General features: G+C 40.1%; 6 protein-coding genes and 1 pseudogene across 15 annotated transcripts in view; 2 read left to right on the top strand and 5 right to left on the bottom strand.

Moving 5' to 3' along the window:
* Positions 1-1,469: 1,469 nt before the first annotated feature.
* MLH3 (mutL homolog 3) lies at positions 1,470-33,120 on the bottom strand. 6 transcript variants are annotated; one of them, XM_041758411.1, is made up of 14 exons: positions 33,043-33,120; positions 31,471-31,738; positions 28,386-28,599; positions 25,510-25,605; positions 24,726-24,811; positions 23,876-23,980; positions 22,700-22,772; positions 16,825-16,896; positions 15,470-15,581; positions 14,316-14,475; positions 6,371-6,394; positions 6,186-6,264; positions 4,811-4,962; positions 1,470-3,819 (listed from the first exon to the last, which is right to left on the bottom strand). In XM_041758411.1, the coding sequence occupies exons 1-14, from the start codon at positions 33,102-33,104 to the stop codon at positions 3,697-3,699; spliced, it is 1,626 nt and encodes a 541-aa protein (XP_041614345.1). In that variant the 5' UTR covers positions 33,105-33,120; the 3' UTR covers positions 1,470-3,696. The 6 variants fall into 6 exon arrangements, with proteins under 6 accessions (XP_041614345.1, XP_041614342.1, XP_041614343.1 ...); XM_041758408.1 differs by adding an exon at positions 32,473-32,618 and having other exon boundaries at positions 28,386-31,738; positions 32,736-33,090; XM_041758409.1 differs by adding an exon at positions 32,473-32,618 and having other exon boundaries at positions 28,386-31,738; positions 33,043-33,057.
* Positions 12,593-14,305, bottom strand: LOC121492997 (annotated as a pseudogene).
* Positions 33,121-34,542: 1,422 nt separating the features above from the next.
* On the bottom strand, positions 34,543-43,324 carry ACYP1 (acylphosphatase 1). Its single transcript, XM_041757672.1, has 3 exons — positions 43,221-43,324; positions 42,704-42,801; positions 34,543-34,958 (listed from the first exon to the last, which is right to left on the bottom strand). The coding sequence occupies exons 2-3, from the start codon at positions 42,791-42,793 to the stop codon at positions 34,743-34,745; spliced, it is 306 nt and encodes a 101-aa protein (XP_041613606.1). The 5' UTR covers positions 42,794-42,801; positions 43,221-43,324; the 3' UTR covers positions 34,543-34,742.
* Positions 43,325-48,950: 5,626 nt separating this feature from the next.
* On the top strand, positions 48,951-57,453 carry ZC2HC1C (zinc finger C2HC-type containing 1C). Of its 4 annotated transcripts, none has more exons than XM_041757669.1 (4): positions 48,951-49,075; positions 49,700-49,805; positions 49,896-51,240; positions 56,905-57,453. In XM_041757669.1, the coding sequence occupies exons 3-4, from the start codon at positions 49,915-49,917 to the stop codon at positions 57,166-57,168; spliced, it is 1,590 nt and encodes a 529-aa protein (XP_041613603.1). In that variant the 5' UTR covers positions 48,951-49,075; positions 49,700-49,805; positions 49,896-49,914; the 3' UTR covers positions 57,169-57,453. The 4 variants fall into 4 exon arrangements, with proteins under 4 accessions (XP_041613603.1, XP_041613601.1, XP_041613602.1 ...); XM_041757667.1 differs by having other exon boundaries at positions 48,959-49,278; XM_041757670.1 differs by having other exon boundaries at positions 48,976-49,011.
* Positions 57,454-60,205: 2,752 nt separating this feature from the next.
* Positions 60,206-98,745, bottom strand: NEK9 (NIMA related kinase 9). Its single transcript, XM_041758940.1, has 22 exons — positions 98,381-98,745; positions 95,739-95,916; positions 93,941-93,996; positions 93,328-93,398; positions 91,522-91,627; positions 89,697-89,828; positions 88,059-88,169; positions 86,931-86,995; positions 83,895-83,945; positions 83,242-83,434; positions 81,279-81,423; positions 80,164-80,364; positions 79,926-79,972; positions 78,509-78,664; positions 76,412-76,520; positions 75,392-75,553; positions 71,777-71,947; positions 70,945-71,004; positions 68,240-68,442; positions 66,516-66,677; positions 65,078-65,287; positions 60,206-62,810 (listed from the first exon to the last, which is right to left on the bottom strand). The coding sequence occupies exons 1-22, from the start codon at positions 98,597-98,599 to the stop codon at positions 62,688-62,690; spliced, it is 2,931 nt and encodes a 976-aa protein (XP_041614874.1). The 5' UTR covers positions 98,600-98,745; the 3' UTR covers positions 60,206-62,687.
* Positions 98,746-101,328: 2,583 nt separating this feature from the next.
* TMED10 (transmembrane p24 trafficking protein 10) lies at positions 101,329-137,695 on the bottom strand. Its single transcript, XM_041759033.1, has 5 exons — positions 137,414-137,695; positions 118,167-118,278; positions 113,824-113,897; positions 104,886-105,012; positions 101,329-104,498 (listed from the first exon to the last, which is right to left on the bottom strand). The coding sequence occupies exons 1-5, from the start codon at positions 137,636-137,638 to the stop codon at positions 104,377-104,379; spliced, it is 660 nt and encodes a 219-aa protein (XP_041614967.1). The 5' UTR covers positions 137,639-137,695; the 3' UTR covers positions 101,329-104,376.
* Positions 137,696-140,946: 3,251 nt separating this feature from the next.
* Positions 140,947-144,179, top strand: part of LOC121493802 (60S acidic ribosomal protein P1-like) — a 21,681-nt gene continuing 18,448 nt past the window's right edge. For both annotated transcript variants that reach the window (XR_005988563.1, XM_041760053.1), the window contains exon 1: positions 140,947-144,179. This exon is cut by the window's right edge and continues 1,549 nt beyond it. The gene's annotated coding sequence lies outside the window, so the exon portion shown is untranslated.

Genomic DNA, 144,179 nt, shown 5'->3' with positions numbered 1-144,179 from the left:
GCCAAATTTCGCTGCTTTGTACTGCTGCTGGAGTCATCCTAGCTTGCGAACTCCGCACTTTGATAGGTAAGACACTCAGCTCCCCCAGACTGGGGTCAGGTGGCCTGAACTTTATCAGATGTTTCTGAGCACAGAGTGCTCTATGACAAACGGGTAGAAGGTGAAAATGATCCAAGGGTCTGAAAAATCCTAAGACAGAGAAGAGCCTCTTTTTTTCTTTATATCCCCATAACTTCTGGTACCTTCAGAAGGGACTCATACATTTAGTTCCTGAATGATGAATGAATGGAGAAAAGAGAAAGAAGGGTTTTATCGATTTTGGGTTTCCCCGACTTCCTTCTCTTCTGAGTCCACCTTGTTGCTACCTCCCCATTGATATACAGCTTGATAGGCATGATAGATAATGGCAAACATAGTGGTCAGTTCTTGTTGCTAGCCTGCTTTTGTAAAGGTTTTCATAGAATGGGGTGGTACTTCAGGTAGAAAACAGGTTGGAGGAGTCCAGCTCATTGTGCCAGACACCGCTTTCCCCTTCACCGCTTACAGGCTCCTGCTTGGAGCTGCAGCTGAGCATGGTTGTTGAGGTTCTCTAGGAACTGATGGGCTGCATCTGTTCTTCTCACTGGGCATGGCTTCCTCAGCCCCCTACATATTTCTACAACTTGGTCTTAGGCCCCATCTGGCTCCACTTGTTTTGGCTGCCCTGTTTTTTTCCACTGCTAGGTTCATATCCCATCTGTTAATCTGTGTCTGACCTTTTCTTTGCCTTGCTCTGATGTGTGATTGCTAGAATCTCTCCATTCTCAGCTGCTCATGGAGTTTGAGATCCCAGCTAGGTTCTAGACTTTTCCCTAGCCCTCTCTCCAGTCTCTCCCCTCCTTTCTAAGCTTTGCCTTAAGCTTTTCTGATACTAGCTCCAATTACCTTCTATAACCTTAATTTCTGACGTAATTGTTATCTCCTCTTATCCCAGTAAAAGCAACAACATAGCTGTAACTCAGTGACTTCTAAACCTAGAGGAAGTTATCACATTAGATTTTCAGTTTCCTTGTCTCTCTCCCTGACTAAAGCTAAGTTCTTGCAGGCATGCACCCTTACTGCTCAATAAAATTGTGATGAATGTTCCCAAAAACGGAACTCTTGAGGATGGCTTCTTTGCACATCACATCTGTCAAGTTTTACTCTGAAGTTAATGAAGTGTCCACCAACCAGACTCTAAGAAAGCTGAACTAAGTTGACAAACTGGTAGGTCCCTAACAAACTGCAAATATATGGGCAGCATGGGTTAACAATGGGAAGGAGTGTGCTATGTGAAGCCACGTAGACCTGGGTCTGAATTCTGGCTCTCTCTGCCAAAGGGGAAACTGCTCCGAGTCTCAGCAGTCTCACTGTAAGAGAGATACTAGCCTGCTAACAGAACTGTTGGAAGAACTAGAAGTAATGTAAACAAAGCATTGGGTATATAGGAGGCCCTTAATAAATGGTAATATTTATTCTTGTTATCAGAACCAGAAAACTTGTTTTACCATTCTCAGCTTTACTAATACTTAGTATCTGTGTGATCTTAGACAAATCACTTAATATATTTCAGCCTTCAGAAAATGGGGAGCATAATACCATCTTATCTCATGGGTTGCCAAGAAATTCAAAAAAGATATGCAAAAATTATTTTGTAAACCTTAAAGCACCATGAAAGTGTTAATGATTACTACTATCATGTTTTAGAAAATTAAGTATATCTCTGCTCTATTGTAAGTAAGTTAAAAACAAAACAGAACAAAACAAAATCCTAATAGGCAATAAAGGTAATGTTAGATATTTTTGGCTAATAGGTTCATTTTATGCTGATGTAGGCAACTGAGTTTATAAATTATTAAAACATGATAATTATCTCTTCCATTGCTTGAGGCCGGCTAGCCAGAAAGACTGGTTACATAATTTATGGAGAACTTTTTCTAATCCTCTGCTATTCTCAAAAAAGAAACAATGGTTTGGGATTATAGCAAAACATTTTGAAACTGCACTCCATCCTAATATAAGAGGTATCATAATATTTTTTTTTAATCTCACACATTGGTCTAACCTAAGAATTTTTAAACTCCCAGGACAGCTGGCCTCCATATAGCTCTGGAGAGTGAAGGCAGAGGTCCGGAGGCCACAGCACCCCACTGGGCCTGGAGGCAGAGCCCCTGACATCTTTGCAAATCCCCTGAAAACACCCTCCTTTCAAAGGTCATGTCTTCCAGTCTATGAAACCGTTTATATGTATTTAGAAGAATAAAGGCCATTTTTAGACAGTGGTGCCTATTCTTCAGGGTTCCAATTACGTAATTCTACAAGGATCCCCTTGAAAACCAGTGAAGGCTTTTCCTGAACCTTCTCTGAGACACACACTAATGAATGCAATACTTCATTGCTCCTGTAAGAATCACTGCAGGGCTGCTGGCAAACAAACTTTTCTTCCATGAGCACAAATTTGTTTCCTGTATTAAAAAATGAGAAAAATCATTCCATTGATACAAAGGCCAATTTGAGCAGGCTGCAAATACAAAAGTGGAAATTCTCACTGCAACGTCTTTCTCATTATACTGTATCCCAGTTGCAATAAACATTACCAGCTGGTTTTTTGCTTTTCTTTTTGTCCTTCTGTAAAACCTTAGTCTATTGAGTTTTATTAACCAGAAATCAAACCTTCTAAAAAAGCAGAGGACATACAGATTAAGGATGTCACAACAAGAGTTTACACAAAGATCAGTCCTGTCCCAAATGAAATTATGAGGCCATTAGATAGGCCTACTATAATAAAAACTAAGACAGGATTTCAAAGGGGCCAAAAGAACCTGAGAAAATGTAGAGGGCATATCTGGTCAGGTTGAAAGAATAAATGCTGCATTTTGATATGAAAAATTGCTTTCACATCAAGAGAGATATTTTTAAAATACCAAAAAAACTTGTATTTAAAAAACAAGTTCATAGTCCTTTCACCGTTTTTACTAATTGGGTTATGAACAATATGAGCCTGTGAATGAGATTTTAAAGAGGAAATAAGACAACCAGAGCAACTTGAAATTTTGTCTATTCTATCCTATTCTTGTCCTTGTTTCTCTTTATCAATAGTTTTTAATCCCTAAAATAATCTAACTACAGGCCTGATGGAAGACTGCAGGGGACATTTTTGTCTGAAATTTAAGATGTAAAGCAGCAAAAAGTGAAGAAGACTGTGGGTAAGGAAAGGACCAATGGAGTGTGGCTATGGACTGTCTAGGAAGGCAGACTGGATCATGAGCAATTCATCATCAGGCAAATCACATTAATGCAAACTACAAGGCTGGAAAAAATTGCAAAAACAAAACCAAACTGCTCCCAAACCACTTCCCCCCTACCAAAAAAACAAAAACAACAACAACAAAAAACAACAAAAAACAAAAACCCACAAATGAACCAACTGATTATTAAATTTTATCTCTACATAGGTTATAAAAAGTAGGTATTATAGGGCAACCTCCTGTGTCCATGGCTGCAGACGAATGAACTCTCTTTAGCTCGGAGGGATCATCTGCTCAAGATTGGCCAATATCATGTTGCTTGGGGGCACCGGCCAACTCAGGACTCTGCTGGTACCTGCTGCTCATGGTCTCTGCTCAGAGGCATATAGTTAGCATCCCTTTGGTTCCTTACAGGTCAGTAATTCTGTTCTCATGGTGGCTCACAAGGAGGCATGGATGCCTCCAGGCTTTGCCTTGTATTACATCTTTCTGCTTTTCCAAAGAGATGCCAGGCCTGGGCCATTTTTTGAAGTTTAGCAAGATTGGGTTTAATCTGTGGGAAGAAAGAGAATAACTTCCATATGCAGCATGAAAAGCCAAGTAGCATATAAAAATTTCCTAATTGTGGCTATTCCAATCTGTTCAGATTTCGAATTTCTGGATTCAGAAAAGATTAGAGATTTCCGTAGGATAAGTGGGACTGTAAACTTTAAGTCTAGATTCCCATCTCTTTAGGAATAAGAACAGGACTTTTTTTCATTGTCACATGAAACAGTAGTTTTTAATGGATTAAAGTCTACTGGATGCATCAGAAAACAAAAGTACCAGAAAACTCCACACAAGGAAAGATTTTATAGCCCTTACAAGGAAAGGCAGGCAAAAGAAAAGATTTTGGAAAGCAGTAACATGGACATTCCTATTATGTTCTCATGTTCTGTTTCATTTAAGATTATAACAAGAACAGAAAATGTTCTTTAATTTAAACCATTCTGTGCCTTTATTGCATTATCCACATCATTGTTCCTTGGCTGTTGAGTAATCAAGGCCAAACCATAATGTGAAAATCTCCTAAGCTTGGTTTCCTGCCTGATGATCCCCAAATCATAATTCCAGAGATCCTTAGGGACGGCTACCATTTCCAGCAAGTACCATCAAGCAAATGGCTGTTTAGGCTATATTTGCTAGCAATGGATTTGCTGTGTTTCTACCAACTTTCTGTAGCCCCAGACAGAACTTCTCTATCTTATCAAACCAAGAGCCAGTAGGCAACAGATGTTCAAGATATGTCAGTCTGTACATGTGTTTAGCGTACAAAATACAAAGGCATCATGTGTGTAATCTGACAGTGCAGCTTAAGTTCCATTTTGACTTTGAGACAGAAGATGAAATGGTGAGACTTTATGTAAATAAACTCTCAATTCACACTTTTCAAAATGCTCGTTATTTTGGAAAGGATTAAGACAGATCACATTTGGCTAACAGGAGCTGAGCAAGAAAGAGAAGATACACTTTGCTCCCTCTTCTCCTGTTAGTCATTACCATACCTGTTTTTCCTGTCCCAAGTGGTCTATGTCAGCTAACGGCAGCATGGAAGGTCTCCCATGGGCACACTGGAATGGCAGCTGGCACCAAGACAGAGCATCAATAAGGCGACAGCTCTCCTCTCGGCTCAGGCCATCATTAAACTTAATGGCCCCTAAACGAAAGACAGAAACAAGAAGGTTATGGTGTGTATAGTGGGAAACCAGTGCTGACCCTGGGCCAGAGCCAAATATCTGGGAAAAGTAAAATGTTTCTTCAGCTTCTTTCATGTGACTTTAACACTGCTGGAGATTGGCGCTTACTGGATGAAACTAAGGCTTCAGGACTAACATGTCTCTCAGCTTTTCCTTATGGAATCATTGTCCTTCTAATCCTCATAAAAGGCATTCCTTAACTTGTTAGGATTTGGCTTTCAGAGTTTTTCTCAAGAGGCAAGGGCAATATTTTCCTACTTCTGCCAGGTTGTGAAATCGAGGTCATCTTTTAGCCAATCTTTCACCAGTATCTCTTATTGTTCCCTACAATGCCCATTTTATTTGCTTTTTTCTATTTCAATAATAATCTTCCTGATCTAAACTCTTATGTGGGGATGCCTCAGTGGCTCACTGGTTGAGTATCTGCCTTTGGCTCAGGGCATGATCCTGGGGTCCTGGGATCGAGTCCTGCATTGGGTTCCTCTTGGGGAGCCTCCTTCTCCCTCTGCCTGTGTCTCTGCCTCTCTGTGTCTTCCATGAATAAACAAACAAACAAACAAACAAAAACTCTCATGTGGTCAGAACCTGCCTTTATGCATACATTCTCTGGTCAACAAATATTTTATAAGTATATAATTTGTAGCAGGAGCTATGATAGGCAATGAATGAGACAGATGGTCTCTGCCCTCACGGAGCTTATGATCAATCTAATAGGTGAGAGACAAACATTAAACAAATAATTATACAGTAATTATACATTTTTGTTGTAGGCTTCCAATCTTCCTTACCAGCCCAATTTCTTGGCATCCTTTGCTGCTCCTCATATAATAATTTGTTCCTGTCTTTGGGTCTGTGCACGGACTATTTCTACCTCTTGGGGTAAACTTTCCCTTCTGTCCTATGAATCCAGCTCATTCAAAACTTGGCTCAAAATGCATCTCTCCTCCATGAGTTACTCCGCCACTTGTATGTATCAGTCGGAATTATGGTCAAATGTATGTGTTGGTATTTTGGTTTGTAAAAGCAATTTTTTAGTATTCACTTTTAGTGTATTCAGTTTGATCCAAATTGTACCCTCCAAGAAGTGACTAGTAAATGTGCCTTTCGCTCCTTTTATAACTGCTGTACCCCTGCCAGTGCTTAGCATACAGAAGCACTCAAGAGCTGCTGTGTTGAGACTTACCATGGCAGGCTTGGGACGCCAACACCTTCTGGACAGTCAGTGGCAAAGTCCTCTGGATGCCTCCTGTGGTCTGGAGTAGCTAATACATAAACAAATTCTCCATTAATGAGAAAAAGAAATGGGACAATAGAGCCTTTTGTGTGAGGTGCCTCTGTGTGAAACCCCAAAATAAGAGAAAAGCTTACCTCCACTTGTTCTCGAATAAATTCCTACAAAGCATAGAGGAAAAGAGGCATTACTCTACTGTTATAATTGCCCTTTTATATCCTTTTATGGTTTAAAAATATACCTCCTGAAGGAGAGAGTTCCAGCAATATAGCACTCAGGTGCAAATAATTTATCTGTTGTGAGGCACTCTGAATATGAAAATACCAAGACAATTTAATAGAACTCCTACTGAATAGAGAATATATTTAGCTACTGAAACTTCCTCCAGAGACAGCTCATAACTCATGAGGTTATGTAACTGCTGAGAGCAGCCCTGATGATTCAACTGAGTCTAAATATCAGGAAGGATTCTAAGAGGCTGTTTGTATTTATGATCTTAGCCAGAACAAGTGTAATAATATACACAAACAGAACAAATACACGACAATCATCAACACAGCTGGGCAATGAGTATGACACTTGCTTAGATATATCATAAACATAAGTAGTTACTGTAGTTCCCACAAGGTTTTTGTGTTTTTTGTGTTTCTGTGGGTTTTTTGGACAATTCCCTTCAGGTCAAAAAGCTTATTTTCTGAGGCATTTTGTTGAGAAGTTTCTCCTCACTAGCATATCTCTGTCCCTCGGGTAGCCTTTTCAATAGTTATCCCTGCAGATGTTAATATTTACAAGAGGACTTCAAAGAAATTTAAAGCAGATGCAATTTTTCATGCTACCAATCTGTTTAACCCTCTAGAGGTAAAAAAGTGTTTTGAGATAAGGCACATTTAATCATTTCTTTATAAGAAGACACAAGATTTTTTTACCTGTAGAACTGGTGATGTATAAATCACGTTCTTAAGAGTACAATATGGTAGATCTTCTTTTTGAACCAGACTCAGAAAATTTTCCTCTTTTCCTCATATACACTCTAGTCTACCAAGCTCATAAATAAGCAGTTACCAAAAGCTAGGGGGTAGATACCATGTATTTTTCAAAAGCCATGTGCTTTTCCAAACAAACCTACACAGAAAGATGTCTCATAATACCTGATCCCCAGAGCTCAATGCAAACAGTGATCAAACTTAACCTCTTTACTATTCTCTCCTGTGCTTGATCATCTAGGACTTGAGAAATACCATTTTTTTTAAGCCTAGTGAGGTGGGGGGTGGGATAGACCATATTCTCTGTTCATTTCACATTTCAATGGTTCAATTAATTCTAGATAATTTAAATATTAAAAAGGCTCATTCATCAGGCTAGAGGACAGAACTTTATAGAAAATATTCGTGATCTTTCAACTGTTAGGATCCAAGTAGCTACCTCCTTTCCAAGACACCAAAACTGTTCCAGCTTCTTCCAGAATCAACAAAATCTCTCCTGATCAGTGTGACTTGACATAGTCAAGATTTTCTGAAGCCATAAGCCTTATTTCAATTTGAAGTAAACTCCTTACCAGTAGTCTTTGAAGTCATTTTGGGAAAAGTTTTTATTATAATTTTCTGGTTAAATACTTAGGGATTGAATTACAATAAAAGATTCTAACAGATCCTATCTTTTGGATTTAAGACAGTTTGGAGGAGGAGCCTTGGAGAACAAGGCTGTGCTGCGAAAAAGAGTACTGCTAAAAGCAAAGCAAAAGTTGTCTGATCAAAGAGCAATTTTGGAAGGGCTAAACTCATGCTAATCCAAAAGCTGGCATTATTAATTGCCTCTTCCTCTCAAATGTCTTCTCATCCTTAACCTACAGACATGCTTAAGTCTCTTCCATCTGAAAACAATCAAAAATCTTTCCTCAACCCTGTGTCCTGCCCCACACTTCAGACCACCCCTAACCTTTAGCTACCACCCTCTCTCTTCTTCTGTATGCAGACAGAGATCTTGAAAGAGCAGTCTACTCAGCTCCACCTCCTCCCCCTCCACTCCCTCTCTGACCCATAGCAATGTCTTCTGCACCCCCACTCCCAGGAACAGATTCCACCATGAAACCACTGTCCTCATGATTGCCAAATACAACTTTTTAAGCTTTATGACTATTATTGGACCATTCCCTTCTTGCTTAAAACTTCCACTGGCTTTAGCAATACTACTTTTTTCCTGATTTTCTTCCTTTCTCTCTGACCAAAATTTTCAATCATCCTTTCCAGTTTCTTCTTTTCAGCAGTGGCTTTCCAGACCTTTGCCAAAACATATGCACCCTGAATGCTGGTGTTCCATCAACTTCACCCTTTGTTCTCCTCTCTTTTTGTTGTTCACATTCTCCCTAGACACTCACACTTCCTTCTCCAGCTTCAGATATGATCAAAATATAAACAGTTAACTCCCAGATAGTACATATAGCCCAGGCTTCTTTCCCAAGCACTAGATCTGTAAGTCTGTCTATCCACTAGACATCCCCACTTAAAGGCACATTCAGGGCATCTAAACCCAGTATAATCTATTTTTTTTAAGATTTTATTTATTTGACAGAGAGACAGAGAGAGAGAGAGAGAGAGAACAAGCAGGGGAAGCAGCAGAGGGAGAGAGAGAAGCTGAGCAGGGAGCTTGATGTGGGACTTGATCAGGACCCTGGGATTATGACTCCAATGGAAGGCAGATGCTTAACTGACTGAGCCACCCAGGTGCCCCCAGGCTCATAGTCTAACTCCCTAGGCAGATGTACCCCTCCTCCTCTACTGCTTTCTTCTGTCAATGGCACCACCATCCTTCTAGTCATCCAAACTAGAACCTTCAGAATCCTATCTTATCTTTTCTCCTTTATCCTTTTATACTTTCTATTGTTAGGGTTCCGTGGATTCTATCTTCCAACTTATGTTTTGAATATATCCCTTCTCTCCATTCCCAATGCTGTTGACTTAGGCCCTCATCTTCTCCTATTTGAGCCAGTGCAATAGCCTCTCAACTGTACCCCACACCTCAAACCTTTCCTGTATCAATCTATCACACAATTTATCCACTAAATCAATCTTCTCATTTTTATTTTTAGATATGACTAAAGTAATTCAGATTTCTGGAGAAATGATAGACTGGGTTCATGTGGATTTGCCTGTGCTCCAAACAGAGCTAGAGATACATAAGGAGCAGAAACCACAATGAACAGAACACTATGAAAAAAAGAACAGATATATCTGAGAAAGAACCTAATCGTAATTCTGGAAGTAAAAAACAGTCACTTAAAAAAAAAAAAAAAGCTTAGTAGATCAGTTAAATATCTGATTAAAGAGTAGGTAAAGAGAGAATTTAGTTCACTGGAAGATAAATGAGGAAATTTCCCAGAATGCGTCACAAAGAGGTAAGACAATGGGAAATATGACAGAGAAGTTAAAAATGTAAGATTTCTAGGAGACAAGAGAGAGTGGCAGAAGCAGCAGTGCTTGAAGTGATAATAACTGTACATTTTCCAAATGGAAGAAGCATGATTAATCTCAAGAAAATGGAAGCAAGATATATTATAGTGAAATTGCAGGGATCCCTGGGTGGCGCAGTGGTTTAGCGCCTGCCTTTGGCCCAGGGCGCGATCCTGGAGACCTGGGATCGAATCCCACGTCGGGCTCCCGGTGCATGGAGCCTGCTTCTCCCTCTGCCTGTGTCTCTGCCTCTCTCTCTCTCTCTCTCTCTCTCTGTGTGTATGACTATCATAAATAAATAAAAATTAAAAAAAAAAAGAAGATCCCTTCTTTTTAAAAAAAAAAAAAAAGAAATTGCAGAACACTAAAGGCAAAGAAAAGCCCTCACCAGAAGGAAAATCAGATTACTTATAAAGTAATGATAACTTTTTCTTTTAACTGCATATTTTTGTATAATTTAATAAACTTTTAAAATGTTACTGCTTGTGTTTGAATTTTTTGTGTTTGTGTTTCTGTCCGTCTGAGTCATTGGTCTTCTTTTTGTTCCTGTTCCTATTTTTCACATTGTGTGTTTCATAGTAGCATACACCAACTTTCTTGGACTGTTGCTGCCGGGCCGCTCGCCTCCGTTCCTTAGATGTAAGCATTCTGCGAGTTTTATTTGAATGGTCCTCTTCCCTCTGTGCCTTCCTCTTCTTTCCCCTTTTGGTAGGTGCTGTGTCTTCTACAACTTCTTCAGCTGCTCTCTGCTCTTTAGATTTTGCAAAAATCTTTTCACTTAGTCCCTTGGATATTCTGACTGCTGAAAATTTCTTAGCTTTGGCTTTGTTTAGAAACTTCTGATATTTAGCAATCTTCTCATCCCGGGCTTTAATAACTGCCTTGGTGTCATTTCCCGCGTGCTCCTCCTGGGACTCCTGGCAAGACTCCTCCTCGTTGTCTCCTGGTTGGTCCTCCTTCTCCTCCTGCTGCTCCTCCTCTTCAGAAAAGGGACCTCCTCTTCAGACAGTGGACTCCAATGGCATACAGAATGTCAAAGTAAGGGAATTCTCTCAAAATGTTGAGGGATAACTGACAACGTGGAATTCTATTTTAAACTAGACAACCATGCAAGTGTGAAGGCAAAATAAAGACATTTTCAAAGACAGTTTATTATTTATGGACTTTTAGTAAAAGAACTCTTAAAAAATTTTGGTAAAAAGAGAGCTGAATACAGAATGAACAGTAGGATTCAAGGAGCAACAGTGAACAAAGATTCTGCTAAATGTTTTGGTTTAATCTAAATAAACACTGACTAAAAATTTTTTTTTTAATTTTTTTTTTAAATTTTTTTATTTATTTATGATAGTCACAGAGAGAGAGAGAGAGAGAGAGAGAGAGAGAGAGAGAGGCAGAGACATAGGCAGAGGGAGAAGCAGGCTCCATGCACCGGGAGCCCGACGTGGGACTCAATCCCGGGTCTCCAGGATCGCGCCCTGGGCCAAAGGCAGGCGCCAAACCGCTGCGCCACCCAGGGATCCCAACATTGACTAAAAATTAATGACTGCTAAGGAGATTAAAAACAAGGTAGAGTTAAAATACTGAGCAACAACATGGAAGATGGGAGGGGAGTGATGGAAGATAAAGGGATGTAAGATTTTTGTACTGTTTAGGAAGAGAACAGAGAAACAAATTACCTGAAACTTTGTTAAGGCTGAAGTTTAAGGCTATCTAAAGGAATACAAATGGAATATGTAACTTCTAAACTAGCAGAGAGAAAAAAGGGGAAAAAAAGAAAACTCTAATAGAAAACCAGAAAGGAGGAAAGAAAAGGTAGCAAAGACAAAAAATTGTTTGTTGTAAAAAATAAGGTGTGGGGCGCCTGTGTGGCTCAGTCTGTTAAGCAGTTAACTTGATCTGAGCTCAGGTCTTGATCTCAGGCTTGTGAGTTCAAGCCCCATGGTGGGCTTGGGAAAAAAAAAAAAAAGAATGAAACACATAAGTAAAGTAGAAGTAATGGCTATTTTCAAGACTTCCAAAGCCACATTCCACTAGCAGCTTTCCAGACTTTTCCCAAAGCATATATGTGGAGGATGAAATGCAAACTACTTAGCAGAGTATGCTAAATTCCTTTATGACCTATCTAGCCTCATCTAGTCCACCATTACATACATATCTTCATTCAAGCCATATATACTGGTAGTTCCCTAAACACAGGATCTGCTCTGAGTCTCTGATATCAGTTGTTCTGTTGAGAATGCCCTTCTCTTCTCTTCTGTACTTCACAGGCTCCTAATGTTTTACAAGATTTTTCCTAAGGAAAAAAAACAGCTTTCCTGTGACAGTTTCCTTGACCTCCATCCCCCTGGGCACAGTAATCATTCTGTATTTCCATAACAGCACTTTTGTGTGTGTGTGTGCACACATTTAGTTTTACTGTAACAAAGCAACTTGTACACTTTTAATGTTTAAAACTGAGCATCTTTCCTTTCCAGTGAAACAAAAAGAAAATTTAAAAATAAACAGGATCAAAATTACAAGAGAATGCCAATTCCAAATAAGATCCTACTGGTTCTGCTGATTCTCCTATCGAGTCGCAGGGCTCAGGTCATCATTAGGAGAGTTTTATTTTATTTTATTCATTTATTTAGTTTTTAGATTTATTTATTTATTCATGAGAGACACCGAGAGACAGAGGCAGAGACAGAGGCAGAGGGAGAAGCAGGCTCCATGCAGGGAGCCTGACGTGGGACTCGATCCCTGGGCCAAAGGCAGGCGCTAAACCTCTGAGCCACCCAGAGATCCCGGAGAGTTTGATTTTAAAAGCGTCATCTTAAACTGCAAGGATGTCCATTAAACACCACAATTAAACACGCCAAAGGAGAAGCCATGTTGTCAAAATGCCCACTTAACCCACCCAAACATCTTAAACCCACCCATTGCTGACCTTCTATAACCCCATTTTTTTAAGTTTTTTTTTTTATTTTTTTAAACAAGAGAAAGTAGACAGGTACATGTTGGTAAACGCTAACTGTCTATATTCACTTAGAGACACAGTATAATCTCTGAGCCCAGTATACAGAGAAAGGAGGACAAAAGCTAGAATTCTATGCACTACTACACAGGGGCCTAGCACCCTCCAGCTTCCAGCAAGCTAAGGGAACAGGTTTTTTTTTTTTCCCACAGAGCATGGTGGTGTTGATTCCATAAAGTTTTTGTTGAGACAGGAAGGAATAAAAATGAATTTGGAACAGAAAGGGGTAGAGATTCTTTTCCTGCTGTATTCTGCTCAAGGTATTTCCCTCCAAATAAGTTGAGAAACACGGTATAAAGGGAGAGAAAAGAGACTTTAAAAAACAGGGCAAATGAGCACAAGAGGAGGGAAAAAAAAAAAAGAGCCACAACTTGCTCCCAGGGACTGGAGGAAATTAAAAAAGGAAGGTTGGAATCCATCAGTGTTCCATTAGTCATCTCTCCTTCATCCTCCTCTCCTTCCTCCCCCTCATCATCATCTTCATCTTCTTCACCTTCATCCTCATCTCCTTTTTTTTTCCCTCATCTCCTTCTTCATCAGTATCTTCCAATCCTCATTCTTCTTCATCATCATCACCATCATCTTCTCCTTCATCATCATGCATATCAGGAACCACGTAGTACTGTAATGGATTTGGCCAAATATCATCTTTGATGACCTCTTGACCTCTCTTAACTCATCTACACCTGCATCAGAATGGTCAGTAAACCAGGTGAAGAAGCTTTCTGTATCCTCGTGCTGTCTCTTCCTGCTGGCTTTATTCTGTGTTTGACTTAAACGTTTCATCAAATCCTTTCCAGATTTCCATTTGATTTCAGTGGACTTTGAAGATGGATCACCACTCTCATTCAGATGAAATTCTTTGGAGAGAACTTTATTTTTGAAGTAAAGGTTTTCATCAAAATAAAAATCTATTCTGTAACCTGATTTAATATCTTCAAATTCTGTCACTTCAACTCTTGTCAAATTATGCAGCGCCTCTTCATCCTCCTCCCCAAGCAGTGCAGACACTTGTGGATGGTTAACAAATTGTTATTACCCAAAAATTGGGGATTTTGGCGAACAGTTCCGACCTCTTCTGAAAAAATGATTGGAGGAGTTTGTTATATTTCTGTTCTACTTTTAAAATCTCCTCACTGGCTTGCTCATTAAGTCTGTCTATTTCACTTTGTACTTCATCCATGTGTTCAATTGCTTCTTGCTGTTCTTTTTCTCCCTTCGGCAAGTGCTGAGAGGTCGACGTCTCCTCACACTTGGGGGCAGGAGGGAGCTTCGGTTTCTTGGGTTTCTTCATTTGAGGTGCGAGTTAGGACTGGCGCTTGGGGGCCATGCTGTGAGGAAACTCCATGAAACCCGGAGAGAGGCATGTCTGGAAGAAGCTCGGATTACTCTGTAACAGTACTTTTGAACATACCTCTTCTGGCCAAATTGCATTGTATTTGTAATTATGTAAACATCCTTCTCCACCTTGAGCTAATTCATTTTTGAATCTCTAGCACCTGGCACATAGAAGGTATCTCATACATGCTTGTTGGATAAAAGATGAATATAGAGAATTTCTAAAGAAAACAGGAGGTTACCCTTCACTTAGCAATTTCCTCAACATGTGAAGCTCTGTCTTACCTCTACAATATTCCTGGTCACAGGAGATCTTCCTCTTCGAAGTTCATTGGCTTCTCTTTCTATAAAACAGAGTGGTACTTTCCCTACAAGGACCAGAGAATCATTGGTGTCTGGAAATAGAATTTCAAGGCCCAGATCTTCCAGATTTTTGTGGTAACACCTAAAGAGATAACTTCAATTACAAAAGTATTACTTCATTTGCATTTCAGTACTAGTTCCAAATGCTGGATGATTTCTCAAAAGCTGCCACAAGTTTTAAAAGTTGTATTGTTTTTCTCATACTTATGGTCATTTGTTTAGGATTTTACTATCAAATTTCCTTTTTGAATTATAGTAACTTTCTTTTTTTTTTTTCTTTTCCATTGAGAGAATCCATTTGTTTCTAAATCTTGTTCCTAAGTTTTATTCTTCACTGAGGGATTACTAACTTCTCCTCATTGCTGGCATTTCAAGGAGTTTGGCACAAATAAAAGGGTTGAGAATGTTTTGAATCAACATTAAAGCAGGAGGTAATTAATAGCCGTAGGAACTGAGAAGTCCTGATTAATGGGATGTAAATAAATGGATCTGTCTCTATTATAAATTATGGCTCAGGGAAAAAGATTTATTGGCAGTAGCATATTCCCAATCCTGACATAAATTCAGAGATGATCCTTTTTTTATTTCCAATAACTTGTGCAGCCCCAAAGTGGGAAAATGTCCTATCTTGTGACTCACCATATGATTTACCCCTTCCTCGCGGCCCAGTGTTTTACTTTCTCCTCAGTATGATTATGGTAATGAAAACTAAGAATCTAGAATGCACCGAGGCAAAGCAGAATGGAAGCAATTACTGCAGCAACTTTGCTTTTAGAAACAGCACAGCATAAACATGGACTTTTCCAAGAAATGGTAAGAGTATTCTAAGCCAACTGCTGGAAAAAATTATCAAGGAAACTCTATCCTATACTCAACAGCTGTGATATAGTGGAAAGAACAGCACTGGGAGTCAGAAGACCTGCATCTGAAAGCCACTCAAGAATTATGACCTTGAACAAGTCATGTAACCTCCCTTTGGTCTCAGGTGCCTCATCTGAAAGAAGGAACAATATTTCCTCATAGAATTACTGTCGGAGCTTATACCATAAATATCACATCCTCACGGTGGTACTAACCGTAAGAGTCTCCTTTGTTCCTCTGTCACTCTTATTTTTAGTGGAGGACTTACAGTGGAAGACAGTAGTTTTTTCCGACCAGAGCCCTGTGGCTGTTGCTTCTCATAGGAATCTATTGGGAAAAAGATGAATGGGTTAGGCGTAGGAAGTGAAGTCTTCTAGAATCAGATAAAAGTAAGGCATGATAAGGCACAGCCATGTTAATTATTACTGTGCTTAGCGATGTGTTCAATGTTCAGTTTTAGGCTTTGAATTTCCATTATTAACATCAAACTAGTCAATATCCAGTCCATTTATTCATTTCACCAGTATTTTCCAAAACAAGAAATGTAAAACATAAATCTTACGTTGAAATGAACAATGCAATGTTCCCGGAGAGAGTCAATAAATGTGGTTTTAATAATGTGGTGGGGGGAGTAATGTTGATTACTGAGGAAATAAATTGGTTTACTATAAAATCTGGCTCAAGAAGGCTTCCCCATTCCTTCAGAAGGGTTTCCCAGTCTCTGAAGAGAACTGATCAGTACTGTTCTCAAATGGTTCTGAGACTGTAGCAAATTTTCCTAACACTAGTTTTACTGTATCTTTCTCAACAATTATTCTTCATTTCATAAGGAAAAGTGAATATGGAAGTATTGCCATTCTAGTCTTCCTAGGTCCTCTCCTAACTCTTTGACATTAATTTTCCATTACTTGACCATAGGAGTAAAGATTTTCCTGGGATTTTACCATTTGGAGAACACACTACCTCATGATGAGAAAAGAGGGTAGCAAAGATTAAAAACCACATACTGACTCTGGAAAAACATGTAACAAATTAGTGATACTGGCTGTCTCTGGGTGGAGAAACTAGGAGAGATGAGGAACAAGGGCAAAAAGGAGACTTTATTATATTCCATTTTGTACCTTTCAAATTTGAACTTATTTGATTATACCATGCATTCAAAAACAATTTTAAAATAAAAACAATATATTGGGCCCTCTGAGTTGGTAGTCTCTGTCTGATGAGGTGTGAAGAAGATATGTATACCAAAAGCATATGGCCATACACAGCGGCATATCTTTGTGTTGGATGTCATAAGAAAGTAGCCTAATTCTTATGTACCGAACCCTTAAGGTCAATAATAAATGAATGACACTATATATCTTTGACCATGTAAGACCACCAAGTCTGAATCAGTAAAGTGAATCACTACATTCTTTCGGTTATAGAAGCCAAACCAGAAGATTTCAGCTTAATTTTTTGAACATACAGTTCATCCTTCCTCACAACAGTCACAGTTAGAAAAACTCCTTAAGTATACAAGTTCTGCAGGGGAGTCTCAAATCTTTTCTAGTCCCAAACAGATCCTTACCGGTTATCAGCTGCTCTAAACGGACACGCTCATGGGCAGCATGCTGATCCACTAAGACTAGTAGGTTTCCACCTGGAAGATTAGTAAGGGTTACTGAAGCTTCAAATTCACAGATCAAGATTAAAATCATCATGTTGTGTGGAAGGGAAAAAAGATTAATTCAAACTATTTAACAACATAAGCATAAGGGAAACACACATACTTAGTAGTAACAGTTGTATCTTTCATTTCTTAAAAATTGAAATATGGAGAAAACTACAAATTTATCCCTGATGAAAAACTCTTTAGTTCATTGGTATTTCATTAATAAAACAAGGGGAAAGCCCTACATTCCTAATGTTTAATACTGATTTTGCAGGGTGCCTGGGGTGGCTCAGTCGGTTGAGGTCATGATCCCAGAGTCCTGGGATTGAGGATCGGGTCCTGAATCAGGCTCCCTGCTCAGCTGGGAGTCAGCTTCTCACTCTCTTTCTCTCAAATAAATAAATTTTAAAAATGTTTAAATACTGATTTTGTTTTATTAATTCAGACTGATAAAATGAAGGACCTTAAACACATTATTATAATCACCTGAATTTGATTTGTAAGCTACTCTGAACCCCAGGAAGAATGTAATTCTAGTATACTTTTTTTTCTCCAGGGAGTACACTTATAACAAATGACAGATGTGATTCACTTTAAGAAACATTATAACCGGGGATCCCTGGGTGGCGCAGCGGTTTGGCGCCTGCCTTTGGCCCAGGGCACGATCCTGGAGACCCGGGATCGAATCCCACATCAGGCTCCCAGTGCATGGAGCCTGCTTCTCCCTCTGCCTATGTCTCTGCCTCTCTCTCTCTCTCTCTGTGTGTGTGACTATCATAAATAAATAAAAATTAAAAAAAAAAAAACATTATAACCAAACACATAAATTCAATTTGTTGATTTACAGTATATAATAATACATATTTTAAATTTAAGTGTAATTAGAATTATTTTAAAAAACAGGCTTCTTCTAGCCAATTTAAACTTTTCTCACAAACCCTTTACATATTAAAAAGGTGGCCTGCCAGATCTAGTATACTTTTTAAAAAAATTTTTTTAAAGATTTTATTTATTTATTTATTTATTTATTTATTTATTTATTTATTCATTCATTCATTCATTCATTCATTCATGAGAGACAGAGACAGAGAGAGAGGCAGAGACACAGGCAGCGGGAGAAGCAGGCTCCACCCAGGCAGCCTGACGTGAGACTCGATCCCAGGTCCCCAGGATCACACCTGGGCTGAAGGCAGTGCTAAACCACTGAGCCACCGGGCTGCCTCATCTAGTATACTTTAGATCAGAGATCAGCAAATTTTTTCTGTGAAGGGCCCGATAGTAAATATTTTAGGCTTTTTAGGACATATGGTTTCTGTCACCACTACTCAACTATTCCTTTTGAACCAAAGCAGTCACAGATAATATATGAACACTGTAGCTGTGTTCCAATAAAACTTTATTTATAGATACTGAAATATTACTTTCATATAGTTTTTAAAGATTTTATTTATTCATGAGAGACACAGAGAAAGTGAGCAAGAGAGAGAGAGAGGGGCAGAGACACAGGCAGAGGGAGAAGCAGGCTCCATGTGGGGAGCTTGATGCGGGACTCGATCCCCCAACACAGGATCATGCCATGAGCGGAAGGCAGACGCTCAACCACTGAGCCACCCAGGCTTCCCATAATTTCATAGAATCTTAATGTGTCAAGAAATATTATTCTTTTGCTTTTTTCAACCACTTAAAAATTTAAAAACCATTCTTACTTCCTGGGTGCACAAAAGCAGGTCATGGTTGGATTTGGCTCACAGCCATAGTTTGCCTTGTTTTAGACTCAGGTTTCTCAAACTTTGATGGTCATACATATCACCTGTGGATCTTATCAAAATGCAGATTCTGATTCAGTAGAGATGAGACACAAGATGCTACAATTCTAACAAACTCCCAAGTGATGCTATTTATAGACCAAGCTTTTGAGTAGCAAGGGTTTTGACTCTCAAGTGCAAGAGAGAAGGCAGAGTGTCCTGACCCAAAAAGCCAAACCTACAGGGAAATCTCCTTCTCATTGACAGGAGGACTGACTCTCCATTACCTTAGTACATCTTTTTATCTCGTAATTTTATTACTTGGGGCCAAAGGGTTGAGGTTTATTGCTATTGGTTATATTGAAATCAAAGTTCTCCTCTTTAATTTGATCAAAAATAGATAATTCCTGTTTTTCCCATTTCTACTAAAGAATCTACTATTTCTAAAACACCATCAAATTCATGGCATGAAAGCTTAAGACTTAAGGGAAAAAGGAAATAATTTTTCTGACGCTCAATCACAGGATTAGGCCCCAAAATGTTGAATTTTAAATTCCTTTGAGAATAGGAGGAGTTGCAGCTGGTTGTGATGAATACAGAACATCCTGTATTGGGCAAAACAATGGAATAAATAAAAAATTATGAGGGAGTAACCTTAAACTTGAAACTGGCTTTGGTGTGAATTATCAAGAGTCAGGGACCCTCAGAAATCAATCTTGTACCTGATGGTAGCAGATTGATTCACAATCTACATAAGGTTCACAACATTTTGTATGTCTTGAATGAAGCAGAATATATGAAGATAATGTAATCATGTCAGAAGCTGTATTTCGATATTCTAACACAACAGAATGGCAGTTTCATAAGGTCAAGGATTTTATCTGTTATACTCTTAGCACCCAGCACATAATAGACAATAAGTATTTATGGAATAAATGAATGAATCTTTATTCTTTGGGGTATCATAACTGAACAACTATATTTTATCATAGGTGGAAATATGTAATACAAAATGCCAATTTATGAGTATATGGTATTAATTTCAGTATAATTTTATTATTTTTTATTATTTTATTTTTTAAGATTTTATTATTTTATTTATTAATTCATGAGAGACACAGAGACAGAGGCAGAGACACGGGCAGAGGGAGGAGAAGCAGGCTCCATGCAGGAGCCCAATGTAGGACTCAGTCCCAGAACTCTGGGATCACATCCTGAGCCGAAGGCAGACACTCAACTGCTGAGCCACCCAGGCATCCCATTTCACTAAAATTTTAAAGTAATACTATATTTGTCGGTTACAAAAATATGTGCAAATATTAAAGTAAGTCAATTACTGGAATATGTTGCTTTTAGTATTCACGAGTGACAGTAAAAATACGCTTTGATTTTAAAAATGTATTTATCTAAGAGTACTCTTTGGTGGTAACTAACTAAAGTAGACCATTGAACAACATGGATTTGAACTGCACAGGTCCACCTATGTGCAGATTTTTTTCAATAAATACAGTACTGTAAATGTATTTTCTCTATATGATTTTGTTAGTAACATTTTCTATAGCTTACTTTATTACAAGAACACAACATGTAATATATAGAACATACAAAATATGTGTTTATGTCACTGGTAAGGTTTTGGTCAACAAACCTTGACCAATGGTCAAGGCTATTATAGTAGGAGTTAAGTTTTGGGGGAGACAGAAGTTGTAAATGGATTTTGACTATGTGGGGGTTTGGGGTAATCTCTGCATTGTTCAAGGGTCAACTATAATCCAATGACCATACAGAATCTCAAGAGAATTTAAATAGGTCCCTTCTGCTTCTCTATCTCAGATTTTGTGGCTATACCCATCTCAGGTGCCATTAATAAAGATTTTGGTATTCAACAACAAAGAGGGGTGCCTGGGTGACTCAGTCAATTAAGCATCCGACTCAGGATTTCAGCTCAGGTCATGATCTCAGAGTCTTGTGATTGAGCCCTGCATCGGGCTCTGAACTCGGTGCATGTGGCGTCTGCTTGAGATTCTGCTTGGGATGCCCTCTCTCCTCCCCCATTCACAGTCGCTCTCTTTCTCTCTCTAAAATAAATAAGATCTTTAAACAACAAAGAATCCCAGGTAATCAAAACCTTCGGAGAAATCTATTAATTTTCCCAGATCAGTAAAACTATCAGAATTTGACTTTCACCGATTCCATATTTATGACAATTCTGACGGATCTTTTAATCTGTCTTTGATCTCTTACGACATTTACTAAGTAAATCTACCATGTAAGCAAGGTAAAAGGGAATACTTTGAAATACAAAGAGAATGAACTGCTTTCAAACTTCAGAAGCACTCGCCTGTGGGTCTACCTGTCTGGACCCAAGTCCTTCACTGGTGCTCAGGGCTCTCAGCCATGTACACTATCAAGCATTCCTCATAAATGTGCTCAAGTGTCTTCCAGTTTAAAAAAAAAAAAAAAGCCCAACCCAATAAACAAACTGTCTTTCCCCATCACCCTCCTTCAGTCCCTCTCTACCATGTCACAGATATCTGAGTCTCTCCTTAGGATCTCTGTCACCTGGTCCTGCAACATCAGCCACTCAGTTATGGAGGTCAGAAAACTAGGAGTCATCTTTGATTTCCTTTCATCTATCCAATGCATCACCGAACCCTGCTGACTTTATCTCCTATATATCTTTCCAATGCACTCAGTTCTCTCTAGTCCACTCTGGTCTTAGCCAACAATAGTTTTTAGATATTGCAAAATCCTCCTACCAGTCTCTCTGCAGTTACTGGGATTCCACCCCACCCTCACTCCATTCTCCACTGCAACCCAAGCAATATTTTCAAGTACAAATGTGATATGACATGTGCCACTACAAAAACACACACTGAAAAAGAAAATAAAAAGCTTTCCATTGTTTCCAACTGGTGTTGGGACAAATACAAAGCTTCTAAACTGGCACTTCCAACTGGTGGGAAGCTACTTCTCTGGCCTCATCTCTATGCTTTCACTCCAGCTGCATTTGTCCTGCTTCGTCTCACTAGAGGAGAGGAAATCACGAATTGAATATTGTCATTCCCTCAGCCCACAATATTATTCCCTCCCTTCTTTACCTAGTTAGCTCACATGCATACTTCAGATCTCACTTTATCAAGAAAACCTTCCCAGGCCCCCCTGTCTAAATCAAATCTCTCAGTATATTTTCTTACAGCATACTGTTTCTCTCTTCCATAACACTAGCTAGAATTAAAATGTTAATGTTTATATACTTATTTGTTTCTCTTAGATGTGTATTTTTTTCCCACCATTGTAGCTCTAGGGCCTAGTACAGTTCCTGGCATGCAACAATCAATATTTGTTGAATGAGTTAATATTATTGTTTACAAACTATTATTGTTTTATTAAAGCAAGTCACCAAGATACTGTATGTAACTCTTGATAAACCTAGAGGAGTTTTTTTTTTTTTTTAAGAGGAGTTTATTATATAGACTTTCTATTATTATAAAGGGAATACATGAACACATTATCAAAAAGTCAAACAATATAAAATATTTTAAAGAGTAAAAGATGAAATTTCCCCTTTATTGTCACTCCCAAGGTAACTAGTATTAATAATTTAACATGTATCTTACATATGTATGTCTCTGTATATGTAATATAAAACTACTGTACATTAAAACTGTTATTTCAAGTGTGCCTGAGTGGCTTAGTTAGTTAAGCGTCTGCCTTCGGCTCAGTTTATAATCCCGGGGTCCTGGGATCGAGCCCCATGTCGGGCTTCCTACTCAGTGCAGAATCTGCTTCTTTCTCCCTCTCCCTCTCCACCCCACTCGTCCTCTCTCTAATGAGAGCACTTGCTCACTTTCTCTCTCAAATAAATAAATAAAATATATTTTTTAAAAAAACCTGTTCTTTCATAATATTAATTTAGATTGGTTTTCCCAATTGGGTTTTAACCTGTCCAAATCACTGCAACTGTATTGTATGTAAAAAATACCTTGAAAAGAGGCTATCAGAAGACCAGCTCCATATTAATAAAGGCTAAACTCCAATCTTACCTGCTTCACCATTCTCTTCAGTTTTGGTGCTCATTAAACAGGCAATAAACTTGTTATCCACTTGCTGGAGAACCTGTCATACATTCAAATAAGTGGTACAACACTAAATAAAAATTAGCAAAGCCTTATCTGCATATTAAGAGATAAAACTATACTTAGTTAAGAGTCATTGCATTATAACATTCATATCTAAGACTATGGTAAGGTGCTGATGAACCTGAGGGAGTCATTAGGAAGGATTGAAAAATGGGCAAGTAGAATGATCAGAACACAAAAAGAAAGGAGATTACAAGCTAAGGATTCTAAAAGGGACATGCTAAGAATTCTAAGACTTTAGAGTAGACTTGAAATGTTCCCAACAGAATGACTCTTATTGAGTATGTAATATGAACAGAGACTGCTACCAAATGGGGATGAAATAAAGTTTGAAAATTTATGCAAAAGCAAGGAAAATAATTTCAGAAGAGGCAGTCCCTTAGAGCTGTAAGTTAAAAGTCACCAGGGGCTTTAACCTCGGTGGCTCTTCTCTGTCCGGGTACAGAAAGGTTCTCCTCATACTTTCCTACCCCACTCCCCTATATCTGAGCTTGCTTTGCTCTAGCACCACATCAAGGCCAGGTGAGGAGTTTACCTGTATCTGTCTAACCTCCTAATTTGTTTCCATACTAAAAATAAGGAGATGAAGATGGCCTGAGTGGTATAGGGAGAAGGCAAAACTAGCAAAGCAGAGGAGACAAGGGGTCCCTTTTGTTAATAGAGCTCCTCAATCTGGAGTCTCCTAAGCCATGTCATTTGTAGCCTCACACAATAGGCGGTCATTTACAACGGGGCACTGCGGGGCACTGTTGCTCATTTAAGGACAAGGTCTCCACAGTATTTTGTTGATTAATTAATTATTGGCAAAATATAAAGTCAATATATAATCTCTGAAACTGTGAGCCTCAAGCCATAATTCATCTCTCCAAACCTGCTCACATTACTAAAGACATTTTTTCTTTGTAATTAAAATTAGTCCTTTGCTTTTTCTCCAGATAATAAAAGTTCCAGTAAGATTTAAAAAAGCACATGTGCCTTGACCACGGTGGTCTAGATCATTAAATAAATACAATTTCACAAGATTTAGCCCAGTTTAGATCTTATCTATATTTTTACAAGATTTCAAAGTCAATTTTTTACCTGCATCGAATGAATCATTTCTTTGGTGAAACGATAAGGATACAAGACATTGTGAATTTTAACCACTAGACTTTTGGACTGGCCACTGCTTACATCAACAGCAACCTAGAAAGATCCAGCATAAGCATCATTTAAATTTTAATTCTTTATATCTGCAGAACTGTTTGCCAAAGGTCTCAAAGTGCTTTAAAACATTCATTTTCATAGAACCTATTAGAGGTGTGTTGAATTCAAGAAACTTACAGAAATTCAAAAAACTGTGTGAATTACTAGTCTTAATAATTTTTGGTTACAAACAGAATTACTAACAAAACCAATATTGTTTCAGATTAACAATTTGTTTATGCCCTATGATCAACTCCTTAAACACATCTTAACTGAAAAATCTGTAATCAAATGTTCATTTATTCTACACCTTCATTACAACACACAAAGTACATTCTGTGATAACCCATTGAGGAGAGAATGTACACTCATGTCCAAGGATGGACTGTCCCTCCAGTAGAAAACTCTACTTTATATAATGATTTAACATGTTTTTTTTTTTTAATTATCATCTCCCCATAAATACTTTGCCAAGGCTGTAAGTCAGGGTTTTTAAGAGTGGTAAACACATTCACTATTCACACACTGATCACACATGTTTAATACAAAATGTGGGAGTTCCCAAAATGCTATGGATTCTGATTCCTCCTCTCTATATTAAACAGTATTTCCAAATAAACTATTTGGAAACATGCCCACTTTCCATTTGTAATTAAAAATTAGTATAGTCATTCATGCCCATACCTAACTTAAATGAAATACAAATTTTAAAATAACAAGCAAAGAAAAATTGCTACAGACCCACCTCTGGATAACGGGCAAATACTGGATTTTCCCATTCTGAGAACAAAGACTGAAGTGATTCTTTACCAACAGTGTCATCCACAGTATCTAAGGCAAAAGGAGACAGGTAAAGTTGGTATCAAGAGCATCAGAAAAAAAGATGAATGGCATCTTGTATTTGGTGTGGTGCAGCCTCAAGACCAAAGATCAGACATATTGTTCCAATATTCTACAAATGTTCAGTGTTTGCTGGATCTCTAAATTGTTTTGATCTGTTACTTTTTAAACTAGAGTTGATGACTGTATCTTCTGGCATTATAGCTTTTTCTCCAAACTATTTTCAAAAGATATTTCAGAATACAAGTCGAGAAGAAACTGCTTCAAATTAGTAGTCTCACTTCCTTTAGATTAAAATGTACCTTACCTATTTTTAGAAACAAAGAACAAACACTATGTCTGTAGCTTTTTTTGAAAATAAGAATTTTGCTTACATAAAACTACTACAATTGTAGTGCAATGCCAATGTTTAAGAGATATTTCTTCAATCACAAGACACCACAGACTGTGCATAATCACCCAGTATTGACTTCAAGTCTGGAAAAGTAATTTCTGATCTAAATGCATGCACTGAATTACTTAGTTCTGTTGTTAAATAGGACCGTGGGGGAATTCCTGGTTCCAGTAAGGCACAGCTGGCACTGCTCAAGCTTAATAATACAACCCTACTTTAAAAAAAAAAATTTTTTTTTAGTTAGGTGATACAGTACATACTAGGTGTCTCAGCAATCTCTGTTATTTGCCCCTACCTCTGTTCTGTCTCATCATAGTCCTCTCTTCCCGAGCTCTTGGAAGGAAAGGAAGAATGAGGTCGCTTCTAAAAGGATGACACCTATACTGAGTTCCTAAATGTAAAAAAAGAAAAACCTACACATTTGAACTCAAAATATAACTTATTTTAAAAATCAAGTTACATAAAATATTTCTGCATAAACCAAATAAAAAAATAAGGCAGACTACTAAACACTAGATTGAGAGTCAGAGTTCTTTAATGAAGTTATACTAACTTAGGAACCTACTACATTAATGCTTAGTGCCATTATCCATCTATACCATACAGAATGAGCACCAAAAATAGATCACTGATTCTCAATGGTCACAACTTATAGGTCTCTTATACCCAAAATATGTTTCTTTTTTTTTTAAGATGTTATTTATTTATTCATGAGAGACACAGAGAGAGAGAGGCAGAGACACAGGCAGAGGGAGAAGCAGGCTCCCTGAAGGGAGCCTGAAGTGGGACTCGATCCCGGGACTCCAGAATCACGCCCTGAGCCAAAGGCAGACACTCAACCACTGAGTCACACAGGCATCCCAAAATATGTTTCCATTACAACATTTATCTCACCATATTATATTTAGATAGCTGTCTTTGCCAATAGATTGTAAACTCCTGAAAGCCAAGTCAGTGAATCTGCAACCTAGCACGGTATGAACAATCAATAAATGAATGAATACATGAATAAATGAATGAAAAGTCCTCAATTTAAACTCCAAAGTCCAGTAAGATCTGGTCCAAAAACTGCCCTCCTCTCTGAATGATGGTCTGATTTTTTAGAAATTATGCCTGAATTTGACAGTTTTTGAATACCAGCAAAACATGAAACTATTATTTGAAAAAGATAAATCTGTTGGGCAAGAATTGGGAGAGATTCATTCAGAATGATAAAATTAAAGGGTAAGGTGAAATAAGGTAGGGTTACCATAATAGAAACAACAGAGTAAAAGGCATTTTAAAGAAAAAAAACTGCCAGAACTTGGAGATTTGACACTACTCCTTAAAATTACCTTTACAGATCTTCTCTTGTCTACAATTTACCTTTTAACAATTCACCTTAGGTAACGTTTTATGTATGGTTCAACAGTGGTGTCCCAATGTCTTACATACATCAGTCCTTTGCAGACAGGTAACATTCCATGTGAATGGAGGGTGCTTAGGAGCCATCTTTCCATGGACCTTGTTTCTATATCCAACATACTTTATTTTTCCTTATGAAACTGAGTTAACCTGACCCTTCAAAGTTCACTACAAAACTTGCTAATCCTGAAAGTTAAGTAGATCGAAGTGTTTTAAACATCTAGATTGATTTAATAGGAGCAGATGTTTATGTTGAGTGTGGCAGCTGAGATTCCCCCTTTGTTTTAGCAACAAACACCTCAGTTTAATGTCATCAAGTTCTTTTCTGTCACCATTTTAGAAGCAGTTGAATTTCAGAAAGATGAGGTGCCAGTGCCTTAGGCTTACCTCTGATAAGCACTCAGTATAAATCAGGGCATTAAGTTACATAGATTGAAAAACACGTCTTTAAGAGCAACCTGAGAGTCTCAGGAGCAATATTGAAAGACCAGAGTTTTCTCCTATTTAATACTTTTTATGTTACTACAGTAATTATTTTTTCACAAGGAAAACACTGGAAGCCATTGAAAAATAAAAGTTTTATTTAACCTTAGATAAGTCTGAGGCTCCTGCTAGAGATATTCATTCTAAGGAGGATTATGAGTTAATTTGCAATTACATTCATACAATTTACATTCTTTTGCAACATTCAAGATTTTTAATATGGATGTACATTTAATGTTTATCCTCCTGATGCAAAACCAAGATTATAGCCAGATGGAAATCAGCTTTACCATCTCCCAACACCTGGCTGTCAACACACTGCCAAAACAATGTCACTTTTAATGTTGACTGGACCTTCAAACTCAACAGTTCCAATGTAGGCTCTGATCTAGCCTTGTGGTATGATTTAAAAGCCACACTATCTTCCTGAATAACAGCTACTTATAGCATAAACAGAGCAAATGGATTAGCATATGTATTATAACAAACTCCATTTGAAAAGTATACTTTACCTACGTTCCAAAAACTTTAAGATCCTTTTTTCTAAAAACATTAAAAAAGTTCATACATATATAGCACTGTACCATAGATTATCTGGGAAACCTAGGATGATTACAGAATCATTCTGGCCCTTTACTTGGGAGCTGCAGAGAGCAACTTCCAGAAAAATATCACACTGGCTTTGCAGGTATCCTTACTGACAAATTTCTAGGAGTTGTATGTTTGGGAGAGAGAAGAAAAGTAGGGTAAGGAAGCACAGTGGATTTCTCAACTATTAATAGTATCATTTTCATTACAATGGCCTCACTCTACTATCCCAACCGCACACCCACAGATATATACACATACAATTCCATTCTATTCTGTCTTTCATTGTATTTCTAGATATAAATTGTATCGAACCTAGAGAATCTTCATATATCATAAAGTTTATAATTAAACTTCAAAATGTTCCATCAGCTGAGATAATCTCTTTGGGCAAGGATTACCTCATGTTTTGGCCATTATTTCCACCTTTAAAAGCATTTCATGGGGCACCTGGTTGGCTCAGTGGTTGAGCATCTGCCTTTGGCTCAGGTTGTGATCCCGGGGTCCTGGGATCGAGTCCCCCATCAGGTTCCCCGCAGGGACCCTGCTCCTCCCTCTGCTTATGGCTCTGTCTCTCTTTCTGTGTCTCTCATGAATAAATAAATAAAATAAAATAAAAAAGCAAAAAAAAAAATAAAATAAAATAAAAAATAAAAATAAAAAAGCATTTCATGCTAGTGAATACTACATACTTACCATTCTCATGTAGGACATCCACAGCTATAGTTGTCAGGTCTTTAGTACAAGTAGCCCGAACATCCTCAGTAGGAGCAGTGAATGTGCTAAGTCCAGTTATTTTGTTGATGTAAACCATTCTCCCTAGGGCTACATCAAAATGCTGCTGCCAATCCAAAGAACATGTGCTTGACTCTTCATCTACAGAACAAGTTCTTGCTATAGATTCTTCACTCTGAAAACAAGTTCCATTCTGGTCAGGAGTGGAAACTTCTACATGACTCACTGACATTCTATTGGGAGAATCAGGACTTCCTATCTGTGGTTCTGAAGCTATAAGAACATCTGAATCTTTACTGACATCTTTAGAACGATCACAGGGTAACACCAAAGGAGTTTCTGGTATCACAGAATTCTCTGTTATACTCTTGTTAGAGGATGTTTCACTATCTTTATTGAAGGAATTATCCTGTGTGACAGAGTCCAACACTGGAATGATGTCACTCTCTGTTTTTTCATACTTGTTTTTAGTTAACTCACAAGAATCTAGGGTTAACCCACTGCACAAGTCATGGTCTTTCCTACTGGAATCTGATTGTGGAAGTTCATCAAAATGACTCATCATTTCCACTGCTTGAGTCTCTCCTTCGGAACCTTTCATTCTGGATAATTTAGAGGCTAAAGATTTAGGAGACTGCTTGACATCCAAAGGTTTTCTGCTAAAATGAGATAATTCCTCTAGAGTTATAGGACTTTCTCTTAAGCAAGGCATCTGTTGTTCCAAACAATCTTCTTCATTGGAGAACGGAAACTTCTTTGGGTAAAGCATGTGACTTACTGGTTGACAACTATTATTTGAGTCATGTTTCATTGTAGCTACTTTATAAATGTCTGAGTTGTCTAAGTGATTCTGGTCTTTCCATGGAATGCCAGGTTCAACTTGAGGACTGAGACTGGTAGAGATTTCAAAATTATTATTTTCTACCACTTCTATATTCAGAGGATTTTTAACCTTCCCATATTGCCTCTTAAACTTCTCTAAAGATCCTAGTTGTAAACCTAAGCTTAGCTTTTTATGGGTTATGGGTTTAGAGGAACAAATCAATTTATTTATTTTCTTACTACCATTTGAAATATGTGTACACCAAGGGGAAGAGGATGTGTCAGGTAATAAGCAATCTATTTGTGAGTTTTTACTACTTTCCTGAGAAACAGAAACATTTTTATAAGTTGCTATAGGTTTGTTCTCTACCCCATACCTTATATTTGTTCTGCATAATTTTTTGTTAGACAGTTGAGCAAATTTCTTATTTAAAGTGCTGGTTCTATCTTTGATTTCTGGAGTCTGAAGTGAATGGCACACTCTATTTAGAAACGTTTCTCTGGCACTCATGGGGCCAGGCTGAATACAATTTTTAAGTAAATGTTCTCTTTCAGTTGACTTAGTTTGCTCATTTTGTACCACATGAGTTATAAAGCCAGTGGAACATAATTTAACTTGTCCATAACTAAAAACGTTTGTTCTTCCACAATTACTAGGCTGTTTTTTTTTCTCCTCCTCTCTCTGAGCACCATGTAGTCTCAATAGTGTTGTTGCAAAAGGCAGAGATTGGCATCCCATTTCGGTAGCATCTTTAAATCTCTCTAGTTGATTCCGAATTCCATTATTTTTCAGGATACTGGCAGCCATGCCATTAACAATAGTATTTGTATTTTGTATTTCTAGATCATCTCCACTCTTCTCAAAGCAGTATGATGTCTGAAAAGGGCTTGCAAACATTTCTGAATGGATTCTACTGAGATTTTCTGAAGAGTTAAGTTCTAAGCAAAGTTTTTTATGTTTTTCATTTTCTCCTGATTCTGATACTTCAGCTGTCTGTTGTTCCAAGATCCCTGATTCTGAGCAAGAGCTATCTTTGGTTTGTAAAGATGACTCCATCACTTTACTATGGCTTGGGTCAACTGATTCATAATTATACAAAAATGAATCATTTGTCTTTCTTCTGATACCTTCCAAATCTCTAGAATTCTCAGTGTTTATTCTGTTTTCTATAGTAGCTTTTCTTTTCACAGCTTTTGATTGAATATTAAACATTTCATAGGAATCCGAAATACTATTACATGCTTCTTGGAAATTGACCTGGTCACCTTTCTCATCAGAGGGCACATGCTTCTGAAGAGTAGCACTAAATAAACTAAAATCATTATCTTCACTAAATTCTTTAATGTCCTCACCTGATAATTCCATAAATAATTTTTCTTTCTTTAAAAACATTTTCACTGCTTCCTGAATGCAAACCAAAACAGTATCCCAGTCTTGAAATTCAATCAGCGTTTTTGCTGGCTCCATGCACACATCATATTCACAGAATTGGCACTGCATATTGATTACATATATCCCATGGAGTTCTGGATTAGCCCGATGCCGAGGACTTGAATTCACTTGTCTACTGGATGAGCCATTCTTTGGTTTGCATATAATACTTTCTCTCCTCAATAAAAAATCAATGAATTTATGCAGCTTTGTCCTTAAAACTAGTCTTTTGTTCACAAACAAAAACTGCATGTTCTTGTTGTAATGTGCCTCAGAGCTGATATAGCCACTAAGCTCAAATTCCTTATATTTAAATTTTATTTCTCTTAATTTTTGGGATTTACCCAGTCCATAAATTTGACAAAATCGGGAACATACATCTTTGGTTTTAGGGACCTGAAGAACCATGGAACCAGAAACATCATTTCTCAAAGAGAAAGAAATGGAAGGGTGCATGAGTGAGAGAGCTTCTATCCTCTGCCTAACCTTCTCAAACTCCAGTCTAGGGTCCATGCATTTCCTTCTTACAGGTAACTGATAAAATAGGTTATATACTGTTACTGTTGTCCCAGCACTTGGTCTAGTCAAGTCAGCTTCACAAGCTTTCAGGGCTTTTCCATTCTGAAACAGTTTCACAAAAGTTTTCATTGTCCTGTTTTTCTTGGATGAAATTTCCACAGCGCTGGCCATGTCAGCTATACTTGCCAAGGCCTCCCCTCGGAAACCATAAAACCTGGGATTCTCCAAGTCCTGTATAGAGTTGCATTTACTAGTGAAATAACGATTTCCCACCTTGTCTATATCATCACTCCCCATCCCGAATCCATTGTCTATCACTTGAACTTGGAAGGTTTCCATGTTCACCCTGACGGCCACACATTTTGCTTCAGCATCAATACTGTTGAGGACAAGCTCCTCAACACACTGGCCTAAGGAGCATATTGCCAAACCGGAGCGCAATCTGGCCTGTACTTCAACTGACAAGCACTTGATCATGGCAAGGTAGAAAGCTGGTAAGAACGCCAGGCACTGGTTTCCTTCTTTCACTGGAAATAATTGCCTATGGGAGAAAACAAAACAAAACACACACACACAATCAAAGCCTCAGAGTCACACAGCATTATCCATCTCTCTCAAGCATTACAGAGAAATACCATTTGAGGTAAATTAAATCTCTTATTAAACCACATTGTAAAAAAATAAAACAACACAAATTACTGCTTTGATCTCTAGGCAGATCACACAGCTCATGTTTGGTGCGATGGATTTAATATCCAAATCGGCATTCACAATTTCGTAATTCTCACTGCTTCTTTCTAAATCCCACATGCCCTAAAGTGAAATCATAATCACACTTGAAGCTGACCCGTAAGACAGTGTTCAAAATTCTAATCACTTCACCAAAAACAGATGTTCAAATTAAATTCAGCTAGAAATTCACACACACACACACACACACACAAAACCCAAGCTAGTTTCATAATATTTATACATTACACAATAACCATGACTTTTAGTAAAAACTCATAATGAAGTGTTAAAAGACGGAGGAAACTTAAAAACTCAAATTGTCTCAAGAAGAGATGGGCATTAAGAGGTTATTATTATTCATCACTAATTGGTTAAATGTTGCCTCAGAGGAAAGAGACTGGGAATGGGAATGGGTAGGGCAGGAACTTCCTTTTCACGATCAACCTTTCTGTAGCATTTGATTTTTGAATCTTGTTCACACTTTGAGAAACAGTTTTCGGAAGCTGACAGCATTTTGGTATCTGACAGGTGGCTACACACTACCTTAACAAGAGTGATGTTCTCCTGCCGCATAAATTAAGGTTAGAGTGCCATTCAAGGTCTCCCTCCTTCTTCACAGGTGAGAGGGCAGCGTGACTGGACCTCTCGCAGGGGGGAGGAGGAGTTCTCCAAAGCCAGGAACACCAGAGCTAAAACGCAGATTTGATGTTTTTTCCTGTTTGTTTTGTTTTTTAAGATAAGTAACTTTGCAGCCCGCAGCAAATGACCCGGGGAACGTCTAATGGGTATGCTGTTACCCAACCAACCTAACGATTTCTTGAGGACATCGCAGTCTTCCGTGGGCCACGGTCTGGTGCAGGTCCCCAGGGGCGGGGACTCCCGGGCGCAGGCCCGCCGCTGCAGGCCCCCAGGCTCCGGCTCCACCCCGTCCCCTCCCCCAACTCGCGGGCCGAGCCCGGCCGCCCCGCCGCACGAGGCCTCCGGCCGCCTCCTGCGCAGCGGGGTCCCAAGCACGCCCGCGGAGGTCGTCACGGCCTCTCCGCCGTGACAAGGCTCCCGGGACCGTCCTCTGGACGCGTGCCTTCCCCCGAGTCCCCCTGAAGAGCGCCTCACCAACTCCAGGCCACCAACCGCCTCGGACGCCGGGCGCGCGCACGTCGGCTCGCGAGGCTCATGCACGCGCCACGAGCCTGCGCAGCGGAGGCGACTCGCTAGGAACGAGCGTTCGTCGGCGACACGCAAATGCGCATGCGCACCGGCTGTTCTCTGATTGGGAGGCTAGGTGGGGGTCTCCAACCGCTGGTACCCCGAACTCTCCGTCCTTCCACCTCGTTAGCATGATGTGAAAAGCTGTTCCCGGCAGTTTTCACTTTTGCTTTTCTCGTTTTCCTTTCCTCTTTCTTCCTTCGCGCCTACTGCCTACCATTTAATTCAATTTGCGTTTTGTAGGTCTTTGACTAGAAGGTCAACTCTCTGAAGGTGGGGATTTTATCTATTTTGTTTACAGTGCCTGTCCTGTTAAGGTACTCAATGGGTGAATAAATCCACAGCCTCCCATCTTCTGTAGTTACAGCATTTCAGAGGTGGAAGAGACTTGAGAAACTAGCTCAACCCTCTTAATTTACAGGCAAGGACACCAAGACTCCTTTCATTGACTTTTATTGATGTTCCTAATGCCCTCGCAGCTCCTTTTCTAACTGATGAGAACTGTAAGAACACTGTGAGAATAGGTGTTTGGGAAATTATTAACCAATCCTGTTTTTGCTGTCTCATTTTCATTGAAACCTATCACTTTCAAAAATTGTAATTTATGACAAGTCCAGTGAGCATTTGCTGTATACCTGTTTAATGGCTGACCAAGACAAATTGGGAAACGTGAAGGGCTGATGAAGCAAAATCCTGATTATTGCTTGTAGGGCTGCTGTAACAAAATACCAGACTGGCTTAAACAATAGAAATTTATTTTGTCACAGTTTTGGAGGCTATAAATCTGAGGTCAAGATGTTGACAAGTTGATTTCTTCTGAGGCTTCTCTTCTTGGCTTGTAGATGGCTGTCTTCTCCCTGTGTCTTCACATGTTCTTTTCCTCTATGCATGTACATGCCTGTGTCCAATTTCCTCTTTTTTTAAGGACACTGGGGCACATTGGGTTGAGGCCTACTCTAATGACCTCATTTAACCTTAATTACCTCTCCAAAGGTGCTATCTCCATATAGTCACATTCTGAGGTACTGTTAAGACTTAAACACATGAATTTGGGGGTAGGCAAGGTAAGTGTGATACAATTTAGTCCATAGCATTGCTTTATATGAAATCCTTGCCCAGAGGAGAGGAATGACAGCAGATACTCCAGAAAAGTAAAAGTAATATGTCTAAAATGTCATTTGAACAACTAACAAATTGAAATTGTGGTATTTGTTATTATTAGGTATGGAATTTCCGGAAGAAAACTGCATGGAAACCATTTTAAAAAGTGATTCAGAGTTAACTGCTTTTTCTTTCAGCTCTCTTTAAATTACATTAAAATTCTCTTCCCACAGATGTTTACTGATATATAACCTCTTATATTGCTCAAAATGAAGTTCACCAAAAATAAAGACAGGACCCTATGCAGAAGGTTCTAGTGTAGCTTTATTTATTTAGAACTGTGTAGAGTTGTCATCTTTCTATCATACATATATTATACAGTAATATTCAAATACCTATACTAACATAACTTACTGACCCATTCTAATACTGAACACAGACTAGTTCTATAATAACAATAAAAACAAAGCCAGCGAGTTTATTTTAGAAAATTTAAATTCAGGCCATTATTTCACAATTTGGAAATCTGAGTAATCCAACTTTAAGATGACTTTCTCATTCCTGAAGTTTGCTCTGTCGATGTGTGATTTGGGACTTCCTTTTGTCTCAAGCCATTCCTGCATAAGACGCACTTTGGAGACGGGACCTTGCAATTGTCCTTGCACTGTGCCCTGGTCAGTGTTCTGGACCCAGCCAACCAATCCCAGCTTTTTACCCTCAGCCTAAGGGAAAAAAAAATACAAGAGAGAGTAAAATCCAGTGAGATTGGACAAAACAGTGAGACTACAATCTGTTGCCAGAATCTTGGCCTAGAATCAAGCCACTGAAACTAATTTGATGTTGTCCAGAACAGTCAAAACAGAACTACAGCAAGGAGAATCTCATTGACCTTAACATGAAGTGTTGGCCATTTGACTCCACTTCCTTCTTCTACCCTATAAAACCTAGGCACTAGAAATTTTCACTATATAGTCAATTTGGTTAAGTACTAAAGACTTAAGTACTAACGCAAATCAGATGCTTTCAAAACCATTCCCTAAGGCTAATTGTTGTTAGGATACTGGGCTGTATCTTGCTCATTTTCCCTTCTCCTAATCAAGAATCTAGTGGGTATATTAAATAGAAAAAGCCTGAAGTTATCTGATCCTTCTCTTTGTCTTCAGCCAAGACCACACCTAAACAAATCCAGATGAATGAGTGTTCATTGTATCTTTAGAGATCATTATTTCCTGGGCAACACATTCATTTGTTCTCACTTTAGAAAAATTGTCTAATCCAAGGTATTTATGTTATATCCAAAGTCCACTTTCTGTCCTCCTCCTAGAGAAGGAAAAAGCATGTAGTGATCAGTCTCTGAACATCAAAGCTTCATGAGACTACATAACTATTAGGTTTTCACTTGACTTTCTTCTCTTCTGTCTAAATAATCACACCTTTAAAGTAGAATAAGTCTATCAAGACCATCTAATCATTGTAGTTGCTTTTCTCTTAGTCTTTCCAACATTTTTTCCTCTAAGTCATGAAACTGTGGAACGACTGAAAAACTGGGAGAGGTAGCAATGTTTAGAGATAATTTTTTTGGTAAAATTTGCAAGCAGAAATATTAGAAAAGTTATCATTAAAGTAACTTATCTAAATGGAAAGAATCAGATTACAAAAGAAAATGGGAGTTACCATGACTGCATGCCCAAATGCCAGAGGAGTGACCTCGCAAATATGGGAAATTGCTGCAGTCGGCCAAAGAAAATGTTATGCACAGCAAAACCATGTTTGATGAGAAACTAAAGTATCTATCAAATCAGTTATGTTCAAAGCAAAGACATGTTTGTATAATGAACAAAAAGAGACTGCAGTCAAATAACAATTTAAGGGATACAGGGGAAATTAAGGAAGGAAAAAAAATAGAAGATACCTAAAGCACATATTAAGTGCGAAAGATGGGGGTCATAAAAAAAGGATGCAGAGAATAGATTTTAAGGAAGACTACATCCAATTGACTTTGTGTAACAATTGCACTCTTCTGCTTCAAATTAACCTAGGAGAACTGGCTATCCCCAGCTCTTTCAAGTTAACTCACATGGTAACTAGCTATAATGATTATATTGAATTTTGAGCAGTAGTTTATAAAGTCAAATAGATATACTTTTTAAAGATTTTGTTTATTTGATTGAGAGAGAGAAAGCATGAGCAGGGGGAAGAGCAGAGGGAAAAGGGAGAAGCAGGCTCCCTACTGAGTGGGGAGCCAAGGACATGGGGCTCAATCCCATGACTCTGAGCTGAAGGCAGACACTTAACTAACTGCCCCTCCCAGGTGCCCCTCAAGTAAATCTTTAAATTGCAATGTGATTTATCTGAACTCTTAAGAGTGAAAAAAAAAAAAAAAACCCAAATGTGACTGGTATTAAGGATGGGAATTTCCGGTAGGTGGTTTTGTATTTTGTTTTTGTTTTTTTCTTAAAGATTTTATTTATTTATTCATGAGAGACACACACACACACAGAGGCAGAGATACAGGCAGCGGGAATAGCAGGCTCCATGCATGGAGCCCGACGTGGGACTCGATCCCGGGACTCCAAGATCACACCCCGGGCCAAAGGCAGGCACTAAACCACTGAACCATCCAGGGATCCCCCTCCGGTAGGTTTTAATTGTGCATTTGATTCTGTTCTTTTTTTTTTTTTTTAAGATTTTATTTATTTATTCATGAGAGGCGGAGAGAGAGAGAGGCAGAGGGAGAAGCAGGCTCCATGCAGGGAAGCCCGACGTGGGACTCGACCCAGGGTCTCCAGGATCACACTCCGGGCTGAAGGCAGCGCTAAACCGCTGGACCACCGAGGCTGCCCTGATTCTGTTCTTATTTTGAAATGATAGTATAATGTTGCTGACTCGTGTTCCATTTTGAATATCTAAATAAGCAAGTAGTGTTTGTTCCTAAGAAAAATCCAAAAAGGCTAATTCTTCCTCATAGTCATATTCTGGAAACATTATTTTAAGGAACATAATCACCAATTCCAGTTTCAATCTAAAAAGAAATTCCCTTCAGATCAATAACCTAGACTTCCAACTTAGGAAGCTAGAAAAAGAAGATCAAGCCAAATTCCAAACAAGCGGAAAGATAAAAATAATAAAGATTAGACTAGGAGTTAATAAAATAAAGCATAGAAAAAAAGAGAAAAATCAATGAAACCATAAGTTGGTTCTTTAAAAAAGATCAACCAAATTGCCAAGTTTTTAGCTAGACTGATAAAAAAAAGAGAGAGAAGGCTCAAATTACTAAAATCAGTAATTAAAGAGGGGACAGTACCACTAACCTTACAAAAATGAAAAGGATTATAAGGGAACACCATAAACAATTGTGTGCCAACAAATTAGATAACTTAGATGAAAAAGGAAGATTCCTAAAAAGACTCAAACTACTAAAACTGACTCAAGAAGAAATAGGCAATCTGAATAGACCTATAACAAGTAAAGAGATTGAATTAGTAATTTAAAACTTCCCACAAAGAAAAGCCCAGAACTAGATGGCTTCACAGGTATACCAAATGTCTAAAGAAGACTCTTTCACCAATCCTTCACAAACTCTTCCAAAAAACAGAAGAAAATTCCCAAATCATTCCATTAGCCAGTATTGCCCTCATATCAAACTTAGGCAAAGACATCACAAGAAAAGAAAACTATAAACTAATATCACTTATGAATATAGACACAGGGATCCCCGGGTGGCGCAGCGGTTTGGCGCCTGCCTTTGGTCCAGGGCGCGATCCTGGAGACCCGGGATCAAATCCCACGTCGGGCTCCCAGTGCATGGAGCCTGCTTCTCCCTCTGCCTGTGTCTGTGCCTCTCTCTCTATCTCTCTGTGACTATCATAAATAAATAAAAATTTAAAAAAATGAATATAGACACAAAACTCTCCCACAAAATATAAGCAAATCAAATCCAGCAACATATAAAAAGGATGGCACACCATGATTCATCCCAGGAATGAATGGACAGTTAAACAGAAAAATCAATACACCATAGTTTAAAAATCACATTTTTAAAAAAAGATTTTATTTATTTTATTTTTTTTTTAATTTTTTTTAAAATTTTTTTATTTATTTATGATAGTCACAGAGAGAGAGAGAGGCAGAGACATAGGCAGAGGGAGAAGCAGGCTCCATGCACCAGGAGCCCGATGTGGGATTCGATCCTGGGTCTCCAGGATCGCGCCCTGGGCCAAAGGCAGGCGCCAAACTGCTGCGCCACCCAGGGATCCCAAAAGATTTTATTTATTTATTTGACAGAGCAAGCGAGCACAAGCAGGGGAAATGAGTGGCAGAAGGCAAGGGAGAAGCAGGCTCCCAGAGAACCTGATGTGGGGCTCAATCCCAGGACCCTGAGACCATGACCTGAGCAGAAGGCAGACACTTAATGGACTGAGCCATCGAGGTGCCCCTAAAATTCATATTACTTAAAACACAATATTAATAAATAAAGTAAAATACCATATTAATAAATGAAACAAAACAGATGATCAACTCATTAGATGGAAAAAAATTGACAAAATCCAACACTCAAACTAGGAATAAAAAGGAACATACTCACCCTGATATAGAAAGCATCTGTGAAAAACCCACAGCTCACATCATATCTAATGGTGAAAGATTGAACAGTTTCTCCCCATGATCAGGAGGAACAAGACAAGTGGCTCTTGCCACTTTTATTCAATATTATACGGGAGGTTCTAGCCAGGGCAGGGAAAAAGAAATAAAAGGCATTCGGATAACACACTTTGCATGACCTCAATCTTTTAAAATTCATTAATACTTTAAAAATGAAATAAAACAATAAAAAACCACAATAAGATACCATTTCATACTCATTAGAATGGCCCTAATAAAAAAGACAATAACAGTTGTTGACAAGAATCTAGAGAAATTGAAATTCTCACACATTTTTAGAGAGGATATACATGGTACAGCTGCTTTGGAAAATAGTTTGGCAGTTCTGTAAAAAGTCATACATAGACTTACTAGGTGACCCAGCAATCTACTCTTAGGTATATATACCCAAGGGGATTGAAAATGTTTACATAAAAACAAATATATAAAGGTTCACAGCATCATTATGCTGTGAATAATTAGATATTATATATCTAATTTATAAATTAAATTTTATCATTAGTAGGTCTGTATAGGAAAAAACATAGTATATATAGGGTTTGGTACTAACCACGGTTTCAGGTAATCACTGGGGGTCTTGGAATGTATTACCTGCAGATAAGGGGGGCTTAGTATACTGATACATGCTATGATATGGATAAACCTCGAAAACATGTTAAATACGGCAAACACAAAAGACCACATATTACATAATCCCATTTATATTAAATGTCCGGAATAGGCAAGTCCATAGAGACAGAGATGAAGTTAATGATTGCCAGGGGCTGCAGAGGGATGGGATTTCTTTTTGGGATAATGAAACATTCTGGAATTAATGCATAACTTTGTGACTACACTAAAAACCACTAAAATCCACTTTTATTTAAAAGGGTGAATTTTCCAATCAAGAAATGGGCGGAAGCCATGAACAGACATTTCTCCAAAGAAGACATACAAATGGCCAACAGACACATGAAAAAATGCTCAACATCACTTGGTATCCGGGAAATACATATCAAAACCACAATGAGATACCACCTCACACCAGTCAGAATGGCATGAAATGACAGGTGTTAGCGAGGATGTGGAGAAAGAGGAACCCTCTTTCACTTTTGGTGAAAATGCAAGTTGGTGCAGCCACTCTGGAAAACAGTATGGAGGTTCCTCAAAGGGTTGAATAAATAGAGCTACCCTATGACCTAGCAATTGCACTACTGGGTATTTACCCCAAAGATACAAAGGTAGTGATACAAAGGGGCACCTGCACCCCAATGTTTATAGCAGCAATGTCCACAATAGCCAAACTATGGGAAGAGCCCAGATGCCCATCAACAGATGAATGGATAAAGAAGATGTGGTATAGGGACACCTGGGTGGCTCAACCATTAAGCGTTTGCCTTTGGCTCAGGGTGTGATCCCAGGATCTGGGATCGAGTCTTGCATAGGGCTCCCTGTGAGGAGCCTCTTCTCCCTCTGCCTATGTATCTGCCTCTCCCTCATGAATAAATAAATAAATCTTTAAAAAAAAAAAAAAGATGGTGTGGTATAAATATACCATGGACTACTATTCAGCCATCAAGGAAAAATGAAATCTTGCCATTTGCAATGATGTGGATGGAGCTAGAGGATATTATGCTAAGTGAAATAAGTCAATAAGAGAAAGACAATTATCATATGATCTCACTCATATGTGGAATTTAAAAAAACAAAACAGAGGATCATAGGGCAAGAGAGGAAAAAATAAAACAAGACAAAATCAGAGATGAAGACAAACCATAAGAGACTCTTAATCATAGGAAACAAATTGAGGATTGCTGAGGGGAGGGGGAATGGGGGTATGGGGTGACTGGGCGATGGACATTAAGGAAGACACGTGACGTAATGAGCACTGGGTGTTATATAAGACTGGGTATTATATAAGACTGATGAGCCACTGATCTCTATCCCTGAAACCAAGAATACATTATATGTTAATTGAATTTAAACAAAAATTTTAAAAAGTGTTAATGATACAGAAAAAAGGGGTGAATTTTATGGGATGTCAATTATATTTCAACTTTTTAAAAAGTCCCTTTGAGTATTCTCATCATTCATTCTAGGAATGAGTGATTGATGATATTGAATTAAGAGGCCAGATATCAACAAACAAAGAGACTGTCATGAAAGAAAACAACTGTTGAAATGAACACATGGTTAAATGACTGTAAGTAATAAGGAATAAGCTCCAAGTCTAATGCAAAAGAAAAAGAGATGGTATTTTCCTTGCAGTTTTCCAAATCAATATTTGTTGCCTGCATTCTTTTATTGTCTCTCTGAACTGGGGGGGTGTGGAGACAGTAGAGAAAGATGGGCTATCTTACTGTCTTGTCCTTTTCCCTCAAAAACTTCAATTAATCTTTGAGGCTGTCATCCCCATTTACTAAGTCACAGGAATTTACCCTGCATAATTGGTACTAAAGCTAACTGCAACATAACTTTTGCTATGACTTTTCAAGAATTCTTTCTTTTTAAAAATATTTATTTGAGAATGAAAGAGATAGTAAGAGACAGCATGAGCAGGAAGGAGAGGGAGAAGCAGACACCCCACTGAGCAGGAAGCCTGATGTAGCGCTCAATCCCAGGACCCTGGGATCATGACCCAAGCCAAAGGCAGATGCTCAACCGACTGAGCCACCCAGGTGCCCCCAGCAATTCTCTTTCAACAAGCACTTCATATATGAGTATGAAACAGGAGGAAATGATTTGCAAGTGATTGGAAAAAAGAGGTAATGACATGTAACATTCATATTTCAAAGATTGCAGGGTTGAATTTTATGTGCCACAGTACCAGGAATGGGACACTTGGAAAGCTCTGCAGTCTTGACTCATTATCTTTGGGGTTGGCCATACATGAAGAAGGCAAAAGCCAGATATCCCTTTGACAGAGACAGAAGGAATATTGAGATTGCAATTACGTGCACATGTCGTGGGAAGATTAGTGACAATAAAGCCATCATCCATGGTTAGCTCATCCGCACAATTACTCCACAACACTCTACTAGGAACACTAGACCCACATCCAGTGTCACCATTACCTACCCTGGAATAGATAGAGTATTTTCATTAGAAAAGCTTTAGCCCGGAAAGGTAACTCTTCTTTCAGAGCCATAATAAGCAGAAAGAAATCCAGTGGGGGAATGGGCAAGGTTGACGAAGTGAAAGAGGTCTGAAGAAAATCCAGCAGCTTCCTACAGAGGAAGCAATTACATATATTTCATAAACATCATGAGTTCATCTAAATGCCCCCTGATCCAAGCACCTGAGTGGCTCAGTCAATTAAGTGTCTGTCTGCCTTCGGCTCAGGTCATGGTCCCTGGGACCTGGGATCGAGTCCTGCATTGGGCTCCCCGTTCAGTGGGGAGCCTGTTTCTCCCTCTCCCTCTGCCTCTTTTCCTCCCTCGTGCTCTCTCTCTCAAGTAAATAAATAAAATCTTTAAATGCCATCTGATCAACGTTGTCTTTCCTACAAGAATCGTGATCTGGTTTGATAAGACCACAACAGGGAGAACTGGGGATGCCCTCAATTCCCCTTGGGAAGAGAGAAGCTCATTAATATGTGTCTGGTATTCTGGTACCCCCATCAGAAACGAACGATGACAACAGCACATGATTCTGCCATTTACATTGTCTTTTGTCCACTCCAAAGCATTTTCATTCCCACCGCTCTACAAACCACCATGCAGCTACTAGATAGCCAGTTTCCCCCAATACACATTTGTCAGGAACACTGTCTCTTGTTTCCATGCAGGTAACGTAGGTATGTCCCCAAAGCCTGTAGGACACATACCTGAGTGTACTTGCGGAAAAACACCCCTTGGACCTTCCCAAAAATTTCATAATCCACTGATATCAGGGTGTCCCCTTCTGCCATGTTCATGCCCACACCTGTCAGAGACCAGAAAAGCAGAAAAGCAAAGGACTCGTTATCCTATTCCAGGACCTCAAATCCCAAGGAAGAAAGGGTCAGACCCACACTTCTCCATCTGTAACCACTGCGACCTTTCCCTGACATTGTGGTCCTCGAACTTCAGAGCACGTAAGCGGATACGTGCCAGCGCGGGCGTGCTCAGTAACAGGAAGACACCTGGGCTGAGAAGCTTGGGGTCGCAAGTGCCCACAGAGTCCCCTCTGGGGCAGTTACCTGCTTATTCATTTGCCTCCCTACACCTATCCCCGTCCGGCTCCCTCTCCATCCCTTTCTCTTCCCACGGACCCAGCTTCCATTGGCCACCAGAATCCCCTTCTACTAACATTTTAGGGGTATCGAATTATGGACACGCTACGGGGCCCCTTCCTAGGCTCACCCTCCTCGTCCTCCTCTCGGGCGTTCAGGGCAGCACGGCCGACCAGCACGCCAACGGTTCCCACTGCAGGGTAGCCTCGGCGCCCGGAAGCCTAGAGAGCGGCCCCTCCTTCGCTGTCTCTCATGCCCATCATCTCCGCCGACCAATCAGAAGTGGAAAGGCTCAGCCAGAGCCCGCCCAGGGGGTGGGGCTTCCAAATACGGTTGTTTGGGAGCACTGGCAAGCCTAAGGTTGGGGATCTGTCCAGAGTCTAGGCGCTGATTCTACAGACCCAGGCCTCACCTCACCTTGGTCACTAAGCGCAACCCTGCTCTCTTTTTCTGGAAAAAGGCGTCGATGAAGAAGCACCTGAAATAAATTCAACCACTCAACAACTACTTACTGAAAGCTTTCTGTGTGCCAGGCACGCTTTTAGGTGGTTGACCTACATTAGTGGACAAAAAGGATCACTGGCCTGGATAAACTTAAAATCTGGGGATGGGAAATAGACAATAAACATTGAATACACAAACACATAAATTGAATAGGACACATACAGGCATTCCTGGTCTCACTGCACTTCACAAATATGTTTTTTACAATTGAAGGTTTGTGGCAACCCTGCATTGGTGAAGTCTAACAGTACCATTTTTTCCAACAGCATTTGCTCACTTTGTGCCTCTGAGTTGCACTTTGTTTTTGTTTTTTGTTTTTTTTTTTAAAGATTGTATTTATTTATTCATGAGAGAGACAGAGAGAGAGGCGGAGGCATAGGTAGAGGAAGAAGCAGCCTCCCTGCCCGGAGCCTAATGTGGAATTTGATCCCAGGACCCCGGAATCATGACCTGAGCTGAAGGCAGATGCTCAACTGCTGAGCCACCCAGACATCCCTCTGAGTCACATTTTGGTAATTCTCACAATATTTCAAACTTTTTTTCTTTTCTAAAATTTTTTGAGAGAGAGAGAGAGAGAGAGCATGAACAGGGAGGAGGGGATGTGAGGCTCAGTCCCGGGACCCTGGGACCATGACCTGAGCCAAAGGCAGATGCTTAACCGACTAAGCCACACAGGTGCCCCAAACTTTTTCATCCTTATTATATTTTTATAATATATCATATATATTTCAGCATTATTATATATAAAAAGGTATGTACATTTTTATTTTTATTTTTTTTTGGTATGTACATTTTTAAAGACATAATGCAAATGCATACTTAACAGACTATAGTAGAATGCACTGGGAAACCAGCATATTTAAGTTATATTTCTATTTGACTCACTTTATTGCAATATTCACTTTATTGCAGTGATTGGAATAGAGCCCACAATGTCTCTGAAGTATGCCTGTACCTTTCTGCCCTTTTTCTTTCACTTCTCCTCAAATTTGGGGTCATGCCCCAGTCTGGAATTGGTAGCAAGGGGGTAAGTGAATGGGAGGTCCCAGAGGACATTATTCCTCCTTTTGTGCTTATGGAAGCTACCCACCAGATTCTACCTTACTAAAAAAAACTCCAAATAATGCTTACCTAAATTGATTGATCACAAGCACAAGCAAAATAACCCATGGCTCCAGAATCACAATTGAATCAATCAGGGACACCTGGTGGCTCAATAGTTGAGCATCTGCCTTGGGCTCAGGGCATGATCCCAGGGTCTGGTATAGGGATCGAGTCCCACATCAGGGTCCTCATAGGGAGCCTGCTTCTCCTTCTGCCTCTGTGTGTCTCTCTCATGAATAAATAAATAGAATCTTAAAAAAAAATTGAATCAATCAGTCTAAGCCAAATGACCAAAATCCATGAATTTCTTTTGAGAAAAGAGAATTGTTGACAGAGTTGTGGCTGATGATTGTTAAAAGTACAGTCATCTTGCAAGCATTTGATTCCAGCTACTCTGATGATTAAGAATATATGAAGGAAAACTGTGGTGTTTCCTGTTCCTCTGTGGATTGCTTTGTATGCATTATGTCCCTTCAGAATATAAGACTCCATTTGTGAATATTCCAGGTGGGCAGACTTGGTGAGGTGAGATGGATTTGCAATGGAAGCCATAAAGATTCATCACTTCACTTGTCCCCCCACTGAAAAGTGAGGATCCAGATCCTGAAGAATCATATAACCTTAGTGCTGGAGTGGGGATAGGGTGGAAAGCTGGATTGAATGTTATGCTTGGCAATATTTGAAAATAATGCTAAACAGAGTGTCCGGTTGATGTTATTTCTTTCTCTAAAACTCTTTTTTTTTTGTATTTTATTTTTTAAAGATTTATTTATTTTAGAGAGAGAACATGAGTGGGAGGGGGAGAGGGATGGAGAATCTCAAACAGGCTTGATCTCATGACCATTACTGGGATCACGACCTGAGCTGAAAACAAGAGTTAGACACCCACCCAAATGCACCACCCAGTTGCCCCTAAAATTCATTTTAAAAAACCTAGCTTCTCAAAAGATTTTAAGAAACTATTGTCTACTAATATGGGACACTGTAGGATATACAAAGATGAATGATATGTAATCTTTGTCCTCCAAGAGCTTTTCTTTAGTATAAGGGACAAATATGCATGCAAATAATGACAGTAAAATGCACAACGTGCTAGTCAATTCCATGAACATCCACTGAGAGCTCCTCATGAGTCAGCCCTGTCCTACAACAAGAACAGAAAATACTTGAGAGCACAAAAAAGCAAAAAGATTTATTCTGACTGGGAAGATTGGGCAAGTGTTCTTGGAGGAAGTAGCACAATGTCCAAGGTTACACAACCACAACCAGTAAGTAAGTGATGGAGCTGGGATTATTTCCAAACAGTCTGAGTACGGAGCCCCCTTCCATAAATGCTATGCTCTACTACCTCCCAGTGCATGGAACTTGGGTCAAGGTAAAAACCATATACAAAAGTGGAAGAAAAAGAAAGAGAAGAAAAGAGAAGAGAAAAAGAGAAGAGAAGAGATGAAGAGAAGAGAAGAGAAGAGAAGAAAAGAGAAGAAGAGAAGAGTAAGTGTGGGTAGTCAGGTGTGACCAGACCAAGGGTTAACCCTGGCTGCACATAACTGCAACAGCGGAAGCTTTTAAAAATACCAATACCCAGGTCTCACCACCAGAAATTGTTTTCCAGGGAGTCCTAAAGCTTAGCTAGGGTTGCCATACACTGGGCTAGACTCTGGGGAGTCAGGGCTGGAAAGATAGGCTGGACCTAATCTGGCAGATTTAAATACCATGTTAAATTATGTGTTTCAACTTGAAAGTAAAAGTAAAGAAGGTATAGGTAAAGAAGAAGCCCCTGTAGGAGAACCATGGGGGTCAGAGATATTTAAGATTAATTACTCTGGCAGCAACATAAAAAATGAGGTTGAGGAGCAGATGTTGAAGGCAAAAATAGCAAGAGAGTGACGCTGTCCCAAAGAAAAGTGAGGAAGAACTCACCAAGGGCAGTAGAAATGCAAAGGAACAATCATATTTGGGACATTGCAAAGTAAATTAAGCAGAGTATGCTGACTAATTAGACAGAAGGGGTGACAAAGAGGGAGTGGTGCAGGGCGCCTGGGTGGCTCAGTTGGTTGGGCATCTGCCTTTGGCCTGGGTCATGATCCCGGAGTCCTGGGATGGAATCCCGCATTGGGCTCCCTGCTTGGTGGGAAGTCTGCTTCTCCTTCTCCCTCTCTCTCTGTGCTGTGTGTGTGTGCGCGCTCTCTCTGTGCCCGCTCTCTCTCTGTGTCCGCTCTCTCTCTCTCTCTCTGTGCTGTCTCTCTCTCAAATAAATAAATAAATCTTTAAAAGAAAAGAGGGAGTGGTGCAAAATAACTGATGCTTTCAGCTCACATGAGAACACTGGACAAAAAGTAGATGGGGAAATGGGGAGATGATCATGAGTTTGTTTTCTGTCATATTGAATTTGAGTTTCCTGGGGAATATTCATGGTGGAGGTGCTAAATGGGCAGCTAGAAATTTGAGTCTGTAATGAAGGAGAGAGCCCTAGGCTGAGTATCATTTAAACATAAGAGAGACCTGACATTTCAGCATTTGGTTGAAATCATTAAAGAAGAGAATGCCTGGAACTGTGTGTATATGAGAAATAAGAGGGTTTTGGAGAACACCTAAATTTGGTGGGCAGGCAAAGAAAGGACATAAATGCCCGAGACCTGGAAGAAGATGAAGCAAAAATGTGAAAGAAGAAACCAAGAAGGCGGAGGAGCAAGTGAGAAGAGAGTTCCAAGGGAGTGAAAAATCGATGGCAAATGAGTAGGCTAAAGAAATAGGAGCTTTTGTCTTTGGCCATTGGGAAGTCACCAACAGCCCAGCAGTTAAATAAAATGGAAAGGGTGGAAGCCATTCAACAGTGGACTGGACACTGAAGGGCAGATGAAAGAATGAGGACCACAAATGTACAGCTGTCTATTAAGAAGGCTTGAGGAGAAGAGGAGAAATCCATGAGACCCTAAGATGAGAGGCAGCAGGCCATGGGAGATGAGGTTTGCTTTGCAGGGCAAAGTTAAACATGTTTTAAAACCAAAGAGAAGGAGTATGTGGATAGATACAACTCCAAGTGAGTAAGATGGAGGGGTAACGTGATGGAGTCAAGTCCAGGAGGGTACAGAAAGGGACTGATTCAACAGACCACAAGGAAAGAGAAAGATTTTCTTTTTCCTCAGACACCAGAGGGAAGGAATTCAGGATGAAGGGAGGCACTCTGGGCAATTCAGCCAGACTGGAGGGGAGCTGCAGGAGTTGATGACAGGCAGGCCAGATGCTGACATAATTAGGACCTGGAGTGTAGCGGGAAATGTCTGAAACTGCATATAGAGAGAAGGCAGTTGAGTCAGCTATGAAAGAAAATAAGGAATCAAAGGACTGGCCCGGAGGAGGGCCCACCAAGGAATGTCTCTGTAACATGTAAAGCTGTAATAATGACATGCTGCAGCATTAACACCGACTACTGCTGTCCATTTTATGTCCCAAGTGCATGAATCTTTTTGAGTAGTTACAGGAAAAAAGTAAACCGCCTGTTCCAAACATCTTACACAAACGAACTAAAGCATGAAGACAAATAAACCCCTTTCTAATGTTAACAAGTCACAGAATGTCATTTAGCGTTGAGGACCAGGTTACACCGATCGTTTTCAATCCGGTAGTTAACTTTATTATCGTTACACTTGGCTGAGTCACCGTTGGGCCTCACGAAGAGACGGGCCAGAGTTACCACGTGAGAGCAAAACATCATATCAAAATAATTAGATTGGCTACGAAAACCACCTCGGAAAAGACCCTGGGCAGCACAGCTTCGCCGAGCAGCTGACGTCTGACCGCAAGCTCCCAACCGTGGGCTGGGACGGGCGCGGGGGGGCCGCACACCCGGGGCCCGCACCGGGCAGCCGAGCGCGCTCAGCAAGGCCACCAGCAGGCCCACTGCCGCCGGGCGGGCGGACGCCGCAGGCCTGCACCGCGACGCCCGGGCCCTTCCAGGGGCTCCGACTCCTGCCAGAGAAGGGCACGCCCCAGGGGCTGGGAGCATCGTTCTCAGAAAAATACACGTTCTTTGATGGAGCCCCAGAAACGCCTCTCCCGCCCCCTCTCCCGTTCCCCACGGGCAGGGCGGGACGGAGCCACAGAGTCGGCGGGACTCCGGGTCAAGGGACACTCGCCCTGGCCACACCCCCGTCGCGGGCGTCTCGGGGCCGCGCGCGGGGCTGGGTGCGCACGCGCTCGCGTCTCCAGGCAACGGGAATAACAAAGGCCCGCGCAGAGCGCCTGCGCGGCGGGCGGTTGAGGTTGTTGAAGTTCGGCCCGGGGGCGGTCGGGGGTGGAAAGCTAAGTCTTGGGTTGGTTTTTGTTTTGTTTTGTTTTTCTTTTCCCCTGAGCAGGAACGGTCCGCCAGAGCCTCAGGTAGGCGTAAGCAGGCGTGGGGAGCAGACGTAGGGTCAGCGCCTCCACCTCCCAAGGGCGGCCGCATGGGCAGAAGAGCGAGGGCTGTGTTCCCCAAGCCGAGGCCCCAGCGGGGGCGCCCTGCTGCCGACTCTGGGGCGGCGCGTGAGCTCAGCACCCGTGCGGCGGCGCGGCGGCCCGGTCAGGTGGCCTCCACCTCTCAGGTTACGATCCGCGCCGTGGGGACCCCCTGGGTGCGGGTTGGACGGCCGGGCACCTGCGGTGTCCTCTGGAGTCCAGCAGCGGGGAAGCCCCGAGAGCGCCTTGTGCGGGCCACCTACCTCCCAGCCGCAGTTTGCTCACCTGTGAAACCGTAGGCCCGGACTCAGAGTCCTAAGGTCTTGTAACTCTGAGCGAAACTTCAGTGGATAGGTGAAGAAGCGAGCCAGCAAGGGAAAGTTGCTGGTCCTGTGTCACAGGTCTAAAGCCTGACTTTGAGTCCGACAGCCCTTTCCAGTAAATCTTTCCACCACCTAAGGAGTCTCCTGTGTATGGCAGGAGCATCGCTGTGTATGGCAGAGGCTGGTACTGGAATAAAGCGAGGTGGCGGGAACACCCGTGTCACATTCGTTTTTCTGTCCTCAGGATCTAATAGGCACCCACAGGAAATAATAAGCATTCACCAAATCCTTATTGAAGGAAAGTTCTGGCAGACCCAGCACCACTGTCCCTAAAAAGTTCAAGAGAATAGGTAGGACAAATGTATAAACTGTTTACTTTAGTAGCCGGGGGTAACCTCAGAAAACCTCCTCACAATATATCTGGTTTAAATCTCCCCTAGGCTTCAGTCCAGTCCCCGAATGGCTGGCCTCCAGTTGGCACCACCTCTGCCTGTGGGCGTTATGCTTCCATATAATGAAAGGGAAGCTCCAGGGCTCCTCTCAGCTAAGCAAGAGCCCTATGAAAAAGGTGACTCTTCTCAGCGGTCCTCCTTGGGGCACCTGAGGAACAATTTCCAGCAGAAGCTTTTGAGCAACAAAGAGCTGACGCTGGATAATCTCTACACTCACTCCAAGTGGAACGCCTGCACAAAAGCCGGGAGCTGCTCCTATCCCCACTGTGTTGGAATCAGCCAGCAAGATTCAAGAAGTGATTCCCAAGGCCAAGCAAAGGGTTCGTTTTACTCAGCAAATTCTCAGTCCTGGTATCCCAAAGCAAATAATCAGGAATTCATCCCCTTTACGAAGAAGCGAGTTGGGGTAGACCGGGCATACCCGCTGAAACCCGTGTTCCATAGGAAGTCTCACAGTACAAGTGAAGCTGGCATTGATGGGGACCAGGATGTCTCTCCGAGACCCCCTGAACCAAGAGAGTTTCCATACAGCAGCTTTGGTTCAAGGAACTGGGTGAATGCATCTGTGCTCCATGCCGTTGCTGCCACACAGGAGGAGAGAGCCATGGCAAACCCCAACAGGACCGAATGGATGCAGATCCAAAGACTGGAAGCTGCAGGGGAGAGCTTACAAGAGAAAATCCGGAGAAAAGAAACCCTCCTAAGGGAAAAGCTGAAGAAGACAGAGGAGGAACTCCGAAGGATCCAGAAAGAAAAGGAACAGGCTAAGGAAAATGAAAAAAGAGAGCTTCAAAGAATGACACTCCCCAGGAGGAGAATTAAAGGTAATAGCAACACCACATACAAACCTACCTTCTCCCCAGAATTCGGGTCTGAGGAGGTCTTCAGTAGAGACAGAGGAGAAGATGAACTTTGGGGACAGTCTCAAGAAAATTCCGGTCCATTCCAGTTCTCTGATTACGGAATACAGAAGCTCAAAAGGGAAAGATTGGTGGCAAGCAATAACAGAATCCGAGACCTAGTCTCAGAGTCATCAAAGGAGTTTTCTCAGTCTTCAGAAGGGCCTGGCAGTGTTTTGTGGGGATCCACCAGCAATTCTAGTTTGTCTAGGGGACCAGACTCTTCGGTTTCCAGCTGTTCCACTGAAGAGCCCAAACTTGGCGAATGTAGCCACTGTGGACGCAAGTTTCTCTTGCTCAGACTGGAGAGACACTCCAGCGTCTGCAGCAGGATGCAGGGTTCCAAGAGGAAAGTGTTTGACTCCTCCAGGGCCCGGGCCAAGGGCACAGAACTAGAGCAGTACCTGAACTGGAAGGGGCCAGCCCCAGTCAAGGTAAAAAGGCCAGGGCCTTACGGATTTGACTTTGGGGATCATTATAAAAGGATGCTAAATCAGTTTTCTTTAGAAAAAAACTCATGTGTCATACAGGGAGAAAGAACATTTATTGATTACTGTGTGCCAGTCACTGTGATGGGAGTTTATCATAAGATCCTCAGCACAACCCTGTGAGGGTTTCATTGTCTCTTATCAATTCAAAGATCAAATCTCAGAGAGTTTAATTTGCTTGAAATCACAAACAGCTTTGAGTGGCAGAGTCAGCATATATGGGGTGCCTGGGTGGTGGTTAAGCGTCAGTTAAGCATCCAACTCTTGATTTGGGCTCAGGTCATGATCTCAGGGTCCTGGGATTAAGCCCCACGTTGGGCTCCTGCATCAGGCTCCAGCCCCATATCAGGCTCTGCTCTCCGTGGGGAATTTCTTTGAGGATTCTCTCTCTTCCTCTTCTTCTGCCCCTCACACCACTTGCCCATGTGCTCTCTCAAACAAGAGTCAGCATATAAATCTGGGTTAGGGGATCCCTGGGTGGCGCAGCGGTTTGGCGCCTGCCTTTGGCCCAGGGCGCGATCCTGGAGACCCGGGATCGAATCCCACGTCGGGCTCCCGGTGCATGGAATCTGCTTCTCCCTCTGCCTATGTCTCTGCCTCTCTCTCTCTCTTTCTGTGACTATCATAAATAAATAAAAAAATTTTAAAAAAAAGCAAATTTAAATCTGGTTTAGAAGCACTGCAAAAAATCCAGGCTTAAAAATATATGTCCTATTGATTATAAAAGTAATAAATGTTGGGGCACCTGGGTGGCTTAGTTGGTTAAGCATCTGCCTTCAGCTCAGGTCATGATCCCAGGGTCCTGGGATCGAGTCCCACGTACGGGCTCCCTGCTCAGCGGGGAGTCTGCTCCCTCTGCCTGCTGCTCCTCCCCACCCATGTTTGCTCTCTCTCAAATAAAATCTTTAAACAAATAAAAGCAAAAGTAATAAATGGTTACTGTAGAAAATTAAAAAGATTTGAAAAATACAAAGAAAAAAATGATGCAGCATTTCACCCCTGGGAGAGAGTTCCTTGCTCTCTGCAATATACACTGCCACCTCCCAAGATTAAGATTTGTTACAACTCCTATAGCCTGATCTACTTTTTCAAGAGTAGCTCAGTTCTGATATATCTTCTTAGTAAATATGTGAAACTCAAGTTTGCAATCCTTGTTCTCCCCATTCAGAGCGTAAACACCTTAAAAGGTAAAGGACTTGATTTTTGGTTAACATTCCAGCTGCAGAAAAACTAAGTTGTAAAAAGGCTGTGAGACACTTGCATGGTAAGTTTAGGGGTATTTCACAGGCATATTTGGACAGTCATATCTGGAGATTGTCTCATGAATAAGTCTACCACCCTGTCAAGGTTATGCCTCTTGGTTTGTAAATGAGTGTTTTTCAAAGTGTGGCATACCGGCAAACATTTTTTATTTTAGTAGTTTTACTGTGTATTAGAAAAATATAACAACATATGAAGCCTGTAGTTTTAAAAATCATGAACTTAAAAATATTAAGTTATTTATCTTAAGGGGGATAAAGTGAAAGTGATATGCAAATGATCAAAGTTTGGAAAAGCCCAGACCTCAGGATCTCAAAGCCCCATTCAACTCTAATTTTCTAACAAAATAGGAGAGCATATTCTGTTTTCATTTCCCTCCCTATGCTGTGCTAGCACTTGTTGTCCGCTATGCACGTTACAGTTTATACATGTATTTACTGGGGCCTTTAAAAACTCAAATTTATGTGGTGGTTGTTACAAGAAGTCAATTGCAGTTACTCCTTTCAGTATAGTTTGGAAGATCACCACAGAAAAGTCCCTTCTGGGTTCAGAGATAATCTGCCCAAAGTCTAGTTTCTGACAAGAAGTCAACATTTTGCTCTTGCAGATAATGATATGATCACCAGTTCCGGTTCTTTCCTGTTTTCTTTCTGGTCAACCCAGTAATCCACTGGGGTCTTCTCTATCCCACTATAGTGGTTGTTTCTGGCAGGCATCTAAAAGACTCTTGTGTTTCTTAAATTCCTAAATACAGTAGCAGTGAAGCAAAAGAATTGGGTTTCTGAGATCAGATACCCTAGCTTTGTGGAAACTAGTTTTGCGGGGAATATGTTGCATTGAGGACACTGAAGCAGAAAAGATCTGGATAGGGGCACCTGGGTGGCTCAGTCAGTTAAGCATCTGCCTTCAGCTTAGGTCATGATTCCAGAATTCGGGGATGGAGCCCCACATCAGGCTCCCTGCTCAGTGGAAAGCCTGCTTCTCCCTCTCCCTCTGCCCTTCCCCTCATTTGTGCTCTCTGACTCTATCTCTCTGTCAAATAAATAAAAGCTTAAAAAAAAAGGAAGGAAGGAAGGAAGGAAGCATTTGAGTACAGGGACTACATCTTTGTGCTTTGTGATTAATAGGTGTTAATTGAATAAAATTTCAATATGAATTATGAATATGAAGTAACCATCATATAGTCAAGGAACTTTCTCCTAACTCTTTTAAATGTTCCTGGGTCCTGTCTCCAACACACAGATTTTCTTGCCTTCCTGTCTGTTTCAGTAAGACTCTCCTAAGGATCCTTTTCCTTTGATAATATCTCTTCCTGTCATTTATCATTAATGATATCAGATCACCAAGCAGCTACTTAACTCATTTTTTCTTTTTTGAAAAATTAATTTTAGGGGCACCTGGGTGGCTCAGTTGGTTATATGTCTGTCTTCCCCGAGTCCCAGGATTGAGCCCCACATCTGGCTCCCAAGTCTGCTTCTCTCTCTCGGCCCCTCACCCTATGCGTGCTCTCTCTCCTCTCTCTTTCTCAGATAAGTAAATAATCTTAAAGTTAATTTTATATTAATATAAATAATATTTGAATACATTTAAAAAATCATGTACTAAGTGACCTATAAGGCAATAAGCAGGATCCTGCTTCACCCTTCTCCATCCTCATCTGGCCCCCAGTGGCAGCCTTCATTCAGTTCCTGATCGATTACTCTTCTGGTATGCATTTCCATATTTCTCAATAATATGCTTATTTTCTTGATTAACCAGTTTTGCACATTATCTGTTGATTTCCTTCTATGAATGCTGTGGGTTAAGCTCTCTTTCACATCTCCTTTCCTTTTACTTTTCTCCTTCTCTTCTTCCATTGTAATGGGATCACAATTTTGGATTAAAGCAGCAGTCAGCTTTTACTTATAATAACCATGTAAATTTTGTTCACCGATGAGTGAACAAATTCTGCCTCTGCCCACATGTACCTGGAATTAATAGTTGACTCAGGTTTTTATTTGCTTGGTTCCCTACATACCTGTCTCTAATTTTTTTCCCCTAAATTATTCATCTGATGTCAGATACCTAGTAGTGTTTTTGTAAGTGCACAAACACTTAATCCATCAGTTTGATTTTTTTTTTTTTTTATTCTGAAAACTTTCCTCCCACTACTCTTTTTCCTCCTGCACCAGTCTGGACTGTTTGTTCTCTAGGTCTAGTGTAGACTTGTTGTGTTGGGACTTCTTTTTTTTACTTCTTTTCTGTATTGGGTCCCATTTCCAGCTTCTTATGTTTTCCTTTTTCTTGCTTTATTCCTTGATTTGCTGAAGCTTTCAAGAAACGTGCATGGGAGGCATATTTTTTTGTCTCAAAATGAATGAAAATATCCATACAATAGCCTTATAGTTGATTTGACTAGGTATAGAATTCTAGGTAGAATAATGATTTTCAGGGGATCCCTGGGTGGCTCAGCGGTTTAGCGCCTGCCTTCGGCCCAAGATGTGATCCTGGAGTCCCAGGATGGAGTCCTACGATCAAGTCCCGCATCGGGCTTCCTACATGGAGCCTGCTTCTCTATCTGTGTCTCTGCCTCTCTCTCATGAATAAATAAATAAGATCTTTTTAAAAAGAAAAAAATGATTTTCTATTAGAACTTTTTTTTTAAGATTTTATTTATTTATTCATGAGAGACAGAAAGAGAGAGAGGTAGAGACACAGGCAGAGGGAGAAGCAGGCTCCATGCAGGGAGCCTGATGTGGGACTCAATCCCAGGGCTCCAGGATCACACTCTGGGCTGAAGGCGGCGCTAAACTGCTGAGCCACCTGGGCCGCCCTCTGTTAGAATTTTTTTTTTTTTCTCTGTTAGAATTTTTAAGGCATTTTCCCACTAGCTTTTAGTATCGTGTTACCGTTGAGAAATCTGATGCCATTTTGCTTCCTGCGCCACTATATGAAGCTTCTCTTGGTGTTTCTTTTTCTGAAAGCTTACAGGATTCACTCTTTATTCTGAAATTCCAAAATTTTTCAATGATTGTGTTGGAATCTTGGTAGGCTATTCAATTTCAAGACAGTGACCTTAATTCTAGGAATGTTTATTGTATTATTTATTTAATAATTTCCTCCTTTTTCTGTTCTTTTTGGAACTCCTTTTTGTCAGGTGTTGGACTTCCTGGATTGACTTTCTAATTTCCTAATCTTTTCTACTTCCCACCTTGATCTTTTTTTCCCATTCTAATTTTCTTGACATTTTAAACACTGCTATTTTTATTTTTAGCTATCATGTTTTTTTTAAGTGGTCTTTTTAAAAATAAAGATATTTATTTGTTCATTTATTTATGAGACAGAGTATAAGCACATAATCAGGAGAAGCAGAAGGAGAGGAACAAGTTGACTGTGCTGAGCGTGGAGCCTGATGTGGGGCTCAATCCCATGACCCCAAGATCATGACCTGAGTCAAATTCAAGAGTCAGATGCTCAACCAACTGAGCCACCTAGGCGCCCCTTAGTTATCACAGTTGTAATCTGTAATAGTTCTTTCTGGCTTTCTGGTTTTAAGTTTTCTTCTTCTACCTGCCTTGTTGCTGCTTCCTGAGAGTGAGTGAGTGAGAGAGAGAGAGAGAGAGAGAGAGAGAGAAAGAAAGAGAATTCATGTACCTGTTTTGGTTTTTCTCTTGTTAGAGCTTTACTCAAATATTTGGTGACCCCAGGCTGTCCATTCATAGTTAAGCTTAAGTGAGGCTTGTTGATTAAAGGCCTCAAATAGTGAACCTTTTCACTGGGGTCATGCAGGGCCAGCATCTAATGGCTTTTCTCTTGACTGCTTGGTGCAACCAGAGAACTCTTGTCTCCTGTGAGGGTGCCAATGTGTTTGATATCCTGGGAGCTGAGTTGATATCCTCGGCTCCCAGGATATCAAACAGTTCCATAATTTATCATGTATACTTGCACTTAATCCCAATTTTCAGCTTCAGTATTAACCTTCTTCTCTATTATGCCTGGACTTCCTGCGTGTGAAACCTGTCTGGTTCAGTTTCTACAGAGAATAGACCCCTGTTCTCCTGTGAGACTGCTGGAAGTGACAGACTCTTGGATGTACAAGATGGGACGGGGCCCCAGGGATCCAATGTATTCTCAGCCCCACACCTCTCCCCTGCCTCTACCTGTAAACACCAAGCCTCCCAGGACCATCCCCCCTGGCAGGCCCTTAGCTTAGTGCCTCCACTCTGGCAAGTCAGCTCTGTTGCTCCTGTCCTGTTCTCTCTGACCTTAGGGAGAGCATCCTTTACATTTCCTTACTGTCATTCTGATGAAGACTCAGAAGGAGATGTGGTAAATGCCAAGTCAAATAATCAGTCTTCCTCTTACTTACAGGCTGAACCTCCTCAGAAGAGCAACTGGAGACAGAAGCATGAGTCTTTCATCCGTACTCTCCGTCAGGCCCGAGAGGTCCAGCAAGTAATTGCCAAAGGTGGAAACCCCTCAGACTTGCCACCCATCCTACCTGCAGAAAATCCAGATTATATTCAGTGTCCACACTGCAGCCGCCACTTTGCTCCCAAGGTGGCTGAGCGCCACATTCCCAAGTGTAAGACCATTAAGAATCGGCCCCCACCTCCAAGGAAGCATTACAGTTGAACAGACCACAGTGGAAGTCTCAGAAGGCTCTGCTTCTCTTCAGCAGTAAATGGGAGAATAATTTGATACAAACCAGAACTAAAACCTTTACATCTCCCACATCTGCCTGCAGAACTTAAATCAGTGAAGAGAGACTCATTGCTAAGCAGCAGGAAGCAAAAGGAAGCCTCGGCTTCCCACTAAATTACCATGTTGGGCTGGTGTGCCTTTCTATTGCCCTCAGAACTGGTGGGTGAAGACACTCGAGAGTAGCGAGTGGGCTGTATTAAATCTCTCTTCTCGCAAGCCTGACTTGTGGTCTGTGCTAGTTAAGTGCCTGCGTTTGCAGTGCCTTCTTGCCACTGCCTCTGCATGTATGTCTGTGGTTCCTGTTCATGCTTCTTGCTCTTGCAGGAAGTTGGTTCATTAGATTAAGTTGGTGTCAGAAGATCATGATCACCTAGGTGGTATCTCTTATAAAAGATAATACAAAAAAAAAAAAAAAAAGATAATACAATTTTGCTGTAAGGCAAATGGAAGTTTATGCTTGACCTTTGTGACGCATGGTCCTGGCCAAAAGCCAACACCAGTATGCAAAGTTCGGGTGCCAGTCTATCCTAGGCCCCGCTTGTGGTATAGTGTGTCATAAAGAGAACCTCATCTTGATGTGCTTTACAGGCTAGGGATGGGGAGAGCACTACTGTATGCCTCAGTAGTTGCTCTTTGCTAATGGATTTCATATGTCAAAAAAAAAAAAAAAAAGGAACTTCAGTTTTAGCGATTGCTGGCATTCTGCTTTGAAATCAGATTGGTTGTATGGCTTTTGAAATAAGGCAGCAAAATCTACCATCAAAGCAAGCTGGGACATTGCAGTGTTACATGTCGCTGTCCATTATGTCACAGTGAACTTCTATTTTAGAGAGTAAACTTTGATGAAAAATGAAAAAAGATACTGGATTTTTAAAAATTTCTCTGTGCAGAATTGTGCATACTGCAGGTACTCTTCATAATTAGACCTTCAAAAAGGGTTTTGGGGATTTAAAATTAAATAATAAAATGAGTAAGTCCTAGTTTAGTCAGATGGGAGAAGTGATAAGGTAATGCCCGTCAGGGGTAGTATCAGTTTAAATAGGATGAAGATAGAACAACAGATATGAAATAACAGTAGGATTATTGTCCTGAGAACATCACTCAAATTGTTAGTTTAAAATACTGGAGAAAAAACACCCAACTTGACCTGGGCCAAGGTGACTAAGCAGACAAAAAAACCATATTCTACTAACAAATGGCCACTCATGTTCCATTTCCCCTGCAGCACCTGCTGAATGGCTGGGCTATAGATCAGACCGACTTGAAATGTGATTAAGGCTTTAGCTGCGGAGCTGCAGGACCCTAGGTGGAGAAAAATGTATATACTTAAAAAACAGTACATATTGAATTGCTTTATGCTCTTCTTAATTGTTGCAAAGAAGAGGAATCACATAGCAGGGCTTTAGGCTGGCCACTTGAAGGAACCTTACACACACACTGGGTATTTAACCCAATATATACATTCCCCTGGCAATGAAATACAAACTAAGTTTCATACTTAAAAACAAAAGATGGCAAGAATGAGCTATGGCCAAGGGGGCAAAGTGATAGCCTATGGACTGCTTTGTCCTACAGATATGCTTTATTTGGCTGGTGCAGAATTAAAAATGTAGTCTGACATTTAAAAACTGGGATATGGAGAATCTCTTGAAAAGCCAGAAGTTCTGGAAATACCAGGCCAGCAATCCTGCATAGCCCCAACCACGTGGTCCTTCAGATGGTCTGACCTTGCAGATCACAAGTCCCGCCTGGCATGCTGCACTTATTTGCCTTTTTTGGGATCCCTGAATGATGTGATTAAGTTCACAGATCAGGACCCTCTGGGGAGAACACATGTATGTGTGGGGAGTGCTTTCTGTAGACAGGAAGCAGTTACTCATTCTTATATTGCTGGACAATAATGCAATAGTCAATGCCTCAGTGTTCCCTCTGATTTCAACATATGTAAGCTTTGATTAGGTTAGGACTATCTATGAGTCTTTTACATTTAGCTCGACCTGATTTTTGGGAAGAGGTCAGAATCCTTTTGCTATCTAAGTCCCTTCCTGGATGACAATGGATAATGCTACTTGGTACTGTCTGTGTGTTATACAACTTTATCCAAGAGCCTTCAGTACAAGCAAATGTTATAAATTTTAAAGTTCAAAAGGTTAAGCAATGGGGGAAAAAATCTCATAGTGAAACTCACTTCACATAAAAGTGTATGCAGACTGTGCAGACGTGCTGAGATACTCCTTAACAGCAGTGTATTTAATGCAGCATGGTACCTTTTGACCAACATTTGCTTTTGGTCAATTTATCATTCTTCATGACTACAAAGGAGATAGCAGAGATGTGATATAATGTTTTTCTCTCTAATGTTCCCAATTCTGAGAGGTTTAGTGATCAGCATGTTTATTTCCATAGTTAATCATTGAAGTAATAAATGATTTTTGGCTTTGTGGCAGGAAGGAACATGTTTTGTAGTCCTGACTACAGCCCAGTCTGGCCTGACACTAATGAAGAATACTTCTTTGGAGGCCCAGGGATACTCATTTGAAAGAATTTATTTATAATACATCCTCACTCCAGAGCTGTTCTTTCTATTATGAAGGTTTCCAAATATATGGCAAATCAAATGAAATGTGAGTTTAAGGCCACTTTTGCTTTAAACTTTAGTGAAATGCTCAGCCAAGAGAAGTGATAACTTGGCTGTGCAATGCCAGGGAGACCAAATACAGTTCAACAATTTTGTAAACGTAGACACACATTATCACTTGAAAAAGTCCACTGTGATTCAGGAGGTGAGTACAAGAAATGATCCTTCCTTCCTCGTTCAGTGGCTCATTTTTTTCCTTCCCTCTGCATCTTAAGCACTATATTTGAGAAGTCTGGGGAGAAAAAGTTGTAGCAGCAGAAATGATACTGTGAGCAAGAAAAAGAAACTGGAAGAAAGCAAAGATTATTTGTGCAAATGTTCCTTGTGTTGTTTCTGTTACAAGGTCTTTTATTTATTTAGATAAAGACTCATTGAATCAAAGATTCATGAAGGCCTAGAATCTGGGTGTTTCATCCCAGTGACTAAGGTCCATGCGCAGGCATAGCACTGATTGAGAGTTTAAATGTTTATTTAAAACAGAAATGCCAAACCACTCCACCCTCAACCTTTCAAACATCTGGCTAACAATGAGCTAGTTCTTCAGCAACAATGTCAGAGCAGAGGAATAACTCAGGTTATACTATAACTCAAAAGCAATACTACTGGGAAACTGAAAACACCTAGCACTGCAGAAAGAAGAAAAGCAGGACAAACTCCAAGAGAATTAGCTACAGAAAACCATTCAAAGGCATTGCTGCTGCCTAACCTTTCACTTTTTATCTAATGCATGGCTGCCACCTTTGAATTGGTTTCTGTTTGCATAGCTATTTGGTGGGAAAAATCATACGGCTGTCCCAGGCACAATTTGGTAAAGTGCAAATTGTCTCTAAGGCACAGAACTCAGATTCTCAGCCAGATTAACAGCAAACTAGACTTCCCATGGGAACATGCTAGAGAAAATGAGCAGTGTTCCCCTGCTAGAGAATGGCTCCCCTCTGGAACAAGAGCAGGGCTCACCCCTCCCTTCAATGCTCACTCCCACCCCTGTCTCAGCAACGTGCCCCTGTTCCTCAGTTTCACAGCAGAAGCAATACTCAGGATTAACACCCAAACTGAGCCTGCCTCTCAGTCCTGCTGAGATGGTGAGTATGAGGGATACAGGAACATGAAGAGCCAGTCAGTCCTTAAAAAAAAAACAAAGGTGCATTTACATGATGAACTAAAACCCACTGTTAGGGTTTACAGCAAACCCCCAAGTCCCCAGAACTTGTAACTTTAATCCAGGGTTGGCCCCTTCCCTTATTTTAAGAAAAGGCTTTAGTGATTACATTAGTACCATTGTACTAGGCTTCCCAGAATTGAGAAAACAATGGGAACATCAAACCAAAGACATCCCATTGAACAGAGTTGCCCGTCCCCAGCCATGGGGTTTTCCCCAAGCATCAGCCTTTACACCACCAGTTTCAGGGAAATGGCAAAATTTCCATCGCACAGGTCCTTCCAAAATGTTAAAGAGATATTAAACATTCATTTTTTGGTTTGGGGAAAATGAAACAAAAAGTAATTTAGTGGCTTCAAAGAAGGGGGCATGTGAGACTCATCAAGGCAACTCCTATGACCCAAAATACTAAAGGGAACATTTTATAAGGCGAGGTGAAAACACAAAGTTGACATCCTTAAGTAAAACTATCAAAAGCTTTGAGGACACTCTCTCTTTGGGAAAGCTAGCTTGCTTCTTGTCTATAAGGACACAATGACTGTGGGATCAGCCAAATTCCTTTCACTTGGTAGCTCCTACCTGTCCTGTTAGGCTTCAGGTACTACCAGGTTTGGTGCTGGCTTTGGGCCACTCAAGTAGGAAAGATGATACAGATTCACTGATATGGCTTCATAAAACACCAAAAGGGGACAAATACTGACTAGACATACAGAAAGGGAGTGGTTGGGGCTGCTGAAGTTGAGGTTAGAACCCTAAGAGCCACGAAGGCGGAGGTACTCTAGACCTTCACAAAGATACCAAGTAGAGGCAGCTAAAGGAGGACCTCTCTCCCTCATGGTTTTCTCTTAAGGTCATTCCTATTGCCCCAGTGACTCAATTCTCTATGGGATACCTCACCTTTTAGAGGTACCTTCCAAAGTTAGGAAATCCAACCTGCAATGGCCACAGACAGCAACCCCAGCTGTGTGATGAGGAGGGACCTAGCCTTCTTTGTCTCCTCCTCACTGAAGACATTTTAATCGACCTTCAGAGGAAAAGCAGTCTAAACCCACTTTTCCTCCTAAAGCATTTGGCTAACGCAAAGTAACTGAACTTTCTGAAAACAAGTCCTAGATTGACTCCACCAGACGTACTTTCCCAGACTCAGGGCTTCTGAGAGGGCTTTACCACTTCAGCACTTTCCAGATGACTCTGGATGGGCCCCACCTGGTTCCAGCCCACTCAAGTTTTACACTTTTCCCTCCTCCACCCAGAGGTGCAATGCCTGGTGCTGAATTCCCAAGGCAGCTTCCAAGTAATGGTGAAATGATAAACGGGACATAAGCTGCTACCAACAAAATTAAGGTGAGCATTTTGTCTCCTCTTCAAAGGTGGGATCACCAGATGAGGTACAGAGCTGCTGTTGCTATGGCAGTCACTGAGGACAAAGCCAGGGCCATGGGGCCCTTCCATTCTCCGAAACAAAACCACTCCTAGATCCTATCTAACAGGCCATGCCACTCCCCAAGTGTACACGGAAAGTGCTTCAGAGCCTCCGCCTTGCACTCCTTGTCTGCAAGTGAACAAAGCCAGGAAAGCGCTCTCTGCATTCAGTAAGTGTGCTGTGAAGTTCTTTGGATCCCAGTTTCCTGGAGGCCATACAGGCTCAGGAGACTAGAGGCTGGGTCGACAGGAGTCTGTTCCCAGGAGGCACCAGGAATCTGAATCTAAGTCAGGCTTTGGATCCATTTCCATCTCTTCTTTTGCTGTCTGAGTTCCTTTGGAATGCATCCCCACCTGTCCAAACAAAACACAGTTCCATATTAACAATACCACCACGAGTTATAGCAGTTCAGGACTAGGTTTCTAATGTTGACCTCCAAGGACCTGTAGCTACAGTTTTGTGACAAGCTCATAATACTACCTTAGATGATACTTTAACAATGCTACCTTAAATAAAGTCCACACCTTTACACTCGTTGCGGGTAGGATGACTGTTTGCCTAGGACTGTAGGATTTTCTGGAATGTAGAACACTCAATTTTAAACTGAGACAGTCCTAAGCCAAATAATCTTCCTGCCTGCTATAGCTGCCAATCACCCCATGCTTACCTCAAGTGAGTATGTTACTTTCCAAAGTACTTTCATAGACATGATTTCGTTCTCATTCATCAAAACAACCATGCAAGGTAGATGGTATTCTTTTCCTCTTTTAGGTGAGAAACTAGGACTCACAGAAACCAAGTAATTTGGTCCAGACACATAAAACTGGTAAATGGCAAAGCCAAAGGTTGAACCTTATTTCCCTTTCCTGGTTCACTCTAAATAGAGGAATACAATGGCTTTTTAAAAACAATGCAAATGGGGTACCTGGTGGCTCAGTCGGATAAGCTTGTGACTCTTGATCAGGTCATGATCTCAGTCATGGGATTGAGCCCCGTGTCGGGCTCTGCACTCAATGGGGAGTCCGCTTGAGATTCTGTCTCTCTCCCCCCCAGATCCTCCCCCCACTCCACTTGCGTTCTAAAACAACAATGCAAACAGCAACACCTGTGAAATGTTTATACGAAAAATGTTTAATTTAAATCTAATCAGGCCTTAAGTTTATAGAAATGACAGTTTACAGAAATGACAGGGTGGGGATCCCTGGGTGGCTCAGCAGTTTAGCGCTTGCCTTCATCCCAGTTCGTGATCCTGTGGTCCTGGATCTAGTCCCACACCGGGCTCCCTGCATGGAGCCTGCTTCTCCCTCTGCCTGTGTCTCTGCCTCTCTCTCTCTCTCTGTGTCTCTCATAAATAATATAATATAATATAATATAATATAATATAATATAATATAATATAATATAATATAATATAAAATAAAATAATAAAATAAAATAAAATAAAATAAAATAAAATAAATAATAAATAAAATAATAAAATAAAATAAAATAAAATAAAATAAAATAAAATAAAATAAAATAATAAAATAAAATAAAATAAAATAAAATAAAATAAAATAAAATAAAATAAAATAAAATATAAAAAAAAATGACAGGGTTGGGATCCCTGGGTGGCGCAGCGGTTTGGCGCCTGCCTTTGGCCCAGGGCGCAATCCTGGAGACCCGGGATCGAATCCCACATCAGGCTCCCGGTGCATGGAGCCTGCTTCTCCCTCTGCCTGTGTCTCTGCCTCTCTCTCTCTCTGTATGACTATCATAAGTAAAAAAAAAAAAAAAAAAAAAAAAATGACAGGGTGACAAAAGAACAAGTTAGATAATGTCCCAAGAAAATAGAGGACAAATCCAGAATGTGGCTCATTTTGTTAAACAATGACCCTGTTTCTTCAAGTCAATGGCATGAAAATTTTTTAAAAAGGGAAGGGGGAGAGTAGTAGAACAAAGTATTCCAGATAAAAATAAACGAGACATACATAACAATGTAATGTAGGGATCTTGACTGGATTCTGGTCTGATAAAAAGTTATAAAAGACATTTTTGTGGGAAAATTGGGCTATCAACTGGGTACTGGATTAGTGTAAACTGTTTTATGTGTAATAATAGTTCGCCAGTTATCTGGGAGAATGAATGTCTTTATTTTTGGGTATGTATAAGAAAGTATTTAGGGGGCCTATGTCATAACTTTTATAATTTATTTGAAAATGGTTTAGCAAAATAATATACACAACATACACCCAGATATTTTAAATACAGATATATATACCCCCATATATTTTAAATACACATGCAGACATTTAAAAGAAGCAACATGTTAATAATTGTTGAATCTAGATGGTGGATAGATGACTGTTCACTGAATTGTGATGCTTAAAGTTTTTCATAATAAAAAGTAAAAGAAAAAAACAGAGTAGCAAAAAACAATGGAAGTCAGATGATGAAAATGATTTAACCCAGGCACCTGAAACAAGGCCCAGGGCTGTTGGGATTAATTACGAAAGTTACATCATCAAAAGATAAGTACTTGCAAAGGAATAAGTCTATTTCAGTTCTTGGTCTATTCGAGTTTTGTTTCTTTGATTCTTCAAAACAATTAGAAATTGAATTATTCTTTTAATGCTCTCACCTGCTGCCCTCCTTCTAATTTCTTGTCCAGCTTTTGTAGTTGGGTAAAAATCTGGAGGTTTTCTTGCTGTAGCTTCTGTTGTTCAGCCAGACACTTTAACACCAGCCCCTGCAATCTCTCAACCTCTCCCTGCAGAGTGCTGCACGCACAGGTAGGAGTTAATGGCGTTGCCTTCCCAGCACATGTCTCTGCAGGATTCAGCCGAGGTGGCTAAGGAGAGCAGAGAGAGGTCATAGGCATTCTACCTGGACACCACAGCTGCCCCATTTAACCTTCCTCTAAATGGTATCAGATTTTACTTTTTTTATTTTTATTTTTTATTTATTTATTTATTTATTTTTAGATTTTACTTTTAAAGTAACATAGGGACACATAAAGGAAATGTAAAAGCAGAAAATGCTGGGTATACAGTAGCACCTGGCTTCAACTTCACAAGACAAGATAACTCTTAGTGCCTCCGTCTCTGTTATGCTAATGCAAAAGAACAATCCTCTGTTTTGGAGAACTTGGCAAACAAATTTAAAGTGCATTAATATCATCCCACTGAAAATGCTGAAGTAGGGGAAGGCATGATATGGTTTGGAATGAGTCTTTCTGACCACAGTTCATGAAATGTAGTAGGTCACACTTTAGAAGACATTTGGAAGGTGTTCAGTAAACAGGACTGCCAACATAATTCAAGAAAGCTAATTAGAGGAATTAAACATTTACCTTGAAGTTTCAAAGGTTTTATTACATCTTTTCTAGTCTGGATTTTTCTCCCTTCTACTATACTTTACTTATAGGAAGGGTCAGCAAATGATAGCCCATGGGCCAAATCCGGCCTACTGCCTATTTTTGTAAATGAAGTTTTATTGGAACATAATCATGCTCATTCATTATGTACTATCTATGGCTGCTTTTGTGCTACAATGTCAGCGGTGTTGCAGAAGAGACTGTATGGTCCATAAAACCTAAAATAATGACTATGTAGCCCTTTATAGAAAAAGCTTGATGACCCCTGGGGCTTACATTTGATTAAGGAATTTACCACAATTTGATATCTACCAAGGTCAGGCACATATGTGTGGCTCCCTCACTAGACTATAAGCATTATTTCTTATTCACATTCAGAGCTTCCAACCCACCACACTAGTAGTGTCAAAAAAACTGGATCTGAATTTTGGAAATTTAATTTTGGTATTTCTGAGGAAGAGAGAAAAGAAAGATGGTCCTCCAGTGTAGAAAGCTGTTAGCCCATCAGGAATGGGAAAGGGTCAATACTTTTCCAAGGCAATTCAGTTAAGCCTAGGGCAGAGGCTTTAAGCACTACCAAACAGTATAATGAGTTGATATAAGGCCTTGGGAGACCGAGAAGGCTAGAGGAGATGGTGCAGCCAGAAGTGGGGAAAGCTCTCTGTTTACTTAGTTGTGATTCAAAGGCAAAGAGTTCAGTTACCCAGGCTCCTACTGGGGGCTTGTGTTCCGAAGGAGCTTCAGAGGCCACTTTGAGTCCTTGTAGCTCTTCATATGGCAGGGTATCTTTCTCAGATTCTGGAAAAGCTGCACTTAGGGGAGATGGGCTGTCAGGCATAGGGATGAATTCTGCATTTTCCAGCTCCTAAGAGAAAAAAATCTCATCAGTTCTGTTTGAGCTGTTTGTTTTCTTTCTCCCCAATTCTTGCTACAGCTTTCACTCTATTGTGACATCAGCACCCTCTAGTGGGGCATGACAGTTGTGGGTTCCACACAGCTCACTGTACCTGTAAAGAGCAAGCCATCGCTTCCTCAAAAGAGTAACAGAGATGCGAATTCGAACTCAAATTCAAGAACACAGTTTGGGGTATGTGGCACGTCTCCCTGACACGCTTATTCTACATGGGCTATTCAGGGAGCTGGGAAGCTCAAAGGTGATGACAGTGAGGCCACTGACCAGGCTGCTCAAGGCTGAGGCTGAAACAAAAGTGTGCTGCATCCTCCACTCATTCTCCGAACTGGCTACTGAGTTTAGTTGTCTTAAAAGGGCAGCTTTAAATCTCTTAGATTCGGACAACCGAGGTGGCTCAGCGGTTTAGTGCCTGCCTTCAGCCCAGGGCCTGGTCCTGGAGACCAGAGATCGAGTCCCGTGTCAGGTTCCCGGCATGGAGCCTGCTTCTCCCTCTGCCTGTGTCTCTGCCTCTTTCTCTGTCTCTCTGTGTGTCTCTCATGAATAAATAAAATAAAAAATCTTAAAAAAAATAATAAATCTCTTAGATTCTTTTTCTTTTGGTAAAAATTTAAAATTTCACAAACTACAAATGCTCACTGTAGAAAATGAGAAAATAACAGATAAAAAAGGACCAGCAATTCCATTACTCATAGATAAGCACTGTTAATTTTTTTTAAAGATTTTATTTTATTCTGTATGTTGGTAAATTGAACACCAATAAAAAATAAATTTATGATTAAAAAAAAAAGATTTTATTTATTTATTCATGAGACACAGAGAGAGAGAGGCAGAGACACAGAGGAGAAGCAGGCTCCATGCAGGAAGCCCAACGCAGGACTCGATCCCAGAACTCCAGGATCACGCCCTGGGCTGAAGGCAGGCACCAAACCGCTGAGCCACCCAGGGATCCCCCAGATAAGCACTGTTAAAATGAGCAACACTGTATTTAGTCTTCATAGCAGACATTCTTCTATGCATTACACATACTCTAAGAGAATGGGGTCCTGCTGCAAAGGTATTCCATCTTTATCTGCCCAGCCACATGTTGTAACCAACTTTCCATCCAAATAAATATACTCCAACATTTTTACTGTTTGCACTTCAACTCTCATAACCCATCTCTCTGCTGTAAAACATTCTGGCTGACCCAATGTTCCACTGCTACAAATCACAGTACAAAATCTCTAAGCTCAATTTTTGCACACATGCATTACAAAAACTGCCTTCAAGGAAGGGTTTTCTTAATTCACATTGTAAGTAATAAAGGTATGAGAACATTTTGGGTCTCTTCATGTCAGGAAGAGAAAAGGATTAGAGATTTGGTAATTTCGTCCCAGGTAGAAATCAGAAACCTTGATTCCTGCTGCAACACACACACTTGAACAGGGCATGGGGCACGGAGAGATGCTGACAACGCCTCTCTAGTTGCTGCAAAGGGCCTGATGTTTTCCAGATACCTCTACCAAAGGAATTACCTTTCGAAGCCAGCCAGGGCAGGAGCTGCTGGCCCCACTACTGATCCCCATGGCCTCCGTGGGACTGACTAAACCTTCCATTCCTCGGTCTGCTTCCATTGTTCCTCGGAAGCCTCCGCTTGGATCAGGAGTTTCAGATTCCTGCTGACTGTCCTCCTCTTCTCCCCCACCGCCGCCGCCTCCTGGGCTAGAGCTCTGAACCACTGACAGATACACAGCACAGAAAGAGAGAGCCTTGCTATGTAGCAAGAAAGATTTATGATCTTACAGCCCTGCTGACTCCTGGAGAGCTTCCTAGAGTCGCATGAAGTAGTAGCAATAGTGCAGGTCAGATACTTGGGACTAAAATTTTTAGTTTTTACATAAGGTATTGAACATCAGTATCTTCATAATGATAATTCACTTTTATATCCCAAACTTACTTATCTCTATATCCACAGCAAATTATCAATGTTCTAAAGCATTACTCAACAATCATCCCAACCATAGCTGAATCTACCACCCAGGCTTTAATAGATACATCTAGACTCCAGCATTCTCCACCAAGGCTCATCAAGGTTTCATATAAAAACAAAGCTCTTTCACATTTGAGCCAAACACATCTTAAAGCTGCCAGATAAATTCACACTACCTTCTTTCTGGAGAAGTCTTCAATCATTACATTTATTAAGTTCCTTGATAACTATTTGTAAGAATTTTTAAAATATGACGGCTGGTTCTTTCATATCATGCAGCATATTCCAAGTTACCTTAATGAAATGAAGACTAGCTGATGTGTAATCAGAAAATGAAACTGAATTTTAATATGGGCCAATATATATATATATTTAAGAAAGTAAATTTGTCAAAGCTAAAAAAATAATTGCATTGTATACTCCAAAGTTGAATGTAGGGATGCCTGGGTGGCTCAGTGGTTTGAGGGTCTGCCTTCGACCCAGGGTGTGATCCCAGAGTTCTGGGATTGAGTCCCACATTGGGCTCCCTGCAGGAAGCTCACTTCTCCCTCTGCCTGTGTCTCTCATGAATAAATAAGTAGATCTTAAAAAAAAAAAAAAAGTTAAATGTAAAGGACTATTTATGATCACTAGCTATATAGGTGGTTTGCAGACTGACTGCTACACTGTGATCCTACTGAAACAGCAGAACTGTAGCTGCCAACAAAAGCTCTGAAGCTTGTTTTAAATGGCTTTTAAAAATTAGGTTACATCTGAAATATAATAAGATATTTTTTAATATATGTGTAAGTTTTGATACCTAACAAAATAAAACAAAAACATGAATCTACAACTTGAAGAAATAGATTTGTACTTTCCAATATGGTAGTCACTAGTCATATATGGCTATTAAAATTTAAATAAAATAAAATTCCAGTTCTTTCAATAGCTACTTTTCAAGTGTGGGACAACAACGACATAGGACATTTCCACTGCTGCAGAAAGATATATGAGACAGTGCTGAACTAAAACACTACCTGTATTGCATCTGCCTTGTGAATTCCTTCCTTCTCTGGCCTCCTACCTAGATGTAACTACTGATTTTATTCTATATTTATCATTTCTTCTTTAAAAAAAAAATCAAATATTTATGTATCCTTAAGCAATTTATTAATTTGGCTTGTTTTTGAACGTTATAATCTGCTACAACTTGCTTTTTACATTTTACATTAGGGAACTATTTGTAAATGTTCATCTCCGCTCTTGTAGAATATTACATTGGATGGTAAAAACACATTCAACCAGCAAATATTTATTGAGTATTCACCATTTGCCGGGCACTCTTCTAGGCATTGTGGATAAACTACCAAATTAAAAAAGACGAAAATTCCTGCCCTTATGGAGTTAACATTTTCCAGCCAATGGATATGTGCTTTTAATTTTGTTTTTTCCGTTAAATACTGTTCCACCAAAACAAAGCTGTAAGAGAACAGCTGAGTTTAGCAAAAAGAAATTTCACCATTTGTGACCGATATTAACATGCACAGGTAAATGCTGAGCAACAGAGTACTAAAGGAAATGAATAAAATGTATGATGTATGTGTGTGTGACTAGAGTACAAGTCCAGATCAGACTTTCAACTTTCTATTTGGGGATTAATCTGCTTTTATTCCAAGTCTTTATCTGCTTTGATTCTACAAACTAACAGAATCCAGGTTCTGAGATCCTGAAGAGTAAAGGTACTTCAGAGCAAATGGCTAACCAAAAAGGAACACAGATTTCGTTTTCTGGCATAGTCTCAAATAACAGAGAACAATGCAGAAAGCAGCCAAAGGAAAACTATCAGAGAGCTTTGGGTTGATTTTCCTAACCACACTGAAAGTTTAGCCAACTTTTAATTCTGAGGGCCTGTTTTGAAGGACTGTTTCTATAGGCTGGAATAACCCTGTGAATACGGTGGAAGTAAAAAGCAGACAGAACCCATAGCCCCTAGCATGGTAAGGAAAGAAACAATACATAGCCACATTACAATGTTGGGTAAGCCACTTAATTACTTCCATATGCTTGTTTGGCAAAGATGTACTCTCTCTCTGACCACAATGTAATAAAAGTCATAGCTTATTGTGAAATCCACCAAAATATGATCCTTTCTCTTGATCACCGTATTCCTCATTTCCCAAAGATATTTCCCATTTCCTTTTATTGGAGACTGCTGGAATCAAAGACCTACAGTACAGAAAAACCACTGGTACCTGAGACACTGCCACTTACCAGTTCTGATGGATAAGCTGCTGCTATTGGAACGGATGGTCTTGGAATTCAACACTTTCTCTGAGGAAAAATATTCAGTAGGTAAGCATCATAAATAGCTATAGGCAGGAAAAGTGAGAAGACTAGAATAGGGAGTTAATCTACGACATAACAGCTATCCCTCCTTCCAGGTAACTTTATAATTACTTATTATTCTAGATATTAAAGCACTACTAGCTACTCTAACTATATTCACTATGTAGAGTGGCAATTCTCCACTTTAACTGTTCTTTGGAATTACCTGGGAAGCTTTAAATAGTAACAACACCAAGGTCCCATCCCAGATATTCTGATTTAATTGGTCAGGACAGTGGATTTCTAAAAGCTCCTTGGGGGATTCTAATGTGCAGCTTAGGTTGTAAACCACTGATCCAAAAGAATGGACTTGGAAACCTTTACACAGGCTTTTATAATTTAGTTCATGACAGTAATCTTTATGCAGAAAACAGATATGATTTAATTTCTTTTTAAAGGCATCCTGAATGTTTCTCACAAAAGCATGAATACAGACAACCAACAATTTGAAGACAACTAGAGATAACAATTTTATAGCAAAGGTGGCAGAGCCCAAAGTTATCATGTTAAAATATGGCCAGAAGGTAGCAAACAACAAAGCTCAGGCAATGACAGTGTTCTGTCCCACCACTAGGTATGGTGTCACTGCTATGAGACTTATAGGAACAGCCTCTTTTCTTCAGGACACTTCGGTTTCGAAGAATGTGACCATCAGAGTCTTAGGTATGAGTCTACTCTCTGTCAAATCCACCCCAAGCCTAATATATGAAACCCTTACCAACAATGAGAATGGTGTGCCAGCCTCGGCAAGATAGGTCTGGGACGTGATGCAGAGATCCAAAAATAGGCCGAGGCCATGAGGTGCAGATATCAGAGCCATGTGGTCTCTCTGTGGGGGTCATTGCCAGGCGGCCATTACCACCATTGCCCCAGGCAAAAATGTGATTATCTAGAAAAAAAATCAAACAGCAGATAGTTTAATAGAAAACTGACTTCCCTATTCTTTTGGGTTCCCCTATTCTTTTATGTCCTAGAGTTAGAAAGATTTTCCACTATGTACAAAACAAGGGAAAGTGGTTTATTTCCATAAATAAAACTTAAATGATTCCTGATGCCAACCTCATAAAAATGACCACTTCTCCTATGTACTGCCATCCATCTATCCATCCATCCATTCATTGACTCATTCAGCTTTTTTTGGTCATTTGTCCTTGTGGAACTGACATTCTAGTTGGAGGAGACTGATCAGTCAAGTGTCTCATAAGCCTGGTAGTCATAAATGTTATGAATGGAGGATAAATGGTAAAGAAAAGTGGTAAAAGAATAGTGGGGTATGATTATTTTAGATAGGGTAGTCAGAGAAGTACCTGTCAACATTTGAGCAGATACCTGATTGAAGTGAGAGAAAAAGAGAACGATGTGGCTAAGGGAAGAGCTTTTCAGGCAGAGAGAATAGTAACTGCAAAGGTCCTATGTGGGTAACATGAGTATCACGAATAAGGAATATGAAGGCCCATGCAGCTGGAACAAAATAAGAGAGGGGATAGTGGTCAGAGAAGAGGTCAGGAGGTAGGTGGGGTCCTGGTTGTGTAGGGCCACACAGGCCATTTTAATGACTTTGGTTTTTACTGAGATAGGAATTCTTTGGAAGTTCTGAAGAGTAGCGGCACCTGGGTGGTTCAGTTGGTTAAGCATCTGACTCTTGGTTTTGACTCACATCCTGAGATCAAGCCCTGCTCAAGCTATGAGCTCAGCATAGAGTCTGCTTGAGATTCTCTACCTCTACACCTCTACCTCTCCCCCTGCCTCTTCCTAGACACGTGTGTGTGTGCGTGCGTGCATGCATGCTCTATCTCAAATAAATAAATAAAATCTTAATTAAAAAAAAAAAAAAAGGATCCAAAAGACTACCATGAGGAGAATCAATTGCAAGGGACCACAGGTAGAAGAAGGGAGACCAGTTGTAGGAGTAAAGATGGTGGGAAATGGGTCAGATATACTATGAAGATAATCAATAGGATTTGCTGATAGATGGGATGCGGAGTATAGAGTGAAACTGCCATTTAGTGAGATAGGAAAGGTGTAGGAGGAACAGATTTGGTCAGAAACATTAGAAACGACAAATACCCACCATTTGCTTCAACGTGGATGGAACTGGAGTGTATTATGCTGAGTGAAGTAAGTCAATCGGAGAAGGACAAACAGTGTATGTTCTCATTCATTTGGGGAATATATATAATAGTGAAAGGGAATATAAGGGAAGGGAGAAGAAATGTGTGGGAAATATCAGAAAGGGAGACAGAACATAAAGACTCCTAACTCTGGGAAACGAACTAGGGGTGGTGGAAGGGGAGGAGGGCAGGGGGTGGGGGTGAGTGGGTGACGGGCACTGAGGGGGACACTTGACGGGATGAGCACTGGGTGTTATTCTGTATGTTGGTAAATTGAACACCAATAAAAAATTAATTTATTAAAATAAATAAATAAATAAATAAATAAATAAATAAATAAATAAATAAAATCTTTAAAAAATAAAAAAAAGATTTGGGCAGAAAATCAAGTCTGATTTTTACTATATTAATACTAGTTTGTCTGAAATGCCTATAACTTATCTAAATCAGAGCATTTTTTAATGAAAAGGGGTACTATTAATGATTAAGCCTGGACACTAAGCATGAATGAGGACTTACCTGGGAAAATTGAGCTTTAAAGCCACCCTACCTTTAGACATCAAAGTCCAGGGGCTGATGAATAACAACCTGGAGTTCAGGGGTGGTGATATAAAGCCATCACTGAATATGGGGAACTTAAGGGAGACAGTGGGGGAGATAGAAGAATTGAGTTCTGGGCATTCCATGTTTAGAGGGGTCAGATATCACTATCAATGGCACCTGATCTATTTGCCTATACTAATCTGTTGATATGAATGTCTCTCCTACCCTACTAGACTGTGAGCTCCTTAAAGATAGGGGCTTTCTGAGACTCACTTTTATATTCTCAGAGCCTAAAAGTAGACCTGGAACATAGTAGGCACTCAGTTTATGTTGGCTGTGTAAGAGACAGAGTATATAGTTCAGAGAAGTACAGAAACATTTATTAGGAGATAATACGCCCAGCCATGGAATTCAACTCTACATTCCTCATTCTGAGTTGACCTTGTGAAGGACACAGATGTACTGAAGAAATATCACCTTCTTGAGGCTCTGTCAGGAAGTGCTACTTGACTTGCAGCACTTAATCCTCAGTGACACCCTCACTCTGTCTTTCTAGGTAGCATTTCCATTGATCTAATCTGACCTTAACAGTTTGCTCCCTAAAATCCCTCATTTTGGGACAAGTGGAGAAGGTTAACCCCAAAAGCTGGTTCACTTAATTAAATACGGTAACAGAGTACTTATTTGACACTGTCCCTGGATCCCTCATGTATATACAGTAGGCACAGACTAAAAGGAAACAGACATTTTAGATCATAAGCAACAAGAACTGAAATGAGTCAAAAGATAAGAAAATGAAATGTGATTTGTTGTTCAGTAGTCACAAGAAAGAAGTGGCTACAACAATCAAAAAAGTTCAGGTGATACAGAAAAAATTTTAAAAAGCAGAATAGAGAGGGAAGGGAATAAAGACTAGCTCAAGTGGTGGTAAAGAAGAGTGGTGAAAGGAGCAAGATGCTGTGGAGAAGAAAGAGCAATGAGAGGAAAAAAGAAGAAAATTCAGTTAGGCCAATTCCAATTCTGGAAGCTGAGAAACACACAGTATTCAGCCCTTCAAACCTTAGCAGTTCCTGAGAACATCACTGCAGTGTGGCTGAGCCTGGCCAAGGAGCAAGGTTAGATTATGTTGTTCTCTCCAGTCACCCAGCCAACATTTATTGAAAACAACATGGTGTAGGGCCAGGTTTATGTAGATATTTAATTATTCTTAAAACATTTATTTATTTATTTTAAAAAGTTTATTTTATTTATCTGAAAGAGAGAGAGAACAAGGTAGAGAAGAACAGAGAAAGAAGCAGGCTCCCCACTGAGCAGGGAGCCTTACTTGGGGCTTGATCCCAGGACCCCGAGATCATGACCTGAGCTGAAGGCACTTAACTGACTGAGCCACCCAGGCACCCCAAATTCTTAAAACATTTAACCAAAATATTTAAAGTAATAAAAAGAACTTAGAATATTAACTTAGCCATTACCTAGAAATCTGTTTTATTTTAAATAATCACTATGTTGAACACATGAAGTTTAATGAAGCTCCAAATGCATAACAACTGGACACCAATTTAATGTAAACAAAAAGTGTATGATTCAGCTATCTAAATAACCAGTCCACCTCTTTCCCTGCCAAACATTAAAATATAGCCAGCCATCCAGAAAGCTTGAAATGGTGTGTACAGACTCACCATCAGTGGCAGCAATGGTAAACTCATCACCGCAGGAGACCCTGATCACTTGCTTCCCACCTAGGGGTCCTCCCAACAGGTTGATTCCTAGACGCTTCTTATAATTCCCAACGCCCAGCTGTCCACACTTGTTGCAGCCAAAGGTCAGCAGCCGGCCTCGCTCTAAGAGAGAATAAAAACAAATAAAAAGGCACAAATGGGGCACAGAACAGAGGGGAAAATGCAGTCAATGTAGAGTTCCATGGACTAGCTTCTGGTTGTTAAGTGTATACAAATAGAAAGCCAGCCACACAATCTTGTACTCAGGGAAGCTAAGGTATCTAGATCTATGACCAATCTGACCCAGGAAGTGATTCAATATTGTACTTTCTCCCTAATATTGTATTTTGCATGTAGAAAATGGATACTACCTTAGTAAACTCCTAAATGGCACTAATTAAAGGCAGTAGTTGTCTGGAATTATAGGCGTGGCATTCTTATTTAGGGATGTACTGACTGCATTTATAATCATTACCAAAAAAAATTTACTTGAATGCCTAATTTTTTAATGAGATAATACTGGATGCCAGGGAGTAAACAGAAGAATGTATATATTGTTATATTGGTTTTTTTTTTTTTTAAAGATTTTACTTATTTATTCATGAAAGACACAGAGAGAGAAAGAGGCAGAGACATGGGCAGAGGGAGAAGCAGGCTCCATGCAGGGAGCCTGATGTGAGACTCGATCGTTGGACTCCAGGATCACACCCTGGGCCAAAGGCAGACACTTAAACATCCACCCAGGTGTCCCAGAATGTATATATTGTTAAGAAGAGCTAATACTTGGGGCACCTGGCTGGTTCAGTCAGTAGAATGTGCAACTCTTGATCTTGGGATTGTGGGTTCGAGCCTCACATTGGGTGTGGAGATTACTTAAAAATAAAATCTTAAAAAAAAAGAAGAAGAAGAAGAGCCAACACTTGAGCGGAAAAAAAGCATGAGCTACTGAGGCCTGTGTATAAAAGTTGTAAATCAACTCACCATCAATAGCAGCTGTGTGAGTCTTGCCTGGGGCAATTGTACGGATCTTATAAAAGGAGAGCTGTTTGGCCAAGGTAAAGGAGGTTGTGTAGGGAATTTCGTGGTATGCCTGAAACAAGGTAAAAACAGAAAGCAAAGACTCATGAGGTAAAAATGAAGGGATAGTAGGCTGAAAATGCTGTCATGGTGACTAAAAGGGCTTTCAAGCAAATTTGTTATTAAGAAAAATGTGCCAGGTAACTTTTCATCCAATTGAATACAAGACAAAATAAGCTCATATATTTAATCAGAGAATTTAATTAGTGTATGAAGCAGGACTTTCTGACAACAAAAGTTTTAGATTCCTAATCTAAGAGTAAGTATACAAAACATGAACTCTATATCCCAGATGGTATCTACCTACATGAGGATAGAACCATTGACATTTGTCTTGGTATAGATACTGCATACTAACAAACGCAGGGCAAAGGATTAAAATATTGATGACTCTCTCTGGCCCATTAAGCAACTAGTTTACTGTGATCTAATTTCATCTACAAGGCAGAGTTCTCAACATATTAAAACCCACGTCCCTTTAGATTAGCATTAAAAAATTCCTCTCAAATTTCACAACAAACCTAACATTATAATAAAAACCCAAATCAAGTAATGGTAATTCTGAATATGTCTTTTCAAACTACGTAGACACCCTTCCCAGACTTGCCCCAAATTTGTACATTCCCATTTGAGAATCATTACTTCAGAGATTGCTTAACATTTTTTTTTTTAAGATTTTATATATTTATGAGAGAGAGAGAGACAGAGAGAGTGGTGGGTGGGTGGAGCAGAGGGAGAGGGACAAACACACTCCATGTTGAGCACAGAGCTTGAAGCAGGGCTTGAGGTCAAGACCCTGAGATCATAACCTGAGAGTCAGATGCTTAACCAACTGAGCCACCCAGGAGGCCCACTTAAAAACTCTTATTCCCTGAGTCAGGAAACTTTTGTCTCTCTCTCTCTCTCTCTCTTTTTTTTTTTTTTTACATTTTTAAATTTATTGTATTTTTCTAAGATTTTATTTATTTATTCATGAAAAGCACAGAGAGAGAAGCAGAGACACAGTCAGAGGGAGAAGCAGGCTCCTCACAGGGAGTCAGATGCGAGTCTTGGTCCCCAGACCCCAGGATCACGACCTGAGTCAAAGGCAAATGCTCAACCACCCAGGTGCCCTGTTTTTTAAAGTAGGCTCCATGTCCAAAGTGAGGCTTAAACTCATGACCCTGAGATTAAGAGTCTTATACGCTCTACCAACTGAGCCAGGCAGGCGGCCTTGAAAACTTTTGTCTCTTAATTTGATTCTTTAGTACATGAAAAAAAATCATCATATTAACATAAGGAGGAAATGAAGTCTTTTATTTATTTATTTTTTTTAAGGAAATGAAGTCTTAATAACAGTGGTAAATTTCATGATATCCTTGAAGGAAGTGAATGGTAAATATATTCACTAGGCCTGAACAGGATCAGTGATTTTGTAGCAATAAATCTAAAAAAACTCTTCAGGGAGGTGATACATGAAAATGTTTCTTTTCAAAAAAAAAAAAAAAAGAAAAAGAAAAAGAAAATGTTTCTTTTCATGTAAATTTTCTTGTACCTATTTCAGTGATAGAGTAGAAATAGGTACCTGAATTCCATCACTTGATTCTTTGTAATAAATTTATTTATTGTGGCATAATACATTATAAAAAATATTGTACAGATTGAAATTTTTTTCTGTATGTATATGAATGTAAAACCATCACTCAGATCAAAATATAGACCATTTCCATGATTCTAGGATCCCTTCTTTTAATACTCATATACCTTTTCCCAGAAGTAATCACTACTTTGACTTCTGCCATCATAAGTTGATTTTGCCTGTTCTTAAACTCCATATAATTGGAATCACATGGTGTATACTCTTTCATGGCTAGCTTCTTTCATTGAAAATAAAAAATGGTATCTGCGAAATCTTTATTCTTAGGTAAAATTCCACGGTTACTAACCAATAGCATTCTCAAAGAAATTCTAACCTAAGAGAAAGTGTGACAGTGTGGTTAAGGCACCAAAGAGGGAACTCACTTCATGGTTGATGATTCCAGACATGCACTGATTCAGACCCAGCTTGTTAAATTCATTGAGTCCACAGGCTAGCACTTTGCCTGACTGGGTCAGCAGAAATGTCCCATCACAGCCACACTGAACTGCGACAATAATCAAGGCCTTGGGAACATCCACCTGCAAGGAAAAAAAAAATCAGGAAAAAAAAATCCCCCAAACGTAACTTGCATTAGGACACAACCCTCAAATTCCATCAAAAGTGATGTCCCACATTTAGCAGAACTGCCCACAGTAAAGACTGCTATATCCTCTTCAGATTTTCCCAGCAGCTTAAACACTATGGTTTTCAACAAGGAGCTCAGGTTTGATAATAAAAAAAGAAGGCATTTCCAGGTTGGCTAAACAGACAGTCTTGTCAGTTTGTTTTAGCAGTAGGTCCTTCTTACAAAGACTTCTCCGAAAACACTGGGAAAGGAGAAGCTTCAACCCATTGCTGATTTTGTCCCCTGGGATGGTAGGCCACAGCAGCTATAGAAGAAACTCAGTAGCCCTAAAGGGTCCTAGTCTGGTCACATTATAAGTGAAGTGACAGTGTACTGAATCAGCAGCCAGGACTTCCAAGTCCTGGCTCACATCCTTCAAGCTAACTAAACAGGGCTGGGGAATGGTAAGGTGACAGGATCATGGTCTGTGAAACTTGAAAACTCAAACCTCCGTGTTTCTAAAAAAGCCTTTTCAGAAGAGGAACAGCCACAGTCCTACAAATAATATGTTTAATTTTTGAAATGCAAATAAACAGAGTTAACAGTGAATGATATAGTTGATTACAGTCACCCTTCCAGTGGGCAGGCGAGCCTGCATCCTAGGGTGAGTGTGCGACAGATGACCATGCTCCTCTTGCAGCTGCTTTCAGCTCCTGTGCCAACTCCTGCAGGGCTAGCTGCTGCAGTGCTGAGAGTAATTAGGTATTATGTTTCATATAACATGACCCCTAAATACAAACACACATTTCATCTGGAGTTCAACTGTAGAAATCAGACGGGAAAGTGGCTGTGTGGGGTTAAGAGGGAATATATTGCTTTCCAATATCTTCCCAAGGAATTTTCTGGGGTGTATTTAGCTCATGTGTCTTTTTTTTTTTTTTTTTCTCAATGTGTCTTTGTCATGGTACATGCAGATTTTAGCTCTCATTCCTGAATAAAATGTGACTCCAGGGTATCCACAATGGCTATATCCTCCTTCTCAACTGTTTATGGTTTAGTCAGATGACAAGGTCACATAGTGCTAAATCAGGAATCCTGGACTGTCAGTCTCCCAGATAGAAAATATTTCAGAAATAAACACCTTGACATGAGGGGTCAGGGAAAGAGTAGTCTGTGTTATTACTGGAGTCTGAGTGACCTACATAAGCTTAGGAAGAAGCTGCTTATGAGTTTACCTTTTGTGGTGTATAATAATCCTCTTCTGAATCCAGACCCAGTCGTCCTGAGATACACATAAGAAAGAAAACCATTAAGATGAGGTCCTCTTTCCCAATGAAAATGTTCTATAACGACATTCTCTTTTACAGAATCAACAGTTCTCAAGTACAAGCTACATGATATGCTTAGAAGCATACAAGCTTGAAGTCAAGTTGGCTCCTGGGAATAAGTGGACAGAGACAAGGCTACACCTACCATATTCGCCACAGCCCCAAGAATAGACTTCTTTGTTTCGTGTCAAAACCACCACATGATTATCTCCACAGGAGACCTGCTCCACTGGATTGTTCAGGAAGAAGTTCAGCTGCATTGGTTCTAGTACTTCGGGCCCAGCAACCTTGTCTACCCCCATGCAGCCATAATAATCGGATCCAAAGGCATAGAGCTGACCCTCATCTGCAAAAGGAAGGCATAACCTATCAGAAAGCTGGACAGGACTGGAATGAAACTATCTCATCCAGGGATTTCATATGAAATGATTTCACCAGAGAAATCTGAAGGATAGACCACAAAAGTCTAGAGTTGTTTCTATTTAGGGGATCATGGGTACGTTATAACAATTTTTAAAAGGTGGTAGTACTATGTTGAAATTTTATTGGGGCCATCTCTATTTTCTAGAGAAAAGGAAAAAGTAACTAATGGCAAGATAAAAACTAAATTTTAGCACTGGGTGTTATATGGAAGAGATGAATCACTGAATTCTACTCCTGAAACCAACTTGCACTGTATGGTAACTAACTAGAATTTAAATAAAAATTTGAGAAAAAAGGGCAGCCCGGGTGGCTCAGCGATTTGGCGCTGCCTTCAGCCCGAGGCATGATCCTGGAGACCCGGGATTGGGTCCCACGTCGGGCTCCCTGCGTGGAGCCTGCTTCTCCCTCTGCCTGTGTCTCTGAGCCCCCGCGCCCCCCCCGGCTCTCATGAATAAATAAATAAATAAAATATTTTAAAAAAATTTTTGAAAAAAAATGTAAATGGCTTAAAAAAGACTAAATTAAACTTCAGCTCTTTATTTCTGATTTGGTGTTATCCATACCTGACTAGGTGGTAACATTATTTTTCCTTCCAACTGGAACATACAACATCTTTCTCCTGATCCCACCTCTTCTCTGTTATCCACGTGCCTTTCTTTGCTTATCACCCCACACTAATACCATTGCAAATTGGGCTTCTGTTATTAATGTGTGTGTCTGCTCACTGTCTTTGGTTCTTAGAATACTGTCTTTTGCTATAAAATCCCACTGAAACTGCAGAGCATTCAGTACAATACCCCATGTCAATGCATGGCATGCTTTCTGTTGATGGCTTACCTGTCACGCAGACAGTGAAATCATCACCACATGACACCTGACGGATAGCTTTGCCTTGCAACTTTTCCACATGCTTTGGCTGTCGGTAGGAGGCTTTGTCTCCGTGGCCCAGCTGACCATGGAGTTTAGTACCCCCTTGCATGTTCTGTGAAATAAAGAGGTCTTGTGAAGTTTTAACTTTTCATGCCAAAAGCTACTCTTCAATATACTTCTTATCAAAAAACCATAGGAAAAAATCAGCTGAAAATTTAGAAATGAAAAAAAAAATCAGTAAGGAGATTAAGCCTTTTAATGATAGGTAGTATAAAAATCCCTGCCAACAGGTAAAGACTTAAAAAGCATCCAGACTGATACCTATCAAGACCTAAAAGAACACATTCCCAATTTTGTCTTTCTCCTTCAAGTCTAAGGCTTTTACATTTAATTATGGGTGTTGGTGAAAAGAAATTCTTGGGATGCCTGGGTGGCTCAGCGGTTGAGCACCTGCCCCTGACTCAGGGTGTGATCCTCAGTCTCAGGATCAAGTCCCACATCAGGCTCCCTGCCTGAAGCCTGCTTCTCCCTCTGCCTACGTCTCTGCCTTTCTCTCTCTGTATCTTTCATGAATAAATAAATAAAATCTTAAAAAAAAAAAAAAGAAATTCTTTATATAGTCTACCTTGATTGCTTTCTATAGGAGTATAGTCTCTTGGAAATCCTTACTAGAAGTTTTATGAATTTTGGTCAGTTTCCCTGAACTATGGAACAATTATAAAGAATCTGGCTGCATCCAAGGGCTGCTATATAGTACCAAGAGTAGTTCTAAATCATGTTTCATCAGTTTTATAGAGAAAAGTAAATCTTTTCATACAAGAATTCAACTAAGTCCTTATCCAAATGTTTTTGAAGGGACAATAATTTCACTCCATCTCTGGAAGCCCCCTATGGGCTAGTTATTTAAGGGATGGGGTTTTAAGGAAGTAACAGTTAACATTCTGTAACAGAGGCCCAATCATTCCATCCTTCTTTCAATCTATTAATAATTGAGTGTCTACTCTGTCACACACTGAGGACAAACCTTTATTTGTGGAGAAGCTGCTGGAGAAAATGAGCTCTCCCAGAAAGAAGAGGAATAGTGAGAAGAACTGAGGGCCTAAGACAAGGCTGGGTAAAGGAAAAGCAGCCTAAAACTAGTTAGGAGGCACAGCCAAAGAGACAAGATAAAAGCCAAGAGAAGAAGCTCTCATGGAAGTCAAGGGAAGACAAAGCTACAAGGAGAGAGTGATTAACTCGGTCAAAAATGCTGCTGGAAGGTCAAGGAAAGTAAGGACGACAAGGTATCTGTTTTATATTCACAATTTAGAGGTCATTTTTTTAAAGAGTAGTTTCAATCAAGTGGCAGGGATGGAAGCTGCATTGTAGGCAAATGATGAATGAGCAGGAGTAAGGAAACAGCAAATATATGCAAATTGTTCCAGAAGGTAGAGACAGGGTGAAAGAGGGAACAAAGGAAAATTCTACTGAAGATATACCTAGCCATTTTCAATCACTGATAAAGGTCTTAGAATTTTCCTGATGTGGTACACTGCTTCATTTGTTTATAAAACTATTTCACAGATACTAGTTGCTCTGAAACTCATGGCAATAGAATAATTAAGTGACTCTGAAATCACTCAGCTGTAAATGAGAGTCCAGTCTCCTGAGTCCAGACCTAGGGATCTTTTCATTCATTCTTTCCTTCCGTCTTCTTTGATTCATTCATTCAAAAAAAACATTTACAAATGACCTAATATGTACCAGGCACTGGGGAAAGATACGTCAGTGAACTAAACAAACAAAATCCCTGGTCTCATAAGAGCTTACGTTCCATCACCCCATGCTGCCATTCCCACAGCACACTCAACTAATAAAATACTTAGACATCCTCAGCCCAGTAAACAATTAGGTTTACATCACTGTTCTAAAGTACTTAGCTTTCACTTACCACCCAGGTGTATAGTTCCTTCTCCACTGTGACCACAGCAAAGTGGGTATTCCCTGCACACACCTGCCGGGCACTACAGCCACTCTTGATGACATCCAGTTTCTGGGGAGTGGATTTTCCACCGCCCCAAACATAGACTTCACTGGTTCGTGATGTTACCACAGCAATGGGTGCTTCAGTCACAGTGCTTGACCTGTCAACAACCCCCAGAACAAAGGCACATTTAACATAAAAACTATATCAAAGAAAAATGCTTCCAGTGTTCCCAGAGAAGAACTGCCAATTATGGCATGTGAAAGTATGTTTTTTCTCGACAACTTATTTCAACCCTCTATCAGAGCAGGCCTTGCAATTTCTGCCTCAGGGCTTCATCACAGCTCAGCCAGATCAGATTCCAGTCTGGTCCATAACACCTACACTTTTCAAATTTCAACATTCATCATGGTAATGATGTCCACTTCAGCATGAGGATGAAATTATAGCCTTCTGTTTTCTCAGAAATGACTAGCTGACATTTCTGTAGATGTTGGCTTCTCAAAGGATGCTTCTCAAAGGCTACTTACAGGGATCAAACAATGCATGGACCAAAGAAAGAAAGACCTCCTAATGGTAATTTAAGGTATTTCAATTTTTATGAGTCTCCTAGGCATTACCTTGGTCTTTTTGTAGGTGCATTAAGCAGTGTGACTTTTTCCTCCATCTCTCTACCAAAAGAAAAGATACATGGGTAAAAGAATAGTTGTTACATTGTACCAGTGTCTCTTTAATACATTTCATAGATTTAATCCTCTATAAACAATATACCTCCTGCAACATGACAATACTTTGGGAAAAGTATCTCAATACCATTCAAACAGTTACATAGGCCTGACTTTGGAAAATCATTAAATATGAGGGGGACAGCAGTTTGGGCCATTTGTTTTCTTTCTTCAAGAAATGTTCCAAGCTGGAACAGAGAACCTAGAGAACCTCTGTTGCACATTTTGAGTACCTGCTGACCTCTCCATCCAGGCTACCCACTGACTTCCCAAACTCACCATCTTTAAACCTCAGCTCATTGTCTTTGTCCCATACAGCTTTTCTTTCTGATTCTCTTGTTTCTATAACTGGCACTCCCCATTCTCCCAGTAAACTAGGCTTAAAACTCCTACGCTGTCCCTCTTTAATATTCAAGTCCTAGAGATTCTACCTATATGGTGCCCTTTATATTCACCTCTCCCCTCCAGGCTTGCCACCCTAGTTCTGAGTAGCTTTGCTTCCCACCTAGACTGCTGTAGCACATCCTAATAGGTCTAACTCACCACAGTGCCAATCCACTTTATTGGTCCTCTACTGATTTAACACTGAGATTAGTTTGCTAAATGAGTCTTCCTTAAGCATGCCCCTTATCACATTAACTACCCTCTCATAAACATCCACTACTGTACTATAGTTTGAATTAAGCACAGATCCCTTTGTCCAGCATTCAAGATTCTTTACCTACCTTTCCAGCCTTTCCTTCTACTTACTTCCCATATTCTTGCTCAGGGTTCTCATTCTATCTAAAACACTTATAGCTGAATTCCTTAGGCATCAGTATTTTTTGAAAGCCCTTGAGGTGTTGCTTATTGAGAGCCCCAGGTCTAGACCCACTAATCAAGTAGGACTTAGTGTTTCCTGAATATTTTCTACAGTTTGCTCTATCTGTGCTTTACCTGGAAAGCTCTTTGCCTTATGTTTTTCCATCAAAGTACAAAGTTCTAATGAAGTACTGTGTGTAGATCTATAATTATCTCAATAAAAATTGCAATAAAAAATTATCAATGAAAATATTTGAAAAAAATTTAAATAGTGATTTTACTGTTGGGGAAAATAAGCCAGATAAAAAATTTAAATATTCTTGACCAGCATATTATACTGCTGGAATATGCATCAAACATAAGTAGAAGGTCATAGTGCTGTTTCTGGAGTATTACATGTAATTCTAGACACTAAAACACTAACTAGACCTTAACTGAAAAAGAACCAAAAAAGATTAAATGACATAACAAAATAAAGGTACTAACCGAATAGCAAAGATTATGGAATTAAATATATACTTAATGTATCTATGGGCAAGACTTGAAAAAGAGCAGAGGAGGGGATCCCTGGGTGGCTCAGCAGTTTGGCGCCTGCCTTTGGCCCAGGGCATGATCCTGGAGTCCCGGGATTGAGTCCCGTGTCAGGCTCCTGGCACGGAGCCTGCTTCTCCCTCTGCCTGTGTCTCTGCCTCTCTCTCTGTGTGTGTCTCTCATGAATAAATAAATAAAATCTTTAAAAAAAAAAAAAGAAAAGAAAAAAAGCAGAGGAAAGGTTTAAATATTGGGAAGTTATAGAAACAAAGAACTGGTAGGGGAGGAAGAAGGACAGTAAGACAAAAAGAGTACAACAGGATGAGAATATAACAGGATGAGAATAATAAAAGGATGCTGGCTGGCTTAGTCAAAGGAGCATGCAACTCCTGATCTTAGGATTGTGATGGGTGTAGAGATTACTTTTTAAAAAAGAAAGAATAGGGATCCCTGGGTGGCGCAGCGGTTTGGCGCCTGCCTTTGGCCCAGGGCGCGATCCTGGAGACCCGGGATCGAATCCCACATCGGGCTCCCGGTGCATGGAGCCTGCTTCTCCCTCTGCCTATGTCTCTGCCTCTCTCTCTCTCTCTCTCTCTCTCTGTGACTATCATAAATAAATAAAAATTAAAAAAAAGAAAAAAGAAAGAATAACAACACATTTTCTTTTAAGTTTGGGTTTGAAAAAAACAATAAGTTTGGGTTTGAAGCCTCCTATAGGATGTGAGGAATAAAGGACCTCCTTCCTTCCTCTAGAGACCCTGAACACAGAAAAAAATCTCAGGAAGTAACCTGCCAATAATCAGGCAAGCTTGATTTCAGGAAATGAGCATAAGAAAACTCCTCTGACTGCAACACACCATCTAAACGAATGCGCTGAAAAACAAAGGCCCACTCTAAATCCATACTACTATCTGACAATCACTGAGCATCTTGTGCCAAGCCCTGGGCTAAGCACTTTATATGCATTACCTCTCTTAATCCTTACCCTACCTGACTTTACAGAGGAGAAAACTAAAGAACAGAGATGTTAAATAACTTGACAAAGAAAATAATAGAATTCAGATACAAACCTAAGAATGTCTGAGTCCAGAGCTCTCCTTTCTTAATTTCTATACTCTAATGCTCCAATTCTAGATGAAAACTCACAGATGAAAGGAGTGCAGGGTGCTAGGGTCTCATCAGTATATATTCAGAACAAAATAGCACAGACTAAGGAAGTAAAGTCAGGAGCTTCCCTCAAGCAATAAAAAGAGATGTTGGGACACCTGAGTGGCTCAGAGGTTGAGCATCTGCCTTTGGCTAAGGGTGTGATCCTGGAGTTCTGGGATTGAGTCGCACATCGGGCTTCCTGCACGGAGCCTGCTTCTCCCTCTGCCTATGTCTCTCCCCCTCTCCTTCTGTGTCTCTCATGAATAAATAAATAAAATCTTTAAAAAAAAAAAAAAAAAAAGGAAAAGAAAAGAAAACAGAGATGTTGCTAGAAAATGGCATCAGAATGGCCACATCAGGAAACACTGCCCTCTCTTGTGGTCCTCTGATCAGGTCTTTAACAGTTAACTATCCAAAGAAAGACAAGAAAGTGACTTCTCTGTACTTTACCTCCTGCGTTTCCTGAGAAGGGGGCGATCCAGAAGTTCATCTGCTGTGGGTCTCTGCTCAGGATCCTAAAAAGTACAAAACTGGGTTAGTTTTAATTTAAAGGAAAACAGCAATGGGGCACTGTGGGTATCTTAGGGGTTGAGCATCTGCCTTGGCTCAGGTCATGACCCCGGGGTCCTGGGACTGAGTTCCACATTGGGCTCCCTGCAGAGAGCCTGCTTCTCCCTCTGCCTGCGTCTGTCTCTGCCTCTCTGTGTCTCCCATGAATAAATACATAAAATCTTAAAAAACAAAACAAACAAACAAAAAAAACAAAGGAAAACGGCAAAATGGGATCTAACGAGGAATTTTACTTCCCCTTAGAAGGCTGTATGCTGATTACTCCAAGATCACTGTATATTATCCTTTTGTTTAAAAAAAAAAAAAAAAAAACATTCCTATGTCACATTCCATGTTTCGTGCATATCATCTCATTATCATCAATACTTGTATGTGAATGAGAATGCACATTCCTTATTTGTTCAGTATGGTATTGTCTCTTAAATTGCAATATATATAGCACAAAGAATCTCCCAGAGTGCTTGTTATAAATAAAGATTTCTGGGCCTTATCTATAGAGTTTCTGATCCAGTTGGTCTGGGGTGGGACTCAGGAAACTTCATTTTTTATTTGTAAAACTCTTCCATCCCTTAGCAATTCTAACACCTATGGTTCACAAACCATATTTTGAATAATACCAACCTAGAGCTAGACTACAAGGCAACTGTGAGATATAAGAATTATATATATTCTGCACACTAGGAACTCTGACTAAAATTCTATAAAATCAATTTACAAAAATTAATCTTAATCATAAAAAATGGAGCACAATTTAGATGGTAAGATAATTTCACAAATCAGTAAAGTAAGAATAAAGCAGAATAAAGCTTAAGGATTTGTTGCCTACAACAAATAACTATCATGAATTGCCAATGCTTATTCTTCTGGGTATAGTCAAAATATATTCTACCCTGGGAAGTGAATGTGGTTTTATGCAGGAATCTGCACAAAGTATGCATACCATACTCCAAACACTATGGTGGGAAGGGAAAACCCTCAACTGAAATCAACATGTTAAGTCACACTTACCTGGTCAAGGCATGCATGGACCATTTGAATCAGTTCCAAAGAGTACTGGCTAGAATCAACTTCCATGGCTCGGATTCCTTGTACAATCTTCACACACAAGTTGAGTGGATTCTATAAGAAAATGATTATTCTTGGTTATATAAAGATTATATAATCTATCAGTAGGGGTTCTGAGATGTCTGTGACTACTTTTTTTTAAAGAAATGGCAATTGTTCTGTATTAGGTTTGATTTCTTTTATAACTGAGTATGCATCAGCAAGAAATAGCTAGGGATACACTGTTGCTATCAGAAGGAATGAAGCCAAATGGCCTACATGGAAGTATGACTATGTGGCCAATAGTATAATACTCAGAGTATATTATAATCTGACCCTTCAACTGAATCCCAAGAAAGAGGAAAGCAAGATTAGCCATGCTTATTGGCTTTAAGTATCTTCTCTGCCACGTAACCTGCCTCCTAATGTTATGCAGGGGATACTCTACAATAACAGACAAGGCAGTAAATAATAAGATGACAATGATAATATTATTATTATAATACCATCAATACTTTTATTGGGAGATCACAGTTTGCTAGGTAGGCACCTTTGCAAAACCCCTGTAAGGAGGTTATTATAATTATCAGTTCAAAGATATAAAGTAACTGGCCTAAGACTACACAGATGTAAAAAATGGAGTTATAACACCAACCAAAGTTTATCTTCACTCTAAAACTCATTTTCCTTCTGCTATATTATTAAGAAGAATTAGATGATACATCAGAATAAACTAGGATTTAGAAAAACAAATAGGTGTCATGGAAGGCCAATGAACTAGCATTATTTCATATTTGCATTTTTCATACACATTATCATAGCATCTCTATAAGAAAAATATCTATTTTTCCTTGTTATAGATAATGAAATAGAGGATTGAAGAAATTCTTTAATGATTTACTTAAGTTCTCATACATGGTTTGTAGAGAATATTGGATGTGAATCCATTTTTGCTATGCCAATTGATCCATGGACTAGCAACATCAGCATCATGTGGGAACTTGTTAAAAATGCAGAATACTGGGACCCACTCCAGATCTACTAAAAAGAGTCTGCATTTTGACAAGGTGCCCAGGTGATCTCCTATGTGTGTGAAAGTTGGAGAAGCACTGTTTTTACTTAGGAAGAAAAGAAGATAAACTAAAAGGAATTTGTTGTCCATTAAACAATAACAACCTCTAATATAAGAGTCAGTGTGGAATATTTTATAAAAAATAACACTTATATGAGTATTACATAATTTGTTTTAGCTTTAAAAAAAATGATGTAGCTGAAGCATAAGAAATAAAATGGCTTATCTAAACTGCAACATCACATAGTGGATCCTAGAGCCAATTTCAAAATTAGAGTCAACAAATTCAAGTACAATGCTCAAACCACTTGAGTAAGATTATTTCAGTGGGGAGCTCAAGTTAAAGATAAATCTGATATACAGTATTTCAGTAATACACTACATCAAGCCTGAATAGTTTTTTTTTTTTCTTTTTTTTGGCCTACAGCCGATTTCTGATGAAAAAATCAGAAACTCGGGGATAAATGAATTTGGTTCTCTCAACCAAGTTATACCATTTTCAAGGACAAGGTGGGGAAAATACAACTTACTGTAGCATCAAATGTTCTCTTTAGGGTAAGCAGTTCAAAAATGACACAGCCTACTGCCCAGATATCAGACTTGAAATTGTATTTTACTCCTTGGCAAAGTTCTGGAGACATGTAATATGGAGTTCCTACAAGCTGAACAACAAAGAAAACAAAGAATAACTTCATTTCTGAGGTAACTATATTAATATTTCAACAACTAAAGTAAATTTCCCACAAATTAGTGATAACAACTATAAAATATTCATCAGCAAATCCCGAAATGTTTTTTATGAGATGGGAAGAAATCTTTTTTCATATCACATTTTTTGGACCAATTAAAAAGGGTTAAGGCAGTGTGGTAATTTGGGAGGCACAACAGTGATTCCTAGATCACAGAGGGCTTAGGCCCGCTGAAGATGTCATAAAGATAAAGACACACTTAGTAGAAGTTCGCCAATGGGGGGAAAAAAAACTGACAGTGGGGAGATGATAAGTAAATAAAGGGGTCAAAAGTTCTAACTGAAATGCATAGTACTGAAACTCTGTAAATGGCTCAATTTGACATCTGTAATACTAAAATGGCTAAAGAAATTTCTTTCAAATTTGAAAAAAGATCTTCTGCCTTGAAGAATGGGTTTGGAAATAAAAATGTCTGAATGGAGGTTGTGCCTCTCCCCAGACAAGAGACAATGAGTACCCCAGAAGCTCTAATAAAACTGATAGTCCTCTTTAACCAGCAAAGCAAGTTTTAGATGGCTTATATGGCACTTATAAATTTTCGTATCATTCCTTTTTTACATTTAACTGGCTAAAAAAGTCAAGTCTTGGTTTTACCAGATTATTCTTGATGAGAAAAATCCATATAAAGACATGACTGGTTCTTCAGAAGCTCAATATGACACCATGATACAAGCAGACTGAGTTCCTGAAGCAGATTCCAAACCCTAGCTATTAGCATCCTTGGATGTCTCTGAATTGCTTACAGGCATATCTTGACATTACCAAACCACATCAACAAGACAAAATTAATTTTATGGAAAGAGCACTGCAAAACTAGAAGAGTAATAACTGGGTTTTATAATTCCTAATAGGATAATAGGATGGAATCACTGTCCTTAAAGATTAACTTAGGTCCACTCTTTACCAATGGTCTTTCTTAGGATCACATGAGAAGGGAGCCCTGCAACTGAGATGGCATACGATATTAACATCAGATTGTTCTCTGTGCCTTAGCCTTTATTTGTAATATAGGGCTTCTGAACCAGGAAAATTCAGAGGAAACACAAAAATAGATGTCCAACATCCTAAGCTCAAATACTAAATAAGAGATAAACTGAAATCTACTAAAGATTCTTGGCCAGAAAAAATGGTAGAGCATTTCTTTGTTTTTAGAAAGTGTTGGAAAGGGCTATGAGGTCAGAGCTATGATGTGGACAATGACTCTTGAAGGAACACCTGAGCATGTAAATGCCTGTTAGTAAGCACAGGAAAGACTCCTGAAGACCTGCTTTATAAATATGGAGAACTTGGCAGCCCAGGTGGCTCAGCGGGTTAGCACCACCTTCAGCCCAGGGCATGATCCTGGAGTCCAGGGATCGAGTCCCACGTTGGGCTTCCTGCATGGAGCCTGCTTCTGCCTCTGCCTGCTTGTGTCTCTGCCTCTCTCTGTGTCTCTCTCATAAATAAATTATTTTAAAAAATAATTTAAAAAATTTTTTAAATAAATATGGAGAACTTAAAAAAATACTGAGAAAAGTATGTGAGATTTAACATGGTTTACGTTATAGAACAGGGTACTGGAAAGGATAAGAAAACAAAAATTAAGACAAGGGCAACACATACTTACCGTCTCAGCCATGGAATACTCAGAATTAAGTTTCTTGGCTAGGCCATAATCTCCAAGTTTTATTAGGTTTGCCTTGGTCAGAAAAATATTTAATGTCTTTATATCTCTGGAATAAAAGATACTGTATATTAAATTCCTACAGACAATCATTTTGTTTCACCCCTGACTCTGCCCAGAATTAGTACAGAATAAAATGAGTGGTTACCACTGCTCAGACTATTATGGGATCCCGAACAGTGATCACCACTTTCACATGCACCTTAACACTGAAAAGGGGATTGGGGGGAGTGGAGGCAGAGAATTAACTCCATTCTTTAGGGCTTCAAGCACAGTCACGTCTCTCCTACCACTGGGGATATCAGAAAAAATTGAGAGCCAGATTGAAAACACAGTGCTCGGGAAGCCTGGGTGGCTCAGTAGTTTAGCGCCGCCTTTGGCCAGAGCCTGATCCTGGAGACCTGGGATGGAGTCCCATTGGGCTCCCTGCATGGAGCCTGCTTCTCCCTCTGCCTGTGTCTCTGCCTGTCTCTCTCTGTCTCTCTCATGAAAAAAAAAAACAAAACAAAACCAGAAAACACAGTGCTCTAGGTAATCCTATAGTTCCTATGAGGTGCGCTGCCTCTTCAATTACCATTTAAACCTTGAATTGGTTGATGTTAAAGTTTCAAATCTGTTAAGGCAAGGGAAAAGATTGCACATCCCAGCAGCAACATGATTAGGTTATGTAGATCACCTAAATAAAACCACTGGCTCTTTTTCTAAAGATGAGTTGGTCATATATAACACAAATAAACTGTGCCTGGTTCACACTCCGGCTTCCTTAACATGTGAAAAACCCAGAATACTTTTTGTAACTTTTGAAAAGAAAATAATATGCAACTATAGCCATTCAATAGATATTAAGAAGCACATGTTAACTAAATGAATAAACCAACAAAAAAAGAAATACTGGTGAATCAACACTAATCTCTAGCAATGATCAATGAATGACTCACTTAAGAGGGGTATAATGTGGAAATGTTCTAATAGTTCTTTCCTATAGCTAGAAATGAATAGATAGCTATTAAATTGTAAAATTAATTGTATTTTTATGTAAATTAAGGCTCAATTATAAAATTAAAAATATTTGCCAATTATTATTGCTCACAGAAAACATTTACTATGAATTCCAACCAATCTAACATCACTTCTCTTAGTGACTTCTAGACTTTACTGATGAATTAATGGATTCAACTCTAAAATATCTCATAAAAAAGCAACTGAGCAGTACTTAGCTACTGAGATTCTTCCTAGATTACAAACACAGTTTAACTTCAGGAAGTGAAGGTAACACCCTTCATTACTCACTCTTTCCTTCCTAAATTATATTAACGGAAAAGCCTTGACCGCTTAACCAAAAATATAATAGTGCTGATGGGAGGTATGCAAGATGGGGGTTAGATTGGTGGGGAGGAATCCATCTCAAATATATATATATATTTTTTTATTTTATTTATTTATTCAGAGAGAGAGAAGCAGAGACACAGGCAGAGGGAGAAGCAGGCTCCATGCAGTGAGCCCGATGTGGGACTTGATCCCAGGTCTCCAGGATCACGCCCTGGGCCGAAGGTGGTGCCAAACTGCTGAGCCACCCGGGCTGCCCTCAAATATATTTTTTTAAAGTAGGCTCCACACACACCCAGCATGGAGCCCAATGCAGGGCTTGAATTCATGATCCTGAGATCAAGACCTGAGCTGAAATTAAGAGTCAGATGCCTCACTGAGTCACTCAGATACCCCTCTGTCCCATATTCTTTCACTCATTACCTATGAAGGATTCCAGCTTTATGGATACAGCTCACTGCTGAAACAATCTGAAATAGGTACCATACCACCATCTACAGAAAAAAAATAATTATATTTGGACTGGAAACAAAAAAAATTCCATTTAAATAAAGACACATACTAAAACAAACAAAACAAAGGAAACTGCAACCAGAGGTTATGATACAACATGACCTGACATCTCTTGCTTGAAGGCTGAGTAGGCAAAGAAAAGTGGTAGGGGTAAAAATAAAAAGCAGGTCATCATAAAAACGATTCCGATGTTATTATAAAATATGGGATGGTGAAGCAGAGTTGTGGAAAAAAAACGAAAAAGAACGCAAAAGTATAGAAAACTGGGCATACCAGTCTGCAGTAATAGAACCGGGGAAAGAAAGCCCATAGAGAATCATGATGTGGAGGTAAAGCGTTTAGGAAGCAGCTAGAGCTTCCCTGTTAGAGGTTTCCTTTCTCATGAATAGCAACCAGAGCCTGGAAGGAGTCTGAACAAAAGGAAAAAAACACTCTTCATTGTTGGAAGAGTAAATATAGGCCTAGAATGTAAGAATCACAACAATATACAATTCTAGGTTCCTTCCAAAGAAGCATGAATTACCTCTTCCTCAAACAACTTGTCCTTCTGACGAAGGATTTTGTCATACAGGTTCCCTCCTGCAATTAACAAGAGACAGGTGTGAATTGCTTCATAAAGATCAAAGCTTGGCTCCTGTAGCCACTAGGGTTTCAACAAGTGACACAAGGAACTGAAGGATTCTGCTTCCTCTCCAAAGGAAACCCCTTCTTTTCTCTTGGTTCTTTACAAAATTCTTCCCATCCTTTTGAGGACTGTATCCAAAGTCTTCTTCAAAGTTTCCCCTCCCTAACAAGGGAGGCTCAATACAAAAATGGGAAATATGAGATTTTTAGAAAAGATAAGAACAAAGCCCATTCCTATATTATCCTAATTAGCAAAATACCTTGAAAGTCTTCAAAATCAAAAGATTTTCTTTCCTAGGACTCCTTTTAAAGGAAACTGCAATATTTTTGTAATAACTCTCTGGTGTGACTGTGACTACTAGAACATTTGGGTTATACCTGTGATGCCATGTTTTGTACATACAGGTGTATCTCATTGACAATTTCCTTTTTTTTACTACTTCACACTGAAACGGTTTCCATAATTTAGGGTATACCCTAGACTGTTTCTAATCATTACTCCCTTTACTAACTCCTTCCTAAGGAAGAACTCTGAATTTGTTTCTCCCTTGCCTTTATCAAATAACAGACTACAAATGATCACCATTCATTTTACTTCCTACCTGCAACTATAACTGCTGCCTTAGCTCGCCTCAGTTTCACAATGCCTTTCCCTTTAAGTTAGTAACTCAATGTTTCAACAAATCTACCACTTGTTCTAGTCCCTCCTAACCACAAAGGAAGTTAGCTGCTTAGGCTTCTGCTATTTCAGAAATCTCTAATATAATCTTATACATTAAGGGTTGATCAGAACCAGCAACAATCACGGTACATAAGCCAAAAACACAAAAAGTTAGAAGTCTGGGATCTTTTTCTTAGAGATCTAAGTGAAGAATATGCTGGGACTTTTTTTAGCTTGTAGCTCAAGAAAGGGCTTTGAGCGTTCTCCTATGTAATAAGGATAAGAGCTAGTACAGTATGTATTAAAGATTTACTCCTATCCCAAGAACTATGATAGGGACTTTACATATTCATCTAATGCAACAACCCTAGAAGACAGATACTGTTTATTAATAAATTCATACTAAGATGAGGAAGCTGAGGCAGAGAAAGTTTCTTGTGCAAAGTTAGAGAGTTAAGAAGTACTAGAGCTTGTGATATGGGTTTAGAGTCTATATTCTTAGAACTGAGCTAATACTATCTACAAGCAAAATGGTCCAAAGAAATCAGAGACCAGATAAATTAAGGCCATGCTTTACCATGTGCCATTTTCATTCAGCTATGAACTTTGAACCACTTTTCAGTTGGATAACTTTGGCTGAGTTAAAATAAATAAATAACACTCATAAGATTTCATTAATATTACATCAAGCCGTGCCATGCCACATGTCTCTTGGTGCCTAATTAGATGTCTAACACTAATGCCTAAAGTTAATTCATGTGAAAAAACCTTGAAAAGTGAATGTGAAATTCATCTGAATAATTTGAAGATGGAACTATAAGCACAAGAATTTGAATATGCAGGGGAAAATCCCTTTCCTTATTTTGTAACTCAAAAATTCTCTAAGAACTATTCTCTTAAACTATTTGAGTTATTTCTCTTCAACTCTAGAAATCCACTTAAAATTTTTAATCAACGTATATGCCTTTTATTTTTTTCTCCCCCTCAAGGTACAAGAATGTCTTGCCAAAGGAGGGCCCATTGAATTCGACCTTACCGTTACAATATTCCAGCTCAATGAGCAGGGTGGTATTGTCCATGAAGTGATTGTAGTAGGCAATAATGTTGTCATGCTGCAGCAGCGCCAGAATAACAATCTCATTCAAGGCGTCACGACGTTCCTTCTCTGACAGTCGGATCAAATCAACTTCCTTCCACACAACCAGTGAGTCATCCTACAACACAGTAATAGAGGTATCGTGCTTTTCTCTCGCTTGGCAGAGAATGAATCCACACCTGGATCTCTAAGTCTAGAAAGAAAACGTCCTAGATGGGCAGAGACTGACTCCTTTTATTTTTTCCTTTAAAAAAAAACAGGAACAGAATTTAAAGATTCTTCATACAATTGCGCATTGTAATTTAATGTGGGGGGAGGGGGGAGCAAAGCACTAAGATGCTGTTACATTGTTGCTACACTTAATTTGCATGATGTCAATTTCAGGTAAAAATAGGAAAGGCAGATCTCTAAGATTCTATTGAGGGACATTATGACAACCTGCTAGTCATGATAAGCAGAAGTAGGGCTAGAATATTGGGAGAAATGGAGAGCTGGAGAGCATGGTTATCTATAGCTAGTTACAGTTCCTTGTAAAATGGTAATATTAAACTTATCTCTAATTTTATAAATTTAGATTTCTCTAGTGATTTCTGTTTATGGTTTCTGGATAGGAATAAGTGATGCCTAAGGGCTTAGAGTTCACTTCCCTCACCTGCCCTATGTTGCAACTCCTATAGCTCCTATAACTTTTGTGTCATGTGTTTCCCTCTATCCATGACAACTTATCTGCAGCTCCCAATATCCACTCCCTTTTACAACACCCAAATTCTTTACTGATACTGCTTCCCAGCCCTGGAGCATCCCTACCTAAATCATTCTCCCTATCCTTTAGAATGATTCTGCCAGAACTTTAAAACTTGGGGGTGGGGGGTTATCCTGATAAACCTTCTACTGTGCCTTTATTCAGTACAACCATTCCTTCATTTTCACAACTTACACTGGTATGATATTTGTGCATCCTTTCTCATTTATATACACATTCAACTTAAATGCTTTTTTAAAAAAAAAAAAAAAACTAATGGCCAACTTGTCTTTCCACTGAAATAAAACCTTCTGGAGAGAAAGGGCTGCTTCTTTTTTTTTTTTTTTTTTATGATAGTCATACAGAGAGAAAGAGAGAGAGGCAGAGACACAGGCAGAGGGAGAAGCAGGCTCCATGCACCGGGAGCCTGATGTGGGATTCGATCCCGGGTCTCCAGGATCGCGCCCTGGGCCAAAGGCAGGCGCCAAACCGCTGCGCCACCCAGGGATCCCGAAAGGGCTGCTTCTAATTAAACCTTTGTAAATTCACAAACGTCATAAACATTTGGCAATATGAACAATGGTCTGCCATTTTGGGGAAGTATAATCAAATTTTACATAAACCAACCTCAATAATCAAGTTCAACATGATGGAAAGGCATGGGGAGAGGAGACCTGCAACTCTGTGTTCTAGCCCAAGATTTACTTCTAAGTGTCAAGTCATTTAAACATACTTAGTTTAATTATAAAACAGAAACAGCAATGCTCATCTTCTCCTTCTCATGAGTACAAATAAGAAAAACAGAATACCAACAGTAACCCTAAATCTGTACATTAATGTTGCACTAAGATAAAAAAAGAACACGAAAATTTTCTCTTACAACCACCCACCTCCCCTCCTCCAACTTTCGGCCTTAAAAACTATGCTAGCTTGGAACACACCCCAGAACTGCAAATGGATCATTTATGGGTGAATCATCATCACCCACAGTCTTCAAGTTTAAGACTTTAGTGATAAAGTCCAATTGATGGTTAGTTTTTGGAAGTAGTGTCAGCACTACAAGGCTTCAGATCAGTATACGTTCCGGACTTGGGGGGTCAGTGATCTATGAATCTCTTCAAAGGATGTGTATATATGCAAAGCGGGGCGGGGAGGGACGGATTATTTTTACATTAGGTTTTCAAAGGAGTCCTTGCCTCCCCCTAACCCAAGTTAAGAAACAGTGGCTTAGAATATGCCAGAAACGTATTTCCCATTCACAAACACTGATGAAGAAAGTGACGAACCCAAGGATCTTCTAAAAAATCTCCAACTAGGTGTTCATACCTGAATTTAAAGATAGCGGCGAAGACGGTGGAATTGCCACTAACGAGGGAATTTTGAAGCTATGCCCCTCCTCTCCACCCCGACCTCGGAGAGCTATACTAACACGAGGGAAAGGCAGTTTTGACAACACTTCACATTCGTATGCCACTTTAATTTAGTTTGCAAAGTACCTTCGATTCTCAAAATCAAACTTAAAAAAATAAAAGATTATTTTAGGGGGGTTATCATTAACCCCAATTTACAGATGGGAAAACTAAGGCTCAGAGAAGGTTCAACGCTTTGCTCAGTTCCCCAGGTTCGACAGAAACCATCAGTTAGTAAAATCGGGGATCTAAACTCCCGGCGCGGGGGAGCTGGAAGAGTGGAGAAGACCCTGAGACAAACACCCTGCGGCCACGCAAACCTAAGTGAGGACGAGGGAGGCGCCAGCCTCGGGCGAAGCCGGGAGCTGGTCGGGGCTGGAAAGCGGGGCGGCGAAGGAGGGGCTGGGGCGGCCGGAGCCGGGGGCCGCTACCTCTGTGCGGCGGTACAGCGTGGCCTCCCCGAAGGCGCCGCGGCCCAGGACGCGGATGGGGATGTAGTGCAGCTCCTCCTGCTCCGCCGCGCCGCCGCCGCCTCGCGGCCCGGGACCGGCGCTGGGCCCGGGGCCCGAGTCCCCGCCACCCCCGGACTCGCTCCCAAAGTCCGAGTTGATGGAGTCGCAGTGTCGCTCGTACTCGCCCAGCACCGACATGGTGGCGGCTGCGGGACCGGCCTGCGTATCCCCAGCGGCGCCGGCCGGCGCTGGCCGCGCTACTGCTCTCCCCCTTCAGACGCCGGCCCGCGGCTCCGTCCGCCCCGCTACCCCGCGAGGCTCCATGGTGGCTCCTGCCCCCCTGACCCGGAAGCAGTTCCGGGTGCTTCCGGCCCGGCGGGCTTCCCTCCGCCCCCGCCGGCCCGTTGGCTGCGTCCCCGGCCCGGCTCCCTCCCTCCCTGCTGGCGGGCCGCGCTGGCTGGCGGTCGCGGCGGGCGGGCGGGCGGCCTGGAACCCAAGGGCTCTGGCGGCGGCCGGGGAGTCGCTGACCGGCCTGTGGACCCGCCCCCGATCCCTGGCCAGGATCCAACAGCTCCGAGGTCCGGAGGTCGCCCGGTCGCATCTCGGCGCCAGGCCTATCTCGAGCGCAGGGACTCCACGTTGGACTGTGCTCGTTGTTTAGGGAGATACTGAAGATAACTGTAGTTAGCGGAAGTACTTGCCTCCTGTCATCTCAGCCCGCAGGCCCAGTCGTTGCTCCCAGAACCACCCTAGGTCCTTCCCTCTTCTATACAACTCCCCAAAATATTTTAAGTCAACTCTCTTTTCCCCGATTTAACATTCTCCTTCCGTGTATCAGTCCAAATCTTTGGCCGTCTGACCTCTTGCAACATTCTTCGAGCACGGGGTGCCGGTATATTTGAGGGTGGGAAATCTACAATAAGATGCTCTTAACCCTCAAGTCGCTAAGAGAATTGTAATACAGTGAAAAAACATGTTCCATCAGTTATTGACCTTGGGCAACTTTACATCTCCAAGCTTTTTTAAAATCTGTAAAGCTGTAGGTACATGACCTGTATCACAGAGTTAACAGCTAAGTTTTACTGAGTGTTTTGTTCCTAACACTGTTAAAGGTTGTCTTTCCTTGAGTCATCCCACTTAATCCTCATATTTTCCCCCAATCTACGGAGGGAACTGAGATAGAGAGATTAAGTAACTTGCTCAGTGTTACACAGCTAATAAGGGAAGTCAAACCCAGTAATCTGGATCCACATCTTTCAGAGAGCATGTCTTGAGAGTAAGAGAAAGTCATGTGGCTGGAGGCCAGGGTGTATGTAGGGCAGAAGCAAGAGAAGACAGGGCTTCAATTGTTGAGTTTGGCTTTCCTGTGGACAATAAAAAATTAATTGAAATTTTTAAGGAGGGGAGTATATGATTAGTGACTATCCTAATTTGCTGGGGAAGTCCCAATTCACGCCTTTTCCCCAGGCATAATAGAGCTTTATTTTGCTCAAGTGCCCAGCTCAGACAATAAACAACAGTCACTTTATATAAGACCAAAGATATATTTTCTTAAGAACTCTGTTAACAATGTGGAGGACAAAGGCTAGAAGCAGGGAGACCAGTTAAGAGACAATAACATTCTAAGAAAAGAAGAGGCACTGAATTATTTATCAGTGTGAGTGGAAAGGAAGTCCATATTTGAGAAATCATCTGAGAAACATTTATTTTTAAAAATATTTTAATTATTTACTGGAGTGAAAGATAGGGAGAGAAAGCATGAGGGTGTGGGGGGGGGGGGGGGGAGAGAAGGAAGCTCCTGCTCAACAGGGAGCCTGAATTGGGGCTCAATCTCAGGACTCTGGGATTATGACCCAAGCCAAAGGCAGTTGCTTAACCAACTGAGCCACCCAGGCATCTCCATCTGAGGAACATTTAGAACTTTATGATCAGTAGGGATATGGTTGATGAGGTAAATAAATGAGTCCAGGAGATTCACTTCCTGATTTTTAATGAGGTGGATAGTGATTGCAAGGAGAGGATAAAGAGAATTGGTAGAATGGGGTAGGGGAGTTGTGAAAGATGAATTCACACTCCTTTGACCTCTCTACAGCTCATCAATGACCCTTTTAAAGTATGATATCCTACACTCTGCAAAACACTCCACCTTGGCTCTGGATTGGAGTACAAAGGGACTGCTGTCTCCCTTGACCTGGATCTAGTACTACTATTAGTAGGGATGCTTAGGTTGCTCAGTTGGTTGAGCATCTGCCTTCCGCTCAGATTATGGTCCCAGGATCCTGGGATCAGTCCTCACATCAGGCTCCCTGCTCAGCTGGGGAGTCTGTTTCTCTCTCTCCCTCTGCCTGCTGCTCCCCTTACTTGTGCTGTCAAATAAATAAAATCTAAAAAAAAAAAAAAAAAAAAAAAAAAAAAAAAGCCAGCCAGCCTGTGAATGTGCAAAGCACTTCAGGTTGACTCTTGGAAAGGAGCTTTATGAAAAATGTTCAACTGTAAGTAAAAGGAAGGAGAAAATGGCTGTAGTTGGGTTTTATATAGATGTGATGGGCAAAAAAGCAGTCCTGAGAGGTTCTGAACTAGGAGGGGTATTTTGAGAATGGAGGGTATGGGAGAGGACACTCTAGGAATCATTCCAATAGCAGTTTCCAAGAGAAGCTACAGAGAATATTTGGCTTACAGAACCCTATTTTACCTTTCTGAAGATGTTATTGATTATGATTATGTTTATATACACATCATATAGCTTACATATTTATAAAATATAATAAAACTATTAGCTCAAATAAACTTTATTCATCTCAGCAAATTATATATAACTTTTCTCTAATTTATATGGATACTTTGCCATACTTTAAAACTGAAGCATATGGAAGAATTATTGCTACTTCAAAGAGATACTCAAGAGTAACAGAAAAATACACCTAAAATGGTTTCTGCTAGCATTTATTTGAGAAAATTTACACAAAAATCCCCAATCCAACACTTACAAGTGAATCTGTAGAAATCCCACATGCCTCTGTCCATTAAACAAACAGAAAAATGGCTTATGACAGGAGTTTATGACAACAGTATAACAGCACTTAAACTGTATCATTTCTATCTATGTTATATATAGACTGTGTTGAAAAGGCTCAAAATGTTGGAAAGCAGGTAACATCCCCATTTTTAAAGCTTATTTGCTCTTGCACTAGCCCTCTATCAAAGGCAAATAATTTTTACTTTTTCAATAAAACCAAGGTGTTATCAATGAACTTTAAACTGAAAGCACAAATGTCTGAGTTGGTATTTCTGGCATGAGAGTAAAAGGGAAGGACATGGAAAAAATACCAGTTTCACAGAGTCACATCTGTGAACAAAGACATCAGTAAAATAAAATATTCTCCTCTCCTATCTTATTTGCCATTTTGTCAAACAGAAGGATATAATCAAGTGAAGAACTTTCATTGCTTCTGAAAAAGGGGAAAGGCACCAGTCAGAAATATGAGTTTCTTACTAGGCTAATGGTACAGAATAGAATTTGACCTTTAGGCCTCTAAGACTGCATCTGACCCACAAATTCGGTTATTCTCTTCCCTACTTGGATGTATCCTCTGTCACCTAGTATATGTAATATCACAGGTGGACTTTCTCAACATCCATTGTCCTCCTTATGGTGAGGATTTGGCTGCCAGGTTCTTAAAAGCTGTACCTATCAATTCCTACCAGCAGATGGCAATGTTACACAAATTAATGAAAGAACCATTCTGCCACTCTAGAGGAATTCTAGAGACAAGAAGTCAAGAAGGTGGGAAGGGGGGACGGGGCTTTTGGGTTTACAGTAGCTGGAGCATTAACAGAACGGCCTGAGATTTTAACAATGTAACTCACTCCCTCTTCTAATTTTGTACTTTATCCTGGTCATCACAGCAGTGTTCTCCATTAATTCTAATACATTGCTTCTTAATTGCAAGCTATTTGCCCTAAGTCCTATAATTCTTGCCACTGCAATTAGACAAAGCCCTGCAACAGTCAGCAGGAGTTAAAAAAGAAAATTACAGAAAGGACAGACTCCTGTCCACTTTCCTAGGCAAAATGGAGAAATTTTCAAGTGACAGTATTTTTCATAACTTTTCATAAACATGGTCATTTGTATCCATACCTTTGCTTACTTATATTAGTAGAGGCCTTTGGGCACCTTATATTCCCATAGCAATTCTTCTTGCTGTGGTAAAGAAGCAACATTCATTTTCAAGTATTTATTCATAATCCTTCCAGATGTGGTTTTTTTAATACCCCATGTCTTAATTTGCTAGACAAAACATACAAAGACAGGAATTAAGTCAGTGACTGGCCATGTAGGAAGTGTTGGTAAATTTTACTTTCATTTTCCTTGCTAGAAGTTATGTTAAAAATTCAAGCAACCACATATCTGACAAAGTACTTGTATCTACTATATAAGGAAGTCTTGAAACTTAATAGTAGAAAAAATCTAATTAGAAAGTGGGCAAAAAGAATAGAAATAGTTCATTGAGGAAGATATATAAATGATAAATAAGCACATGAAAAGATGTTCAACATCATCTGCCATTAGGAAAATGCAAATTAAAACCATAAAGAAGTACTACTAGACACACCTATTAGAATGACTAAAATAAAAAATAATAACAATAGCAAATACTGGTAAGAATTCGGAGAAATTGGATTGGTCACCCATTGCTGGTGGGAAGGTAGAATGGCAGTTACTCCAGAAAAAGAGTAGGACAGTTTCTTACAAAAATAAACATGCTTAACCATACAACCCAGCAATTGCCCCCTTGGGTATTTCTCCCAGAGAAATGAGAATTTATGTTCACATGAAAACCTATACATGAATGTTCACAGCAGCTTTATTAGAAATGGCCAAAAACTGACAATGACCCCAATGTCCTTCAATGGGGGAATGGTTAAACAAATTGTGGTACATTCATACCATGAAATACTGCTGAACAATAAGGAGCAAGCTATTGATACATGCAACAACTTGGATGGATTTCAAGGGATTTATGCTGACTTTTAAAAGCCAATCTCAAAAGATTACATACTGTATGATTCCATTTATATAAAACATTCTTGAAATGACAAAATTAGAGATGGAGGACAGGTTAGTGGTTGCCAGAAGTTGGGGCTTTGGGGAAAGGAAGGGAGGTGGCTCTCGTTATAAAAAGGGAGCAGTACGAGGGGTATAAGAGTTGGACTGTTCTGCATTTTGCGGTGGTGATCACACAAATCTACACCTGATAAAACTGCATAGAACTAAAACACACATAAATACACAAAAAAGGTTTAGGCAGTTGAGCACAAATATTTTAATTCTCTAAAATGAAGTCCTCTTTAGGAGTTATATACAGTTCAAAGCTCCTTTCTATGAGGTGTCCCATCTTATCACCCTTTTTTTTTTTTTTTCTTATCACCCTTTTAAGAGACATAAATTTATGAAAGGATATCACCAGAAGCTACCTAAACATTTCAGCTAAGGGTCAAGAGAAAGTGAAGTGAAAGTGTTTTCACACAGAAATCCAAAGAGGACAATCAGAATGAAACAAGTTCAACATAGTCATACAAACCTTGGTAAAAGAACTAGAGTGGAAGCCCAAGCTGGTGAGCAAGTAGGAAAAAGAAAGAAAACATAGTTCAAACAGGTAACAGGAGGAAACCTAGTATAAATGCTGGCTTTGGCATTATCTAGGTAACCCCCTATTGTTTGTCATAGGTAACTCTATTAATAATAGTCCTATTGTTGCAAAACCAGTCCAAATCCTACCAAGTTAAAAAGAAGTCCCTCATTGATTTGTTGGGTGTAGGTGGCAACCCATGGTCCTCCCATACCAAAGGAGATCAGTTCTGACAAGAAAGCTCCAACGTGCCTTGATGGTGCTGTTGGTAGGATGCCTTAGATCAGGCACGTCCCAGTGATGTTCAGCTGGCTGAGATACAAGGTGGGAGGAGACTGGGTCTTTTTACTCAATCAACTTCTTGGCCTTGAAGAAGCGACGCAGGTAGAAGACCTGCCAGGTGGCTAGTCCAATGAGGCAGAACATTGAAAAGATGCTGAAGTATAGGACCCGAGTGTTTGTTGACTCTAAAAAAACAAAAGTGTTATAAGGCTATGAAGTGAGGCTCAGCAGGCTTAACAGAGGCCAGGGGGAAAAGGCAATTAATTAACTTCATCTAGTCCCTAGACCTGTCAGTAGGATTTTGGATTGGCTTTTCTCAAAATTTCACTGTTCTATATATGAATGTTAAAAATTACAAACATTAGCACTATCAATTTGATACACAATAAGCTGAGAATATAGCCAACCACATATCACAGAAATTTCTATTCCCTTGAAAATATAACAAAGCTCATTTACCTGGAAAAGCAACAATACTGAAGTAAGTGATCATCCCATTCCCCCATCCCATTCGGCAAAACTGAGAAAAGAGATCTGTCTCCTTTATGAAGAAACAAGAACTGCCTTCTCACCATTGGTATCTCGCATCTCCTCCTCTCGCTTCTTCATGTAGGCAAAATCATTAACAATGGATTCTGAAAGGTCTTCTAGGCGTCTGAGCTCTACCTCTAAAGGCTTGAGCTTCTCAACCTTGGCTATCTGGAAAAGAAAGGAATCATGAATTCACTCCTTGAAAACACTGCTCTCTGGTCTAGAACAGGCAACAGAGGAGTCTTTTAAAAGTTTCACCAGATCCGGGGCACTTGGCTGGCTCAGTTGGTAGAGCATTCGACTCTTTATCTTAGGACTGTGGGTTTGGGCCCCAGGCTGGGTGTAGTAATTATTTAAAAATAAAATCTTGGGATCCCTGGGTGGCGCAGCGGTTTGGCGCCTGCCTTTGGCCCAGGGCGTGATCCTGGAGACCCGGGATCGAATCCCACATCGGGCTCCTGGTGCATGGAGCCTGCTTCTCCCTCTGCCTGTGTCTCTGCCCCTCTCTCTCTGTGTGTGTGTGACTATCATAAATAAAAATTAAAAAAAAAAAAATTTTAAAAAAATAAATAAATAAAAATAAAATCTTTAAAAAAAATAAAAATTCACCAAACTTAAAATCTCCCCTGTTATCAATCTAACATATTTTGAAATCTGGGCATCTGCCCTTCTCCACAAACTGATCATGTGTTTCCTCAAACTTTTTTGATACTTTAATTTTGACTAAAAACTCCTTATAAGTATTATAATATAGTGGGCTATAAAGTAAAATGTTATTTTCCTAAGATTTCTGATTTTAAAGCACTTTACTTTGCCCTTCCACTCATGTCCAAGAAAAAAAACAATATTATCAGTGTTCTCTATAGAACTCCCTACCTCTTTTTTTTTATTAATATTTTATTTATTTATTCATGAGAGACACACACAGAGAGAGAGGCAGAGACATAGGCAGAGGGAGAAGCAGGCTCCATGCAGGGAGCCCAATGTGGGACTCGATCCAGGGACTCCGGGATCACAACCTGAGCCGAAAGCAAATGCTCAACCACTGAGCCACCCAGGCATCCCAACTCCCTACCTTTTCTTCTCTTTTGTCCAATTCACCTTCTTTGTTCTTTTTCTGTTAATGTTAACAGAAGTTAATATGGGATAAACAGGAAGAGTTTAGGGTGTTTTGTTTTCTTTGCTAATTTGATATTCCTCATTGAACATCTGAAGTTATTTAATATGAAAATTATTTAAAATAAAACTAGAAACTGCTGTTAAAATAGGGACATAAAAATTAAGCTTATATTTAAGGTACATTAAAGTGTGATGAATTTGCAATGGTCCACCTAAGTTTTCTTTCACTGGATGTACATTTTCTGATATTTGTAAAACGTTGGCTAGAGTTAATGGTGTGATTGATAGCCGCAAAAACAATGAAGCTAACTGACCGTAAAATTTAACTAATGGTTAGTTAATGCATTTAGCTAACTCTCCTAGCTTAATGCCCAAATGCCAAATTTTGTCATTAATATCTGCTGCTTGATCTAGTATCTAGCCACAGAGCAAAGAAATTCCCCAGGAAAAAGATTTCAATTCAAGAGATATATAATAAGCTGAACTTTAGTCTGTTTAACATTTTCCCTCCTGCTCTATACTTTCGCCTCCAAAGCTTCCTGAATGAGATAGTATAAAAGCAATGGCATGAAACTTCTTTAGCAATAAATGATTTAAAGTTTTCTATATAGAAACTTGTAAAAAGAACTGCAGATGAAACTATAGCCATGCCTCTGCCAGCTGAAAATATTATTTTTAAAAATTACTTTGAAGACTACTTGTAACCCTTTCCACGTTTTCTGCAAAATGACAATAGGCCAAAAGCCCCAAACCTGAAAAATTATGGAATTAAGATAAATTTGGAAATCTTAAAAAAAAACTTAAATAGGGCAGCCCCGGTGGCAAAGCGGATTGGCGCCGCCTGCAGCCCGGGGTGTGGTCCTGGAGACCTGGGCATCAGGCTCCCTGCATGGAGCCTGCTTCTCCCTCTGCCTGTGTCTCTGCCTCTCATGAATAAATAAATAAAATCTTTACAAAAATAAAATAAAATAATAACATAAAATAAAATAAATAAAAAATAAAATAAAATAAATTTGGTATTGAGGATGGCCTTTGTAGATTACAGACCAAAAATCTCACTCCTAATCTTTTTCTTTTCTGATGTTTCATTTATTTTTTAGTTGTACAAGCAACACATAAACATTTACATTTAATCTAAACCTAGAGATCAAAAAACTGTACAAAGCAGTCTTTTTAAAAAAGGAAAGAAACATTTTAAGACCTTAACAATAATGCTTTCTTGAGTGCTTACTATGTGCAAGGTACCAATATAAATGATGATCTCTGCTCCTAAGAAGCTCACAGTCTGGTGGGGAGGCTCATATAAAAAGTTATAACCATAACATAAGGCATCGTGTATTAACTCCTACAATAAAGGTACACATTAAAAGTGGAAAGAAAATAGCACAAGATTAATCATAGTTGGAAGGATAAAGGAAAGCTAACAGAAGTGGGCGAGGCAGGATTCACAAATATGCAGGATTTTGAAAGAGATGAGAAAGGCATCCAAGGCTGAGGGAACTTGCATATCAAAACATGGCTGTGTTTAGATCATATGCAGTCTGATGCGCATGTGTGTATGTATGTGTATGTGCACACTCGTGTGTCAACACACATACATGCTTGGGGGAGGGTGGTCAGTAATAGCAAATGAAAGGCTCAAAAGTTAGGGTGGAGCTAAATTGACAAAGAGGATGAAGAAGGTAGTATAATGAATTAGACCTATCAGTATATCTCCAGAATGCGTAATCTACTTTAGACCTTACAATCTTTTTTTTTTCTTTTAAAGATTTTATTTATTTATTTATTCATGAGAGACACAGAGAGAAGGACAGAGACATAGGCAGAGGGAGAAACAGGCTCCTGGCGGGGTGCCTAATGCGGGACTCGATCCCAGGATGCTGGGATCACGTCCTGAGCCAAAGGCAGACAGACACTCAACCACTGAACCACCCAGGTGCCCCTATACCTTATAATCTTGCTTAGTCCTCATGACCTTATATAAGGTGAATATTATTATTCCTAAATTTTTCAGATGAGGAAATGAAGGTTCAAAGTGTTAAGTAACTTGCCCTAGTTCTGAGCTTGGTAGAGCTGAGACTGGAATTCAAGTCTGAGTTTATATTTTATTCTGAAGGTACTAAAAATTTGATGGTGGAAACTAGCAGACCACACTAAGTTTTTTGTGGTTCAAAAGTGAAGTGATCAAGCTATATTATATTAGGTCACAAGGTTCTGCATAAGTTGTCCAGTTTATTAGTCAAACTTCCTTGGTTTCATACTGCTATTATTCTAATTTTTAACAGACTAATAGAATAAAAATTTTAAACAAACTATCATTACTATTCTCAGGAAGACCCTCTTCGTTTGCCCAGGACTAAGTATTCAATGAGTATCATCAAGATTGATATCATAGTCAGTATAAAAAGATAATAAGAACATCCGTATCAAAATCCCCAATAACTGTTGTTCTGCTCTTCTGAACATCTGATTTAATGTTCAAAGTGTCTGTAAGAATGTGAAATTATACATGTTTCATGGTGGCAGGCTATTATTCCAGTCTACTTCTCTCTTCTTAGGCTGGAAGGATGATTTGTATTTTGCCAACAGCTTAATAAAAGCAAAGCCTATTTGACAATGTTATATACCACAGATTCTCCACTAGAGGGTAGTAATGTAAACTGTATTTAGGCATTAAATGAAGACTATCAGCTACAAGGGACTTCATTCTACAAATCAAACTGTATCCGCTCAATATATATCCAAATCCTATCTATCTCTCAAGCCTTAACCATGAAGCTTCCCTTCACTACTTCTGACCACACCGATGCCCTCTTTCTTAAAGTCCTATAGCACTTAGACTGTGCCACATCATTAACACTCAATCGTACACTGTCATATTCACATTGTTTGATTTTTATCCTTTATCCCCCACACTAGTTTGGCTCTTGAACTTAAGGAAATTAATACAATGTATACTTTGTATAGCATGCCCATTCATGCCTTCTTCAGAAAGGCCAACTTTCTCATAGCAATAGGAATTACTTTTGGTCCCCTGAAGCAACAAGGCTTCCTCAGACCACTCTGCATCTACCTTCACCCACCACCCAGGACAAAGTCTTCCCTACCACACTATCACTCTCGTCTGTAGTGGTAGGGACTCCTTGGAAAAGCTACAAGTCAGAAAGCCATTTTCTGCCCATGTAAAACACCTCCAAAATCTTGTGAAATTACCCTTCTTAAGGTATTTCCAAATCTTCCACTCCCTTAGTGATGATCTGAACCTAGGGTTCAGAGTCATATAATTGCACCAAGGAAAGGTTTTAACTCTGAAAAACTGCTTCTTAAAGCACACGTGGGAACGAGCCTCTAGAGAATTGCTAGCCTGTTTTCCTTGTTGGAGCACCGAGACTCAAGAGAAGTTTTTTGTGGTAAGCCAGATTCAGTCAAATTGCTGTTACCTCCACAGTCCCCACCCCAGCCCCCCAAATTTTAGAAGCACAGCAGTAACAGTGGACACCATCTAATCTAACACAGTCAAGATAAAGAAGGCAGACCTACACCCAAGAACAACTCTTGTGTGGGGAAGTATGTGAATCACAGACCTCTTCGTAGAAACTAAGATGGTCAAGAATGGGCCAAAATAAGGCCAGATAATACTGCCAATCTTAGGGCTTTATGAAATTTAGGATGATCCTATTTACTCTGTCATAGTCAACTTCTAGAAAGGATAGAAAGAGGGAGCCAAAATTACTGAACTAACCAAACTATGTGTCGGGTGCCTTGCCCATATGTTATTTCATTTAATTCATGTCGAGAAAGGGATTTTGGATCTAGTATGCAGAACTAGAGCTCCTCCCCTCCTAAGGGCATTCAGAAAAGTAGAACTTTTGGAAAGTCTTCAGCTGTTGCTCCAACAAGGGCAACAGAGTTTCTGGTATACATGTTGATAGCAAATGACATACTAATAGAACCCACAGGCACAACAGGATTTTAGTTATACTGAAAATTTTGACATCTACATCAAGAAGGGAACATATATAGAGTCCCAGAGTTAGAGGATGTGTCAGCAACTTCTTTGTGGGATAGTTATTGCCTTCATTTCCACAACTGCAGGATTAGATAATTGAGTCTTTGCAAACAGCTGCTCTAGTTCATGGACCACAAAAAAAAAAAAAAAAAAAAAAAAAAAAGGCTCAATTCATACTGACTCTATAAAGATGTGCCCCTCTTCATTGTAATGGGCAGAAGACAGTGTAAAAGGTCCTCAAAACTCAACAGAGATCAAAGTGCTAATATGTGAGGACACACCAAACTCTTTAAATAACCATTCTAGCTTCCAAAATATTAGCCTACATTTGTATTGTTTACATAGCAATTTCACATGCACTAATTAAGTAAATCCTCCATAACAATTTAGTAGGTATTGTAGTACTGTGTCTAGCTACTGAAACCCTGACTACTACTATTAAATTTTACAAAACCACAAGGGATTTCAGAATCATGACGCTCCCAACTGCGAGGGAGAGATACTTTGGATGTGAAAAATTAAAGAAATGTGCCACCTCCTCTAAGCCAAACACTTAGGCCAATAGGCTCAAATCCTCTGGAGATAAAAGCTCTCTATTACCTCAAGGGCCTGAAATTAAATGCCTCAAAACCTCTACATATGTTCAGTGTTCTCCGGTAATTAACCAGAGAACAAGTGCTTCTATTATTCATGTTCTTGTCACAGGCATTTGTTGAAAGACAAGTAACGGTTATTTCTAAGCAAGATTCAAGGGAGCCTAGCCACTGACTGAGGAAAGGGCTGGTCTTTGGCCTACGTCGAAACCACTCCTCTGTCTCAGTTTGCTGTGCCTTTTTGGGGGAGGTGGAGGGATTGGTGGTAAGATCACCAAAGAAAGTAGTAGCAGGAGTTACTTGGTTAAGAAACAGAATTTAGAGCTGTGTTGTAACCATGTGCGTAATGACATGCTTAGGACGTGCCAGACTTCCAAAGCAGGAAGCAGGCAAAGGAAGTGCTGTGGTTTCCTTTCTGCTAGGGATTCCCCTCTTGGGTTAAGCAAAAGGTCAGGGAAGATAAAGGCCCTTCCCCAATGTCAACAAAGTCCAAGGATGACAGAAATTCCAGGAGGAATAGGAGTTCTAAAATGCTCCGTGACAGTGATGCCCACATTATTTTATATATAAACTCAATAATGCCCTCTGTTTTAAGAGGGAAAAATTACATCTAATGTCTAATCAAGTGCCCTATTATTTCATATAATGGTAGCCATCATATTTGGAAGAAAAAGTTACAACCGGTAAAATTCCTTATGGTAGGAATTCAATGCATGCTGACTTAAGAGTGGCTTCAAGTTGAGGACACTGCAGCAGTCACTGAAAAATGAAAATCGGGGATGCCTGCGTGGCTCAGCGGTTGAGAATCTGCCTTTGGCTCAGCATTCTGGGATCTAGTCCTGCACTGGGCTCCCTGCATGGAGCCTGCTTCTCCCTCTGCCTATGTCTCTGCCTCTCTCTCTCTCTCTCTTTTTCTTTTAAGATTTTATTTATTTATTCATGAGAGACACAGAGAGAGAGAGAAATAAAATATTTTTTTAAAAAAATCTTTAATAAGAAAAAAACAAGAAAACTGAAATCATCTTAGCTATTCTTCTACCTCAAAATAACTACATTTTTCTTTATACCTTACAATGACATTTTAACATATATTATCTTATTTAAATATAATTATGATTCTTCTGAATCCTCAAAGTTTAAAAAGATTATATTTTTCTTTATAAAAAAGATTTTATTTATTTATTCATGAGAGACACAGAGAGAGAGAGGCAGACACACAGGCAGAGGGTGAAGCAGGCTCCCTGCAGGGAGCCCAATGCAGAACTTGATCCAGGCATCCTTGGATTCCAACCTAAACCGAAGGCAGATGCTCAACCACTGAGCCACCCCAGTTGAGCCACCCCGGCTGAGCCACCCCGGTGCCTCTGAAAGGATTATTTTAATTTACTCTTCAGTTCATCAAATAAAGAGGCCCTCTTGCTTTCTGTCTTTTTTTTTTTTATGATAGTCACAGACAGAGAGAGAGAGAGGCAGAGACACAGGCAGAGGGAGAAGCAGGCTCCATGCACCGGGAGCCCGATGTGGGACTCGATCCCAGGTCTCCAGGATCGCGCCCTGGGCCAAAGGCAGGCGCCAAACCGCTGCGCCACCCAGGGATCCCAACTTTCTGTCTTTTAACTAAACTAGCATAGACACAGAAACAAGCAATTCAAAGTCCCTGCCAGAAACTGTCTTCTATTCACTACCTCTACCGCATCCCTTGCTCTTGTTGATTACCTATAAATAACTCAGCCTCGTGTTGTTCCATTGAATATCTAAACTAAGGAAAAGAGGAAAAACCTAAAGAGCAGCAATTCTGGTACTACTTCCTGTTGCAGAATTAGCTGGTCATTTCCAATCTTCTTCCATTTTAGTCTCCTTTCTAGGTCCTGATCAAAGATGGAGCAACTTTCTCTGGGTCCGTCAGTCCTAAAAAATTCTCTTAAATCATTTAAATCAACTTTCCTTTATTTAGTTTACATTCTTTAAAAACCATTTACATTTCCTGTGCCACACCTCTTCTACATGCCTTCAAGGTACCATTGTAAAAAGACTGATCTGGGTTAAAATACTATTAACTTTCTGTGAAGATCCATCCTCCAGTCTTAAGTAGTTCTCGTGCTTTTGTTCTTTTTTGGGGGGGAAAGATTTTATTTATTTATTTGAGAGAGAGAACGTGCATGTGCATGCATGGGGGTGTGGGGGGGACAGAGGGAGGGAAAAGCAGACTCCCCGCTGAGTGGGGAGCTGGACACAGGGTGGAGGTAGGGGTGGGGGCTCCATCCTAGGACCTTGGGATCATGATCCGAATTGAAGGCAGACACTTAACTCACTAAGCCACCCAGGCAGCCCAGTTCTTGTGGTTTTTAAAAGGTGCTCTCCATTTGAAGAACCATTTTGTGATATCTTTCATAATAGACAAAAATGGCTCAGAGTCCCCTTACCCTTATCCTATGCACACCTCCACCTCCCTAATAAATGTCAATTTTTATTACCTATAATACTTCCTGTCAGCAAAAATGTTTATTCATTATCATCATTCCTAGTCTCTTGCAGTTTTTGCTTCCATCTTGCTCTTTAAGTTTCTTAGAGTGTGAAATTATTTTATTAACTAGAAGCTACTTTTGACTATGGTGTTTCTCAAAGACAGCACAGTTGTTCAAGTCTAAATAGCACTGAATCTATGTCCCAGAAATATATATATAGCTGTCAGTCTGGGAATAAAATCTTTAAGAACTAAAAACACGTTGCTTTTCTTAATCTTGGACATATAAATGAAGTCGAGCTTTAAAAAAGTATAAATAGAGGCACCTGGGTGGCTCCGCGGTTGAGTGTCTGGCTTTGGCTCAGGTTGTGATCCCGGGGTTGTGGGATTGAGTCCCGCATCAGGCTCCCCACAGGGAGCCTGGTTCTCCCTCTGCCTATGTCTCTGCCCCTCTATGTCTCCCATGAATAAATAAATTAAATCTTAAAATAAAAATAAATAAAAAGTCTAAGTATACACCTTGTTTCTGTCTCAAGAGCACTAATGGCATATGCTTGAGTGTTTTATCTCACCAACATTTCTATGGGATAGTTGGTTCAGTCATTTGGCACTACCAGAATTATTGTTCAAGGCTGTTAACACAACATTTTGTATTAGTTAAGATTGTAGCTGATTGTCACATGACTACTGAGAAAACAAAAGCCTTCTGGGCAAAGCACAGCCGGCTGGCCTGACTAGGTCACAGAAACCTCCCAGCACAGCACGCTACTACTGGCTATTACAGAAGGACATACCTCTTCATAATTTTTCGCCTCCACTCCGTGTTTCATGTCTAGAATCACGAGTTGATCAGGTATCCGCCCTGTTCCTGAGAAGGAAATCAAAAGATTCATTGTGTAGAATATTTAAAATTCCGGGAAATCACCCACCCACCCTCCCTCTCTCTAACCCCTACCCTCTCAATAGAGGGAAACAGTCGCAACTCCTCCCCCTACTCAGCTGCAAAAAATTCCTGGCTCTGGCTAAAATCACAAGCATTCCAGACAAAGCCTCTGTCTGTGTGGGGTGCCAGAAAGCAACAAGAACATGCTGCTGGCAAACATCTCTGAGCAAGCAGGACACAAGACACTGTAGCTGGTACTACAGAGGAACAGAATAGCAGAAGAGACAACATACACGCTTACTGAATCGGGAAATAAAATTCAAGTCAAAACAGTACAAAAATGAGTGGCATATAGACCAATAGGTGGTAGGCACCAACTAAGATTGAAAAGGTGCATTTCTACATCTGGAAAGGCTGTCCTGTCAAATTTTGGGAAAAAAAAAAAAAGGATTACTGGGTATATGGTAAGCTTGGATTTACTTAATATAAACATGAGTATTGAAAACAACACAGGATTTAACTAATATTCCACTTTAATTCAAACATTTTGGTCAATGTAAGGTCATTTCCGTAGGTTAATAAAATATTATAGGACCCACAAAACACTTCAAAGAGAATAGCCCAAGAAAAATTCTTGTAAAGGAGAGTACAGTTTTCAGGGATGCTACTTAGAGAAATGTCTATTTGGGATACTAGGGCCAAGAAAGCTAGGGTCATATTAGAAAAGGTAAACTGATTCAGCTTGATCAAAAAAGAATTTAACCTTAAATCATCAAATAGGAGAGAGGGAAAAACTCCAGAGTCCCAAAATTGCTCAGCCCCAATCCCCTGGAAATCACCTGATTATTTATGAAATAAAAAACTGCCTGCATGGAATTAGGAGTTCAGTGAAACGGTGCCACTTAAACATTGGAGCTCTTGAGACTACAAGCCAGAGAGAATGGCACTATACTCCACCGCCTGAACACTGCAGGTTTCTGAAATGGACTAAAGTCAATTCAATAACTACTGAGAACTCACTGGGTGCTAGAAATGTACTGAATTACAATCTCTGCCTTCAAAAATTCGATGGGGAGCTAAGACAAATAATTGTAACAGCTACAATGAAAATGCAAAGCAGTATAAAACTTCAAGGGAAAAAAAATCCATTCAGATAATCCCAGCTATGGAGTAAAGGTTAGAGAAATAAAGGAATTAGTTGTGGACAGACTCCACTAAAGAGAAAGCACCTAAAGACAAGGACAAAGTACTCTGGCAAAGGCTCAAATATTGAAATGAGTATGGCATGTTTAAAAGACAGTAAAGTTCTTTTGGATAGATCAGAAAGATCAACTTGAAAGCAACAGAGGGTCGCATGGTTGGCTCAGTTGGTAGAATATGTGGCTCTTGTCTTGGGGTTGTGAGTTCAAGCCCCATGTTGGGTGTAAGGGATTACTTAAAAATTAAAAAAAAAAAATGTAATGCAAATTTAAAAAAGAGGAGAGGGATCCCTGGGTAGCGCAGCGGTTTGGCGCCTGCCTTTGGCCCAGGGCGCGATCCTGGAGACCCGGGATCGAATCCCACGTCGGGCTCCCGATGCATGGAGCCTGCTTCTCCCTCTGCCTGTGTCTCTGCCTCTCTCTCTGTCTCTCTGTGACTATCATAAATAAATAAAAATTTAAAAAAAAAATTTTAAAAAGAGGAGAAAGAGAAAGCAACAGAAATAAGACTACATAGGTAGGACTAAGAAACTAAGTCACAAATGTCTTCTGAGCATGAAACTAGTAAGTCTCCTAAACAAAAAAGAAAACAAACAAAGTGGCACCCAGAGAAGCAGGCATCTTTTCCCAAATCCAATGTGTAGACCTGGTCACTGCACTGGTCTTTAAGAGATACAGTGCAGGTTTTTGCTTCTCCTTCTTCATTTAAAAAATTATGAAACTGAACCAGTTCACAACCCTATCTGGTCCAAATGATCAAGATATTCTCTCCCTAACAGGGTCTTCCCACCATCATTCTGTTGCCACAGCAAAGCATTAGCATCATTCAAACACTAGTGAAACCACAAAACCACAGACCTCTGGCTATTCTCAGTCTAGACCATACAGTCTCTTGCACAGACCAGCTAGCTTATTCCCTTAGCTGACATCATAGCCCTAAAGGGTCCCTTTTATTAAAAACAAAGCAAAACAAAAAACAACAAAAAACCCACCAACCTTCTCTGCATTTTTCTGTTAAATGGACAATCTTTTAAAAGGTGCTCCAAAGACTACAAGGTATCACATTGTTCCATATCAAAATAAATGAAACTAGAAGTTGAGTGCTGACTATACAGTGTATGGATACATTTGTACATATATATACATATATGTATTTCTTTTAGGAGGGGGAGAGGCAGAGAGAGAATCTTAAGCAGGCTCTACCCATGCCCAGTGCAGAGCCCAATGCAGAGCTTAATCCCAGGGCCTTGAGATCATGACCTGAGCCAAAATGAAGAGTTAACAGCTTAAGCACCCTGACACAATCCATGATTTAAAAGATTAGAGTTCAGGGCAGCCCGGGTGGCTCAGTGGTTTAGCGCCGCCTTTGGCCCAGGGCCTGGTCCAGGATCGAGTTCCACATCAGGCTCCCTGCATGGAGCCTGCTTCTCCTGCTACCTGTGTCTCTCTGCACCTCTCTCTCTCTCTCTCCTTGTATGTGTCTCTCATGAATAAATAAATAAAATCTTAAAAAAAAATAAAAATAAAAGATTAGAGTTCAGATTTGTGTGGTGGCAGATATAGAAGATATTTTGAAAGAAGTATCAGTATAACTCAATGATAGGCTGAAAAAGGCAAAAACAATTTCAAAATGTGAGCCCACGTAACTGGAAGGATAGTAGTAACATTGATTAAGAGAGGGGAATTAGTTTGAAAGGGAATCTTGTGAATACAGTCTTCTACATCTTAGACATCTTGGTTTTGAGGAGTGACACAACCATGTGAAGTGTCTAGAATATAGTTGAGACATCTTGGAAACAGCATAGGTGGGAGCACAGATGATATTGGTCATGAAATCACCATTAAAATTCTTTTTTTTTTTTAATCCATTATTCCATTTACTTCTGGCAAATTCCCTTAGCTTTTAGGCTAACTTGACCAACTTTAGATCAAGGGAGTCAATTTTTGATTAACTGTCAAAAGCAGCTGGTTCATCTGCCATTCCTGGGAACCTACTGGCACTGCTGGCAAAGATGCTTGCTCTTCTTCTTGGATCCTATGTTCTGAACTTTCTACAAATGTAAAACTGTCAGGAGTCCTTTTGCTACTACACGGAGGAAGCCTGAGACTAAAATTAAATGGAGACAAGGAAAGGAAGCACTAAGAGAGGTAGAGTTCCAATGATACTGTTAAAACCCCAAGATGAAGCTGTACCTTGGGTCAGCATCACGTTGTAAACTTCCCAGTTCAGAGAGTCAAATTTCTCTTTAAGGTAGTTTTGAGTTTTGTTTTTATGTCCTATAGGACCCTTTTGGGCTATAGCCCAAAACTGATGTAACTGTTGTAACAAATATAACTGCATACAGCTTTGAAAAGGCTAGTGTCTTTTAAACTAATGAATAGGGAGTAAAAAGGAATCTGCCTTTAAAAAAAAAAAAAAAGATTTTATTTATTCATCCATGAGAACACACAGAGAGGAGAGAGAGAGAGGCAGAAACACAGGCAGAGGGAGAAGCAGGCTCCATGCAGGGAGCCAGATGTGGGACTCGATCCCGGTCTCCAGGATCACGCCCTGGGCTGAAGGCGGTGCTAAACCACTGAGCCACCCAGCTGCCTTTTCACCCATGATTGAACACAGAAGCCATCAAGTAATCAGTAAAAAGGTATTATGGGGTCTTGGCCTTGAGATGCACAGAAGAATTCATAGCAAGACAGAACTAGGAAAGTGCTCTCAAGAACAAAAATACTTCTAACTTTGCCATATATTGTTTGTTAGACGGATCTTATTTCTAATCCCTAAGAAAAATGTGTCACTAGCATATAAATGCGCTATTTTCCAGGATATATACAAAATTCAACTCTATCATTCAAGCCAGTATGTCACAGCATTCAAGAAATGCCTACTCCTGTTCATGAAGAACTCAGCTGATTAGCCAACTTTCTTTCACTCATATGTGTGAAAGACATATAAACAAATGTAGTTTCCATTTCCTCTTCCTGCTAGCCCAAGAGAGTAAGTTCATGCTCTAACTCAAGAAGAAACACTTAATTCAGGGAAAACACTCTGATTACTTACCCTTGCTCTCAAAACACACTTCAAACATGTCATAATCTTCAGTAGTAAAGGCAAATTTCCCCTTGGTTGCATCTTCCTTGGAGTACAGAATATGACCAGCAGAATCTGTGATCTAAAATAAAAAGTAAGTAAGAAGAGGAAGCAAATAACACAGAAAAGAACTTACAGAAATTGGAGAAATGTCTGTAAGTAAATGTCTTTTACTGTTTGTAAAAGAGAGTTGATATTTCTCATTATGGTGACTATGTTCAGTCCATTCCTAAAGACAGGAATTGAATTATAGATGAAAACCAGGTAGAGCAAATTTCATTCATCCAAACAGTATCCCAAACAGCATCCACACTGAAGGCTAAAATATGTTGCTGCTATAAAATATCTTACCATACCAAAAAATTGATACAGTTGATATAAATTGGGCTTATTAGCAAAAGTTTACTATATAAAATGTATACCAGTATCATTACCTAGAAATGGACAGGTCCTAAGAATGAAGAGGACAATTACCAGAAGACTGTAGGAGAAAAATATAGAAGAACACACCTCTTCTGTGAAACAAATCTTGATGGGGTAGAGGTAGAAGCAGAGAATGGTAATGAAACACCTGATGCAAAAAGAGAAAAAAAGGCATGCATAGAGAAGAAAATCTGGAAGATTCATTCCTGCAAATTGCACATCAATTATGTCAATGATCAAATGTGTTGGCAGAGAGGCATGAAGGACAAACAAGAAATCTGTCCTAAAAAAGGTATCATTGGTTTCCACCAGTGATAATTTCTTTCTTCTAGGTTGTTAGCTTTAGTTCTCCAACCTTAAACTGCTCCTTTTGTAGAGAATGGCCTGTAAGCACAGATTAAGTAACTAGTCATATATAAAACAAAGGAATGACACTGTAATATGACACAGTGGATTGCAATTCTTTATTAGAGCTCATGGCTGTCCTAAGAAAAGGCACATTTCATTACTTAAAACAAGAAGCTACTTGCAATGTGGAACACAAAGTAGTAGCCTCATTATATTAAACTAGATATTCTAATGCTGTCTGTAAAACAAGATTCATTTATAGGTGGGATTTTAAATATGAAAACTGAGTAGTACATAAGAGCTTATAATTTAAAGTACTTTAATAACACCAGTTTCTTTTTTTCTGAGTAGTGAGACTTCTTCTTTATACTTTTAGTTTTCTTTTGATTTTCTATAAAGGCATGTATCACTTATGGTCAGAAATAAAATTATTTCATTTCGGGGAAAAATATAGTAACTAAATAGTTTTTACTGCTAAACTAATCTGAAATGGGTCAATTTATTTATTTATTTTTTATGAGGGGCCAATTTAAAAGGTTTTATGGCACATCATCTAAATTCCCTAAAAATAACAGTAGTGATATTAATCATGAATCTTCTGCTATGAATGATGTTGATCATTAATTTGTCAATGCTTAGATCTGTGTTGGTCATTGGGGATACAGGGATATGTAAGATAGTTCCTGTCTTTGAAAGAGCTTAAAAGTCTAAATGAGGTGAATAAGAAATGAGACTTCATCGTAATGTGAGTACGTAAAGTACACTACTAGGAGCAAGCACAGGTGCCATGGGGTATGGAAGTTCAGAGAGTGTACTGTGGAGGTGACACATGAGATAAGTCCTGAAGGATGAACTATAATTCAGGGAAAAACAGGAGTGCAAAAACATTCAGGGTAGAAGAAAGGCAAATATGAAGAGAAGACTTGGGGTCCAGGAAAAAAACCAAAAAATATAGTATTATCATAATACTAATAACTAGTACTTATCAAGCACTTACTGAATGTTGAGTACTATGCCAAGTGCTTTATAGGTATTTTAAACTGAATCTTGGGCAGCCCCAGTGGCTCAGTAGTTTAGCGCCACATTCAGCCCAGGGTGGGATCCTGGAGACTGGGGATTGAGTCCCATGTGGGGCTTCCTGCATGGAGCCTGCTTCTCCCTCCGCCTGTGCCTCTGCCTCTCTCTCTCTCTCTCTCTCTCTGTCTCTCATGGATAAATAAAAATTAATTAATTAAATCTTAATGCTCTAGGTAAGAACTATTATTTCTCTTATGTTCCATAGCAGAAAATTGAAACAGAGAGGTTAAGTGGCTGGAGAGGTTATATGGCCAGATCATACAGAAATGCAACACCATGCTAAGGAGTTTATACTTCATTTAGTACAAAGTGGAAAGGCAATGAAGAGTTTGAAACAACAGAATGATGTGATTTCGTTTGCGATTTAGAAAGACGAATCTGATAATACTGTGAAGACAAGTCCCTTGAGAGGGACAATACTAGAGATAAGATGGATTAGGGCACTATTCTAGCACTCCAGGTTAGAAATTATGAACGCTTTGGGTATGAGGAAAAGGGAACAGATTTGAGAGATTTTAAGGAGACAGAGCCCATAGGACAAAACCAAAAAGTCACTGCCCACAAGCATTAAGCCAGCAATGTAACTGAATCTAATGGGCCAGTGTAGGCCCACAAGGTCAGACAATTTTGCAAAGTGAAATGTGCCTGTCTTGAGAGAAACCAATGACTGTCATGTCACGATGGGTTTTCAGATCGTCCAATTTTTCAGAAGACGCTACACATTTTAACTTGTATTTGAAATCTCCTAAGTTTTAAATTCTCACAGCTAATCCCAACATATGAAAAACTATCTCAAGGCCAAACAAAAGAGGTCTATAGAACCAAGTTCTTCTAGACCACCCACTTCTGACCTCTGCCTAAGACAAGAAGAAAGCTAAGAGCACATAAAAGTATTGCTCGGCAGCACTGTGGTCTCAGCAGAGATCATAGACTGTGGATGCATTTCTCACGGCAACACTTAGTAGCCAGGATGCAGGAGCAAAGAAAAAAGTATCAAGTGATTTAAGACTGAGGTTCTGTAACTGAGTGGTCTGGGAGAAGGGGATTAAGGAATGCTGTTATAAACTTTATACACAGTATTTATTTTACCTTCACAACAATCCCAGAGAGGACTGTCTTCTTATCCCCATTTTACTGATAAGAAAATTCAGTAACTTGCCCATCATCACAGAGTTAATAAATTATCTATGTGGATTTGAGGTCGTCTAAAATCCATGTTCTTCCTATATTCCATTTCACCTCCCCACAAAAATAATGTCTGAGAGAATGGATTGCACAGAAGCCAAGAAGGACTAACAAAATGTGATGGATTCTCTGGGTCTGTGTGATAAAGAGGGCCTGAAGAGTCCTCTCAAGTGGGTCTGCCCTGTTCAGTCTGCCATTCTCCACCTTGGAGGGGTTAACAGGCACTCACAAAGTAGAGGCTCTGAAGTCAGCAATAACTAAATAATCTGCAAGGGAAAGGGAATATTTAGTATTAGAGATTCCTGAAGGCCTGTTGTTCATATGATACTTTTTCTGAAGCAACTAAAAAAAAGGTGTAAAAAGAGACTTCTTTAGAACCTTGAACACACACATTATAGGGCAAAGGTCTGAGAACTAATCAAATTTCAAAGTAATGTGTAGTCACCAGTGTGGGGTCATTCTTCCTTTCTTCAGACTGTTCACCCATGAGATACTCACACATTCCCACTCCCTAGCTCCCAAAAGCACAACGACAATTCTTAAGAGCAAGGAGGAAGTTCAAAAAGATAGACTGCAAGATTAACAGATTTTCACATTCCAAGCTGATCTAAAAACTCTAACTTAGGTTTGGCTCCAATGAATAAAGTTGCAGAAAATGTAGAACTTCTCCAAGGCATATCTGGATAAAAATAAGCTTCCAGATTTGCTCACCATACTAGTTTCTTTTTTAAAGAAGATTTTTTATTTTTATTTTTTCCCTGCCCTTAAAAAGATTTTATTTTTAAGTAATCTCTATACGCAACGTAGAGAGATTTACAACCTCAAGATCAAGAATCACATATGCTCTATCATGAGCCAGCCAGGTGCCCCTAATTTAATCCATAGGGCAGAAGGAAAGGATTACAGGTTATTAGAAATGTTTAATGTAGGGCAGCCCCAGTGGCGCAGCAGTTTGGCGCTGCCTGCAGCCTGGGGTGTGATCCTGGAGACCTGGGATCGAGTCCCACATCGGGCTCCCTGCATGGAGCCTGCTTCTCTCCCTCTGCCTGTGTCTCTGCCTCTCTCTCTATGAATAAATAAATAAAATCTTAAAAAGAAAAGAAAAGAAATGTTTAATGTAAATGAAACCAGCAGAGGACAGCGAGGAATGGCATCAAGAATACAGCCCTAAAAAAAAAAAAAGAATACAGCCCTAAACAGTCATCAAAGATACCATCATCTCCAGTCAGGCAAGGACCTAGCCTAGGAAAAACCACCCAGGGCACCTGAGTGGCTCAGTCAGTTGAGCACAGGACTGACTCTTGGTTTCAGCTCATGTCATATTCTCAGGGCTGTAGTATAAAGCCCTGTGAGGGACTCTGCATTCAGCGCAGAGTCTACTTGGGATTCTTTCCCTCTCCTACTGCCCCTTCCCACTCTCCTGGCATGTGCCTGTGGTCTCTCAAATAAATATTTTTTTAAATTACGAATTTAAGGACAAGAGTCTCTCTATATGACAAAAGAACCTAGATTTAAGTCTGAAAAGTCTTATTAAGGGGCACCTGGCTTGTTCAGTCAGTGGAGTGTGCGACTCTTGATCTCAGGTTGTGAGTTTGAGTCCCATGTTGGGTGTAGAGATTACTTAAAAAATTTTTAAAAATCTTCAAAAATAGGGGCACCTGGGTGGCTCAGTCGTTGAGCATTTGCCTTTGGCTCAGACCCTGTGATCCCAGGGTCCTGGGATTGAGTCCGCATAGGGCTCCCTGCAGGGAGCCTGCTTCTCCCTCTGCCTATCTCTGTGTGTGTGTCTCTTATGAATAAATAATAAAAACTTTAAAAAACAATCTTTAAAAATAGAAAACTTTTATTAAGGCATTACCAAAATCCTTCACTGAGCACTTTGCAAAATGAATTAGGAAGTCTGCCATGTTTTTCTGAAAGACTCTGGTACTCAGAAGGGGTTAGAATTGCTTAAATTGTCCCTTGCTACACTGAACTGAGTAACTACAATTATGGTGGAATCACTTGCTTTGGACATGTGACATCTGAAAGAAAATATATTAAAGATTCATTCTAGGAAAAATAAATAAATAAATAAATAAATAAATAAGTAAGTAAATATATATATATATATATATATATATATATATATATATATATATATATATATATTCATATTCATTCTAGGGCAAAGACTCAAATGCTTTACAAGAGGCTGAAGGCAAAAGACCCATCACTGCCTACAGCTTTCATCAGAATGAAATTTACTCCCTAAAAGTGTGTAATAATGATCACAATTCCCTAAGGGCCTTCACATTTCTATATTCCTCATGACCTTCAGTTGACACAACTATATGAGGGTTGTTTATCCAGGTGAATATCTGGAAATCCAAGTAAGCAACATGACAACTTAACCTTCATTTTAGGCTCTTAAGGACTGTTGGGCATTCTGAGATCCTAGAATTTTTCTGAAAATCAGTAGGTTTCTCATATAGTTCACAACTTTGCAACGATTTAGGAGCCAAGTCATTGATCCTTGTGTATGTGTGTATGTGTGTGTGTGACCCAAGCCATTGATCTTAATTAAAAAAAAAAAAAAATCATATGCACTAACCCCAACATAAATAAATAAATCAGCAGGTAGCTAAAATTAAGAAATAGAGAAGTGAGCCAAGCTCATGACTAGCCAGAGCTGGCAAAGTCTAAAAGGTTGAAATGATGGTTTTAAATTTCCTTTAATTAAAATGTTCTAATTACAGATCACCTTAGAAGATCATCTGGTTTCTCAAGAATTGATTCTATTTTTTCTTCTTAAATTCTACTAAAGTATGTTGGTAATATGATAAATAACTGCCACTTTTACCTTCTGTAACAGCAAGTCCTTAATAAATTACTTATTTCCCTTTAAACAATACTTAGAGAGTTTATTAAAAATTCTTAATTAAACAAAGGTAATATGAAACCATTAAAATTTGTTCATATGACATCAAAGAATGGGAAGTAATACAGATTTGTTCTAGATAACACCTTCTGAAAAGCAAACCAAAGTTCACAACTTAGTAAGTAGGGAAAAAGTGTTAATTGTGTAAGAAGAGTAGCTGATGTCAAGAATATGTGAATACTCACACTGAAACTGTCAAATAAGTGAAAATACAGGTCACGGGGGAAAAAACTCATTTAGAATTGGATTTTCTTGGACCATTCTAAGCAGCAGCCAGAAAACAGGTTCTTGAGCAGGTCTTGAAGCCTGCTCGCATTTCTTTTATGAAATATTCAAGATAATACCATGCCTACTTGACAAGGATCTTTAAGAAGCTTGGGCCCAAACATTAGGCAAATAAAGCAATCAGGAATAAAAGAATATAGAGCTTGTCTGGAGGAAGAAACAAATAGGCACTATCAAGAACCTGAATTGAGCAAATGATAAGTACAGAAACTCTTTGGCTATAAGTTTTCTGGAAGCCAACATTAAAAAACAAGAGAACCAAGTTGGTTATACATAATTTGTTCTGATGAAAGCTCACAAATTTATCTTCAGAGATAATTTTCCTGGAACTAGACACAAAGTACAATCAGGAAGGTCCTTGTAAAAAGACTGTGACCAATATTAGACTCTCCAATTTCAAACACTGCCTTGCTAAAGATACAAAGACAGTCTGAATGAGTGTTCCTCTATAATGATGTGCCTGACTTGCTGCAGAGGTGGGACCTGAAGGACCTAGACAAAGGCTCTAGTGCTCTGGTTCTCTGCCCTAATTTAGCACTACAATCTCTCTCTCCATCCCACTCCCTTGCTTACTCCTCACAGAATTCCCAGACTTACTAAAATTGCAAGAAGCCTGGGACAACTTTCGGTCACTTGTTGAAACAAGTTAAAAAAAAAAAAAAGGGCAGGAAGAGAGGTCTTAAAAATAATACTATCTACCCAGACCTCCGTTTCTTATACCATTTTCCAATAAAAGGAACCAGAAAAAAAAGAAAAAAGAAAAAGAAAAAGAAAGAAAGAAAAAGAAAAAAAAAAGGAACCAGAAATTCTTGGAGAAATGGTTGGTCCTAGGACTGGGGCAGAAAGTTATACAAGTTAAGCCTGCAGCATTTTGTAATGCCAGAAAATACGAATGTTCTCAAAAACAAAACAAAAAACAGGAATGAGGGCATGTCCAAGGGACGGAGAAGCCAAATGAAAGAGCACCCAATGGCCAAGGCTGAAACAAGCTGAGCAACAAAATATAGTGGTATTGGGCTGTAATCAAAGTAGAAGTATAGGGTACCTGGATGGCTGAGTGGTTGAGCATTTGGCTTTAGCTCAGGTCCTGATCCCAGGGTCGTGGAATTGAGGCCTGCAACAGGCTCACCGCAGGGAGCCTGCTTCTCCCTCTGCCTATGTCTCTCCCTCTCTCTGTCTCTCATGAATAAATCTTAAAAATTTAAAAAAATGAAGTATAAAATAAATATCCATGAATCCAAACTGATAAAAAGAATTAAACAAATGAAGGAGAGAGACAAATCCCTCCAATGCAGAAGACTCAAATAATTTACAAAGAAAACAGTGCCCTCAAGAAGATTGAGATTGAGCATAACTCCCCCGCTCCTGAACTGTGGGCTGTACATAGTGATTTCCTTCCAAAAGCATAGTATGGAAAGGGAGACAAAAGTAACTTACCCTGGAAAAACCTAACAACTACTCAGCCAGATAATCAAGGTCAATAGCAACAATGATAAACCATGTTGACAGTATGCTCCCTTAATATAATGAAAAATGGCACTTTACCTCTGTGAGCTTCCTCTCCCAAATTCATAATCCCAGTTTTACCATTAGGAAAACATCAGACAAATCCCAATCAGAGGGGCATCCTACAAAATACTTGACTAATACTCCTCTAAATTCACAAGGTCATCCAAAACAAGTCTGAGAAACTGTCATAATCTAGAGGAGCCCAAAGAAACATGACTAAATGTAACATATTCTGGATGGGATCCTGGAACAGAAAAAAGAACACCAGGTGAAAACTAAGGAAAGCTGAGTAAGTATGGACTTTAGTCGATAACAACATACAAATACTGGTTGAAAAAAAAAAAAAAAAAACAAATACTGGTTGATGCACTGTGACAAATATGTAAATGTTAATTAACAATAGGGGAAACTGGCTGTGGAGAATACGAGAGTTGTACTATCTTCACTGTTTTTCTGCAAACCTAAAACTGTTCTCAAATTAAACGTTTGTTTAAAAAAAATACTATTCAGGGCACCTCGGTGGCTCAGTTAGTTAAGCATCTGCCTTCAGCTCAGGTCATGATTCCAGGGTCATGAGATAATAGGGCCCCTGCAACTGGCTTCCTACTCAGCAGGGAGTCTGCTTCTCCTTCTCCTCCTTGTTCATGCTCTCTCTTGCTATCTCTGTCACTCTCTCAAATAAATAAAATAAATAAAATAATAAAATAAAATAAAATAAAATAAAATAAAATTACATTAATTAGAAAGATGAATTCAAATGCAAATATACACATATCTCTCCAGATTCTGAAGAAATTTAGTCTATGCAGAGCCAAGCACGCATTAAGCATCTTTTTTTAAAAATTATATTTTAAAAAAGAGTTTATTTATTTGGTGAGATCACGTGAAAGCATGGGGAGGGGCACAGAGAAAGGAAGAGAGAAATCTCAAGCAGACTCTGCACTGAGCACAGAGCCTAATGCAGGGCTAGAGTCCAATGCAGGGCTCAATCTCATGCCTGTGAGATTATGACCTGCACCAAAATCAAGAGTTGGAGGCTTAGCAAACTGAGCCACCCAGGTGCCCTGCATTAAGCATTTTCACAAACTTTTTTGAGGTATATACAAAGTTATTTTGGACCAAGTCTACACCTATTCTGTAAAATAACATGTGGTGTATGAGAAAGGTGGCAAGTCTGTCTTTCTATTGGCAAAGGTCACACACTGGTTTCATTTGCGGACTCAGCTCCATACCCCACAAGTCTAAGAAAATGTTAAAAAATAAAAAACAAAAACCCCACTTCTTTTCCAGGAGGGCTACCATAGCAGGAGAGGTCAATTAGCTTGCAATTTTGGTGTAGCTGGTGAAAATCTGAAAATGTAATTTCCTTCAAATAGGCTCCTCCTTGCATGGTCTTCCTCAGGTTTACAATCAGTGTGTGGTATAAAGTTTGAGTATGCAGTGTGTACATATTATTTCATGGGTAGCTATCACCCTTTGTAGCTCCTAAATGACTAACTCAGGAATTGAGAAATATCAGGTCCCTTGTAGAAACTCTGTACCCTGATAAAAATGAACTGAAACAGAAATACCTATTCTCTTCCCCCTTTGAGAGACATTACAGCATAACAGACTGAATATGCTAGAGTCACATCTCAGGTCTGTGTTCAAATCACAATTGTGCCACTTACCAGCTATACAGTTTTGGGCATATTCCTTAACCTTTCTGTTCCTCATACGTGAAATAAGGATGGCAGCACATACTTTATGAGGTTATTGTGAGGATTAAATTTAATATAGGTAAAGTGCATGGAATAGTGTCTGGCACATGGCTACACTCATTAAGTGTTACTATTATTGTCATTGTTGTTAGCATTATTATGATAACTACTTATTAGTAACAACTCAGAACTCCATAAACATTTAGGTTACTAACCATACTTCCAACCTAATAGTGCTAGTGGATGGCAAACTATATAAAATACACTACACTGACTAAACCCAGGGATAGTAAGGGCCAAATGGTTACTGCATGGAAACAGAAAAAGACAAAAAAGTAAACACTCAAAGCAGCAGCAGCAAGATTTAGAAACTGAAGGGATACAAAATGTCTAACCAAGCAGGTATTCAATGACATCTTTTAGTTGCTAAGAAGGGATAGTAAGAAATACAAGGACTCCAGCAATTCCTGCATGTGTGTTTTAGTAATAAACTACATGTAAAACCCAACAACAGGGGGAGAGAAGGGGTATTGTATGTGTATGATTAGGGGCTGTAGGTCTATATCCTTCTTCTGGTAAAAGTTAACCAGTGAATCTTGAGCCATGGGGTCTATTACCCTAAGACATAAAAAAGGAGAAAGACCACAAATCACTGAAGATGCTGTAGTTTTAAACTAGAAAAACAGTACAGTAGTCTCCCCTTATGCTTGGTTTCACTTTGTGTTTCCAGTTACCTGTAGTCCACTGCGGTACAGAAGCAGAAGATCCTCCTTCAGATATATGTTCAGAAGATCAATAGTAGCCTAATGCTACTTCACAATGTCTATGTTCTTCACTTCATCTCATCACATAGACATTTCAACATCTCACATCATCACAAGAAGAAAGGTAAGCTACCACAAGCCACCACTGTTTTCAAACTTGAACACAGGTAACTGATGGCCTAGATGCTATATGTAAGGGGCGTAAAATGAATTTACTCTGATCTTTCAAACAAGAGCAAGTACTAACCAAGTCTACCAATTGCATCCCTGAAATCAAAGGATCACATTTAGATTACATCCAGAACAAAGTCCAATTTAGAAAGGCCACAAGTAGTATTTAGCAATGCTAAATTCTTTCAAATTTCCAACACAATTCTATAATGACATAGCACAGCACAAAGGAATTGCTTGAGGCAGCTTGTAGAATTGTTGAAAACTTGGGGCACCTGGGTGGCTCAGTAGGTTAAACATCTGACTCTTGGTTTCAGATTGTGATCTCAGGGTCCTGAGAATGAGCTACGTCAGGCTCCGCACTCAGTGGGGAGTCTGACTGAGATTCTCTCCCCCTCTCTCTCTGCCTATACCCCAAATAAATAATAAATTAATAAACAAAATCTTAAAAAGACAGAAGTGTTCAAACCTAGAAATGGACAATTTCTAGGCACTGGGCGTGGTAATGGATAGATGCTCTATTCCTGCTTCTATCAACATTCTACATTAACTCAACATAGGCAACACGTCATGCTTGACTGGGTGGGGGGAGGAGTTGTGGGGAAGAAAGGAAGAAAGAGAGGGAGGAAGGGAGGGGAATGAGAACGAAAGACCAGTTGCTGCCCTAACAATATGACTGCGGGGGTGAAGCCAGATCAAATGTTTTTTTTCATACTGTTCCAAAGTTATTTACGGTAAAAACCTCCAGCGTGACCCTTTAAGGGACAAACAAAGCCTTGTTCTTTCTTAACAACTAGTCCCTTGATTTCCCACACATTACGTTGAACAATGAGATTGGGGGCACAGGATTAAGCAGATGACATCAACCTCCCTCAAGTCGGAGGCTTGTTTGGGAGCCCAAATTCTGGTCTGTGGCCAGCTAGCTGATTTCACAGAGGGCTCTACTGTCCAGACTGCCAGGCTGAGTATGTATATGGGGGCAATGGCTCAGATCAACCACCAGTCAGCAATTCACGTAAGAAACATCATAGAAGTCACTGTACTCTGCTGGATTACCTTCATAAATCTGTTCCATTTTCCTAGAAACTAGGCTCAGTCTTCAGAAGTCATCATAAAGACATGGCATAGCTATTTCCATTTCTAAGCAGCCCTCTTCTCTAGGTCAGTTCAAAAGAGAAGGCTGCAGATAGCTGTTCACTGAGTAAGAGAGATATAAATGAAATAGCATACTGTTTAACTTTTACAGAGAAATAAACACAAGATCAGAAATCTTGTATATAGGGGATCCCTGGGTGGCTCAGCGGTTTAGTGTCTGCCTTTGGCCCAGGGCACGATCCTGGAGTCCTGGGATCGAGTCCCACATCAGGCTCCCAGCAAGGAGCCTGCTTCTCCCTCCTCCTGTGTCTCTGCCTCTCTCTCTATGTCTATCATAAATAAATAAATAAATAAATAAATAAATCTTTAAAAAAAAAAAATCTTGTATATAATAGAAAAAGAAACTACCCTTTAATACTATTAAATGTAAAACTACCTATTTATTGAACTGTTTCTAACCCATTGGACAAAAGTCACACCAAATGTCAATTTGAAAGACAGATTTTCCCCAACAGAAGATCAGCCCTCACTACAGATGCCAGTAATGAACTGAAACAACTGTTCTAGATAAAAGAATCTCAAAACTATAGCATATATGTGTATGCACATACACACACACAATCCTTCCATAGCTTTCAATGGGCAAAAAAAAAAAAAAAAAGTTTAAAGCCAATGGTTTCCCAGCTGCCAAGATATCCCTTGGTAAATTTTAGGCTTGAATTGTGATTAGGCCTAGGACTCAATGCTGAACTCTTCAAATGATTTGTTTGGCCTTCTATAAGCCAGTTGGGAAGACTGGCACCAAATATCCAATGAAAAATAATTGCATTTAATAAAATGAACTGTTAATTAGTATTAGCCCTCTTGAAAAATTACAATGAAAAAGTCACTGATAAGATTATTTGGAAGAGGCTGAAAAATCATAAATCATTTCAATTATTACCATTAAGCTTTCTTTCCTTTTGGGTGATGATTAGGACAATTGCTCACAACTGCTTTTCTCTCTCTACAATCTATTTCTAAAGGATAAATTGCCCTTAGGCAACAACTCATCTCATCCCCTAAACCTAATTCATCCTCTAATTTCCAAAATTAACAAGCATTCTAAATAATAAATGGTACTGGAGCTTATTAAAATATCATGATATAATCTAGTCTTAATTAAAATGTGGTTTTCAATTAAAAAATCAACAGTTGAAATTCTAAATCCCTACAACAGGCTTTTTATTATGCACCTGAAGCAATGAAAAAATTTCCATATTCACTAAAATGATGAGTCAATACTTCCTGCTTCAATTTCATGTTGCAAAGTCTTTAAATCTGGTACTACTTAGCCTGAGTTAGCCTCATTTTGTGAAAAGAACAGGGAAGGGTGGTATGGGATAAATTCCCTAGAAATCTCAACACAAAACACGTAATATAGTTCTGAAGCTGAAATCTTAGCAATAGAGTTCATCGTTTCAATCCATTCCTCTATTCAGAGAGGGCTTCCCTGACCAAATACTCTTTACCCTTCAGTCACTTTCTACCCACTACTGTTTGACTTTTCTTTTTTTTGTTTTGTTTTGTTGTTGTTGACTTTTCTTTATAGTACTTATCACTACCTGCAATTGTGTGCATTTTTTGAACTTGTCTTTGTTCCCCAGTATAGCTTAAGGACCTTGTCTGCTATTTATCCCCATTTCCCTACCTAGGTCTGGCATATACTAAATATTAAAATATTTATTGCATAAATAGGAGAATCAACAAAATCCTCAGAACTCTTCTCGTTATAATATACTTTATCAGGTCACTGCAATGACATAAGACAGAGGAGTGAAACTAGCAATTCAATTTTCATTTAGTAGATAAGAAAACAAGAGTACTAATATATTTGACCCATCCCCAGAATAATAAAGAACCACCTCAATTAGTCCTTCCAACAAATAATTCTATGAGATCTATCATCCCCATCTTATAGATCAGGGACCCAAGGACAAGAGTTAAGTAATTCCCTCAAGACCATATACCCTTTAAGTGGTGAAGCCGCTGAGATTTGAACTCAAATTTGTCTGACTCCAGATCCAGGTTCCTCCCAAAACACTTCTATTTAATAAGAATTGCTATTTAATGAGGTTAATATATTTAACTCAGTTACAACAATGTGTACACAGTACATTAACCTTACGACACAATGATGAATGAGATCTTAATGACTGCACAAAGTACCATACTATATCAAAAGTGCCATGTCAAATACGTTACAATGGAAACACACGGGTTTACAGGTAAACACCAGTCCAGATTAAGAGAACACTATGTTCAAGGAACTGCATGGGGTTCAGTATGGTGAGAGTCAGGAGTGAGAGTAAAGAAGTGAAGAGGAAAAAAGAGGAGGAAAAAATGAGAGATAAGGCTAGGACACTGCCAATTCATTTGTTCATTAACTCTTTATGTTGAAGTCTACTATGTACTATGTGCCAGGCACCGTATAAGAGACACAAATTTCAATGGTGAGACATAGTCTCTGTTCAACTACTTTTACAAAAATCCTTATAAGAGAGAATGCCTTATTCAGAGTGACAATGAAACATCAAGTCCAGCTGGCTAGATTTTGCATGTCAGAAAGCCTCCAGCCCCCCCTCCCCTTAACCTCAATCCAAATGCTGCTTGAACCAAAGGTGGACAGATGACAAAAGAGAAGACAATCAATAGGCGATAAGAAAACTAGAATGTGACGTGGCATATAAAAAGAGCTAAACCAATCAGATTCTCTTACTAAAGAGGTGTACTTCAGAAGTAGAAATGACACACAAAGAGAATCCTCAAGCAGAGTCTGGGACACAAGTGATCAAAAGTTAAGAGAAAGTGATGAGATGCTACGAAAAAGGTTGCAAATTATAAGGGACTGGACTGAGCCCACAAGTATTCTGTGGCCTGTATATTAAATTTTTTTAAGATTTCATTTATTTATTCATGAGAAAGAGAAGCAGAGACACAGGCAGAGGAACAAGCAGGCTCCCTGTGGGGAGCCTGATGCAGGACTCGATCCCAGGACCCGGGGATCACGACCTGAGCCAAAGGCAGACGTTCAACCACTGAGGTACCCAGTATATTAATTTTGTTTTAAATGACACCTAGCTATGGTCTTTAAAATACTATTCCCCAGAAAATGGACCAGAACTCCTTGAAGGAATAGTTGCTTCCAGGTCAAGGGTTGGACATACAAAAGATGAGCCCAGGATACCTTGTTCCACAAAACAGGAAGCTATCAAATCCTAATGGGATTGTGCCAAAAGGGTACAGGAGTCAAAGAGACATGTGAGTATAAAGAAATAACACAACTGATACAATGACTCTAAAAATGGAAATAACAAAAAAATGCTTTCAGTGTAATACTTAAAATAAAAACCTGGGGCACCTGGGTGGCTTAGTCAGTTAAGTGACCGACTCTTGAGATCAAGCCCTGTGTTAACCTCTGCCCTCAGTGGGTAATCTGTTTCTCTCCCTCTCCCTAACTCATTCTCTAAATATAAATAAATCTTTTTAAAAAGATTTTATTTATTTATTTGAGAGAGAGTGCACGCTTGCATGCACACACACAGAGGGGAAAGGGAGAAGAAGGCTCCTCACTAAGTAAGAAGCCCAATGCAGGACTCGATTCCAGGATGCTGGGATCATGACCTGAGCCTGAGGCAGACACTTCACCAACTGAGCCACTCAGGTGTCACTAAATAAATCTTTTAAAAAACAGAACAAAACCTTCTTTGGACTACACTGGAAATGACAAGGGCAACAATCTCTTACTCTGAAAATTGTCAAAAGAAAGACTGAATTTGGGCAGCCCGGGTGGCTCAGTGGTTTGGTGCCACCTTCAGCCCGATCTGGTCCCACGTCGGGCTCCCTGCACGGAAGCTGCTTCTCCCTCTCCGTCTCTCAAGAATAAATAAATAAAATCTTAAAAAAAAAAAAAAAGACTGAATTTTATGTTCATCCTATAAATTTTAGGGTAATCCAATAGTCTTAAAAACTGATGAGGGCAGCCTGGGTGGCTCAGCGGTTTGGTGCCACCTTCAGCCCAGGGCCTGATCCTGGAGACCCAGGATGGAGTCCCATGTCGGGCTCCCTGCCTCTCTCTCTGTGTCTCTCATGAATGAATAAATAAAATCTTAAAAAAAGAAAAATTCGTCAGGTTTTTTTTTTTTTTTAGGATTTATTTATTTACTCATGGGAGACACACACACACACACACACACACACACAGAGAGAGAGAGAGAGAGAGACACAGGCAGAGGGAGAAGCAGGCTCCATGCAGGGAGCCCGAAGTGGGACCAGATCCTGAGTCTCCAGAATCACACCCTGGGCTGAAGGCAGTGCTAAACCGCTCAGCCACCGGGCTGTCCAAAACTGACAAATCCTTAAGGCATCATCTGCATAGCTCACTAGGTTGAGTGTCCAACTCTTGATTTTGGCTTAGGTCATGATCTTGAGTCCTGGGGATGGAGCACTTTGTGAGGATCTAGGCTCGGCCAGGAGTCTACTTGGGATTCTCTCCTTTTCCCTCTGCCCTTCTCCCTGCTAGATCTGCATGCATGTGTGCTCTCTCTCTAAAAATGAATAAATAAATCTTTTTTAAAAATTTGATGGGGATGGATGCCTGAATGGCTCAGTGGTTGAGTATCTGCCTTCGGCTCAGGTTATGATCTCAGGAGTCCTGGGATCAAGTCCCACATGAGGCTCCCCATAGGGAGCCTACTTCTCCTTCTGCCTATGTCTTTGCCTCTCTCTGTGTCCCTCATGAATAAATAAATTTAAAAAGAAAAATTTGATGGGGTCCTGGGTGGCTCAATTGGTTAAGTGGCTGCCTTCCACTCAGGTCATGATCCCAGGTCAAGCCCCATATCAAGCTTCCAGCTCAGCAGTCTGCTCCTCCCTCTCCCACTGCCCCTCCCCCCATTGTTCGTGAGCATGCGCTCTCTCAAACTCTCTCTCTTCCCTCATATTAGTAAATGAGATCTTTAAAAAACATTTTTTTTAATTTGATGAATTCTTTAAGAATTCTAGCTAACGGGTACTTGAGTGGCTCAGTTAGTTAAGCATCTGCCTTCAGCTCAGGTCATGGTTTCTAGGTCCTAGGATCAAGCCCCACCTGAGGCACTCTGCTCAGCCTGAATATGAATTGAGTATACTAGTGGCATTATTGTTAGTTTTGCAAAGTGTGATTATAGACACTTAACGCTGTGATTACACTCATATGTTTAAAGAGATTCATGCCGAAGTATGCAAGATTGAAATAGTATAATATTCAATTGAAAATATTGATTGAAATAGTATAATATTCGGGATTTACTTTAAAACAATTTAGCATAGGGACACCTGGGTGGCTCAGTGGGTTGAGTGTCTGCCTTTGGCAGGAGGCGTGATCCCAGAGTCTTGGGATCGAGTCCCACATCGGGATTCCTGCATGGAGCCTGCTTCTTCCTCTGCCTATGTCTCTGCTTCTTTCTCTCTGTCTCATGAATGAATGGAATCTTTAAAAAATAGTAATAATAAAACAATTTAGCATAACATGTGAAGGGGGAGCCAGTTTCAATGAAAAAAGTATGGCAACATCTTGATAATTTCTGAATCTGGGTACTGTATTTACAGTGGACTGACTGTACACTTCTCTACTAAACTACCAACAAACCAGGGGCACCTGGCTGGCTCGGTCAGTAGAGCATGTGATCTTAGAGTTCTAAGTTCAAGCCCCACGTGGGCAACAAAACCTACTTAAGAAAACACTGTGAACAAACCAATGCCAAAGCCAATTTGAATTAGTGATATTTAAAAATCAGTAGCTTTCACATCAAAATCTAGATTTCTAACTTCATATGAAAAATTAAATGTGGCAACAAGACCTACCTCAAGAGATGAGTACTGGCTACTCCAAATTAACAGTTTCTACTACTCCCAGTTATCCTCCATTAACCATCACTGCTGCTGTTTTTAATCCTATCTGGCCCAATTCATTCATTTATGTTGCCTCCTGGGCATTGGGATTAGGACCCCGAGATGTTCAACTAAGCTGGCTAGAAGCATGAGAACAGAGCAGACCTGGGGAGCGCAACCGAGGGATAGCAAAATGCTAGTATGTAGATGTACAGACTCCTGCTATTGAGGTCTCTCCAACAGCCTTGGAGACAGATGTAATTCTCATGAGGCCCTAAAGCTACACTATGTTTCCTGTGTAAGTACTTAGTAGAAGCAAGGCCATATGCCTGATATTCTGGAAAATATGAACATGAAAATTACTCTTGCCCTCGGGATACTAATAGTCTGATAAGATATAAGGACAAACAGCTACAATATAAAATGAAAATACGTGCGTTTAAGGTACTGTTCAGGGTGGCTCATATAAAATGCAAAGTGGGGAGTGACAAAGTATATAAAGCTTCAGCAGATCATAAAGAGTCCTACAGAGCATGTTGGGAAATTTAAACTTTATCAGATGAGCAACAGTGAGCCACTGAAGGGCTTCAAAATATAAATACAAATCAGAGGGGGCAACACTGGAGGTGAGAGCAGTCTCCCTCCTTGCTGAAATTCTCTTATTCTATGCACTACATCCCTTGAGGTGCTAGCAGCATGACCCCCAGAACGTTGCATCTAAGCCTCTATAATTACACAATCATAGCTTTCTTGGTCAGCCAGAAGCTTGGTACCTGAAGGAAATAATAAAAGAAAGGGTCACTGAACAACACCCCTAAAAACAGTTTATATCTCCCAAATAAAGTCTAAATAAATTGCATCTGTTACTACTTCTGGATTTCAATATCTTAAACATAAATTATAGTCTTATCTACCTGAAGCTCTATTAAAAAGTAAAAATACTTTTTTTCCTATTTCGTCTAAGACCCATTTTTGTTAAAAAAACAAAAACAAAAACAAAAACAAGAGCTAACTGCGAATAAATAAAGCACAATCAAATCTTGACTGAGATCGTGTTACAGCAACGTTTCAAAGATCTGGCTGGTCATCCTAAGGGGAAAATAGGGCCAAATTGGCATTATAGTAGTAGCTGTCACCACGCAAGAGGGTCGCTCAAATTTACATAAAAATAGGCCAGCTTCAGACTCTGGGGTACCATAAAAGAAAGTTATTACAAGGTGAGATCACCATTTTGCGATCGATTTTTATCATTCGCAGGGAGAATATAAAACTGCAGTGCTTTTCTTTCACCTTGATTAACTCCCGCACTAAGAATTCCAGCTCTGACATCAATTTATTCTACACCCCTCTGAGCCTCCGTGTGCTCACGTGCAACACGAAGCCAACAGTACCTACTTCACAGAGTAGGAACCAAATGGTATAAAGTGGCACGTGACCTGACGCACAGCCAAGGCTCGACACAACAGGTTTTATTATTCACCATGAGCTTCAGCCGCACCACGATTTTCCTACAGTCACCAGATGCCAATCCCCACCTACACTCAACACCCAAGGACTTCTTGGGGAAACAAGCCACAGTTCAAGATACCGAAGGCCGAACCGCGTAGAGGGCGCCGACCCCGCGGCCGCGCGGTCCTTCCGAGGGTTCCCCGGCCCCGCCCCGCCCACGCCAACCGGCGGGGGCGAGGGGGCGGTCTCCACAGCGCGCCCTCAGCGCTGCCAGGAGGCCAGGCCGCCCTCCAGGCCTCCGCCCGCCCGCTCCCTCCCCAACCTCAGCCTCCCCTCGTCGGTGCCCACGGGCTTCCCGGCCCGCGCCGCCCACTGCCGCACCTTGAGGTGGGTGCGCAGGCCGCCAGCGCCCCCAGACTGGTCGGTGATCTCGTACGCGCCCGTCACCAGCAGGTCCTTGTGGATCTCCTCTCGGAGGCACTTGCGGGAGTTAACGGGCAGATGGAAGGAGATGGCAAGCACCGAGGCGGGGCCGAACAGCAATAAAAGCAGCAGCGCTGACGGGCAAGGGCCACGCTGAGCTTGTGGGCCAGACAAACCCGACATGGTGCCGGAGACTGTTCACCTCCTCGGGCCTCGACCGCGCCGGAACCGGGAGGGCCCACGTGACTCACCTCTGACCTAATGCCGTGGGCGCCATTTTGGAGACTGGCAAGTGGTGGTGGGGAAGGATAGATGGTAACTCTTTTGAAAGGGAAGAAAGGATACGATACCACGTAGTAGCCACAAGTTAAAGTGCTTAAATAAGACTTTCTAGAAGTTAACCGCAGACGCTTTATTTTTGTCAAGCTTAGTGATTGCTCACCCGGCAGTAGCAAGTATGGGCAGCCCCGGAAGTAATTCTCCTTTAACTTCCGGAAGTAGTACCGGAGAGTTTTTTAAGGTCGGTGATACCATAGCAACGAAGCCCCAATGGGAAACAGCCACAAGGCCCTTGTTTGGGCCCACCCACCAGCGGCTCAGGCGCCCCAGGCGAGGCAGAGGTGCAGTTCCAGCGCCTTGCAGCCTCAGTAACATCTGGGACTTTGAGCACTTAAGAAGGAAACTTTGAGAGATTGAGGGGAGAGATTCCAATTTGGCTATTAGGAGAGCAGTGCCAGTATCTCAGATTAGGTGTAGGGTCACCTGGTGAATGTGGGCTAGGCGGCGTCCAGTTAGTTCATGCACCTGAGCAGTTTTGGGCTGGAGGGATGGCTCTCTGAATGTGCATTTTCTTTGGTAAACCTTAGGTGCCTACTATGTTAGGTAATATTCAAACTAAATTTGGGTTCTGTATTTTTTTAAGATTTTATTTTTAAATAATCTCTACGTCCAGAGTGGCGCTGGAACCCACAACTCTGAGGTCAGGGGTTACATGCTCCACCCACTGAGCCAGGCAGGTGCCCCTGTATTTTGTATTTAAATTGAATAAAACACAATGATTTAGTTCAGTCTGAGAGATGGAGCTAATGCAGTTGACCAAATAAGCGCTGTCAATTATTTGTGTGTTTTAAATGCATAAACACCTTAGGGATCAAATAGGCTAGTCTGTAGTAAGTAAATTTACACCATAATCATTCATGTGTTCCTTTAACAAATATTAATTGAGTACCTACTATGTGCTGGACATTATACTATCCATGAATACCAACATGTATTGATTTAACAAATCACTATCGCTATCAAATATTCAAGGCTGAAGAAAATGTGAAAATGAAAAAGGAATAGCCTATATTTAGAATCATCTAATTTGATTAGTGTTCATTGAGCATTTACAGAAATACCCAGAAGATGGACTATCTGCTTTTAGCAATTTAAATGATTGTTCAGTATTTAATCACTCCTTTCAGTCCACCTGAAACTGGAACTGAAGTCCCACAAGCAAAACAAAAACAAACATAAAGGAGCTGTAAAGCATTTTAAAATTTGGCAAATGTCATATAATAATTATTTTATGAGGTGTCCATTTAGAAACATTTAGTTTGATTATTTTATCCCTGATCTAAGATAAGATTGCTAATCTACTACTCAGTATATCCTGATAATTTGCATTGGCCTTTTCCCTGCCTCCTGTGCTGACCATTAACCAAAGATTTGCAACCCATAAAATCCTGGGTGTGTGTTTATGTGTGTGTGTGTGTGTGTGTATGTTTTAATTCTATCTTACATTTATATAATAACTTACATCTTTTTAAATATCTTCACATAATTACCTCACTTGACATTTTCAAACACCATAGGCTGGGCAAGTCTGTTCTTTTTTTTTTTTTAATAATTTTTTACTTATTTATGATAGTCACACACAGAGAGAGAGAGAGAGGCAGAGACACAGGCAGAGGGAGAAGCAGGCTCCATGCACCGGGAGCCCGACGTGGGATTCGATCCCAGGTCTCCAGGATCGTGCCCTGGGCCAAAGGCAGGCGCTAAACCGCTGCGCCACCCAGGGATCCCAAGTCTGTTCATTTTATACATCAGGGAAACTGAAGTCCTGAGAGGCCAAAGAGCTTTTATACCCCAAATCCCGTTGTATAAATGTGACACAGTCTGGGCGCCTGGGTGGCTCAGTTGATTAAGCATCTGACTTCACCTCAGGTCTTGATGGGATGGAGCCCAGAGTTTGGCTCCATGCTCAGCAGGGGGTCTGCTTGTCCTCCTGCTATGCCTCCCCCCTGCTTGTGCTGGCTCTGGCTCTGTCTCAAATAAATAAATAATCTTTAAAAAAAAAATGACAAAGTCAGTCTTGAGAGCCTGTGCCTTCTTCAGGAAGGTGCTATTATTTATTATTTTACAGATAAAGAAACTGAGACTTCGAGAAATTGATTTACTGTCCTAAGTCTCAGCCCACGTGTGCTTTCTTGTCCTATATTCTCATTTATCCTGCCTCCACCTATTTCCTGTTCCCATTCTCTCCTTCATATTTTCCCCATATATTTAGCACTCACCACTGTTGTTTCTTCTTCTTCTTCTTCTTCTTCTTCTTCTTCTTCTTCTTCTTCTTCTTCTTTTTATTATTAGAGACACAGAGAGAGAGAAACAGGCAGAGGGAGAAGCAGGCTCCATGCAGGGAGGCCGACATGGGACTCGATCCTGGGTCTCCAGGATCAGGCCCTGGGCTGAAGGCGGCGCTAAACCACTAAGCCACTGAGGCTGCCCTCACCACTATTTCATACAGGATACATTTTACTTATTTATTAACCTATGTCCCTAGTTAGGATATCTTTTTTGTGACAGGCAGAGATTTTTGTCTATTTTGTTCACTGCTTTATCTTCTGAATCTAAAATAGGGCCTGGCCTATAATAAATAATGGCTCAGTAAATGCAAGATTGATTCCTTAGCTCCTAGCCCAAGGACTAATGGCAAATTCTTTCCATGACTCCTTAGTTGTTTTCACACTAATTTATTTAATCCATACTGTATCTAGAGTGTAGGTGTGATTTCAGTTTTACGAAGAAAATGGATATCTTTTTATTAATTAAAAAATGTGTTATTGGGCAGCCCCGGTGGCGCAGCGGTTTAACGCAGCCTGGGGTGTGATCCTGGAGACCCGGGATCGAGTCCCACGTCGGGCTTCCTGCATGGAGCCTGCTTCTCCCTCTGCCTGTGTCTCTGCCTCTCTCTCTAGCTGTGTCTCTATGAATAAATAAATAAAATCTTTAAAAAAAAAAATGTGTTATTGTCTCCATATAAAAACATAGAGGGGCACCTGAGTGTCTCAGTGGTTGAGCATCTGCCTTTGGCTCAGGTCATGATCGTGGGGTCCTGGGATCAAATCCCGCATTAGGCTCCCTGCAGGAAGCCTGCTTCTCCCTCTGCCTAGTTTCTGCCTCTCTCTCTGTGTGTCTCTCATGAATAAATAAATAAAATCTTTAAAAAAAAAAAAAAGAGCATAGAAAAATAAAATCCAAAACTGTTCTCCCCTCTGTACTGTGGACTTAGAGGGTGGAGGAGATACTCCTGGGGAGCCCAGACTTAAACTTCTGCATCTATGTTAAAGAAGTGTTATTTTTACATCTGTTGTGGGGAGTAGAGATCAAATGGAAAGTGTCCCACAACCAGAAAAAAATGTTTCTTCTTAGCCTCACGGTCTCTGCCATCCCATCAGCCTGAAACTTGCCCAGCCAGACTCAGGTTCCCAAGATTCCTGAGGCTCCCCAGGCCTCTGGAGGTGAACAGATGTCACTAGGACACACTTTTTACCTAGATTTTCCCTTAGCCACACAGGTTTCTCAACCCTTCACCGATATGAGAGGGAGCAGTTTAAAACACACCTCACCCCAGACACTGAATCAGAAGCTCTTATTAATCTGCATTTGGGGGCGCCTGGTAGCTCAGTTGGTTAAGTGTCTGCCTTCAGCTCAGGTCATGAGGATTGAGGGCCTGGGATTGAGCCTTGAGCCCTCCAAGCCCTCCACAGTCTCTGCAGTCTCACAGTCTCCGGCTCCCTGCTCAGTGGGGAGCCTGCTTCTCCCTCTCCTCTTCCTGCTGCTCCCCCTGCTTGTGCTCTCTGTCTCTCTGTCAAATAAATAAATTTTTTTTAAAAAAATCTGCATTTATAATAAACTTGCTGGGCCATTCTGTGGCCAGTGCTTCCGTCTTCTGCCTTCTCCAGGCCTCCTTAACTGGCCTAATCCCCCATTGTGGCTTAGGGCTCCTCGCTCCAATGCAGAAGCAGTCAAGAATTCCTAACTCGATGTCTCTGCCCATTCGTGTGTACAGTCCCTCTCACAGTGTGGTTTTTTTTTTCACAGTGTGTATTTAAACAGCTAAAACAAGATGGGTTCTGTGAAGATACAAAAGACTCTTTTGGAGAGCAATTTGGCAATATTTGTCATGTGTCATACTCTTTGACCCAGAGAGTGATTCCAAGGATTACTATGGGTCCTCTAGTTTCTACTGTCCCCCTGGACCTGTTCCTAGAACCTTTGTGCTGCACTTGGGGGTGATCTCATCCAGTCCCATGCCTTTAAATGCATCCATAGGCCAATAATTCCCAAATGTGGATTGCCAGCCCTGACCTCTCCTCTCAACTCCAGAATCTATATCAGGCTCCCTACTTGACATCTCCAAATTGGATGACTAATAGGAAACTCACTTAACTCTTAATTTCCCCTCTCCCCCCACTCCCAAATCTGCTTCTTCCCCATCTCAGTAAATGGCACCACCTTCTACTTCTTCACTGAGGCCATCCTTGTTTCCTCTTTCTCTTACCCCCTCCCCACACTGAGCATCAGCATGTCCTACCCATTCTGTGTCCTAAATATATGACAATCAGTTTCTACTTCTCTCTAAGCCAAGGTTTGGCAAACTACTGCCCAGCTAGACAGGTCAATGCAGCATGCAAATTCCTGTTCTTGTACCACCCAAGAAAGCATGAGGCTCACAAAACCTAAAATGTTTACTATGTGATCCCTTACAGAGTTTGCTTCTCTCACCTAGGCAAGAAAACAGCCTCTCTACTGTTGTCTCTACTTCTATTCTTGCCCCCACTGTGCTCCTTAATACATTTTTAATGATTTTTCAAAAAAAAAAATGTAGATCAGATCAATCAGAATAAAGCCCATATACCTTATCACAGCCCAAAAGGCCACTGTGGTCTGGCTCCTGCCTACCTTTCTAATCTCATTTTATCCAGTGATCACTCCCTCCCACCACCCAACCACTCTCCTATCTATAGTCACATGGCAGCAAGGACTTTGTACCTACTGTCTACCTAGAGTGCTTTCTCCCAGATATTGTCCCAGGGACTCTGGACTCTGCAGGCTGCTCTTCATCATTCAGGTCCCAACTCCAATGTTTCTCATAGAGAGCCCACCCTGCATAAGTAACACTGTCCCCAGCTTATTTACTGTCCCATGATCAAGTTTTATTATCTATAAGGCACACATTGCTATTTAAGAGTATCTTGATATTTTCTTTTCTTATTTGTTATCACCTAGCCCTACAAGCATTTTACCTCTAAGAAAGCAAGGTCTTTGTGTTTGATATATCCCAAGGCCAGGTACAATATACTGTGTATACTGGGTGCTTAACAAATACTTGGTGAATGAATGAGTGAATGAATGAATGAATACAACATGAAATAAAGCACTTAGCTCATCAACATAGAGCAATTGCTCAATAAATGTTAGTTCCTCTAGTATTTTAATTGCTGTTTTTCATATGGAGAAGCTGAGGTCCAAAACTATTAAGTGACTTGCCTCAAGCCATCCAATGAGTCAGTGTTGGAGTTGAGAATAGAAATGAGAGTTCCTCACTGCACACCAATTTTCAGACAATTGTCTGAAACCAGTTTTCAGTTGTCATTACATTTGATAAGACATGGCACTTTTTATTTAGTTCCTATTGAGAAGTTTTTAGATTCCTTTTCTCTATCCTCACTTATATTCATAATACAACTTTTGTGCTTGAATGAATTTAAGTCTTCCAGAATGTCCCTGAAGATGTCAATAGTTGATGTGAAACCAGTAGCATCTATTAGCAACTCCTCTCAAGTCACTTACTTGAAAAAAAAAAAAAGATTTCTCTTCCTCTCTAGATTCTCATGATGCTGAATTTTTACCTTCCTAGGTGGGAAACAAGAACCCCTCACCAACTGTCCATGAAAATTAATGCCCTTCTATCAATGTTGTCTATAGAACATGCCAAGATAAACTATCAGGATCCTGCTGTCCATGTTACAGCCTATAAATCCTGATTGCCAGGATCAATATTTTAATAATATATGTGTCTAATTATATATGTGATCTGAGAGCACTAAGAAGTCTGGATTTAACAAAAAAAATTATTAGGAAGAATTTTAGGGATAATGTAAGTAAAGGATATAAAATGTATCCACAAAGAGTAAGTTTCAGAAAGCTTAAAAGCCATCACATGAACCATCACCAATACCCACATACTTTGAGAGCAAACCAAAGTTGAAAAGGTCAACTCTGGGAGTTGAAGATGGGAGGCATCTCCTCTGCCCCATAAGCAGTTTGTTTATGGAGAACATCAGCCTTAGAACCCAGTGCTGAGAGATGAAGTCCTGGTGTCCTGGAAGGCAAAATCTCAAGGCAGGAATGAGATAAAAAGAAATCCATTGGACCAGTTGGAATGTAAGAACCAAGA

This window comes from Vulpes lagopus, chromosome 6 (genome assembly GCF_018345385.1).
Source record: "Vulpes lagopus strain Blue_001 chromosome 6, ASM1834538v1, whole genome shotgun sequence".
NCBI lineage: Eukaryota > Metazoa > Chordata > Mammalia > Carnivora > Canidae > Vulpes > Vulpes lagopus.
Note: the sequence above shows the minus strand (reverse complement) of the source record. Positions and strands in the feature narration are given on the sequence as shown.

Excerpts from the sequence above, each read along its gene's own strand:
- MLH3 (XM_041758406.1), bottom strand. The coding sequence starts at position 33,104 with ATGAGCCTCGCGAGCCGACGTGCGCGCGCCCGGCGTCCGAGGCGGTTG. Across the intron at positions 23,981-24,725 it reads TATTTGCCCGTTATCCAGAG|GTTGCTGTTGATGTAAGCAG; the intron begins GTGGGTCTGTAG and ends GGATCTTTCTAG. Across the intron at positions 6,395-14,315 it reads TGACCAGGAATATTGTAGAG|GAATTTATTCGAGAACAAGT; the intron begins GTAAGACAGAGC and ends TATGCTTTGTAG.
- ACYP1 (XM_041757672.1), bottom strand. The coding sequence starts at position 42,793 with ATGAACATGGCAGAAGGGGACACCCTGATATCAGTGGATTATGAAATT. Across the intron at positions 34,959-42,703 it reads TTTTCCGCAAGTACACTCAG|GCTGAGGGTAAAAAGCTGGG; the intron begins GTATGTGTCCTA and ends TTTTTCCCTTAG.
- ZC2HC1C (XM_041757669.1), top strand. The coding sequence starts at position 49,915 with ATGGCTGGCCTCCAGTTGGCACCACCTCTGCCTGTGGGCGTTATGCTT. Across the intron at positions 51,241-56,904 it reads AGGGGCCAGCCCCAGTCAAG|GCTGAACCTCCTCAGAAGAG; the intron begins GTAAAAAGGCCA and ends TCTTACTTACAG.
- NEK9 (XM_041758940.1), bottom strand. The coding sequence starts at position 98,599 with ATGTCGGTGCTGGGCGAGTACGAGCGACACTGCGACTCCATCAACTCG. Across the intron at positions 71,948-75,391 it reads TACCATTGCTGCCACTGATG|ATAATCACATTTTTGCCTGG; the intron begins GTGAGTCTGTAC and ends TTTTTTTTCTAG. Across the intron at positions 71,005-71,776 it reads GCACACCATTCTCATTGTTG|AGAAAGTGTTGAATTCCAAG; the intron begins GTAAGGGTTTCA and ends ATTTTTCCTCAG.
- TMED10 (XM_041759033.1), bottom strand. The coding sequence starts at position 137,638 with ATGTCGGGTTTGTCTGGCCCACAAGCTCAGCGTGGCCCTTGCCCGTCA. Across the intron at positions 118,279-137,413 it reads GCCTGCGCACCCACCTCAAG|ATCACAGATTCTGCTGGTCA; the intron begins GTGCGGCAGTGG and ends TTTTTATTTTAG. Across the intron at positions 113,898-118,166 it reads AGTGTGTTTTGAGAGCAAGG|GAACAGGGCGGATACCTGAT; the intron begins GTAAGTAATCAG and ends TTTCCTTCTCAG.